At 42.6% G+C, this 116,921-nt stretch overlaps 4 protein-coding genes, 1 long non-coding RNA gene and 1 pseudogene across 13 annotated transcripts; 2 read left to right on the top strand and 4 right to left on the bottom strand.

Moving 5' to 3' along the window:
* Positions 1 to 4,137: 4,137 nt before the first annotated feature.
* Positions 4,138 to 29,042, bottom strand: LOC141512078 (stromal cell-derived factor 2 pseudogene; annotated as a pseudogene).
* A 3,646-nt stretch (positions 29,043 to 32,688) lies between these two features.
* H3-3B (H3.3 histone B) lies at positions 32,689 to 34,409 on the bottom strand. Its single transcript, XM_074224556.1, has 4 exons — positions 34,247 to 34,409; positions 33,765 to 33,902; positions 33,519 to 33,672; positions 32,689 to 33,410 (listed from the first exon to the last, which is right to left on the bottom strand). The coding sequence occupies exons 2-4, from the start codon at positions 33,890 to 33,892 to the stop codon at positions 33,282 to 33,284; spliced, it is 411 nt and encodes a 136-aa protein (XP_074080657.1). The 5' UTR covers positions 33,893 to 33,902; positions 34,247 to 34,409; the 3' UTR covers positions 32,689 to 33,281.
* Positions 34,410 to 43,683: 9,274 nt separating this feature from the next.
* Positions 43,684 to 81,241, top strand: UNK (unk zinc finger). Of its 3 annotated transcripts, none has more exons than XM_074224553.1 (16): positions 43,684 to 44,183; positions 63,571 to 63,780; positions 64,550 to 64,726; positions 64,894 to 65,024; positions 65,678 to 65,813; positions 67,498 to 67,615; positions 69,878 to 69,962; positions 70,744 to 70,886; positions 71,372 to 71,572; positions 73,275 to 73,340; positions 73,608 to 73,782; positions 74,437 to 74,538; positions 75,082 to 75,270; positions 76,716 to 76,900; positions 77,316 to 77,573; positions 79,153 to 81,241. In XM_074224553.1, exons 1-16 carry the CDS (start codon positions 43,867 to 43,869, stop codon positions 79,312 to 79,314), a joined length of 2,655 nt encoding a protein of 884 aa, XP_074080654.1. In that variant the 5' UTR covers positions 43,684 to 43,866; the 3' UTR covers positions 79,315 to 81,241. The 3 variants fall into 3 exon arrangements, with proteins under 3 accessions (XP_074080654.1, XP_074080652.1, XP_074080651.1); XM_074224551.1 differs by having other exon boundaries at positions 43,796 to 44,183; positions 74,437 to 74,523; XM_074224550.1 differs by having other exon boundaries at positions 43,796 to 44,183; positions 76,719 to 76,900.
* LOC141514079 (uncharacterized) lies at positions 44,565 to 50,325 on the top strand. The gene is made up of 2 exons (XR_012475943.1): positions 44,565 to 47,757; positions 48,762 to 50,325. It is a non-coding gene; the product is annotated as an uncharacterized LOC141514079 (long non-coding RNA).
* A 1,228-nt stretch (positions 81,242 to 82,469) lies between the features above and the next one.
* On the bottom strand, positions 82,470 to 104,758 carry UNC13D (unc-13 homolog D). Of its 6 annotated transcripts, none has more exons than XM_074224545.1 (34): positions 104,365 to 104,758; positions 104,084 to 104,152; positions 102,779 to 102,814; positions 102,346 to 102,453; positions 102,024 to 102,083; positions 101,840 to 101,906; positions 101,309 to 101,495; positions 100,482 to 100,526; positions 98,407 to 98,475; positions 98,093 to 98,162; positions 97,365 to 97,469; positions 97,062 to 97,154; positions 96,790 to 96,893; positions 96,481 to 96,598; positions 96,192 to 96,316; positions 95,825 to 95,915; positions 95,509 to 95,565; positions 95,290 to 95,387; positions 94,283 to 94,334; positions 93,779 to 93,909; positions 93,512 to 93,632; positions 92,917 to 93,060; positions 92,490 to 92,588; positions 92,082 to 92,288; positions 91,819 to 91,887; positions 91,129 to 91,208; positions 89,196 to 89,301; positions 89,019 to 89,090; positions 88,550 to 88,633; positions 88,088 to 88,208; positions 85,645 to 85,768; positions 84,912 to 85,108; positions 84,603 to 84,704; positions 82,470 to 84,102 (listed from the first exon to the last, which is right to left on the bottom strand). In XM_074224545.1, exons 1-34 carry the CDS (start codon positions 104,380 to 104,382, stop codon positions 83,813 to 83,815), a joined length of 3,519 nt encoding a protein of 1,172 aa, XP_074080646.1. In that variant the 5' UTR covers positions 104,383 to 104,758; the 3' UTR covers positions 82,470 to 83,812. The 6 variants fall into 6 exon arrangements, with proteins under 6 accessions (XP_074080646.1, XP_074080648.1, XP_074080645.1 ...); XM_074224547.1 differs by having other exon boundaries at positions 104,370 to 104,757; XM_074224544.1 differs by lacking the exon at positions 104,365 to 104,758 and having other exon boundaries at positions 104,084 to 104,301.
* Positions 104,759 to 106,848: 2,090 nt separating this feature from the next.
* Positions 106,849 to 114,883, bottom strand: WBP2 (WW domain binding protein 2). Of its 2 annotated transcripts, none has more exons than XM_074224554.1 (8): positions 114,757 to 114,883; positions 112,617 to 112,725; positions 110,615 to 110,750; positions 109,412 to 109,504; positions 109,008 to 109,142; positions 108,682 to 108,807; positions 108,194 to 108,270; positions 106,849 to 108,063 (listed from the first exon to the last, which is right to left on the bottom strand). In XM_074224554.1, the coding sequence occupies exons 1-8, from the start codon at positions 114,810 to 114,812 to the stop codon at positions 108,010 to 108,012; spliced, it is 786 nt and encodes a 261-aa protein (XP_074080655.1). In that variant the 5' UTR covers positions 114,813 to 114,883; the 3' UTR covers positions 106,849 to 108,009. The 2 variants fall into 2 exon arrangements, with proteins under 2 accessions (XP_074080655.1, XP_074080656.1); XM_074224555.1 differs by having other exon boundaries at positions 108,682 to 108,804; positions 114,757 to 114,881.
* Between the last annotated feature and the right edge of the window lie 2,038 nt (positions 114,884 to 116,921).

Here is a 116,921-nt window from a genome sequence, read left to right as displayed (position 1 = left end):
AGATTATACATATGGGGGTGGCTAAGTGGCGAAGTGGATAGAGCACCAGCCCAGGAGTCAGGAGTACCTGAGTTCAAATCCAGCCTCAGACACTCAATAATTACCTAGCTGTGTGGCCTTGGGCAAGCCACTTAACCCTCACTGCCTAGCAAAACCCCCCCCAAAAAATAGATTATACATATGATTGCACATCTCTGATAGACATTATACTTTTTTTAGACTATATATGTGTTACTTATTGTTTTAATTAAATACAAAATCAAAGAGGGTCCCAGCCCCTAAGAAGCATTCTAATGGGGGCAGCTAGGTGGCACAGTGGATAAAGCACAGGCCCTGGAGTCAGGAGTACCTGGGTTCAGATCTGGTCTCAGACACTTAATAATTACCTAGCCGTATGGCCTTGGGCAAGCCACTTAAAAACCCCATTTGCCTTGCAAAAACCTAAAAAAAAAAAGAAGAAGAAGAAGAAGCATTCTAATGGAAGCGGTGACTAGAGAATGGACCTTAGTCAAAAAGTTAAACTTATACTAAGGGCAAAAAAAGGAACAGATTGAGTCATCCTGGTACAGAAATAATGACCAAGTGTTTTTTTTTATTTACTTTCAGTTCCAAGTTTTCTATCTCCCTTTCCCCTCTCTCCTACTCAATGAGATTTTTTTAAAGGTTTTTTTGGCAAGGCAAATGGGGTTTTTAAGTGGCTTGCCCAAGGCCACATGGCTAGCTAATTATTAAGTGTCTGAGATCTGATTTGAACCCAGGTACTCCTGACTCCAGGGCCAGTGCTTTATCCACTGCACCACCTAGCCACCCCACTCAATAAGATGTTAAAAAAAAGACAATATCCATTGTACATATGAAATCATGCAAAACATTTCCACATTAGGATGGCAGCAGGGACAGCTAAGTGGCAATGGATGGAGAACCAACCCTGCAATCAGAAGGACCTAGGTTCAAACTCAGCTTCAGATCTTGATGCTTATTACCTGTGTGACCCTAGGCAAGTCACCTTCCCCCATTTGTGGAGCAAAAAACCAAAACAGAATGGCAGAGTTGTTTTGAACATAGTTCATGGTTCCAGAACTGAGGTTGGAAGGAAAGAACAAGCATTTTTTTTTAGTTTCATTTTGAATTTTATAGAATTAACATTCATTAAACTCCAATCATGTGCCAGATATAAGCTAAGTACTTTACAAATATCATCTCTATTATCATCCTCATTTTACAGTTGGGAAGACTGAGGCCAGTCTTGACCTTTAGGAAGATCTTCCTGATTCCAGGCCTGGCACTCTATCCATTGTGCCCTCTAGCTGCCCATTTCACATCCTTAGGCATACCCTTCCAATCTTCTGACATCTTGCCTTCCCCTGATTGTCTCCCCTGTGTGGATGGAATGCTCTCCCTCTTCATCCCTGCCACCTGGTTTCCCCGGCTTCCTTCAAGAGGTAGAAAGGAGAAAAAAAGACTCAAATAATCCTCATAAAAGCTGATGCATTAAGAAGGCACTCCAAAAGAATGCCTTATAAAAGGTTAAATTCAACAAGGATAAGACATGGAATGGCCCAAGACTTGCAGACTCCTCTCCTATCAAAAAGCTCTAAAAGGATAAAAAGTCTTATTCTCTTACACAAATTATGACAAAACTAAAATCTTTGCTATTTGAGTTAAGCTGTCATAAATGTACCCCCACACTTCCTATCCCCCCTCTCACTTAGGACAAAATCTAGCTCACCCCAGAGCACTTCTAAGAAGCTCCAAACCAAAGACCAGGTGGTTATCACATGTTTGGGGTGTGGTAGGGTGGGAATGATAAAGAAGGAGGATGCGGACAGTTATCTGCTCTGTATCTTAATATCACCCCAGCACATTGGCACTATATTCAATCATTCCCTTTATGTTTTGTCATTATACAATCATTTCTACTCAGAATTTTTTTTAAACATACCCTTAAGGAGATGGACAGGAGAAAGTGGAAATCCTTATGTTCCACATTGCAGTTGGCAGTCCTGACCAGCTAGCTAAACAGTAGTATCAACATATCTTAACCCTGACCTTGGAATGGAATGTGTGTTAAAAGGACACAAGCAAGCTTGAGTCTTGATATTGACTGCTACACCTATCTGGACAATAGGAATTAAGAGCATAAATTTGGGGAACCTGTACTTGAGATTTCAGTTCCTCCTCCTACTCTTCATCTACTTCCCTTCTTTAGAAAATACCATCTAGGGGCGGCTAGGTGGCACAGTGGATAAAGCACCGGCCTTGGGCAAGCCACTTAACCCCATTTGCCTTGCAAAAACCTTAAAAAAAAAAAACACTATCTATTTATCCAAAGAATCCAAGATTTGTAGTGCCATTTCACTGGAACAGGAATAATTCTCTTCATTTTACTGATGAGACTAGTGAAGACCCCAATAAATACTATGTTTTACTCTAGGTCATAAGGGTTAGAGCTGGTATTAGAAATCAGGATCACTATCCAATCATAATAGCTGACTCTGTAAGTCAGTCCACAGCTTTGACCCACTCAAACCAACATAAACTCCTTGAGGGGAGTTGGCCAGCACAACTTCTTTCTTCCTTCCTTCTTTTCTTCTTTTGTTTCTTTCTTACACTCTTACCTGCCATTGGCATGGAATGTAAATTTTGATCCCTGAAACATCCCAAGATATATTGGATCTTAAGGACCTTAAACCCAAATCACTCCAGGGATCTAGTAGATTGGCCAAAAATAGGTTCCAGGCCAATGGGTTTGGCCCCTGATTCATTTAGAGTGAATGGAAATAGTAATTGTATCTTTTTGTCCAGAAATCCTAAATGTCTTCTGCTCCCACTTTGATTTTTTTTAATAACCTAACCTTAATCATTGGTTGAATCACTGAAACCTGTTAAAGACCTTAGCTTAAGAAAAAACCAGGGTCTTCCACTGCATCCAAGCCCATCTATAATCTTTCTGAAATGGAGAAAAAAAGTGTTCTTTGCACAGCTCTCCCTCAAATAAATCCAATTCACTTGCATATCATGGCATTACCTGGGTATTCTTTGACAAAGGAGCACAAACAACAACACTAATGAGAATAAAAAGAGAATAAATAAGAGATAAAAAGAGAATAAAAAAGAAAGAAAAACAAGATTTTTTTTGGTAGGGCAACAGGGTTAAATGACTTGCTCAAAGTCACATAGCTAGTAAAATTCAAGTGTTCAGGGCAGTATTTGAACATGGAACCTCCTGACTCCAGGACTACTGCTCTAGCTGCTGTACCACCTACCTGCCCTTAATAAAATGCTTTTTAAAAAATGTTATTCTGAGCTAGATTTTTTGTTGTTTTTTTTTATTTATTTAAGGCAGTGAGGTTAAAGTGGCTTGCCCAAGGTCACACAATTAGGCAATTATTAAGTGTCTAAGGCAGGATTTGAACTCAGGTACTCCTGATTCCAGGACCAGTGCTCTATCCACTGTGCCAACTAGCCACCTCAATAAAGTGCTTTTTAACAAATATGCATAATCAAGCAAACAAATAACCACACTGTCTGTGTCTGAAAATGTTATGTCTTATTCTCTATCTTAAATCCATCCCCTCTCTGTAAAGAAGTGGGTGACATGCTTCACCATTATTCCTTTCAAATTAATTGCATCTAATAAGGCTTCAAAGTAAGAGATGAACTCACCTTGGTGAACCTCCTGGGAAGCAAACCCTGATCTAATATCCAGGGAGATGGAGAGATCCCCATTGGCAAGGAAGCAGAAAAATTCTACCTGAAGCCAGCATGTAATAATAATAACAAACATTTTCTATACATAATATAACATTTTTGTATTCAAATATTTTTCTTTTGAGAATCAAATTCTTTTTATTACTCCTGAGTAAAAGCATTATATTGGAAACTGTACTCCACCTATTAATGGATTATTATGCAAAAGCATCCAAATGAGGGGAATTTCTATCTTCAAGAGATAGGATTTCTTCCACCTCCATTTCTTCTAAATGGATGAAAAGATCAGTCCCACAACTGGTAGTAACTCCCACATTTAAAAGGTGAAACCAAATCCAGAATAAGGATAGATACATATTGTCAGGAAGGGAGCTGCTGCTCTTAAAAACTTGAAAATTTCCCACACTGGATCCTCACCCAGGGGATGATAAGGCTGCTGCTGCTGCAGTGTGGAAAGCAGCGGATGCAACTCCAACACTGTGTGGTGGAGAGGAGCTGAAGGGATCTCACAGCTCAACATGATGGGCTTCGGTGTGAAGCAGCTCACTGGGTTTCATAAAGATGCCTTCCATGGCTCTCCGATAGTTGTTTTGGCTCTGCTGGGCCATGCCATGCACCTCTATTTGGCACTGATGGGTCGGCCATACCACTCTCCCGTGACAGAGAGCAGCAGCACATCAGTAGAAGCATGTTTGAACCGAACCTCATCGTCTCTCACCCAGGGTGAGCCTCTGCAGAGAACTGTCCAGACATCCAGATAGTCCCCTTCACCCTCTCCCCCAAATGCACTCACTTCCTGGTTGCCAGAGGGGGTGAAGAGAAGTGATGACTGTGAAGATTGTGCCCAGTATTGACATGCGTCATATGGCCTGGCCACACTTCACAGGGGTTCCTCTTTCACAGACTGCAGAGGTCTTTCCTCAGACCCTCCAGTAACTGTTGCTGTCATCCACATCTAATATCCCTGTAACTGACTGCTGCCTGCTGCCAGACCGTAGTGTCCGTCCTGCAAGTGCAGCTGGATGTTGAGGAGCTTCAAGACAGAGCTGCAGGTGATAAGGGCAGATTGGAGGCCCGACTAGGCCCAGTAGCAGCAGCCGGGCCCCACCCTGTATTCATATATTTTTGACATATGTGTATATACATACACAAATAGAAATGTATAGTCCTATATCTCTCTATACATAGAATTCTTCTATATCCTATACATTACTATTTAAATATAATTCCAATAAGTATTTCAAACCTGTATAACTGTGAAAAATAAATCTAGTTTCTTTCCATTGTAAGAAATGGAACATTATAAAGAACCCTTAAAAATTATCTAAAAAACTACTAGAAACAATTAGTAGCTTTAGCAAAGCCTCAGGATATAAAATAAACCCACATAAATCCTCAGCATTTCTATATATTACTTACTAGCAAGATACAGCAGCAAGAGCTAGAAAGAGAAATCCCATTCAAAGTAACTTCAAACAATATAAAATACTTGGGAGTCTACCTGCCAAGGCAGACTCAGAAACTATGAAAACAACTATAAAACACGTTTCACACAAATAAAATCAGATTTAAATAACTGGACAAATATAAATTGCTCGTGGATAGGCTGAGCTAATATAATAAAAATGAAAATTCTACCTAAATTAAACAGCTTATTTAGTGTCTTACTAATCAAACTTCCAAAAAATTACTTTAATGAGCTAGAAAAAATTGTAAGTAAATTCATAAGGAGAAACAAAAAATCAAGAATATCAAGGGATTTAATGAAAAAAAAAGTACAAAAGAAAGTGGCTTAGCCTTACCAGATCTAAAATTATAAGGCATCAGTCATCAAAACCAGTCTGGTACTGGCTAAGAAGTAGAATGCTGGATCAGTGGAATAGACTAGGTGCAAAAGAGATAGCAGAAATGATTATAGTAATCTGTTGTTTGATAAACTCAGAGTCCAGCGTCTAGGATAAGAACTCTCTCTTCAATGCAAACTGTTGGGAAAATTGGAAGTTAGTATTGGCAGAAACTTGAATTAGGCCAACATCTCACACCCATAACAAGATTAGATCAAAATAGATACAGGATTTAGACATAAAAGACAATATTATAAACAAACTAAGAGAATAAAGAATAGTTACCTGTTGGAGCTATGGAAAGGAAAGCAGTTTATGACCAAGGCAGTGATGGAGGATATCATTAAAAACAAATTGGATAATTTTGATAACATTAAATTAAAAAGCTTTTGCACAAACAAAATCACTGTAATCAAGATCAAAAGGAAATGTAGTAATTGGGAAACAATTTTTACAACTAGTGTTTCCAAAGAATTCATTTCTAATTTATAAAAAAAGTTATGAAAATTTATAAAATTTATAAAAAAAAACCAAGCCATTCTTCAATTAACAAAATATCAAAGGGTATGCAAAGGCAACTTGCAGATGAGGAAATCATAACTATCCATAGTCATATGAAAAATTGCTCTAAATCATTACTGATTATGGGGCAGCTAGGTGGCTTAGTGTATAAAGCACCGGCCCTGGAGTCAGCAGTACCTGGGTTCAAATCCGGTCTCAGACACTTAATAATTACCTAGCTATGTGGCTTTGGGCAAGCCACTTAACCCCTTTTGCCTTGCAAAAAAACTAAAAAAAAATCATTACTGATTAAAAAAATGCAAATTAAAGCATCTCTGAGGTACCACCTCACACCTCTCAGACTGACCAATATGACCAGAAAGGACAGTGATCGATGTTGGAAGGGATGTGGGAAATCTGGGACACTAATACATTGTTGATGGGGCTGTGAACTCATCCAACCTTTCTGGAGAGCAATTTGGAATTATGCACAAAGGGCAACAAAAATGTGCATAACCTTTAATCCAGCAATACCATTATTGGGTCTGTACCCTGAAGAGATGATGAAAAAAGGGTAAAAATATCACTTGTACAAAAAATATTCATAGCAGCTCTGTTTGTGGGCAAAGAATTGGAAATTAAGTCAATGTCCATCAATTGTGAAATGGCTTAACAAACTGTGGTATATGTATGCCATAGAACACTATTGTTCTATTAGAAATCATGAAAGATGGGAATTCAGGAAAGCCAGGAAGGATTTGCATGAACTGATGCTGAGCAAGATGAGCAGAACCAGAACTCTGGACACAGCAACATGGGGGTGATGGTCAACCTTAATGGACTTGCTCATTCCATTAATGCAACAATCAAGCACAATTTTGGGGTATCTGTGATGGAGAATACTATCTGATTCCAGAAAAAGAACTGTGGAATTTGAACAAAGACCAAAGACTATTACCTTTAATTTAAAAAAAAAATGTTATCTTACTATGTAATTTTGCTATCTCTTATACTTTTTTTTTCTTAAGGACATGATTTCTCTGTCATCACAATCAACTAAGATCGATGTATACCATGGAAACAATGTAAAGACTAACAGACTGCTTTCTCTGGGGGTTGGGGAGAGGGAAGCAAGATTGGGGGGGAAATTGTAAAATTTAAAATAAAGTCTTTCTTTTAAAAAATTTAAAGAGAAATCCATTTTCAACTAAGAGTTTTTAATTTTTTAAAAAATGGGCAAAAAGGTTAAAACTTTTATTTATAAATCACTTAATGTAATTAATTATTATATATTAATATAAATCACTTTATTTAAAAATCACTGTCCTAAAATGACTATCAAATATATGCTAAAAACTCAAGTTAATTTGGAAAATTTTTAAGTAGAATCCTTAGTATTATGGAAATTATTTTGTTAGTGGAACAGCATCCTCCAAACAAGGAAAATAAATGAATTATGCCAAGTATAAAATTTTGTGGTTTTTTTTAATTTGTTTGTATAAACTGGTTTGGTTCTCAAATTTTCTTTTTGAACTAAGTTCTCTTTGTAACAATTGGCAAAACAAATTATAATTTCCAAATTTCATCTTTTAATAGTGGAAATATAAATTTGACCTAATAAAATTTATGTTGAGATATTTCTTTTATTAGAAAGGAAAGGGGCGGCTAGGTGGCACAGTGGATAAAGCACCAGTCCTAGAGTCAGCAGTACCTGGGTTCAAATCTGGTCTCAGACACTTAATAATTACCTAGCTATGTGGCCTTGGGCAAGCCACTTAACCCCATTGCCTTGCAAAAACCTAAAAAAAAAAAAAAAAAAAAAAAAGGAAAATACAAGTAACCTAAAAATTAAATGAAACAGCCTGGTCTTTGACAGAACCCAGAGATATATAAGTACATCAAATGTCTCCAGGAAAAAGAAATGGAACAGAATTTTATGTTATTGTTTACTTTCTCCCTCTTGTACTTCTTATTGTATGGGTTGTTTAATCAAAGGGGTCTGCCCCTTTTGATCACTGTAACTTGACCCTTTGACTGTCAGTTCATTGTCCATCCTTATGCCCCCTCAGAGACCATTATGTTGCTTGCCCATTCTACTAGCAACCCTAGGTCTCCAAGAGATGTCATTTCTCTCTCCAATATGCCCCTCATTTTCTTCTACATCTCTTTAGTTGATCTAAAGTTGACATTAGATATTGTCATCTTTGATCAAAATGGGGGTAAAGAATATATTCCTGTATCCTTAGCTGTATAGCCACCCTACATTGCTGGTCAATCATGGGGGAAAGATTTTCTTCAGAGCTTACTGGGAAAATAGCAGAGGACCTGAAGCAAGGTCTATTTCAACCTAAGAGTTTTCTTAAAAAATAATATGATTAAAATAAATAAATAAATAACATGAGAAAGTCATATTGGAATTGGATTATCTTTTACTTCCTGGTCTTATCCTTCCCTGGGACCTGGCTGTCTCCATTAATGATTATCTCTCCCATACTATTATTTCTGAAAATCTCCAGTTATGCCTCACTTCCCTCCTTACTTTCTGATCAAGTCACCTTTCTCCTCCCTACTCCCCCACCCTCAACTGCAACAGCTAAATGGTGCATTTAATAAAGAGTTGAGTCTGGGATCAGGGAGATGTGAGTTCACATCCAACTTCAGATACTTACGGACTGTGTTAACATGGACAAGTCATTTTACTTGTTTGCCTCAATTTCCTCACCTGTAAAATAAATTAGAGAAAGAAATGGCATATCACTCCAGTACCTTTGTTAAGAAAATCCCTAGTGGGCTCCACAAAGAGTCAGACATGACTGAACAGCAATTTTTAGATGCCCTTAGAATGAGGATTTTAGGACATTTTTTTAATTTAAATTTATTTTTATTAAAGATATTATTTGAGTTTTACATTTTTCCCCCAATCTTGCTCCCCCACCCCACAGAATGCACTCTGTCAGTCTTTACTTTGTTTCCATGGTGTACCTTGATCCAAATTGGGTGTGATAAGAGAGCAATCATATCCTTAAAGAGAAGTTTAAGAGGTAACAAGATCAGACAATAAGCTATCTGGTTTTTTTCTAAATTAAAGGGAATAGTCCTTGTACTTTGTTCAAACTCCACAGCTCCTTATCTGGATACAGATGGTACTCTCCTTTGCAGACAGCCCAAAACTGTTCCCAGTTGTTGCACTGATGGAATGAGCAAGTCCTTCAAGCTTGAACATCACTCCCATGTTGCTGTTAGGGTGTACGGTGTTTTTCTGGTTCTGCTCATCTCACTCAGCATCAGTTCATGCAAATCCCTCCAGGTTTCCCTGAAATCCCGTCCCTCCTGGTTTCTAATAGAACAATGGTGTTCCATGACATACATATACCACAGTTTGCTAAGCCATTCCCCAATTGAAGGACATTTACTGGATTTCCAATTCTTTGCCACCACAAACAGGGCTGCTATAAATATTTTTGTACAAGTAATGTTTTTAACCTTTTTTCTCATCTCTTCAGGGTATAGACCCAGTAGTGGTATTGCTGGGTCAAAGGGTATGCACATTTTTGTTGCCCTTTGGGCATAGTTCCAAATAGCTCTCCAGAAGGGTTGGATGAGTTCACAGCTCCACCAACAGTGTAATAGTGTCCCAGATTTCCCACATCCCTTCCAACAATGATCATTATCCTTCCTGGTCATACTGGCCAATCTGAGAGGTGTGAGGTGGTACCTCAACGAAGCTTTAATTTGCATTTCTCTAATAATTAATGATTTAGAGCATTTTTTCATATGGCTATGGATTACTTTGATCTCCTTATCTGTAAATTGCCTTTGCATATCCTTTGACCATTTGTCCATTGGGAAATGGCTTTTTGTTTTAAAAATATGACTCAGTTCTCTGTATATTTTAGAAATGAGTCCTTTGTCAGAATCATTAGTTGTAAAGATCGTTTCCCAATTTACTACAATTCTTTTGATCTTGGTTACATTGGTTTTATCTGTGCAAAAGCTTTTTAATTTAATGTAATCAAAATCATCTAATTGGCTTTTGATGATATTCTCCAACTCTTCCTTAGTCATAAACTGTTCCCCTTTCCACAGATCTGACAGGTAGACTAGTCCTTGATCTTCTAATTTGCTTATAGTATTGTTTTTTATGTCTATGTCCTGTAACCATTTGGATCTTATCTTGGTAAAGGGTGTGAGCTGTTGGTCTAATCTAAGTTTCTTCTATACTAACTTCCAATTTTCCCAGCAATTTTTATCAAAGAGGGAGTTTTTATCCCAATGGCCAGACTCTTTGGCTTTATCAAACAGCAGATTACTATAATCATCTCCTGCTTTTACACCTAGTCTATTCCACTGGTCCACCACTCTATTTCTTAGCCAATACCAAACAGTTTTGAGGACTGATGCTTTATAATATAATTTTAGATCTGGTAGGGCTAAGCCACCTTCTTTTGCACTTTTTTTCATTAAGCTCCTGGAAATTCTTGACTTTTTATTTCTCCATATGAATTTACTTACAATTTTTTCTAACTCATTAAAGTAATTTTTTGGAATTTTGATTGGTAGGGCACTAAACAGATAGTTTAGTTTTGGTAGAATTGTCATTTTTATTATATTAGCTCTACCTATCCATGAGCAGTTGATATTTGCCCAGTTATTTAAATCTAATTTAATTTGTGTGAGAAGTGTTTTATAATTGTTTTCAAAAAGATTCTGAGTCTGTCTTGGCAAATAGACTCCCAAATATTTTATATTGTCTGAGGTTACTCTGAATGGGATTTCTCTTTCTAGCTCTTCCTGCTGTTTCTTGCTAGACATATATAGAAAAGTTGAGGATTTATGAGGGTTTATTTTATAACCTGCAACTTTGCTAAAATTGCTAATTGTTTCCAGTAGTTTTTTAGATGATTTCTTGGGATTCTCTAGGTAGACCATCATGTCATCTGCAAAGAGTGAGAGTTTTGTCTCTTCCTTCCCAATTCTAATTCCTTTAATTTCTTTTTCTTCTCTAATTGATGATGCTAACATTTCTAATACAATATTGAATAGTAGTGGCGATAATGGGCACCCTTGTTTCACCCCTGATCTTATTGGGAATGCCTCTAGCCTCTCCCCATTGAATATAATGCTTGTTGAGGATTTCAAATAGATACTGCTAATTATTTTAAGGAACAGTCCATTCATTCCTACACTCTCTAGTGTTTTTAATAGGAATGGATGCTGTATTTTGTCAAAAGCTTTTTCAGTATCTATTGATATGATCATATCATTTCTGATAGGTTTGTTGTTGATATAATTGAGTATACTAACAGTTTTCCTAATACTGAACCAACCCTGCATTCCTGGAATAAATCCTACTTGATCACAATGTATTATCCTAGTGATGACTTGTAATAATCGTTTTGCTAAGATTTTATTTAGGATTTTTGCATCTATATTCATCAGGGAGATAGGTCTATAATTTTCTTTTTCTGTTTTAACTCTTCCTGGTTTAGGTAACAGTACCATATTGGTTTCATAGAAAGAGTTAGGCAGAGTTCCATCTTTCCCTATTTTTCCAAAGAGTCTATATAGGATTGGAACCAATTGTTCCTTAAATGTTTGGTAGAATTCACTTGTGAATCCATCAGGCCCTGGAGATTTTTTTTTAGGGAATTCAGTAATGGCTTGTTGAATTTCTTTTTCTGAGATAGGGTTGTTTAGGTATTTAATCACTTCTTCATTTAACCTGGGCAACTTATATTTTTGTAAATATTCATCCATTTCACTTAGATTATCAAATTTATTGGCATAGAGTTGGGCAAAATAATTTTGAATTATTACTTTAATTTCCTCCTCATTGGTGGTGAGTTCTGCTTTTTCATTTATGATACTAGCAATTTGGTTTTCTTCTTTCTTTTTTTTAATCAAATTGACCAGAGGTTTATCAATTTTATTGGTTTTTTTCATAATACCAACTTTTGGTTTTATTTATTAATTCAATAGTTTTTTTGCTTTCAATTTTATTAATTTCTCCTTTAATTTTTAGAATTTCTAATTTGGTATTTAATTGGGGAGTTTTCATTTGTTCTTTCTCTAATTTTTTTAGTTGCATGTTTAGTTCATTGATTTTCTCTTTCTCCAATTTATTCATATAAGCATTTAGAGCTATAATATATCCCCTGGTAGTTGCTTTGAATGAATCCCATAGGTTTTGGTATGTTGTTTCATTATTATCATTATCTATGATAAAATGGTTAATTCTTTCTATAATTTGTTTTTTGGTCCACTCATTTTTTAAAATGAGGTTATTCAGTTTCCAATTTGTTCTGGGTCTATATCTCCTTGGCCCAGTTATTGCATATGACTTTATTGCACTGTGATCTGAGAAAGATGTATTCACTATTTCTGCCTTTCTGCAGTTGATCATTAGGTTTTTATGTCCTAGTACATGGTCAATTTTTGTATAAGTTCCATGTACTGCAGAGAAAAAGGTATATTCCTTTGTATCCCCATTCAGTTTCCTCCATAAGTCTACCATATCTAATTTTTCTAACAATCTATTTACCTCCCTAATTTCTTTCTTGTTTGTTTTATGATTCAATTTATCTAGATCTGATAGCAGAAGGTTGAGGTCTCCCACTAGTAGAGTTTTGCTGTCTATGTCTTCCTGTAATTCTTTCGGCTTCTCCTCTAAGAATTTGGGTTCTGTCCCACTGGGTGCATATATATTCAATATTGAAATGACTTTATTGTCTATGGCACCTTTTAGGAGGATAAAGTTTCCTTCCTTAGCTCTTTTAACGCTATCTATTTTTGTTGCTGCTTTGTCTGAGATAAGGATTGCTACCCCTGCTTTTTTTTTACTTCAGCTGAAGCAAAATATATTTTGCTCCAACCTTTTACCTTTACTCTATATGTATCTCTTCTCAAATGAGTTTCTTGTAAGCAGCATATTGTAGGATTCTGGTTTTTAGTCCACTCTGCTATTTGCTTACATTTTAAGGGAGAGTTCATCCCATTCAGATTCAAGGTTATGATTACTAATTCTTTATTGCCCTCCATGCTATCTTCCCTCTGTTTGTATTTTTCCCCCTTTCCCCCCTTTTATCCATATTCCCCAGTCTTTCGTTTCTGAAAACCACCCCCTTCAGTGTGTTTGCCCTCCTATATCACCCCCTCCCCTTTCTTTCCCCTTTCCCTTTTTCCCTTTTCCCTTCCTTTTGTTATTTCCCCTTATTTCTCCCACTCCCCTTCCCTTTCTCTGTCCCCCCTCCCCTTTTCCCCTTTTAATACTTGAAAGGTTAGATGTCTTATAAGCTAACTGAGTATGTGTATGTTAAGCCAAGTCTGATGAGAAGAAGATTCAGGTATTTCTCCTCTGCTCCCTTCTTCCCCACTATTACCATAGGTTTTTTGTACCTCTTAGTGTAATGAGATTTACCCCATTCAATCCCCTCCCTCCTCCCATCTCTTTCCTGTCCCCCTTTTTAGGGCAGTAGTGTTTTTTTTAGATCATTCTATCTAAGTCATAGAAAATTCTAAGTGTCTGTCCCTTTTAGTTCTGTATAGTCTATCAAATAGAGTCAAAATTCCTGAGAGTTATTAGAGTCTTTCTCCCAAGTGGGGTTAAAGCCAGTTACCTCCCATTAGATAGTAGTCTCATGGATAGGTCATGAATGTCCATCATTTCTGGCTAGGTGTATTCTCTCTGTTAGAGTTACATTTCTCAAGGTTTATGAGAATCTTTTTTTTTTTTTTAACCCCCATGCTGGGATATTGCCAGTTTCAACTTACTGGATTGCATTTTTTTTCTTTTACCTCGCCCCCTTTTTTTTTTACCTTTTCATGTGTCTCTTGAACCTCCTGTTTGATGCCCAAATTTTCTGTTTAGCTCTGGTCTTTTCATCAGAAATTTTTGGAATTCTTCCATTTTGTTAAATGTCCATCTTTTTCCCTGGAAGAGAAGGCTCAGCTTCGCAGGAAAGTAGATTCTTGGCTGCATTCCAAGCTCCCATGCTCTTCGAAATATCTCGTTCCAGGCCCTTCGATCCCTTAAAGTTGATGTAGCCAGGTCCTGCAGGATCCTTACTGCGGCTCCTTGATATTTAAATTGTTTCTTTCTGGCTGCTTGCAGGATTTTCTCTTTTATCTGACAGTTCTGCAGTTTGGCCACAACATTCCTTGGTGTTTTCATTTTAGGATCTTTTTCTGGTGGGGATCAATGTACTACTTCAATAACTACTTTGCCCTCCGATTCCATGAGATCAGGGCAGTTTTCCATCACTAGATCCTGTAATATTAAGTCCAGGCTTTTTTTTCTCTTCAATGTTTTCAGGAAGTCCTATAATTTTCAGGTTGCCCCTCCTTGATCTATTCTCGAGGTCAGTGGTTTTGTTGATAAGGTATTTTAAATTTGCTTCTATTTTTTCTATTTTTTGATCTTGTTTAACTGACTCTTGCTGTCTCATGGAGTCATTAGTTTCTGTAGACTCCATTCTTTTTTTAGGGGAGGAGTTTTCTTCATTAACCTTTTGCAACTCCTTTTCTAATTGGTCAATTCTACTTTTGAAAGAGTTTTCCATTTGACCAATTGAGGTTTTGAGAGAATTAATTTCTTTTTGCATTTGACCATTTGAAGATCTGAGAGATTTGTTTTCTTGTTGCAAGGTATTAATTGTCTCCCCCAAATTTTCTAGTTGATTTTTAAACTCCTTCCTTATTTCTTCAAGGAAGTCTTTCTGTGCTGAAGACCAGATTGTATTCTCCTCAGAGGTTCCAGGTCTCTCTGAGTTAGTGTCTTTCCCTTCCAAGAATTTTTCTATGGATCCACCTTTCCGCTGACCCTTCTCCATTTTGCTAAGACCTGAGTTTTGGAGGGGCTGGTTCACAGGGGCTTGGGATCACTAAAGGCTTTACTCACTGAGTGCAGTTTCTCTGGCTGGCCAGTAGGAGGTGCTGGTTGCTTTCTCTGGAGTGTCTGTGACCTTGGTTAAGGCCTTCTCCCTTTCCTTGAAGGGAGGAGTTGGAGATATTGAATTCTTTTGCCTTCAATCAATGGTGGGCTTTATCCTGGACTGAGGTCATTCCTCAGCTGGGCTAGTTCTGCTCACACACTTGGGTCTGAGGCAGAAGTAGTTTGCATTTGTTTGTTAGGGGAGAAGTCTGAGTTGTAATGGGACTCAGAGCAGAGGAGCCCAGGGATGGTGTCTGCTGCTCCTCTGCTCCAGATTCTCCCCCCCCAGCCCTGTCCGGGATCTCCAGGGGGACAGCTCCAGCACCAGCACCTCTGCTCCCCCACAGACTCATGCCCCTGTGGTCCAGCCCCACCTCTGATCCAGCAGGTTTGGCTCTCAGGCCCTCAGACTCCCGGTTCCAATTCAGCTGCTAGTCTGGTTGATAGGGGCTGATCCTCCCTCTGGGCCCAGACTCACCCGCCCGAATTCAGCCACAGCTCCTGCTGGAGGCAAATCCCGAGGTAGATGTTCTTTCTCTTGGCTTTTATTTCTGGGTTTTGTGGGTCAAATTTCTTTTAAGAGGTTTGTTTCATGTGATAGATGGGGAAGAGATCAGGAGACTTTAGAACTGTACCTGTCTTCTCTCCGCCATCTTGGCCGGAAGTCTAGGACATATTTGATTTGTAAGATAATAGAGAACTACTGGAGTTTACTGAATAGGGGTGAGATAAGATTACATCTGAGTTTTAGGTAACCAAGACTAGGATATCAGGAAGGTGATGCCATGATAAGCAAAGGAATTGGATTTGAGTGAGGGGATGCTGTGCTAAGTCACCAGCATCACTTTCTCTTATTAGATATGAATCAGGAAGACTGGAAATGGCCCTGGATTTGACTTGCCCAAGGTCACACAATTAGTAAGCTGCTCCATACACTGCACCACCTAGCTACCCTTAAACTGCACCTACACTAAAGAGGTGTAGAAGTAGGTAAGAAGCACAGTTGAGGGAAAAGATAGCTTCTGTCTGTAGTCCAGAGATTTCTTATATTTAATATTTATTTATTCTCATTTTGTACAAATAATTTTTATACATTAATAAAATATTCTTGTTTAAGAGCAAACAAAATACCCCCTCCCCCAAAAAAATATAGACTCACTTGAGCAATAAAGGGGAGAGAAAAAAATTAAAATTAAAAAAAATAATAGTAATAATTGTAGGTATGGCCAGGTGGCGCAATGGATGGAGCACCAGCCCTGGAGCCAGGAGCATCCTAGCCCACATCCAGCCCCGTACATACAACAATCACTCAGTCGTGTGACATGCAAGCCACCCCAATTCCACTGCCCTGCAAAAACCTAAAAAAGGAAAAAAAGACCCAAAATAAAATAAAATAGCAATAATAGTAGGGGTGGCTGGTTGGCAGACAGAACATTGGCCCTTGAGCCAGGAGCACCCAGATCCAAATCCGGGCTCAGACACCCACCCGCTGCTATGCGTACCCCAAGCAGGCCACCCAGCCCCATTTGCCCTGCACCCCCCCACAACATAATAATAATAAAAAATATGTGCTTCAGTCTTTGTTCCAACACCAACAACTCTGTCATGGGTGGATCACATTCTTTATGATAAGTCCATCACAAAAGTTACTTCCATATTTTTCCACCATTGCCATTGCTGATCCCAACTCCCTCCTTTCATTATTTTCCAGTACCATGTACTATATTTTCTCTCTCCTTTCATTCTGACTCTGCTGTAGCATATCTGAGTGGTGCAGATGACAGATCCCTGGACCTGGGACCAAGAGGTCCCGAGCCCCCATACCACCCCTTAGGCCCAGTATCCACCTGGTCCTATGGTCCTGGACAGGCCATCCAATCCCAGCCCCTTGCAAGAAGTAAAAAAGAAAATGTGTTATATCTGACCACTCTCCCCCAATGATCCATCCTCTCCTCCATCACTCATATACCCCCCTTCCCCCATCCCCCCTTCTTACTCCAGATGTCTATACCCCATTGAGTATATATGCTGTTTCCTGTCCTAGCCACCTCTGATGAGAGTGAAGATTTCCTCATTCCCCCTTGTCTTCCCCCTTCCCCCCTTCCATATCATTGCAATAGCTCATTGGAATAAAGAAAAATCTTATATGAAATATCTTGGCCTATTCCCCCTCTCCTTTTTCTTTCTCCCATTACATTTCCCTTTTTTCTATTGACTCCATTTTTACACCATATTTTATCTTCAAATTCAGCTTTCTCCTGTGTTTCAACTATAAAATCTCCTTCTACCTGCTCTATTAACTGAGAAGGTTCATATGAGGATTATCAATGTCATTTTTCTATACAGGAATACATGCAGTTCATCCTCATTAAATCCCTCATATTTTCCCCTTCTCCTCCAATCTCTATGCTTCACCTGAGTCCTGTATCTGAAGATCAAACCTTCTGTTCTGCTCTGGCAGAACATTCCAACAGGAACATTTGAAATTCCCCTGGTTCATTGAAAGTCCATCTTTTTCCCTGGAAGAGGACATTCAGTTTTGCTGGGTAGTTGATTCTTGGTTGCATTCCAAACTCTTTTGCCTTCCTGTATATTATATTCCAAGCCCTATGAACTTTTAATGTAGTTGCTGTTAAGTCCTGTGTGAACCTGACTGCAGTGCCACGATATTTGAATTGTGTCCTTCTGGCTGCTTGTAATATTTTCTCTTTGACTTGGGAGTTCTGGAACTTGGCTATAATATTCCTGGGGTTGGTTTTTTTGGGCTCTCTTTCTCAGGGGGATCGGTGGATTCTCATTTCTATTTTTGCCCTCTGCTTCTAGGATATCAGGGCAATTTTCCTGTAGTAATTCTTTGAAAATGATGTCAAGGCTCTTTTCCTGATCATGACTTTCAGGTATTCCAATAATTTTTAAATTATCTTTCCTAAATCTGTTTTCCATATCAGTTGTTTTTTCAGTGAGATGTTTCACATTTTCTTCTAATTTTTCATTCTTTTGGTTTTGAAGTATTGAGTCCTGATTTCTCATAAATTCAGCAATCTCCCCGAGTTCTATTCTTTATCTGAAGGATTTGTTTTCCTCAGAGAGTTTTCTTATCTTTTTCCATCTGGCCCAGCCTACTTTTTAAAGCATTCTTGTCCTCAATAACTTTTTGAACTGTTTTATCCATTTGACCTAAGCTGGTTTTTAGCATGCTATTTTCTTCAGCATTTTTCTGAATTTCGTTGACTAAGCTGCTGAGTTCGTTTTCATATTTTTCCTGCATCTCTCTCATTTCTTTTCCCAGTTTTTCTTCTAACTCCCTCATTTGATTTTCAAAGTCTTTTCTGAGCTCTGTCATAGACTGAGCCCAATTTCTGTTTTTCTTGGAGTCTTTAGATGCAGGAGCTTGGACTTCCTCAATTTCAGACTGAGTGTTTTGATCCTTCTTGGGATCACAGGCAAAGTATTTCTCAATGGTGTTCCTCTTTTTTCTCTGCTTGCTCATTTTCCCAGCCTAAGCCTATTTGGGGGGTGCTTCCTGAGCTTTTGAGACACTCCCACAAGGGCCTCAATGTGTGAGGCTCTGTCCTCCCTCCTGGTCTGTGAATGACCATATGCGTCCCCCTCTGCCACAGGGCTGAGGTGAAGGGGGCCCCTGCTGTTTTATGGGGGGGCCTAGACTGCAATCAGGATCTGAATGTGGTCAGAACCCCAGAGTCCTGTTCCAGGGGCAGAGCTCTGCAGACTCTCCTCACTCCCCTCCCTAGGTTCAATGGGCTCATGCCCTGGGGGCTCCTGCTTACTGGCTCTGACTGCTTCTGTTTCCTGGATCTGGATTGCTTTGGCCATGCTGCTCTGTGTTTGCCCTGAGGGCTGGGCTCCATGTGCTTGCTCTGGCAGAGGTCCCCACCCCCACCTTTGCCTAATTCCTCCTCGGGGCATAGGCCAGGAAACTCCCCAGTTGCTGTGAGCCAAGGCTCCCAGTGCCCTGGGGCTGCCTCCAGGAGGCTGAAGTTCCTTTGCTCTAGCGGGCAACCCCTCTGGCAGGCTGCCCCTCCAACCCAGGGGAGCAGAGCCTTTCTGCTCTTTTCCAGGTTACCTTGAGTAAGAGAACTGCCTCACTGGGTCCCTCTGTGGGTTCTGTCTCTCGAAAATTTAGCTAGAGTCCTTAGTTTCAAAGATTTATGAGATAGCGCCTAAGACAGGATCCGTTCTTGTCACCATCTTGGCTCCCTAGAGATTTCTTGAAGAATGTTTTCAGATCTTTTCAACTCTGCCCCTTCCCTGGTCCAATGATCTCCCATAATAAAAAGTTAGTCCCTGGGGTTAATGGAATATGGACAATGATCAATCAACAGAAATTTATTAAGTGCCTTCCAGGTGCTAAGTCATCTACTGGCCATAGCCAGCAGACTTTTGTCTTGACACTGCACTTTGATGACTCTGGAAGAGAGTGAGGCTGACCATTTTGTGCAATTCTGCTTCACTTAAATCCAGTTCATGTGCAAATCAAGACATAACCTAATGATGTCATTAGACTTCTTGGAAATTCTGCCTCAGAGGGAAAATTAATTCAGGTAAGTAGCTTAGCGAGTGTGTAATTATAGCCTTTGGCCCCTAGATGGTGTTCCAACCACCCGGGAGCAACCTACCTGCTGTCTCCCAAGTTAGATGTGACTAATATAGTCAACCCCCAATTCCAATAGAGGTTCTCTAGTTGGTTTAATTCATGGAGCTGCTTCTTGGACCTAAATCATTCAACTTGCAAAAATCACTTCCCCAATCCTGCCTTCAGTTTGCTCATCTGAAAAATGAGTGTGTAAGAACTATTCTCCATTCATGTCCCTCCCTTCTTTGCAAAGGAAGGAAACTGTGAAACTTAATATATTGCAGAGTCTGATTAGTTTTGATAAATTTTTCTTTTTAGTTCTTTATTTAAAAGGATGACCCTGGGGCGGCTAGGTGGTGTGGATTTGAACACTGGCCCTGGAGTCAGGAATACCTGAGTTCAAATCCGGCTTCAGACACTTAATAATTACTTAGGTGTGTGGCCTTGGGCAAGCCACTTAACCCCATTTGCCCTGCAAAATCCTAAAAAAAATAAATAAATAAATTGAAAAAATAAAAGGATGACCCTCTGAGGGAGGAAGGAAAGGGGAGTACATTGGGAAATATGGACAACTCCAATAGTAAAACAGTCACCTTATATATTTTTTTTCAAAAGAATTGAAATTTTTTTTTACAAGGCAAATGGGGTTAAGTGGCTTGCCCAAGGCCACACAGCTAGGTAATTATTAAGTGTCTGAGACCGGATTTGAACACAGGTTCTCCTGACTCCCAGGCCGGTGCTTTATCCACTATGCCACCTAGCCACCCAAGAATTGAAAATTATAAAGAACCACATGAAAACAGATTCCAAACGACTATTAATTAAAATAACTCTGAGATTTCACCTGACTCCTTGCAAACTAGCAAAAATGAAAGATGATGTGGTGGCAAATGGCAGCAGTCATCCATGGTTGGAGTCTGACAAGGTGTGATTGTGCCCTCTAAAACTCATCTCCCAGAAAAGTCACTACCTCCTCTGGCTACCACTGGATGGAGCTCGAGAAACCTATCTCCAACTTTTCTTTTTCTAAACTTCCGAACAGTCTCATCTTAATTGTTGGACTTTTGTCTTTTCCTTCTGATGAAAACATTGTGGTACATATGCAACCCATGTTTTTTTTTTTATCTTTTGCATCCAGTTCCAGTATCCTAGAGATTGACTATGAGGACAGCTTATCTTTCTCTTTCTTGTTTCTGGATGTACATAGATCCTTGTTCTTTGATTTCACTTGGACAGAAGGCTTTAAATATTTTTTAACTATTGACCTCATTGTTAAGTAACTTTGGCAGGGGAAAGAGACTTATTTTAATCTTTGAGCTTCCTCCTAATTTCTTCAACAGTTATATTAAGGATTTTTGTGGAAGTTTCTGTTCTCTCAGGTCCACTGACCCTAGTAGTGTTTGAAAAGGGGTCTTAATTTAAGGGTCTAGACATATGATTTTTTATCTTGACTCTGCTGTGTGACTTTGAGCAAGTGACCTTTCTTCCCCTAGTCCTGATTTCTTCTTCTACAAAATGAGAATGGAATTAGACAAAATGATCACTAAGGATCCTAGTTCTGCCATTCATTGTCTGCTTAGTTCTGAGGATGCCACTTTACCATTCTGAGTCTCAGTTTCCCCATTTGTAAAATAAAAAGATTGGAACTAAAATCTGAGGTTCTTTCTAAGCCTAGAATTATGTTTCTGTGATCCTATAACAACTTTTGTTTTTTAGGTTTTTTATTTGCAAGGCAATGGGGTTAAGTGGCTTGCCCAAGGCCACACAGCTAGGTAATTATTAAGTGTCTGAGACCGGATTTGAACCCAGGTACTCCTGACTCCAAGGCTGGTGCTTTATCCACTACACCACCTAGCTGCCCCAACAACTTTTTTTTTTTGCCTGTAACATTTTGTGATTACTGCTTTCCCTCAAATTCTATGGATTTTTTCTAAGGGGAGGGTGTAGTATCTGATGTCAAAGGTGAAACAGTCATCTTCATTCATGTCCAACTCTTTTTTTTTTAGGTTTTTTTTGCAAGGCAAATGGGGTTAAGTGGCTTGCCCAAGGCCACACATCTAGGTAATTATTAAGTGTCTGAGACCAGATTTGAACCCAGGTACTCCTGACTCCAAGGCCAGTGCTTTATCCACTATACCACTTAGCTGCCCCATGTCCAACTCTTTGTGACGTTTTGGGGGGAGGACTTTCTTGGCAAAGATACTGTGACTGTGGGTTGCAATTTCTTTTTCCAATTCATTTTATAGATAGGGAAACTGAGGCAAACAGGATTAAGTGATTTGCTGAGGGTCACACAGCTAGTGTCTGAAGCTGTATTTGAACCCAGGTCTTCTTGACTCCAGGCCCTACTTTCTATCCACTGTCCCACCTGGCTGTCACACTAAACCTGACCTCTTTTTAGAAACCATAGTTTCTAGAACCTTAGGCCATTAACTTGGCATCATAAGAAATAGACTTTTTAGACAGACCCTTCCCCTCATGAAAATCACTCAGAGTTAGAGAAAAGCAGATTTGAATAACTCTTAGTTTACATTTCACACTGAAAATTGGCATAGATGAAAAGAGGTTTTTTTTTTAATGGGAATAATTTAAATTAAAGAGGTTATTTTGACTGTATTGTGATGACTGGCATACCCCACCCCAAGCTACTAAAGGTGGGTAGGCTTACCACCTAGATTCACACAAGGGTTTTGCAGGTTGTAAGAACTTTAGTAGAAAGAGCTCTTCCTTATTTCCCTCATGCTCTGTTTATAACATAGTATAGGACTCTTCCCTTCTGAAATGCCCTCCCTCTCCCCTCTCCTCCGTGCTGGAGAGTAAGGGGATGAGTACTTAAGCTTCAGGGCAAAACAAGGATGTTGCTAGCTGTCTGAGGGGCTGGGGTCTTTGGATGGGCTGAGAGCCAGATCTTATGTGGGAGCACATTTAAGCTTCTACCATGCAAGGACAAGACCTGTTCCATTCACTTTATTTATTTATATTTATATTTGTTTTATTTTATTTTAGTATATTGTATTTATTTATTGTGTTTTTATTTCTTTTTTTGTTTAGTTTGATTTTTTTGATGAGGCAATCTGGGTTAAGTGACTTGCCCAAGGTCACACAGTTCATAACCATAAAGTGTCTGAGGCTTTTTTTGAACTCAGGTCCTCCTGACTCTAGGATAGGTGTGCCACCAAGAAGTTCCCCACCCTCCCCCATTCACTTTATTTGTTGCCTCCAAGAGAGCAGACAACATATATATGTTTGTGCGTTTGGCATAGGGTAATGAGTGAAAATTGGAGTCAGGAAAATCTGGCTTCCAATACTAGCTTTATGACCTTGGGCAAGTCCCTTAACCTCAGTTTTCTCACCTGTAAAAGGAGGGAGTAGATTCCAAGGATTCTCAACTCCCTTCCAACTCCAGAACACCTAGTTTACTTTGTTGATTGATTAGGGTATGGTCCCAGTATAAACTTTTGAAATTCAAAACATCGTCCTTGGGTGTCTTCCCCATTTCCTAATACAAACAAGCATAACTACTTATTAAGTGGTTCTCCAGATTTGAATTTGTCAAGGTGCAAAAAGAGGATTAATCATCTTTGATAATAATTAGGGCAGTATAGATTCAGAAGCAGCCACAAGTAAATTCTAAAGGGTGCCTGTGAGTCAGAAATCCTTTTGTTACTCTGCAGTGTGTTTGCAGTCCTGAAGCTTTCAGGACAAGAGTTAATTTAGTCAGAATATATCTAAAGCCAGCAAAGTACCTCCTGCCTCTTAACACCTCTCCCCGCTCCCCTGGGCATCATAAGATCTCTATTAAAAAGTGATCCTGGGGCGGCTAGGTGGCGCAGTGGAGTCAGGAGGACCTGAGTTCAAATTCAGTCTCAGACACTGTGTGGCTTTGGGCAAGCCACTTAACCCCATTGCCTTGCCAAAAAAAAAAAAAAAACCTAAACTAAAAAAGGAGGCAGCTAGGTGGCGCAGTGGATAAAGCACCGGCCCTGGAGTCAGGAGTACTTGAGTTCAAATCAGTCTCAGACACTTAATAAATTGATTTAATTAATTAACAAAAGAATTGGAGTGTTTGGCATTAGACTACAAAGGTGGGGAAAGGGATTAGGTTATGAAGGACTTTGGATGCCAAAGAGAGGATTTTGTATTATCCTGAAGGTGATAGGGCATCTCTGGAGTTTACCAAGATGGGGGAGAATAGACCTATGCTTTAAGAAAATCACTTACAGCAGAATGGAGTGGGGAGAGATTTGAGGCAAGCAGATCCACCAGTGGCTATCACAATGCTAAAATGTAAAGTGATAGGGGTTAGTAGTTGCAGAGCAGAAGAACCCATATTTCAAAGAAGTTGAGAAGGTGATTATCAATAAAGCTTAGAAAAAAGATTGTATTTTGGAGGGAGAGGTAGTGAGAATTAAGGATAGCACTGAGGTTTCGAAGCTGGGGCAGTGGAAGGAGAAATTAATTCAGCAATGAAGTCATGGGCCAGTCAGTGAGTGTGCTGAGGTTCAGATGAGAATGTTGTGGATGACTAAAAGCTTGGGAGTCCCTTGAAAAGGTACCAGTACTAGTGGGAAGAAAGGGAAGTTAATCCCAGAGGGAATGTTACACTCCAACCTCCTCCCTCCCCCCCAAAAAATAAACAAACAAATAACTAAATTAAAGCCATCAATAGTATTACTGAAGAAACTGAACCAATCAATAGAAGGCAATCCATTCAAAGGAAAAATCAAGGACAAAAATAAACATCCACAGAGAGGACACAGAAAGATGGTCATCTAGGGGAAGAAGTAGCTTCATTAAATAAAAACTGTTATCATCATCAACATCCTCGTCACCACCACCACTACTACCACCACTACTACCACCACCACTACTACCACTACTGCTAAAGTTTATATAATGCTTTAAAGTTTGCAATGTAAGTACAAAGTACTTTACAAAGAGTATCTGCACAACAACCCTGGGAGATAAGTTCTATTGTCATCCTTAGTTTACAGATGAGGAAACTGAGGCAAACAAATTTAAGTGATTTCCCTAAGGTCACACAGTAAATATCTGAGGATGAATTTGAATCCAAGGTTCAATGCTAGCTAGGAGTATCTCAGCTTCCTCCATGGTGGTACCTTATGAATCTCTCAGATTTGGGAGTAAGGGCAGTAGGTGTACAGAGGGGAAAAGGAAACCTAAATATCCCTTCTTTTTTTTTTCAGGTTTTTTTTTTTTGGTAAGGCAAATGGGGTTAAGTGGCTTGTCCAAGGCCACACAGCTAGGTAATTATAGAGTGTCTGAGGTCAGATTTGAACTCAGCTACTCCTGACTCCAGGGCTGGTGCTCTATCCACTGTGCCACCTAGCTGCCCTAAATGTCCTTTTTCTCCTGGAAGGTCCAAGTTTTGTCCTGGAGCTGCTAGATGCCTCTAGGAAGGCATCAGATCTTTAGAACCTAGCAGAAAGCTATACCTAAAAGAAATTGTATCAGAATTCTACAAAGGCAGAAAAATGTCTCCAGTGAAAGGACTTGCAAAGTATCCCTTTCCACTTTAAGTGGACTTTATATAAAGGGACTTTATATAAAGAAGAGGAAAGTACACTCCTGATAAAGGGTAAATATTTTTGTACCAACTATTATACCATCTTACTAAATATCGATTTTTGGGGGGACAATAATGTTTAAGTATTGCTGTGGTTAGCAAAAGTTATGGGAAAGAATCACTGATCACGAAGTAACCTAAGCCACCAGAAGAGGATGAGCATTAAAGAAAGGTATAAGTTACCTGGGGGGAAAATGGATTAGCTTCACAGAAGATAAGCAACTCAACTGAGTAAAGGGTGAGCTTTTCAGGGATACAGAGGGTAAAAGAAAACCTGAATATCCTTTCTAAAATCTAGATATCTACTGACTGGCTAAAGTTAATGTGAAGCACACTGGTGGGGGCTTGTGGGCAAGCCTTGGAATCAAGAGAATGGTGGCCGACAACTGAGAAACCAGTTTACCAACATGAGTGGGAGTTGGGGAGGTGACTTCAGAAAGGGTATTATATAAGTATAAACAAAATAAAACCTTTCCATAAGGTTTTAGAAAAGCAGTAGCAGTTGAGTCAGGCAGTTTCATGTAGGTGACATCTGAGTTGAGTCTTGAAAAAAAATTAGATATTCTAAGATAAGGAGGTGAGGAAAGGGACAGTTAGTGCAAAGGTATTGTTGTGGGTAAGGAAAAGGAACAATCCCAGTTTAGCCAGACTACAGGGTAAGTAAAGGGGAGTAATGTGGGGCCAGGTTGGCTTTAAAATGCTTTTTTTTAGGTTGGGTTTTTTTTTTTTGCAAGTCATATGGGGTTAAGTGGCTTGCCCAAGGCCACACAGCAAGGTAATTATTAAGTGTCTGAGACCAGATTTGAACCAGGTACTCCTGACTCCAAGGCTGGTGCTTTATCCACTGCACCACCTAGCCACCCCCAGGTTGGCTTTAAATAGCTTTAAATGCCAAACAGATTTGGAAGTACCTTGGGAAGGGTGAGGGGGATGATTGCAGAGGAAATTCTCCATTCTCCACTCCTACTGTCCTCCAAAAATCTTTGTCATGTTTTTGAAGAGACTGGATCAATTGCAAGCAATGTGTCCAATAAACATCAAGCATGTTTGTTTTATGTTAATCATAATGGGGAGCCCCTGGAATTTATTGAGGGAGTGACATGATCTCACCTGTGCTTTAGGTAACTCACTAGGACAGTTGAGTAGGTGAACTGGAGGTGGGGAAGACTTGAGACAAGGAGACCAATTAGAAGGTTACTGCAATATTCCAGACAAACACATGAGTTGGATTTGACTGAGGGGGCTGTGCTAAGTCATCAGCCTCACTTTCTCCTCTAGAGCTATCTGGATCTAGTGGCCGGATGTAGATCAGGACAACTGGAAATGACCCTGGATGCCAGGCAGTCAGGGTTAAGTGACTTGGCCAAGGTCACACAGCTAGTTTAAGTGTTGAGGTCACATTCGAATTCAGGTCCTCCTGACATCAGGGCCTGTACTCTATCCGCTGCGCCATCCACTGTGTCCTAAAATTGGGTGATGGTTATACAAGTAGAGAACAGGGGCTTTGATTACCCTATTTTATAGTTTATGAAACTGAGATTTGCTCACTTGTCCTTGCAGAATCTCCTAACTTCAAGCACAATATTTCTACAGCATCCTGCCACTGACTTTGTCTACCCTCTGGTCCCCACCTATAGGACTATCTCAGCTTCCCCTATGGTGGTGCCTTATGAAGAGTAAAATTCTCAAACTTGGGAGTAAGGGAGTGGGTATACATAGGAAAAGAGGAAATCTAAATATCCTTTCTCTCCAGTCTTCCTGGAAGGTCCAAGGTTTGTCCTGGAGCTACTAGATGGGAGTCAAGCTCAGATAGATAAGGTGGGGCTGGCTGGTGATGTCAGTGATGAAAATAGTATCTCCCTGAGGAAAGCCTTCAGTGGTGATAGTGGGGGCTGGAGGGAAGGACCAGGTCAATGCAGACATTAAGACTAGGAATAAGGAATAAGATTTGATTTGATTTAATTATTGTTCTTTAAATTTAAGTCTGTGCATTATTTTATAATAGTTATGAGGTCCTGGGAGTAGGATTTCTAAGAGTTTAGGAACAATGAGGCACGAATCTAGTCATATAATGAACCCATCAAAACACGTCCAACTGGGCAGTTAGGGGGCAAAGTGAAGAGAGAACTAGCCCTGAAGTCAAGAGGACCCAGGTTCAAATCCAGCCTCAGACACTTAATAATTGTCTAGCTGTGTGACCTTGGGCAAGTCACTTAACCCCATTGCCTTAAATAAAAAGAAATTTTAAAACCCCATGTCCAACCCAAGTGAAAGAACAGCAAAGGAGCAAGGAAGGAGATGGATGGGCCTGGAGTCAGGAAGACCCGAATTCCAATCCTACTTCAGACATTCCTAGCTGTATGATTCTGGGCAAGTCATTTAATCACCTGCTTCAGTTTCCTCATCTATATGATGAGAATAATAATAGTCCCTACCTCAAAGTTATTGTGAGGATAAAATGAGTTAACAGTTACAAAGTGCTTTAGAAAACTAAAGGTAAGGGGCTGCTAGGTGGTGTAGTGGATAGAGCACTGGCCCTGGAGTCAGGAGTACCTGGGTTCAAATCTGGTCTCAGACACTTAATAATTTACCTAGCTGTGTGGCCTTGGGCAAGCCACTTAACCCCGGTTGCCTTACCAAAAAAAAACAAAAAACCCTAAAATAATAAAAATTAAAAAAAACTAAAGGTGCTTTAAGTTGTTCGTTTTCAGTCGTGTCTAGACTCTTCATGATCCTATTTGGGGTTTTCTTGGCAAAGAGAATGGAGCAGTTTGCTCTTTCTTTTTCCAGCTCATTTTACTGAGAAACTGAAGCAAAAACAGGGGTAAATGACTTGCCCACAGTCACATAGCTAGTAAGTATCCGAGATCAAATTTGAACTCTGGAAGATGTCTTCCAAATTCCAAGCCCAATGTTCATACACTGTGCCAGGTTTATGTCTGGGTCCTAAGCCCTTCCAAAAAAAAAAAAAGTACTATATAAGGGCTAACTATTATTAAAGACTGTGGTTTCTCTTCCCTGACAACAGACTAAAAAACTACCACCCACTTTCTGTTGTTAAGCCCTGGATGGGAGGATGTTCTACCGTCTGCTACCCTACTAGACATGCTACAGAAAAAGTGCCCACCTTTGAACCCCATCATGGACACCAAGCCACTGAAGTCAAAGAGCAGTGCTGGCAGAGGAAGGTAGGGGTATCATTGGACTCTTAGTGGAGTGAAACAGAACTGGAGATATTTGAATGCATCATTCAATACACCATGGGTGAGCGAATTACATTTCTGGAGCTGGGGCCTCCCTAGGGCCTTGAATCCAACTGCAGCACAGGTTGAGCAGAAGCAGAACCAGAAGTTTCCTGGTCCTCTAGAGACCCTAGATTCTTGGGTTTCCTTTGTCCCCTCTTCCAGGTTTGTTTCCTGAAGTCCTTAGGCTAAAACAATGTGGTTCAGGTAAAAGTGGTTCCTGACTGCCATTGTCCAAGCATTTTCCAAGTACCGGTCTCTAGTATACAGTGCGGAAGCAAGGAGATTCTGAACCAAGTTATCTCATTTGACTTTCAGAAACATTGCCTACCCCAGGTAAAAGAGAACCCTCTAAATTTTATCTTCTTTATCCCTACTTCTCTTCCCAAACTCCCAATCCACTTCCAGTTTTACCCTTCAGACTTTTTCCATTTGTTCCTCTAGCTTCCTCTCCCCCCTTTCCCATTCTTTTTGCAATTTTCCAACCTTTATTTCATCCTTTTGTGGTTGACCTTAGGATTTGGGATCAGGAAAAACCAGGATGGAGGATTTACCCTAGAAAGTACCACTTTGGGCCATGTTACTGGGAATGGTACCTGATTACAGGTACCTCTTTGAGATAGCCTCGACTCATCATGGAACTTGATATGCCAACTATGGGCTATAATCACCTTCCTAACACAGACTAACTACAATTGTATTCATTGGCTCTGCCACCTGCACCAAAGGACACTGCCAGAAGAGACAATGTAGGCATGAAGCAGACATTTGGAATAAATTTCACCTGCACTGCAAGAGAAAGGTTACTGCTTCCTGAGTTAACTGTCTCATTCTGTTAACACCTTTCAGAAGGAAAGCATTCCACTTCAAGACCTGAGATGGTCCACCCTGGGGCAGTTGTGAATTTTTTTTCCTTCTATTTACCCAGAGGTGCTTATTCTTTATTTTGATGAATTCTTAAGAGATCTTGGCAATTAGCCACTATTGGTCAGCTAGCTGTTCTGCCCAGTTCATCCCCAAACTTCAAGGGGTTTCTGTGAAGGATAGTAGGGGCCAGCAGCTCTGTAGGAACACCAGTTGCTAAAGGCTCAAGTTCTGTGTGGCAGTAGGATCTGGTCATCTTACAGACCACTGGAAGCTCCTGACTCCAATAGTAGCCTAGGATAAAGGCTACTAGCTTGCACTGTAGATATAAGCTTCAGGGGAGCAGATTGGGGAATACTAGAATGCCCTGCAGTACTGACCAAAGGTGAGTGTGGTAGGCTTCATAGAACAGTGGGACCAATGTGTCCTGTTCAATAGCTAATGGAAAATAGTGGAATGGAGGAATTCTTGTTTCAAAATTGGGATTTTAGATAAATCTCAAAAATCCATTTGGTGAGACTATTTGGTTTGGCATTCACCAAACTGTGTTCTGAATGTTTTAACGGGTTCCATGGGAAAAATGTGATATAAATAGCAATTAAAACGCTACAACCTACAAATCTTCTGGCAAGTCCAGCAGCTGGAGCATGTGTATCTGTTTTCCATGGACTTGGCTAAATCTCAGAATTCTATAAGATCCAACTGTTCCATGGATAACATAGATCTAGTGAAATGGCTCGTGCCTGAGTGCCTAGATACTTTAATTCACTTTACTGTTCAGCTCCTCAAGCGTGGGTCTGGGAGCCTTTCCTTCAAGAGATTCTCTTTCTCTGAGCGTGTTGTTTCCTAATTAAAGACTGAGGAGAGGGGTAAATTTGAAAATATGCAATTCTAAAAAAAGCTTATTTTTTTTTAAGGTTTTTGCAAGGCAAATGGGGTTAAGTGGCTTGCCTAAGGCCACACAGCTAGGTAATTATTAAGTGCCTGAAGACTGGATTTGAGCCCAGGTACTCCTAACTCCAGGGCAGGTGCTTTATCCACTATGCCACCTAGCCTCCCCTTTAATGTCTTCTTAATGAAACCTTTATCCTGACATAGCATTAACCGAATCTCACTTCCCCCTTCCACTGGGCTCGCTTTTGTGGTCTTTACTTGATAAAAGTAATTTTCTTCAAAATACTTAAAACGTTTTTGTCTCAACTCAGAATGGCTTCTTAAAATGATTTCGTCCCTACATATCTGATTTTCCAATAGGTTTTTTCATTATCCTTCAGGCAGCTAAACCCGCATAGGAGATAAAATGCTGGGCTTAGCTAATAGGACTTGCATTCAAAACCAGATTTAAGATACTTACAAACTGACATCCTGGGCAAATCACTGAACCCATTTGTCCCAGTTTTCTCAATTATAAAATGAAGATAATAGCACCTACTTTCCAGGATTGTTACAATCAAAATTGTAAAGCAGTATTTTTGCATTCTATTGCTCACCTTACCCAAATTAATGCCAGTCATTCATCAATAAAGCATAGAATCAGATTACATAATTCATAGTTTAAGCTGGGAGTGACTCGGGTATGGGTATGGAAGTTGAACCTAATCCCAATGTCCCCAATGTCCGATAAGAATAGGCTTATGAGTATCTTGGAGAAAGAACTGGGAAAACCAAAGCTCTCTCCAGAATCACACAGCTTCTCTGCACTCTTAGGCATTATTGTTACCAATTACCTTTTATGGTATATTAATTTGTTTATTCAGGGATAGATGAAAAATAATGCATTTAACTCAAACTCATCTTGAGTGTAATTATTGAAAAGCAAAGCTTTTGACTTCACAGCCATAAAAATCTTATGACAATCTGGAGAGGGAAATCTACCCAAAGATTAAATTAGTTAGGGTCTAATTAAGAGTCACAGCCCTAGCCACTATTCCTTCTACTCTTAACTGGCGTCAGGCACCTACTGATCAACTTATTACCAGTCTTTCCACTTCAAAGTCATCCCAATGTCCCTGGACTAAACTTTTGTTAAGAGATTTCAAAATTCTTCGAATTATGATCAAGGGAATAAACTTTGTATGAACCTTATTGCAAATTTTGTCATCTCTCCACCCCCAATATTCTGGAATTTGATGGATTTGCCATAAATAGTCTAAACTGACCAAGAAATCAAGCAGTAATTTAACAGCTACTGTGTTAATTTTGGAATAGGTTCAAAAATATTTAATTCTTCTATGGGTAGCTAGCCTCAAGCATAACACAGGGAAAATATCAAGCACATGCAGAAAATTACCATCCGGCTTTGGCACTTAAAAACAGAAAAGCTCAACTTGGTAAGATATCTCTTCATATATTCCTTACCTGCCAACTTCTGCAACACAAATTACTAAAAAATTTCCAATTTTGTCTACCTACAAAACCAAAATTCAGTTTACCTACATTCCCTAAACCCTTTAAATAAAACCCATTTAACCTGATCTAAATGGTAACTGTAAAAATGAAGATTAAATCAAATGTAGGATTTGGGGAATAAAATTTGATTGCTATAGGAAATTCTGCTAAGGAAAATTTCCTTTACCAATAAAAGGTGGGTAACTACTCTTGAAAACTGACTGGAACACCCAATCAGATGACTTGCCCAAGGTCTCTCCTCCCTGTCAGAGATGTTACTTAACCCAGAAAGGAGACCTTTCCTCCAATAACCCCATTGGGCCAGAATTAAGGTTTATAGAACATCAAATTTAGGTTTTTGACACAAGTTGGGATAAACAAGTTTATTTGTAAATTATTTTAGTCAACATACATAATCGACCTAAAAACTTCAATAGAAGGATAAAGTTTAAAACCACTTTGAAGTTCCTCTAAGTGATTTTTTTTCCTGGATGGTTATACCAGATGGACCCTAACCCCACAACCATCCCAATAGTTCCATGAAAAGTTTGAAAATGTATTGCCCTCCCCATCCCCAGGCAAGTTACTCTAAGGGTTATAATACATACTTCACCTGGCAGATAACGTTTGTCTCCTCTATCCCTTTTGCTTTCTCCTCTGTCCCTTTTGCTTTCAATCTAGTAACTTAACTGATTCAGCTTTCCTTTTGATTAAAAGGAAAAAAACAAATCTATTAAGACCAACCATAAATCACTATTAAGAACTGACCTAGATAATCTGCAAGTATCAGGGAGAGGATGCTGGTGGAAAAGTTTGTAGTTTAAAAAGAGCCCTTATAAATAAAATCCTAGGTTATCGTTTGCACTATCAGCTAGAAGGTTGCTTAACATGTGGTAGAATGAGGACTTATGCAAAGTACAATGCCGAGTAGAACTGAACTACTCTGATGTAGGAGAACAAGTGAAGTTTAGCTAGGAGAAAGCCAACTGGACTTTTAATTACATCTCAATGACAAGACTCCCCACAGGTGAATGTAAAACATTTAATTTAAAAACGTTGACACTACAATATATAAAATAGCTATTATAAATGCACATAGTGTATTCTATAGCTGCCAGGTTTATGGTTTTTTTTTCTTTTTTTTTTTAGGAAACTGTAAGTTACACTGTGGTTAAGACTTGTATATTATCACCCTCTGAAAAGCCCACATTCTATCACAGTGATGTATGGTCAGACTTAACAGCCCCAATTGTTAAACACTTGGATCAAGTCATAACCAGTTTTATTGCAAAAGGACCCTGTACACATTTATATCAATTCTAGTACCTTACGATTTTAGCTACCCAACAAGTCATTAACATACAGAAACATGCATCATGAGAAGCAAGAAATATCACCCATCCCTTCTGCATATTAGCAACTTGTCACTCCAGAGCAACAATGCTCACTCACATCACTGAGGTCTGTGAACAGTCACTTTTCGCATTCATCCTGAGTGAAAGATGGAATGACGTAAGTACAAATGCAACATATTATAAACAATTTCTTACAAAAAAGGTCACAAATTAAAACCAAAGTATTTTACAGAATTTACTACAAAACACCATAAAACTGCCTTCACTTAAGCTCTTTCTCCCCGTATCCTGCGAGCCAATTGGATATCTTTGGGCATGATAGTAACTCTCTTGGCATGGATGGCACACAGGTTAGTATCTTCGAAGAGGCCCACCAAATACGCTTCACTAGCCTCCTGTTGGAAAAAAAAAAAGGCAAACACGCTGTTAGATTCGCTCCAATCGAGCGCCAGGACCCTGCCCACCCACACCCCCTCCGGGCCGAAGCCGGGTCTGCGGTTTACCTGAAGGGCACCAATAGCTGCACTCTGGAACCTCAAGTCTGTTTTGAAGTCCTGGGCAATCTCCCTCACCAACCGCTGGAAGGGAAGCTTCCGGATCAAAAGCTCCGTGGACTTCTGGTAACGGCGGATCTCGCGAAGGGCCACGGTCCCGGGCCTGAAGGGGGAAAAGGCCGACAAGGCCGGGCTCAGCACTGCGCGGGCGAGGCGGCACCCGCCCCGCGGCGCGGACACACAAACAAGGCGTACCGGTAACGGTGCGGCTTCTTGACCCCGCCGGTAGAGGGGGCGCTTTTCCTGGCAGCCTTCGTCGCCAGCTGTTTGCGTGGAGCCTTGCCCCCGGTGGACTTGCGAGCGGTCTGCTTGGTACGCGCCATCTCGTCTTACCTGCGGGAAACCGAGTCTCCGCTTTGGGACCCCCTCCCCGGGAAGGGCCGGGCCGGCGCCTCTGCGGATGGCAGCAGATGGCCGGGCCTCGCCGCCTCCCCCCTCCTCCCATGACTCAGGCTGCCAGCAGAGGCGGCCTCCCCCGGCGGGCGGGCGGGGAGGAGCCACTTCCCCTCCTCGCCGCCCGCGACAGCTCCATCCCGGGGCCTCCGGGACGAGATCCAAGCGTGACGCCGCCGGAAAAAGCTCCGAGGTGGGAGCCGCGGGCCCGATCCGCCCGGGCCGCCGCCAAGCGCGGCAGCCGGAGGGCCAGCAGCCAAACCCGCTAAGCGGCGCTCACCCACCGATCCAACAGTCGACGTCTCCTCCGCTGCGGTGCCCGCCGATGCCGCCGCTTCCGTCCGCCCGGCGATACCGTTGGCTCCGCCTCGCTCCGAGTAACTCAGGCCCGGGAACACTCCCGCTCCGCTCAACGACCAAACCGCTCTGCGCTCGACACCTCCCCTCGGCACCTTGGTTTTTATACGCACGCCTCACGCTGCGTCTCTGCGTCATAGGCATCTTATTTGCATACAGCAACGACTCCCTCCATTGGCCAGCGCGCTCGGCGACGCGCTGACATCCCCCGACACAAAGGCCGTGCTACGGCCCTGCTTCCTGATTGGTGAAAATACAGGCCATTGATTGGCTGTTAAAGTAGCGTGGTGATTGGACGCTTGGAAAGAAGAAAGGACGAATCAGAATTTTCCCTTAGTTAGCCGCTCTGATTGGACGAAATTGAGCTATGTTTGGATCCTTCCCTTTGTTGCAAAGCTCTACAATAGAAAGTCAATGCAAATGAATTGTATTTGTGTCCGGCTCAGGCAGCTTAGAGACTTCTCTATGAGAGCCTGAGCGTATTTACCTTGAGGTAATGTACTGCGGTGTTCGCAGGGCATCTCTAGGAGGGACTTTTTAAACTAGTAAAACCAACTGCTACTTTAAAATATCAGCACACAAATATGGCCCAATGTAAAATTAAATTTGTAAATGTGGTTGTTCACAAAATTTCATACATTTAAAAACTGATTTCATGCTAAAGAATGGTAAATTATGGTTACAGAGTTGGAAAATTCATGTGACTGGATAGTCTATATGCAGCTAGCTATTCATTTATAACAAAATAATGTAAGAGGGGTACACAAAAGAAACAGTAGCAACTGAAAACACTTTTGCAAATGTGTTACTTTGATATTATAGTTTTAGAGTAATGTGTCAAAATACTTAAAGTGATGATTTTAGTAAAAAAAAATAAACAAGAATTTATAAAGCTAACATATCTACTCAATGATGTGATAGTTGGATACAAGGACAGTCAGAGAGGAAGAAATTATAATATAGTACATGAATGTACATGTGAAGTTAATGAGATAGCCAAGCTAAATATGGACCCTAGTGTTTGTTTAATGCTACACCCTGACAATGACTACCTCTGAAGAAACCTGACAACATTCCTCACCCAACTTACTCTGTCTCTCACCTCCAGTAACCTGAGTCTCAGAGATCAGGCCCTCACTTCAAGGATTCACTCCAGGACGGGGAACCTGAGGCCACCAGCCTACTCTTGTCAAGGACTGGTGCATCCAAAACCCAGGTGCTCTTTTCAAACTCCCATGTGTCCGGTCATCATCTTTAGGCAGATGATTTCCAGATCCACATATCCTGTCCTAATCTCACTCTTAAACTCTAGTACTGCCTTATGGACATCTCAAAATTCAACATTCATTATTTTTCGCCCCAGACCTGCCAAACTTTCCAATTACAATCAAAGATATTATAGTTCTCCTTGCAGGGGTATATCCTCACAATCATCTCACAAATCTAATCTGTTGCCAAATGTAGTTATTTCTGCTTCCAGAACATTTCTCATATAAGTTGCCTTTTTTCCACTCACCTATTATCAGAGTACAACCTCTCCCCACCACCTTCCCAATGATCTCTTGCCTAGACCACTGTTGTAGTTGTTCAGTCATGTTCAATACATTTCTTGGCAAAGAACTGGAGTGGTTTGCCATTTCCTTCCCCAGTGTATCTCCATTTTACAGATGAGAAATTGAGGCAAATGAGGGTTAAGCAACTTGCCCAGGATCACATAGCTAGTGTCTGAATCTGGATTTGAACTCAGATCCTCCTGATTCTACCATCTGGCTGCCCTAGACCACTAGAATAATAAAGGCTGCCTTGCCTCAAATTTCTTTCCAATTCAATACATTCCCCTTGTTGTTCTGAACATATCATTACCCTACTCAATAAATTCCAGGGGCTGCCTATTATTTTCAGGATCAAATATAATGTCCTCTGTTTATTATTTAAAGCTATCCACAAAGACTTAGTAATACTTATCAGTACTATGATCAATCATAGCTCCAAAGTTTATTTAATATAAAATGCTATCCTCCAGAGAGAGAACTGATGGACTCAGTGCAGATTGAAGAATATTTTTTCTTTATTTTTCTTGGGGTTTTTTTTCAACCAGAATGCAGAAATGTTTTGCATTTCATATATATATATATATATATATATATATATATATATACATATATATGTATGTATAGGTATATATATATATATATATATATATATACATGTATAGGTATGCTATTTCTTGCTTTCTCAATGGGAAGGACAGGGTGAAGGAGGGAGAAATGTAGAACTGAAAATAAAAATTAAATTTAAATTAAAAAAACACCAAGCTATTAACCACTAAGTTTGGTTTCTTTTTTTTAATTTTTTTTAAGGCAATGGAGTCAAGTGACTTGTCCAAGGTCACACAGCTATACCTTTCTGTATCTTAAAATTTATACCCCCACCTCCCACAATGGCACATTCCTCTAACCAAACACTCCATCTCTGTTTCCATGTCTTTGAACTGGTCACCCTGTGCCTTGATGGTAGGGACTGTTTTTGTTTTCATTGCTTAGTACTATACTTAGCTTAGAGTAAATTCTTAGTACTTGTTCAAAGTACTTAATACTTGTTAAATGATTACTGGATTTACACCCAGCCATGATAAGATTCAGTCATTCAGGACCTCATCCACTGGGAATAATCATGATAGTCTCAATCATTCTTCTTCTTTCATATTGTCTGGAACATTCTTGAGTCCCAGTCAAATGATATTTTATCCTTAACCTATGGCTAATAATTCTTCACCTAATCCTAAATGATGCTAAATCTATTTTGTTCCTGTTGAGACAATGCAATTTAATGACCCCATATGGGCATTTCTTGGCAGAGATATAGAAATGGCTTGGCATTTCCTTCTCTAGCTCATTTTACAGATGAGGAAACTGAGGCAAACAGAGAAGTGATTTGTCCATGATCACCCAGATAGTAAAAGTCTGAGACCAGATTTGAATACAAGAGGAGGAGTCTGACTTTTGGGCCCAATTCTCTATTCATTGTTCCACCTAGCTGCTAAATCTCTAGGTAATGTCCAAGTTGAAAACTATTCTTCCCTGTCACCACTTCCCATTTTCTCATTCCCAATTCTCCTCAGACCTACTGCTTTTATGTTTTAGTTCAACACATCCTGTTCCTTTCTTATACCCCATGGAACCTCCATTCTATTAACAAGCTTCCTTTCAACTCCTTTTCTTTTGACATGAACTGAAACTTGGCTCCTCCCTTTCCTCTTTAAAAAAAACAAAACAAAACACTGGCCTTCCTTTTCTGTACCAGAGATAGACTCTTTGTGACCTTAGAATATTAGTCCAGGAAGAAAACAAAGAATCAGAGTTACAAGGAATCTCAGAGGTCATCAAATCCAAATCCCTCATTTTAAAGACCAGGAAATGGAAGTTTAAAGAAGTTAAATGATTTGTCCATTAGAAAGTATATAGAAATGGGGTTTTTCCAACTCCTGACTCCAGCATTTTTTCCTCTATCCCACACCGTTTCTTATATCCTATTCTGTAGCACCTCTCTGGGTTACCAACTTGCACCTCCAATTTGGGGGTCTCAACAGAATGATTATTTCTACCCTAGATGGAAGAAAATTCCTAAAACTAGTTCAGAACCTCCTCTTACTCCTCTTGACTTAGTTCATTTCTGAAGTTCAACTGGCTTCCTTTTTTTCTCCCCTCCCCCAAGTAAAACAAAGCTGGGTATTGGCCATATTTGAAAAAGTGTATCTCATTCTATCTATATAGTTGGTCCATCACTTCTCTGTCATGGGGATGGTGGTATTCTTCATCATTGGCACCAAAGAATTATATTTGATTTTTAAAATTGTTTCTGTTCTGCTCACTTCAGTCAGCATGAGTTCATATCTAGTTTTCCCTAAACACATTCTCTTCATTGCTTCTTAAAGCGTAATAATATTCCCATTACATACCATAATTTGTTTAGCTCTCCAATTGATGTGTATTCCATTAGTTTCCAGTTATTTCTGCCCCTATAAAAAGTGCTACTACTTTTGGTTGGTAAATCTAAGACCATTTCCCTCTCTTTGATCTCTTTGTAGCAGCTTGCTTTATAATATAGTCCCAAGCATCAGTGGCTGATGCTTTTAGCTAATCACTAGAAGTTCTTTGGTAACCACATTCGTGATCATGCCCATCAAGTTGAAGAATTTATATACACCCTTGTAATCAGATTGTAGGAAAACTCCTTAAACCTTCTTTACCCTCCCCAATAACACTTCACATTCTCCCTTTGCTGCAGTCTCTTAGCAACCACTCCTCTTTTGATGAGGGAGCTCTATAAACGTCACCCTAGCCAGATCCCTGAGAACAGGTTATTGTTTTTCCTTTCTCAAGGAGTTCAGTACCTAGTTCAGCCTTACTCTTCAAGCCAATCTTGGCAGCAGTATTAGAGAGTATTAAGCAGACCTCTATTCTCATATTCTCAAACATCCATTTCATTTTATTTCTTTTAACAATCTAATCTATTCACCTTTATCATTTCACTTGAGTCAGACACAGGAATGGCGACATCTTTGATCTCATCATCACCCCACAAGTGTTCTTTTAAGAATTCTGAAATGTCTGTGCATTTATCTCTTCCTTTTGCATCATCTCTCCCTAGGTCTCACTCCTCCTGAATCTCTTCATCTTCCATATCTCAAGGTTCTCCCTAGCCATTAACCCTGGCTCTGGTTCCACTTTTCTCCTTTCCCAATCTTACCTTGTAGTTAAGCCATTAAACTTTATGCTACCCTCTCAACACTCATGCCTTGTCACATCCCAACCCTGTTTCAACTCTTCTCCAGTACAGACACACTTCCAGGAACATGTTTTCTGGCTGGGGCACTTCCCATGTGCCTGCCTCCCGCCACTTTTGTCTGTGGGAGGGGGAGAGGGGGAAGACATGCTTTAGCCTCCAAATAGAGGGAATGTTTCTAGTTGGTCTCCACAGGCAGCTGCAAGGGCCACCCACTCAGTAGACTTCAAAAGGATACAACTTCTGCTCTCATTCTTTTCTGAATGGGTGGTTTGAAACTCCAACAGCTTTCCTTTGGACTTTTTTTGATGGGGGTGGAGAAGATTTCTTCACTTCCTCCCCTTGGCAGCTATGGCACCAAAGCATGTGTTTTCAGCAAGTTGAAGACCAGCTTTCAAGGTCACAATAGTGTCTTCTTTGTATCTTTCCCTGAGCAAGGTGACTGAACTTGAAAGATGGAATTTTCTAAACTGATGGTTACTTTAGAAGTCTGGGAGGGGATAACATGGGAGAAATACTCAATGTAGTTACAACTCTTCCCATCGGGATGACTGTTAGCAGGATAAGCCAAATTATGCCCTAGTCAGGCCAAAACAAATGAGAAAAAGCTCACTTCTTTCCAGAGTTCTTCAAGCTCCCCCCTTAGAATTGAATCTGGTCAGATCATATCCTTTAATACACTCCAGTCCCCTGGATCAGTAGATCCATTACACTTACATGTTTACCCCAGCAGAGTGTAAAATATTTTATGAAAGTATTTTCTTTTTAATCTTTGTATCTCCAATGACTACCATAATTCTTAACACATTATATAGTATGTCCTTAAATGCTCAGTGACTGACAAAGGAAGTAAAAGTTCATTATTGATCCTTCCCTTTGCCTAAGTAAGTATCTTGGATGAATCGTCATATTCAATCCTCCTTAAGAGTAAGGTTTATAGTACAAAATGCCAAAATATGATTAATAATTATTCCCCTAAATCAGCCAGCCAGCCAGGAAAGGAAACAAACACAGAACCACCAAATGTTTTAATCTATAATGTTCCTGTTTGGACCTTCCCATTGCAGCTAAATAAAAATATTAAAATAGAATAGGGACAGTTAGATGGTGCAGTGGATAGAGAGGTGGTCCTGAAGTCAAATTCAGCCTTAGGCATTTACTGTGTAAAGTCACCCAGTTGCCTCAAAATATAATAAAAAAAATGGGATAATGAGTAAAGTCAAATTTGAACTTATATCAAAGGAGAATGATAGGGCATTCACAAAACTATTTCAGCCTTTGGCACATAAAAGGTCCTTTAACTATTTGGTGTGATGGAAACAATCTCCCCAAGCTCTAGTCTCCTTTTTAAAAGTCCATTCTTCTCTGTATACCTACACACATCCCACAATAAATGTTTAATTACCAAAGACCCTCAAACAGTATACTTGGAATTCTCAAATAGGGATAAGGTCTGAACCTGGGATTTCATTAGCGAGGAAAACTATAATTAGAGTTACCTTCCTCAACCAACTCTGATCAAAAACTTTTCTGCAATTTATATAATCTTAAAAGTTTTTCTAGAGCACAGAGAGATGTTAGTGGTTTGTCAAGGTCGAAATGTCCTAAGTGCCAAACTCAGGACTTGTATTCCAAAACCAGTTCTCTAACACCTACTGCCTCCCACAATGCAATAAAAATGTTGCCATTAAAAAAGCCTCATTTTTAAAACAAGTGATACATTGGCATTTCTCCTTCATTCCTAGTCAGGCTAATGTAGGAGGAAAAGCTTATTTGCTAGTCTCACTGTCCATATAAGACAAAATAAATCTGGGGGGGTTATTTGTGATTCCTTAGTCTCAATAGTTAGAACACTTTGGGATGTAATTGGAAAAATAACTTGGCAATCCCTTTTAATGTGGATAAAGAACTGAAGTTGAACTGGGTCTCTTGAGTTAAAGGTCTCTTTTGTGTTCAAGGCTTTTTCTAGATAATTTAGGTTTTTTGTTTTTTGTAAGGCAAATGGGGTTAAGTGGCTTGTCCAAGGCCACGCAGCTAGGTAATTATTAAGTGTCTGAGACTGGATTGGAACTCAGGTACTCCTGACTCCAGGCCGGTGCTTTATCCACTGCGCCACCTAGCCACCCCTGGATAATTTAAACATGCTATTATTCCCATGCCTTTAATGGTAGGAATGCTCTGGTCATTTATTTTCTTCCAGTTCTGCTAGTCATTAGAAAGGAATTAACAAATTATGAGACCAATTTAAAAATAATTTATCACAAGATATTGTTTATGAAAGCAACCATTTGAGGTATCTTATCACTCTTAACCATTCATTGTTTTTAAAAAAAAATAAGTCTTGAGAAAAATAAAAATGACATAGGAAATGGAGAAAATTAATAAGTATGCTTCCTACCTCTGGGCCCAAAGGTGATAAAAGGTTCAGAATGAGACACATTTTCAGACATGGTGGATGTGTGGATTTGACCACACTATTTTGTTATGAAAGCTTCTATTTGAAAGAGATGATAGGAGACTGATGGAGAATTGGTTGATAGTAAGAAAGATGCAAAAAAGGAAAGGAGGGTTAATAAAATTAACAAAATATATAGAAATTAGCATAAGAAAATTCAGAATGGAACACAGGTTGGACAGTTTTATTACTATAGTGTTTAATATGCATTTAAAATATATTTAACCAAATGTTTTTAATTTACATTTCAAGAAAAACAAACTATACAACTAAAATTCACAATTTCATGCATAAATGTTTGCTAAGTTCATAAAAAAAAAAAAGAAATTTTCTTTTTCAAATGGGAGAGTCTGGAAAATAACAGCACCTAAAGTCTATTTAAATAGCTTTGGATCACTGCTTTGAAGTTTATGATACTCAAATAACAAATTTCAAATTGAATGGAGTGATCTCATACTATTTCTTCTGCCAACAAAATTACCAGATTAGGGACTTTGGGTCACTAAATAGTCAAATCAATTTAGATCAGGAAGGGCTCTTTAATGTAATGTCTCATTTTTATAGGTAAGGTAACTAACAAATACTGTGAATTTAAAAATAAAGCATGTTCCATCTTTCAATGCTCTAGTTTGTAAATAAAATTAACTATAGATGGCACAAGATGCAGAAGTTTTTCAACTTAACTGTGGTTTGATTTCTGATCTGTTCCCTCAGTAGGAAGACTCTCCTGTAGGCTAATTTTGGGTTTTGTTGAAAATACATACACCACATAAGGCACCAATTTTTGTTTCTTTAAAGTTAAGGATGTTTGTTCCCTTAATGGCAATCAAATAATAACCATAACCTAACCATTATTCAACATAAAAAAGACAAATGTAAATCACATCTAATAAAAAAGGGCAAAACACCAGTTCTCTAACACCTACTGCCTCCCACAATGCAATAAAAAATAATGTTGCCATTAGCAAAGCTACATTTTTAAAACAAGTGATACATTGACATTTCTCCTTCATTACTAGTCAGGCTTATGTAGGAGGAAAAGTTTATTTGCTAGTCTCACTGTCCATATAAAACAAAGTAAATGTTGGGGGTTACTTGTGATTCCTTGGACTCAATAGTTAAAATATTTTGAGATATAATTGGAAAAATAACTTGGCAATCCCTTTTTATGTGGATAAAGAACCAAAGTTAAAAAAATTGGCAAAACCTTCAAGATGGACTTAAATGTAAATTATTAAAAACTATCTGTAATACTTTAAGATAATAAATAAGTTTAATCTGGGCATAAAATGTAACGAAATTAAGAATGTCAAACATTCTCTAAATTAAAGATATTTTAATAATCAGCAAGGAGGTATTCTTCTAATCTTTCACACATAGACTCTGGACCCTGGTTTAGCACAGTATCTAGGACATAGCAGGCTAGCTAACTGGACACTTGAACGCCTGCTTCTTGCCACTATAACTTGGTATTCGCTATTGCACTTCACTCAGAAAGACTAGTCTAAAGGACGAATACATTTCTCCTGGCTCCTGCTGTACTAAAGCCACCTGAAAGGAGGATGACTTCAGCAGACTGACAGTGAAACACGTCTCTAAGGCTTGTCAGCAGAGGTGATTGATAAGTGAGGCACTGACATTTTCAGATATCATCACTTATTTGTCAGCACGGAGAAGGTCCGTGAGAGAATCAGTGGAAATCAACAAGATTGGTTTATGGATCATTAGGAAAAAAATAAGTTGGAATGAAGCAGCTATTCAGAGGAGACAAATCGACCACCTCTTAAGAAGAGAGCTCTCGGAGTGGCTAGGTGGCGCAGTGGGTAAAGCACCGGCCCTGGAGTCAGGAGTACCTGGGTTCAAATCCGGGCTCAGACACTTAGTAATTACCTAGCCCTGTGACCTTGGGCAAACCACTTAACCCCATTTTCCTTGCAAAAAAGAAGAGAGCTCTTCATAGTTCTCTTTGTGGTTGAGGTGACCAAGATGGTACTTTCCAGATGACTCAAAGTTTCTGGCCAATTACTTCATAATGTACAATATTAAATACCCCAATGATTCATTCTTGCGCCTATCTACTCTTTTATCACAAGGACAGCGCTCAGCGATATAGGAGCCTCTTTCACAGGCATTCTCAGGCATGTCCCCCGCTCCTGGCTTCTCCTCCTACTTCTGGAGGATCTGGTTCCGAGGGAAAGGTTCCCTCCTCAGCTTCAAGTGCACAGACAAGAAATCGACCCGGATCAGGACTACAATCCCCAGAAGCCACCCTGGGCACCTCAGCATCCGGGGCAGGCGCCGCACGGGATGCCTGGGAGTTGTGGTCCTTTCCTTCATTGGCAGTCCCCATCCACGCTAGGATTAGGCAGGCGTAACCGACCACAACTCCCAGCAGTCCGTCCAGCTTCACGGGGGTGCTTCACGTTCTCATGGCGCGACGCAGGCGCACTCGGTCCTCGGCGCGGACCGCGCAGACTGAATAATAAAAGGGGAGCGGCGAAGAGGGAGGAAGACAGGACCATGTCGAAGGGCCCCGGGCCTGGCGGCTCCGCGGCTTCCTCGGCGCCCCCGGCCGCCACCGCCCAGGTGCTGCAGGCGCAGCCCGAGAAACCGCAGCACTACACGTACGTAGAGCCCCCCCGCCGCGCGCGCACGCTTGACGTCAGCGGCTAGCGTGAGTCACGCGCGCAGGGAGAGCGCGAGGCGGCCTCTACCCAACCCTCCTCTTCGCCTTCTCCCCCTCCCCCTCTTCTTCTGGCCGGGCCTAGACCGGTTCCAACCTGATGGGGCCGGCCCCAACCGCCCGCAACTGCCGCCAACCGCCAGCCGGGCCAGAGGGCGGGAAAGTTGGGCGCAGCCCCCGCGGGGGTGGCCGCGGCGCGCGAGGCGCCGAGCCGCGCAGGGGGAGCCGGGGCGCCCCGGGGCCGGCTGCACGCGGGCGGGCCCTAAGCAAACGAGCCCTCGTGCAGCGTCCGGCCCGGCCGCAGCGACACGAGGTGGGCCCTCGGTGCCACCCACACCCACGTGAAGCACACGCACAGCCCGGGCACAGCCTTCCTCGGGCAGCGCTGGGCAGTGGGGAGCCCGCGGGGCCGGGCTGCAGAAGCCCCCGGGCCCTAAGCTTGTGGTGGCGGTCCAGTGCCCACCCGTGCCCAGGAGCAGCGGGGGCACGCTGCAGGGCCAGGGCAGGACGCACAAGTGTAGGCAGGACAGACCCTTGGCTCCAGGGGCCCAGGGAAGCGAAGCTGTCCGTCGAGCTGTGGGCATTTCTTTGTGGGGAGGTGTGTGCTTTGGTCCGATGCCGCCTCGACCCCGGGGCCAGACTTGGGTTCAGTTGGAGCCCTGGTGAAGGTGAACCCTGCCACCTTTGTTTATCCGCTCCAGCTGGAGGCCCGCTTTTTCTAATCTTGGATTCTCTCCAGTAGTAGCGGTAGTGGCTTTACCTTTGATGAATTCCAGGCATTAGTTCTCGTTTCAGTGATAACCAGCAATCTTAATAGACTCCTTTGCTTTGGAAACATGCAAAATCCCTACGATCAGAACTTTTGAAAAAGAACTTTGGTTGCTTGGATTTAGTTTTGCAATGGAATCCATAGAACCTCAGAAGGTATTCTGAGGGATCACAGCCTGTTTCTGTTATATTATTAGCAAGACTTCTAAAATCTTAGGGCAGAGAGTTGTTGTTGGCATTATCAACTGACACAGAAGTCATGAATTATTATAAATCACTGTAAATGTAAATATGTAAATGTACTGAATCGCTGCTGATGACTGATTGGATCAGTTTGTCTTTTTGCTGCTTATTTTAAAACTCTGTGTGTCTCAATCAGTATAATTGAAAGCAGATGATCAATTGTCTTTAAAAACAGAGCATCCTGTACTTTGGTTGTATGTCCTTAAATCAACCAGAGCAGATAGAACAGATCGTCCTTGGTTACTATTTGGAATTTTATGGATGCATATGTCCCAATAGCTCCTTTCAAAAGTCTACCCTCAGAAATCAGAGGTGTGAGCTCAGAAGGTGTGATCATTTTTAAGACCAGATTTAGTCTTCCAACCCTTACCTTTTCCTGTCCTGTAAAACTGAGCATGAGAGAACATCATCTGTGGGTGTCTGTGTAATTTGAGGGGGAAGAGAAAACTAAGAATGTCATAGTTTTGATCTACATACAGCATTTACATTTCAAGCTGTAGACTGCTTTTACTTTATTCCTTACATCACGGATTTGTTTCCAATATGAAAAAAATCCTTGTCAGTTTCAGCTAATTGTTTGGATTTTCTTTGAGAATTTGGAAGAGGCCTGCTCCTAAGGCTTGGCCATTTCCATTTTGGTTGTGGATCAAACTTTTAATTTTCTAGTTCATATTTTAAAAAATTATGCTTGCTGTGATGTGATCTTGTCTCTCCATCTAGGGAAGGAAGAGTTTGCTATTAAAATTAGCTCTTATTCTTCCTAAGTGTAGGCTACCTTAGGGAACACCAGTGACATGCCCCCTTTGTATCTACAGAATCTTTGAGTTGTCTGATTTTTTTTTTTTTATTTTTTGTGCTTCCTGCTCAGGTTTGTCCATTCTTGTGCTAAGGTATAAGCTTTCTTCATCAACCTAGCTAGAGGTTCAATTACAACAAAATGATTGGAGGATATTGGTTTTCTCAGTTTTTAAGGATTCATTCCTATTTTAGAGAAAGTTTTTAATATAGCATCGAAATGCATCCCATTAAAGTTTGAGTACATAGCTTATGAGAGAGTAAGCTTTTAGAGCTGTCTTTGAATTTTTTCAATGTACAGCTTTAAGTACTTTCCTCAGTGCTTTACAAATTATCAAGAACATCAATAATGATAATGCTCTTTCACAATCAGGAATTCTTCCCCCCCCCATCACCTAATTTGCTGCTAGATTGACTATAAAGTTGGTCCTTTATTGGACAAGTACAGACAGGTCTGTAAAAGAATTTCAGTTCATTCAAAACAAATCCATCTTGTAGTGGCACAATATATTAGAGGATTGGAGTAAGAGTAAGATAAAAATGTGAATAATTGAAATGTTTTTGGAATTGTAGCTTTCACTGTAAGTTTATTTTTATCTCCATCACGGAAGGATTTTGCTATTTTAATCGTATGATTAAAAGTTTGTTGTTTTAATTTGGAAGGTCAAAACTATTTAAGTTTCTGGCTTTCTTATATATCATCTTGGCATTCAAAAGTGATGAAAACTATACTTCATGATGGGTTCATTCATGTATTTCTAACGAAGAGAGCATTTCATTTTAAGTTAGACTGATTGTCCTCTTGATGGAAAATGAAATCTAGTTCAATGTGAATTTTGGCCATTGGATGTATTTTCATATTGTACAGAGAAAGTCAACAGTCTTTTCTATTCAGACTCCATTTTCATTTAAGAATGTCACCCAGGCATTTTTTTACCCAGGCACACTTTTTAATGAGAGTAGCGTAGCTGTAATTCTGAAGATGGATGCTTTGCATCGGATTTGCTAGCATGTGCAAATTATAGTGATGTCATGAACTTTAATTAAATCTGATCATGTTTCAGAAAATCCTGTTTTCTTGGGAAATATCTTTTAAAATGTTATTTCAAACTACAGCAGTAATCTAACTTTGTCTTCTGGTGAACAACTTGTTGCATACTGATTAACTTGTCATCTTTGAACCATCTTAACTACCTTAGCGAAGATGAGTCAAGTTGTTAATAAAGAATTATGGCTATCAGTCACTGGTTTGAAGGCAACTCCTTTACATGATATAAATTAAGAATTCAGTATGATCTTTAGTCAGGTACCTATAGTGCCTATTAATAGGAGTTAAATGCCCATATTAAGGAAAAATAGGTTCTTAAGAATAGTACTTATCTGCTATAATCTAAATTAATGATTAAAGTCAAGATTTGCTTAATGGTTAAGTTTTTTTGTTTTAATCCAGCTATGTTAGATACTAAAGAAGGCTTCCCCACAATCCATATGCATCTGCTTTGACTGATGGTTTCTATCAACCTTCAAAAGACTGTGACTTATTGGTGAGGGCAGCTGGACAACTCTCAGAACAACTTAGAGAAATCCACCATGGGCACACTCTATAAAGGAGCTCCTTCTCTGGAAAGTAGCGCCCCAGATAAGTGCACAAAAGCAAGACACCCTCGTGGACCTACTTCCTCCCGCTTTCAACACCCTGATGCCTGAAGGTGAGGTCTCCTTCCTGTGTGTCTTAGAAGCCATGAGCACACTTTGAGAATTAAAGCCTTAGGGAGAGCCTGGGTGAACCACAGTTGCAGTTTTTCTACCTACAGTCCTAGGGTAAAGGTTTTTTCCTTGTCAGGAAAGAATCCAGATCTGAAGATAGTTTATTTGAGGATGTATTTGAGCTATGAATGGTCCAAAGAGAAGTCATTTTCCCAAACAGGAGGCCATTTATATTTTGAAATCATAACCTTAGCTTAGAGCTAATCCTTTCAAAAATTTTCCTTTTCTTTTTAAGATACTGGGTTAATGTTTGTGCATGTAGTAATCATCAGGTAAAGCCTGATCTCTGCCCATGTCATGGGTTCAGTCCTCATGAAGTCCTTAGCTCTGTCAGTACTACAGAAGATATCCCCAACCTCTGCCAGTTATCTTAAAAGTATCTGCCTGTGACCTTAGGAAAGACCAGGGAAAGTTTGACTTTTCTGCTGGTGGGTCAGTTGCATCGACTTTATATTAGGAGGACAACAAATAGGAGTTCATGTGTGCCCTTTCTCCTTCTTTACCCCTTTTACCAACAGTATCCCCTAGTTTTCTAGAAAAATGCCTCCCTTATGCTAAATTTGTATGATTTCCTTTGGCTATGAAATGTCATTTCACAACAAGACTGAGAGCAGACAGATATTTGAAATCTAAATTGTCTCTGGTCCTTTCTCTTAAGAGAAAGAAATCTAGTCTTTTCTCTACATTTTTCTGAAAATGAATTGTGCTTACTTCTTGGGGTTGGAGGGAAGAGTTTGCATTTATACTGAATCCTCATTGGTCTTCATTTTCCAGTTTCTTTAAAAGGCACATTTGGGCACTTCATTAAAGACAGTCCATATGTATTATTTGTTTAAGATGAAGTCAGTGACTATAGTGTTTTAAGTTTTATAAAAAAAAACTAATCAGAACCATTGAATAACTGTCTCTAAAAACCCTCAATTTTCACCCCTTTTTTCTTTGCCAGTTTATAGAGTTTGACAGCAGTGTCAAGAGCTGAGGAGGAGGAGAAGATGGAAAGGAGTCTAGCATCTTAAAAAAATCTCATAGCATTCTCTGTAATGTGACCCTTTTCCAGTTGGTGTCTCCATTTATTTAAGACATGAAGATACTGAGAGGCCTGGGAGACCTGTCATCAAGTCAGATTTGAGCTTATTGAAATGTTCTTCTTCCCCCTATTCTTCATCTTACTTTGGATCACTTTATGGAAATGAAAACCAGTTACTTTCTATTAGTAGTTTAAATAACATATGATCAGCATAAATTGTTTAAAAAATGACTTCTAAATAGAATGGGAGCCAGAAGAAAAAAGAATCATGTTTATATCTTGCTATTGGCTTTCCATCAGCAAGTTCAAGGAGCTGACTAGGGAGGATGAGCTTGAGAGTCTCTCCTTTGGTATGATTTTATTGATTTGAGGAGTTTTTAAAACTTTTTCTAAATCTAGCTTAAAAACACATTTGCTTTCCTTGCTGCCAGGTGCTAACAGTGCCAGGGTATGGGGTAGCTGTGACTTAACAACTTTCAATATTTCATGATTGCTGTGAACCAGGTGCACAGATACTATAAACAAGACTAAATATTTATACTTTGTAAACAAAAGTAAATTATTTGTAAGCCAATAATGCTTAGTAATTAGTGTGTGAAATGAATATTAAATACTCAATCAAGCATGTTATGCAAAATAATACTTAAAATGCTTCTCACATCAGTAAGAGATACTTTAAAGATGTCTTTCAGTGTACAGGTGTATATATATATATATATATATATATATATATATATAAAATTTTGTCCTGTCCTAACCTGAATTCCAGAGAACTTCCCAAATGCCACTCTGCCTTTCAACATTGTATTGTAGCCAAGAATTTGCTAACTTAACTGGGATAATTTTATCTTTTTCATCTAGAATCAGTCTCTAGCCCAAAACTGTCTATTCTCTAATTTTACTGGGGTGGGGGGGGTTGCTGTATAATATCTTTATACCTCACCCCCCCTTGAAACTTCTGCCTTTCAAGCTGCTTCCTTCAGAATGTTATGCTCATTGGAACTCAATGCAATTTCCTAGGCTAATGTTGCCATTAAGTGTCCAGTCTTTTAGCTGTTCCAGGCATCAGCTCCCAACAAAAAGTCCTCAAGGGTCACATACAGAGTCCAGTGCATATTCATGAACACAGTGAGTGCAACCTACACTACTGACAGAGCACAGCAGCAAATGGACATGCCTGCTTTAGAAGTATAGTCCCTCAAAAATGGGCATATTTTCAAGTCAGAGTTGCATTCCCTTGGCTTATATAGACACTTCTCTTACAGGTCTTGTCCAAACTGTTCCTACTCTGCAGCTTCCCTCATAATTCCCTTTCTCCTCAGTGTCTATCAGATTTGCTAGCTAAACTTGAGAATCAGGAAGTGTATTTTAAATTGATGTATACCTTACTGGGCCAAACACATCTTTTCCTTCAACAGTGTGTGAAATATATGTAACAATGTATCTATTTAACCAAATATAATAAAATGGCACAAAGTTGGAATTTTGTCACACCTTTGCATGGGCTGAAATAATGCTGGCAGGCCAGCTGGTTCCTTAGTTCTTTCAGGAGAAAACCCAACTCAACAGTTTGAATCAAGATGCTAATGATGTGTAAGTTTGAGGACAAATAGATCATTGATTTTTACACTATATGTTTGTTCTCCACTGTCATGAATTTGGAGACATCTTATTGGAAATGAGGAACTAATAAAAGTGGACTTAAAGGGCAGCTAGGTGGCTCAGTGGATAGAGCACTGGCCCTGGAGTCAGGAGGTCCTTAGTTTACATCCTGCCTCAAACACTTAATAATTACCTAGCTGTGTGATCTTGTGCAAGTCACTTAGCCCCACTGCCTTGCAAAACAAAACAAAACAAAAATGAACTTAAAGCTTTAGAAACTGCCAGGACATGAACTCTTCACTACTTCTTGTGGTTAGAGCTGTCCTTGGGGGTCATTTGCTAATTAATATCAGGTTTATGAATCTAAGAAAGGAGACACCAATCATGGGCATGTATCTCCTGACCTGGGGCAGTTTGCTTGTTTAGTGTGATAGGAAAGCTACTCTGTTAAGTTACCAGGAAAGTTTTGTGCTTCTAAAAAACTCTCTAATCCTAAACCCTTATTATATTCCTTCTTCAACTCTCATGCTCAAAGGATGCCAAGATTATCTGCACTGATAAGTTGATTAGATACTCATTGGACAGAGTAACCTTGAGTCCATCCTAGCTTCCTGATCAGTCAGTAGACCTCGGGGCACTACACTAATTAGCTGTGGGACTTGAGACTGGTCCTTTCATCTGTTGGGGTTTAAGAGTTGGACTAAGGGGCAGCTAGGTGGCGCAGTGGATAAAGCACCAGCCCTGGAGTCAGGAGTACCTGGGTTCAAATCTGGTCTCAGACACTTAATAATTACCTAGCTGTGTGGCCTTGGGCAAGGCACTTAACCCCATTTGCCTTGCAAGAACCTTAAAAAAAAAAAAAGAGTTGGACTAGAAGATTCCTAAGGTCCCCTTTCAAGTTCTAATGTTAGTTATATTTATTTATTGTTCCAAATCTCTGCAACCAATCATTAGGCATCAAATTGGAATAGTTTACCTAAATAATGTATCTTTTACTCTTACCTCAGAAATGCTTTCATTGGAATGCTAAACAATCGCCACCGTTTAGCACTGGTGAGTTAAGAATTGATTCTTGACTCATTTTTAGTGGATAATAAGTTATTTCTATTTTATATTTATATATGTGTACTTGTAAATATGTAAACATGTATATGGACTTTTAAATTTTATATATATGAGAGAGAGAGATTTGGTTGTTAATATAGTACTGGAAGCTCAGGAAAATTGGAAAAGATCTTTCTCAAATAAACTCAAAAGTGAGGAATGATTTTCAGCAATGTTTTGAAACAAAAGTCTATTTAGACATAATTGAAGCAAACACATATAGTAAGAAACAGCAAATTATTCTGATTTTGGGGTCACTTTTGTATTCAAAAGTAAGTATTTCATGATTCTTGGACATTGAGGGGTTTATGAGAATATTCTCTATAATTACCCCCCCCCAATAAATATGCAATAAGCTTTTGTCCTAAATTTCTTTTCAGGTGGGACTTTTGATGTAGAAAGAAGGCTCATTGAATAAAATGAATATTCAATAATAAACATTCAGGGCTATAAACAATGCCAACACACTCTCTTTTAATTAATCATAGTTCTCTACTTGTAATCCCTTCCTTTGATGCTAATTATAGGATCATGTCTTCACAAATTTAACAAGAAATTTTTGAGAATAGGACCATCTCTTTTAAGATTTCATTTTCATCATGAAGTGTAGACCTTAATAAAAAAATTCAGCTTTTTCAAGAATAGTAGTAATAAAGCTAAGTAACAGTTGTTTAATAGGGACAAGTGGATTGCAAATTATTTTATCTCATACCATATGCTTGTACTTTCCAGGGAGTCTTGCTTTTTTCAAAACACATGAGACTATGAATAGTAACCTCTGGCCATCAGTGACTAAAGGACTCTTGTCCATCTTCAGCTACTCTGGAAAATAAGAGAGTTATTTCTCAATTTTAATTGGTTGCTCGAGTAGAAGTTATCATTCTTTGTCTATGTTCCTAGTTATGAATTCTCTAGTTATTGGTGGGTTCCAGAAAATATTAGTTTTAAATGTATATTCCTCCCTTTTTGTTTGTACTTCACATTTTACTTTTTTCTTCAGCAGACAGAGCCAAACTAACTTCCCAGTAGTCCTTCCTGTGTTATACCAACTCTCCAAAGACCAAATACTTCTCTCTGGTATTCTTAAAGAATTGCTTCAAATTTCACCAGCATTCTAATAATATAACTTTAAAACCATTTCAGTAAAAGTGTGCTGACTTTAGACATGATCAATAACAATTTTATGGTTGTTTCAAACTACTGCAAAAGGATTATCCAGTATATTTAATAATATAATTTTTCATATGTGAAAGAAGAGAGAATCTAAAGGAACAATTCATTAGCAACACATCTGGGGTTTTTTAAACTTTTTTTTTTAAGTTTTAAGTAATATGTCTAGGTTATTTTTGAAATGAGCCCATGCAGAGGAAAAAATGTAATGTACCTAATGGCCTTCCATATAGCTCCAGGAGTAATTACTTGGAGAAGCAGAACCAGAGAAAAATGGTACTTTTGTTGACTTCCCATTGTGTGTACCAAGCCTGAAGCAGTAGGACCCAGTCTTAGAGCATATAAAGGTTGAGAATAGATAATGACATATAGCTAGAGTTACTTTAATCACTGTGTAAGAAGCACTTTAAAAGAAAAATTTCAGTTAAAAAATAATGCTAATGGAGAACATGTGTATTATTTCTTACCCCAGCTATACAGGCTGGCAGTCTTTATTCACCCACCTGGTCCCCTTTTTTGCTTGCTGGATAGTTCAAACCAGAAAGATGTTTCTATCAGTATCACTGCTTAGGGCAGTTGACTTATAAGTTGTACAATTTTAAGAATATTTGTATTGCATTTACTGAAATATAATTGCATTTAATCAAGTTTTTTTTATTTCCAAGAGAACTCCAGATAATCATTTCTTAGTTTCCACTATACCTTGTTCAAGGCTCTTCTCTGAACTCTTCCTTCCCAACTCTCACCCCCCCCCCCAACCCAAGAGAACAAGGGAAGTTTGAGCGATCTGGGGAGAAGCTGCAGCAAGGAGAGCCCAGAGGAGTAGGCTCAATGGCTTTTTAGAGGCAGCAACTATTGCTTAGTTGGGACTAATAGAATTCTCTCAAGTCTGGAGCCCAACTAACCCTCTGTCTTCCACACTCCACCCTTCCCACCTGGAAACAAAAGAGAGCCATCCACCACCATGAAGAGAGAACCTACTTAGGAATCTTGGCATCTGTCTTGCCACTGCTCCTTTCTCCCCCTGTAGAGCTACATTCTGGTCCCAGGATCTGACCTCCAGAGATCATCCCCTCCATTATAATATGTGGATGATGGAGATTTATTAGCCAAATTTCAACCAAAAATTTTTTTTTTTATAATTGGTGGATGGAACTGAAAAATGAGTACCATGATTTAGTAATTGTAGGCAATGATGTCCTTTTGGATCTCCATATCTCTATGAGGCAGTTTTTTTTCAGCTGACAAGAATTTTTAAAAAATTGAACTTAGAACCAGTCTGATAGTACTGTATCACAAAAGCTTAAAGCAAGAATTTCCAAAAATAATGAAGTGTATTTAATAACATTGCTATCACTAAATTATATTTTTAGTGAGAGCAAAAAGTTTTTTTTTAAGATTTTATTTTGTTTTACAATTTTCCCCCTATTCTTGCTTCCCTCCCCGTACCCCCCACAGAAGGCAATCTGTTAATCTTTACATTGTTTCCATAGTGTACATTGATCTAATTTGAATGTGATGAGAAAGAAATAATATCCTTAAGATAGAAAAATAAAGTATAAGAGATAGCAAAATTACATAATAAGCTAACGATTTTTTTCTAAATTGAAGGTAATAGTCTTTGGTCTTTGTTCAAACTTCACAATTCTTTCTCTGGATACAGGTGGTATTCTCCATCACAAGTAGCCCAAAATTGTCCCTGATTGTTGCACTGATGGAATGAGCGAGATGTTGCTGTTAGGGTGTACAATGTTTTTCTGGTTCTGCCAATCTCACTCAGCATCAGTTCATGCAAATCCTTCCAGGCTTCCCTGAATTCCCATCCCTCCTGGTTTCTAATAGAACAATAGTGTTCCATCACATACATATGCCACAGTTTGTTAAGCCATTCCCCAATTGAAGGACATTCATTTAATTTCCAATTCTTTGCCACCAAAAACAGGGCTGCTATATATATTTTTGTACAAGTGATGTTCTTATCCTTTTTCATAATCCCTTCAGGGTATAGACCCAGGAGTGGTATTGCTGGATCAAAGAGTATGCACATTTTTGTTGCCCTTTGGGCGTAATTCCAAAGAGAGCAAAAAGGTTTTGTGCCGTTAATAAAATGGAATTTTTTTTTAAAGATTTTATTTATTTTGAGCTTTACAATTTTTCTCCCATTCTTCCTTCCCTCCCCCACCCCCAAAATGGAATTTTAAAAAAATGCTAATTTCATCTTTATCTCATCTCTTAAAATTTGTAATTTTCTGTGTTTCATAATGTACACAATAGTAAGACAGTACATATAAAATTTATAAATATATATTGATGATTTATGCCCAAAGAAAGTTTGGAGACTAGTACTCTAGAGCATATATATGGGGAAAAAGATGAGAGAAGCCTAGAAAAGTAGAAGTGCCAAATTGACCAGGAATTAGAATATCAGAAATCAGACTTTACTCAGAAGCAATAGGGAGCCATTGAGGATTTTTCAGAATTGTATGACCAGATCTGTGCACAAAGAACATCTAGTACTGAAGGATGGGTGGGAAGCAGGAGAATGGGTGAGAGTACACAAACATCTACCCTACAACTTTCAACCACATCTGAAACCCTTTCTAAGTAATTATCATTGTTCAAACTTTTCTGTTTCTCTGCTTTCATCAAATATCTTCTTCCCTTCCCCCATTCCTCAATCCAATCACATAGGATTCTGGAAAACCCAGTAAGTTAGAAATTTGAGTAACCCTTTAATCTCCAAAATTGATTTTGCAATTTAGGTTAATTGACACTATAAGTCTAACCCAATCAGCATAGTTAATTAACACTGTATATTAATGAACTAGGAAATTCCCTTGATTTAACTTGCACTTGAGGATAGTTCAAGTCACTTCACTGATGATATTAGAAAGAAAAAGCCCTAACACTTCATAGGTAATTGAGACCTATTTAGGATGATTGCTATTTCCTTGGAAACAAATCTGACTTTCAAGTTGAAGCTATATTAAGGGGAGACCAAAATGGAGATTACTGTAGCCTGCTAAAATAAAGTTTACTAATGTGGAAAAAAATGGAAAAACAAGTGAATAATTTTGTGCTTTAAAAAGTATGGAAAATAATGTTTTGGCTTGAAAATTAGCTGCCCAAGAAAAGCACCATTCCTCTTCCCTTTGTAACTTTCTCATTAGCTATAATTAGGTTCTAGAGTAGACCTTGCTCCCTCTACCTTGTGTTCTTTTCCCACCTCTTGGATGGAAGTCATTTCCACATTGACCATCAGCCATATCTTACTCTAACCTAAATCTGTGAGGGCTTGTCAGCATAGCACTATTAAAACCCTTCTGGGTCTAACTGGCCTTTAGTATGGAGCATTGATATTTCCAAGAAATAATATGGGGAGAGGGGGAAGAAAGACTTCCTTCAAGAGATGGTTTCTATGTCTTTTTTGGGCCTATAGGATTTTTTGGAGCAATTGTGTGAAATGGTAAATGGATATCATCTGTGACTTCTCAGGGGGGGTGGGGGAGGGAGGGGGCAAGTTAGGGGATAAAGTTTGTTTAATAGGAAAAATTATTGAATGATTAATGTCTCTTGTTGAAACCCAGCCTGGGATTTTGCTGCAGTTCTAGAAAAGCTTTGGTTTCTAAAGTGGATTTCAGCATTTCCCAATAGAGAATATTCTGTTGACATCTTAAACAGCCAACTCTGGTCTATAGAGGAATTGATTTTCCAATTTATCATGGTCCTTTGCTTCTCCCCAGCCTTATTTTTTGGGGGGGGTGGGGCTTAGGGGGATGGGAAGGAGACTGTTCCTTTTATGTTCCCTGCCCCCATATCTATACCCAAAATCATTAGGGAGAGGAGAAAAAGAAGCTCAGCCAAATTCGTTTAAAGTTATAGTCTTTAGTGAAAGGTTTAGTTGTAGTTTTAAGTGAAAGCTTAGATTTTTCTCTCCTCTGACAAGCAATACAAAAGACTGGGCAATCTTTTATTTCTTGGTCTGGGAGAGACATCTGGAGCTTCTCCAAGTATCTCAGCTCAATTCAACAAACTTTCACTTAACCTAGACTCTAGGGATACAAAGATAAAGCAGTTCCTGCCCTTGGGGTTATGGGAGGTTTATGTAAATAACAATAATACCAAGGAGGAAAACACTGAATAAATTAGGAGGGGATCATGGAAGGATTCACGGCGGAGTTAGTAACTGAGTTGAACCTGGAAGACAAAGATTCTGAGACATAGAGGTGAAGAGGAAATATATTGTCCTGGAAGTTGTCCTAGCCTAATATCTGGAGAGAGAACAAGTGTTGAATTCAGGGATCATTAGTTCAGTTTGGTTGGAATTCTTGAAGGGTAGTATTATGAAGTGAGATTAGAAAGGTATGTGAGAGCCTAAAATACAACTGAGTTGTATTTTATCTTAGAGGCAATAGAAAACCAAAGGTCTTTGACCAAGGGAGCAACATGGTTAGACCTCTGCCCTTTAGGCAGCTTATGGAAGACGGATTAGAAAGAAAAGTGCCTGAAAGCAAGTAGTCTAATTTGAAGGTTGTTGCAATAGTTTAGCAAATAAATGATGGAGGTCTGGCAAAGAAAGGGACAGATGCAAGAGATGTCATGCAAAAAGATTAGAAAAGATTGGGTAACAAGCTTGATAAAATGAAAGAGAAGGGAGGTTGTGAACTGAGTGACCAGAAAAGCAGTATTATCAAGAGAAATAGAGAAGTTTGGTGGACAGAAGACAGAAAATAGATCAATTCAGATTTAGAATTTTTAATATAAGATGTCCACTATGGGAAGATGTCCAAACAAACAAACAACTAATTGATAATGTAGAATTAGAGTTCAGGAGAAAGATTAAGGTTGGGGACTGAGAAGGAGTGGTCAAACAGATAGGAGAAGAACCTGAAAAGATTATTTTTTAAAAAGTAGATTATTAAGAAGTGGAGGCAATCAACAGACCAATGTTCTAGGATATGGCGGTAAAAGGGAAGACAGAGATTTAGGATAATATTCAATTAAGTTGAACAGCATTTATTGAATGCCTATGTATGCCAAACACTAGGACAAAAATAGAATATTCCCTGCCCTCAAGAAGTTTAATTTTGTGAAAAAAGCATCATATACAAGATAGATGCAGAGTAAATTCAAATTAAATATTGAATAAATAAAAAGTAATTTCAGAAGTAGGGTTAGGTAGAATACGTGGGAAGATTAGGAAAGGTACTGTCACCTAACCTGTGTTTTGAAAAGAGAAAAGCAGAGATAAGGAAGTAGTGCATTGCAGGCACTATCCCTGTGTGAAGACACAGAAATGGAATGTTGTATAAGGAGAATGGCAAGTAGATTCATTTGTCTGGAACATAGAGTTTATAAAGATTAGTCACATAAGATCAGTCTGGAAAGATATGTTAGACTCAGGTTGTGAAGAGCTTTTAAAGCCAAAAAAGGGGAGTTCTGAATTTTCTCTTTTAGGTAAGAAGGACCATTGAAGCTTCTTGAATAGGGGAATGACATGGTCACAACTGCACTGAATTTGGAGAGATCAATTTGGAGACTATACAGTAGACCTAGAAGACCTGAATTAAGATGGTGGTTATTTGAGTGGAGAAGAAGGGATGGATACATCAGCTGGGTGGAACTAGAATAGGTAGAATTTGGTAACCGATTATATGGGGGATAAGGGGGAAAAATAACAGTGGGTCAAGAAATACTCTTAGAGCCTGTAAAGATGGTGTTGTCCTTATCACAGAGAGGTTAGGAAAAGGAAGGAAACATAATTAGTACTGTTTTGATCAAACTGACCTTGAGATAACTACAGAACATCCAGGTGGAGATATCTAGGTGTTGGTGAAATGGAATTATAGCTTAGAAGAGAGCTTGGTGTCATCTTGCCTAAAGTTGGTAACTGAATCCATGGGAACTGATGTGAGAAAGAGAGATACAGGGGAAGAGAGAGAGAGAAGAAGAAGACAGACTCTAAAACAGGCAAAGCAATGCTACTTGGACTGTGATCTAATTTAGGATACTAAGGAACAATGGCCAGATAAATAGTAAGAAGAATTGTGTTTAGGAGTGGAGACTGGTCCACCTTATCCAACCCCTGTATAATGTCCAGAAGCAGGAGGTCTGAGAAAAGACCTCATTTTCTACATAAGGAAACTGGCCTACATAAGTTAATATAAATTGTCTTAGCACACAGATATTCAGTAATCATTATCCTTGAAAGAAATGAGTTTTTGTTGAATAATGAGGTTGTAAATCAAATTGTTTGGGATCAAGAAAAGAGCTATGGTAATGGGAGGCTGCATGAAAGGAGAGGAAGGGATGAATGCAAGCAATGTTGCCCAGGTAGCATCAGCAATACTTGGCAGCTGATTGGATGGGTGGGGTGAGGAAGAGAGAAGAATTAAAGAGGCCTTGAGCTTTTGAGGCTGGCTGACTGAGATGAGACGAAGAGGATGCTATTAGCAACAGTAAGGAAGTTGGGACACAACAGGTTTTAGAAGGAAGATTTAATTGAGTTTTAAACATATTAAATTTGAGATTCAAGTGACACCTCCAATTTGGTGAGTGAGGATGGGTTGAGGTTTGTATAGCAAAAAGAAAAGAATTCCAGACTGGAGTATAGTCAGAATAGATACATTTGGGAATCATCTACATGTAGATGAGAGTTGAAGCCTTGGAAGAAGGTGAGATTTTCAAGGGAGGAGAGAAGAGAGAGAAAGAAGAACCTTGGGAGACATACAGATTTTGTACCTGAAGATGAACCAAGAAAGGATGAGAAGTCAACCAGATAGGAGGAGAAAAAGCAGATTAGTAGTCCCCTAAAAAGAAGGAAAAAGAGAGTAAAAAGGAGTGTGTAGGTAGTGATGTCAAGTGCTACAGAAAGAGGAAAGGACTGAGAAAAGACCTTACAGTTTATTGATGAAGATTTTTAGGAAGACTAGTCCAGGAGGTTATTAAAGAAACCACATTGTAAAGAAGAAATGGAGCCATTGAGGACTATGGAAATTCATTGATATCAAGAAATTTAGAATAGAGTAACAGGATCAAGAAGAGAGATTTTTTTTTTTGTTTTTGCAAGGCAATGGGGTTAAATGATTTGCCCAAGACCACACAGCTAGGTAATTATTAAGTGTCTGAGGCTGGATTTGAACCTGGGTACTCCTGACTCCAGGGCCTGTGCTCTATCCAAGGAAGAGCATTTTTTAAGGATAGGGTAGACCAGGGTATGTTTGTAAGTATAGGAAAAGGAGTCAGAGAAGGAGAGACTGAAGATGAGGAGATAGGGCAGGGAATTGTTGATGGAATAACACCCCAAAGGATGAGAGAGAGGATGGGATCCTAGACAGAAATGGGAGCAGTTAGTTTCAATAAGAAGATAGGCCATCTCATGTTTAAGATTCAAGGAAAGTTTAAAATCTAGGACAGAAGTTTTGAGGTGTGGATGAGGGGAGATGACAGGAGTTTAGGATGGATGGCCTAAGGCCAAATTAGAATAACAGGTTATCTACTAGGTGGAGGTAAGAGTTTGGGAGTAGCTTCTGTGATCAAGGAGTTGCAACCAAAAATCAATATACTAATTGTATAAAGACTAGGAACCAGATGAGGATCAATAGCATGAATGTTTAGTGGCCTCAGCATGATGTCATTACTCCCTCCAGGATAGCTTGGCAGCCTCTGGAGAAAGATCTGAGGAGGCAGAGTGAATTGGTAACCCAGGACTGGGGGGACAGAGGGAGGTGGATAAGCAGGCAAGTGATATAAAGTGGGAGTCAAGGGCCTTCTTGTAAAGGGGTCAAGGATATTGGAGGAGGGAAGTAAAACCAGTATAGGGCTGCTGGAATGAGAAAAGAGAGCAAAGTGAAGGGCAGAGAAAGAGATTCAGGTAGACTAAAGTGATGAGAGAGATAGAAGGACTAGGGCTTAGGGTCCAAGGGAATAACTTCAGAGTTTAGGAATAGTTTTGCAAGCAGTTTCACTGCTTTACCAGTAAAAGGACTGGTACAGGAGCATATCCAACTCAGAACCTAGGATGTGCCTAGGTGGAGAACTCTCCAGGTAGAAACATTCTCTACTGATGCAGATTGGCAAATGGTCTTCTAGAGTTACAAGTCTTCTGGATCAGTGGCCTGTCCTCTGTCAACTGCATTGAGCTGCTTCCCATCTTATGCCTAGGAGGCCCTTAGTAAATGTGTCTTAAATTTAATTTTTCCTACTTTTAGGTACATGTGTCCAACATATTTTCCATTGTATCTGGCCTGATCTTTGTACCTGGCCCTAAGGAAGTATAATTTAATGGAGCATACAGCAGAGGAACAAAACATGGCTTGACACGTCATCTCTCTACCTCAGTTTCCTCAACTGTAAAATGAGGAAATTGAACTCAATGGATTTTAATATTCCTTACAGGAATAACAAATGCAAGAATATGTAGGGAAAATGTTTGATTCTAAGGAGCGGCTAAGGTGGCTCAGTGGATAGAGCACTGGGCTGGGAGTCAGGAGTACCTGAGTTCAAATCCGGCCTCAGACACTTAATAATTACCTAGCTGTGTGGCCCCGGGCAAGTCACTTAACCCTATTTGCTTTGCAAAAAAAAAAACCCTAAAAAAATAGTAAAAAATAAAAGTTTGATTCTAGAGAATATTTAAGACTCACATGTAGTATCTTTTAAAAAAAAAAAAATCAGGTCATTTAAAGCCAGGAATAGATATTCCTGATCTTAATATTCATAGTCTCTAATCTTGGCATTTAATTTCTCATTCACAAAATTTGGCCCATTCCTTAAATGTTTTCCAGTAAATAATCATGAAACACATTTTTAGAAGGATATTAATGAGCTAAAGATGATCCAGAGGAAATTAAGTGGAATGATCAGGTTCTTTGAAGGTATACTGAATGAGCATTAGGTGGATAAATAGAGGGTTTTTGGCCCTCATTTACTTTGGGTGCAAGAAATTTGAATATTTGAAAGTTGGCACTTAGAAGATGGATTAGACTTGCTCATTTGACCCCAGAGAACAGAACTAAGGGAAGCGTATTGAAGCTGAATAGAAAGAATTTCCTAATAATTGGGCCAAAGGTGTAATGAGTTTTTCCAGGAGATGAGTTCCATGTCTGACCTTTTTCCCCCTGAGCTTTCAGGAGAGTCTAGAGCTTTAGAATGCCTGGCCAGGAGAAGGGAAACAGAGTTTGAAGTAGAAGTCATTGCCATTCAAAGCCTTGAACCATCCTCTAGCTATTATACTGCAAATATCACTGTACTAAATTCCAAAACCCTCTAGGAGCTTATGATCTAAGAGAGGACTTCATGTGGACATATAATTACTGGATATACAGATAAAAACACTAAAACATAAACAGACCAGGAGATGTTCACCTTCTCCAAGGGGTAAGTGTGTTTGAGGGAGACTGGGAGGGGATGACATCAAAGAGTGAGTGCGTTACAAGAGTGAGGGGTTTAGGCAGGAGCCAGTCACAATCCTTCCTTATTTAGCTGGGACAAGTGTCTAAATGAAATGTAGTAGGAGGACAAAAAAAAAAAAGGCTGGAGAGTGTTGGCAGTGTCCAAGAACCTCTAAAGATGTGCATGAGATGATGCCCCCAAGGAGAGCACCCTCCCTGTCTGAGAGCAAAGTTAAGCAAGGCAATCAGATGTGAAACTTCTACGGGCCACTTACCTGGATAAATACCTGTCTTTTATATGCTTCAGGAAGTCCTTCCAGGCAAGCCTGTAATGAGCAGCAGTTAGCAGTCCAAAGGAAGAACACCTACTCTGGTCACAGCTCCTCATAGTTTTTCTGGAGACCAGGAAACAATTTCCCTTTCAGAAGACCTTCACTGTGTTTTCCTTTATCTGGAAAAGTCGAGAGCAAATCTAAGCATCCTTTCTCCCAGTCATGGGATCCTTCGGTCTGATGCCAGACCTGGAAAGTAGGGCAGGGATTGGGAGAAGCCTTTGGAACAAGCAGAGTTTGGGAGTGGTTAAGCATCCCAAGGAGACTGGGAAAGGACCATATTCAGGCATTGCCAGAGCATGTTCATAAATTATATTTTGAAATACTAATGAGGCCAAGCAGCTCTCCCTGATCCTTCATTCATGTACAGGGAAATCAGGTAAGAGGCTACCTCCCTCACTCCATGGAATTACCTGGACACCAGGCTTAGATCTGAGGTGCCTGGGCTCTTTTGTGATCTGGACCCTAGAGTTAATTTCTTTGGTGGGACATTAGTAGTTTAAATCATCCCTTCTCAATTGCAAGGTGGGATGATTGATAGTATTATGGGCCTGGGCCAAGTCTATTTGGCAGGCCGGCAGATGTTGCTGGGGCTGTTGGCCCTTTACTGCTGAGTCAGTAAGTGAAGAAAGTCCGGCAGGAAGGCCTGAGTTCCAATCTTCCCTCAGAGTCTTGCTAGTTGTGTGACCCCGGGCAAGTCATTTAACTTCTCTCTTAGCATATTTCATCATGTGTAAAATGGGGAGAATGCACCTACCTCAAAGGGTTGTTTTATCAAATGAGATATTATTTGTAAAGCTCTTTGTAAAATCTTTAATTGCTATATTATTATTATAATCATTATTGCCCTTTGAGAGGATATCTTCTGTGTCCCTCCAGTCTCAAAACCTTGGAAGTCTGACAAGAAGTTGGGGAAAAAGATCTGGACAATGATCTCTGACCCTTTATTGTGTCCCAGCAGGACTGAAGCCAGAGATCGAAACCTTCTGGGAGTTTGATGTTTGACTCCTCAACATAAAGTGGAGCTTACTGTGGGGACAAAGAGAGAGAGAGTATGAGTCTAAAGCCTGTGGGCCCCTGCCCCAAACCCTCTCTCTTTCCCCCACCTCCTCTGTGCCCTCTCTCCAGGTACCTAAAGGAGTTTCGTACAGAACAGTGCCCACTCTTTGTACAGCACAAATGTACCCAGCATCGACCCTACACCTGCTTCCACTGGCACTTTGTTAACCAGCGTCGCCGCAGGTCCATCCGCCGCCGAGATGGCACCTTCAACTACAGCCCTGACATCTACTGCACCAAGTACGACGAGACCACAGGCCTCTGCCCAGAGGGAGATGAGTAAGTGTCCTGCCGATCTGGGGAGGGCTCACAGAGGAGCTGGACTCAAACTGTGTCCCCAAAGCCACACAGCCCAAGGATTGGTGCTCCCAAGGTCATGGGGCTGCTGCTGCTCCTGATGACAGTACATATACCTCATGGGGTCCTCTTGCTTTGCCTTCACCACCACCCCCCAAACCTCCCTAGAGCTAGAATTCCTCCCCCACCCCTAAGCTAAGGTAGCCAGCTTGCTGAGGGCCAAGTGAACCCAGAGAACCTTGCTGAGAAGGCTAAAAGGCACCAAGGCCAGGCTAGTTTTCATTAATGTCATTATCCCAAAGCGTTTAATGCCCTTTTGATGGTTCATGGAAAGAGGGTAGGGGCCAAAGAAGAGTCATATTGCCCTGCCCTCAGGAAACTTTCATTTTGAGACTGACACTAATTCAGACAGTCATGAAAAGAAGAGATAGCCACGGGAAACCATGAGCCCATGAAGCCAGGCAGGAGCTTTATTGTGCTCCCTTTCTGTCTTTTAATTTCCAATTTTTTGGCAAAACAGCATTACTACCAAGCCAGGGGGTGCAAAAGTAACAGGGTGATTTGTAAGAAAAAGCCCCAGACTGAGGAAGTAGTAAGTATTAGTCTAATTTCTGCCACATTCTATTATGGTCATAGGAAATAAAGACTTAATCTCTCTGGGTTACTGGGTCACCTTGACAGTTTAATAAAAGGGGTCCAGTAGAATATCAGAGTCTGGTCGAAGCAGGGACATAATCTCCTTGGTTTTCAGGTGCCCGTTCCTACATAGGACCACAGGGGACACTGAGCGACGGTACCACCTGCGCTACTACAAAACTGGGATCTGCATCCACGAGACTGATTCTAAAGGGAATTGCACCAAAAACGGCCTGCATTGCGCCTTTGCTCACGGGCCCCACGACCTCCGCTCTCCGGTCTACGACATCAGGTGGGCCAGGCACAAGACAGAGCTCAATGGGGTGGGGGGGAGGCTCTGCCACAGGAGTTGGCGGCCTTCCTGCAGAGGGGCTCAAGTGAAGGGAGACCCAGAAGAGGAACTTCTCATCTCATGCTCAACACACCTCCCATTCTGTCTCCTCTGTGTTCTCTTCCAAGGGAGCTCCAGGCCATGGAGGCTTTACAGAACGGTCAGACTACATCTGAAGGGAGTATCGAGGGTCAGTCGGCTGTGGCCGCAAGCCACGCTATGATAGAGAAAATCCTCAGTGAGGAGCCACGGTGGCAAGGTAAGAGCCAGAGGACCCACGGCATGGCACTCTTCTCTCTTGGGCCTCCCTCCTGGTTGTGACCTTCTCCAGGTACATGATCTGTCCAGAGGCTGTTTTCTCCAGGCCAGAATGTTTCCCAACTCCTCCCTCTCTCTACCAGAGCATACCCCTTCCTATTGTTAAAAATACTTGGAACACCCCTCCAGGGACCATGGCTGGTCTCATTCATTCTATTGACTTCCTCTATTTCCCATTGTGTGTATAGGCATTCAGATATGGGCACACACACGCACACATGCACATACAGACCTACATACATACCCACACACACATCTGGCCCTGTCCAGCTTCATAAGTTACAGTCTTCACCATGGTTCTCTTATTTGTTTCCTTGTGTCTTGTCTCCTTCTATAAACTCTCAGCTCCTCAAAGGCAGGTGGCATGACTTCAGGGCACAGGGAGACATGGTCCGGTGGCCTGCCCTCCTCACATTAATCCCAGGCAGTAGTACCTCAATACCTGAGCCCTTGAGTCCCACTTAGTAGGCCAGTCTCCCAGGATCTGCCAGGCCACCCCTGGGGTGGCTGGGCCACCCTTGTCCCTGCAGCTACTGTGTGAGACTCAGCTGGGCCCCCTTGGGTGACTGAGCCCCGCCCTCTGTTCCTTTGCAGACACAACCTATGTCTTAGGGAATTACAAGACTGAGCAGTGCAAGAAGCCTCCTCGGCTCTGTCGCCAGGGATACGCCTGCCCGTACTACCATAACAGCAAAGACAGACGGCGGAGCCCCAGGAAACATAAATACAGGTCTCACCATCTAGGGAGTAACCTAGCAGGGGTTGGCTAAGCCAAACTGCCAAGACTGCCACCGTCTCCTCTGCGGGAGGGAGGGGACCTTGGGGAGCACCACGCCAGGGACAGATCATCAGGGACCTGGTGCAGGAGGAATGAGGATTGGGAAAGGCTACGAAGGACAGGGAAGCCTCCCGGGGAGGAGCCAGTGGCCAGAGCCAGGCGGATCACATGCCTGCTCTTCCCATGGAGTCAAGGATGGGGCTGGATGCAGAAGTCAGGATGTTACAGGATAAGAGGTGGTAGGGCAAGGGGCCTTGACTATAGAATATAGACTGCCCTGAGGGATATGACCCAACTATAGGAGGAAAAAGTAGAAAGACCATCCCTATCTATATGGTGTGGGAACTGCTGAGCCCCCGGACCCACATTGTCTTCCTTTTACTTTCTCTTCTAAATTGCTCTGCTTTCCTAGGCCCAGGGTGCAGTCAGTCTAGAAAGCGTTTCCTATTTCTTTGCATTTAACACTGACTTTCTTAGTGATATTGTTGCTATGTTACCAAAATGAGGGATTCTGTTTTTAATCCAAAAGTATATTTTCTTATTGTCTGATTTTTAAGCCCACTCTTAGGAAAAACCCCAGATGGGAATCAGTAGTAGCAACTTTTTCTAGTCTCCCAATCTGGAATTATCACTTTTCTGTCAATTCTAGCCTCCCTTCTTTCTGATCTCCCCATAGTTATCCTGACCCAAGTGTGGACGAACCCTCTTTTCCCTTTAATTAAACCAAGTCATGATTGGGATTTTTGAAAAGAATTGGGTAACACAGCAAATGTGATTGGGTAACACAGTAAATATGGTGTGCTCCCAGATTGTCTCAGCTGGCACAGTTCTAGTACCTAGGTCCTGTTCCTCTTCCTCTCATCCTCCTGAACTGAGGAACCCTGATTGAGGAAGATAATTTCTATTTGGTCCCAGAGAATCCATCTCTGAAATTCAGGCCATCTTGCACTGGACATAAAGTCACTGTCTATCCTGGAAGTCATATCTCCATCCAGCCTGTTTCCCTTTATCTGAACCAGTTCATCCCAAAGGGATTTATTCACTAGCCAGCCATCATAATCTGGGCTGAAGGTCAGCATCTTGCCCTAGTCCCCCTCCTTGGGGGGGCCCCGACATTCATACAACTCATTTCAATGCTTTAGCCCTCAAGTGGGTCACCCCAACTCCAGGTCCTCTAATTCCTGGATGCTTTGTAGAGTTGAGGACATTACCACTTCCTGAGCCCCATTGTTGGACCCATCTTTTCCCCACTTGGGTGACTAATTGCTTCTTTCCTTAGCATTTCTCTGCTAATCTGCTCACTGGCTCTTCAGGGGAGTGCTTTCCAAATAGTCTTTTCTAAATTTTCAATATCTGAAATTTCTTGAGCATATGATAAGAATAAGACATTTTCCACCAACAATAAGAGCAAAAAGGTAGTTCTCACAGTCACACATAGTTATTTTCTGTGGGCCTGTGGGCCACTAATCCTTTGCATGACTCCTTTCAAAGGTGGGGCAAAGGGGGCCAAATTGTGAATGAGTTTCCCAGGCATCCCACCCTTTCCTCTGCTTCCATGAGCACTGTGCACACACACATCCACTCCCACTCCAAAGAGAGGCTCATTGTCCCCTCTGTCTCCTTCTCGTTGGCCCAGGTCCTCCCCTTGCCCAAGTGTGAAACACGGGGATGAGTGGGGCGACCCTGGCAAATGTGAAAATGGAGATGCCTGCCAGTACTGTCATACTCGAACGGAGCAACAGTTCCATCCGGAGGTACGAGGGCAGCACATCTCCCTCCCTTTCTCCCTCCTAGGACCTTCCTCGCTGGTTGTAGGGAGGGTTCTGTGGGTTCTCAAAGCCAGGATACTTTGGCCGGGAAGAATATGCTGGTTTTGGATACTATAAAATATCCCTCTTGGGCTATATAGTTTTGTCCCAAAGTTAAAGGCACAAAACTCCTCTTGGTTTTCTTGATGATTAGTATCCCAAAATCTTTACTGAGCTTTTAATGGTGCACAGAATGGAACTGAGTCCCATACAAAGAGACAAATACCACTCCTGCCCTCCAGGAACTTACACATTCTAAGGCTGTCACACTTATTCAGGTAGGCAGTTAACTAAAGGACCTTTAGCTAGGGAAATGTAAATGTAAACCATCATTCTTTAGGCAATGAAAGATCACACATCTCAAAGAGAGGGGTATTTTAACTTGGAAGGAAATACATTATTACAATTAAAGAGTGGATAGAGTTTTCATGATTACATAAATTAATTCCAACCATTCACCTGATGTATGTGGACAAAGTAGTTCTCCTCTTGGACAAAATGGATGAAAGTGGTTGGATGGTCTCCATTCAGGTGGATACAGAATTCACCGAACCTCAGGCCCCAACAAGCTTTGTTGAATGGATGGGGTGGGGAGCTTCCTAGAAAGAGCTAGGGAAGGCCATAGTGCTTCTTCCTGGGCTCCATTCTGTTCAATATTCTTATAGGGGTCTCGCCAAAACCTAGCTATGTAGTTTGCCTTTCAAAAAATCTGAGGATAGTAATTAATAATGCTTTGAGTGACAGAATTAGGATTTTTAAGAAGACTATAACTTGCTGAAATCATGATCTGAATTTGATTAGATGCAGCATAATAGAGATAAATGTAAAACCCTAATTGGAGCTCAAATATGGAGATGGCCTAGCCAGACAAAAGTTAACATTAAAAAAGACTTTCAAGATTCACCGTCTTACAAACTTGATATGAATATCAACATGGTAGCCAGAAAAGTGACTGAAAAGGTTGTGTCCAGCTCAGGTCCCTGTAGTCTGACACATTTGGAATGCTGTTTTCACTCTGAGGTACCACCTCACACCTATCAGTGACTAATTTGACAGAAAAGGAAAATGAGAAATGTTGGAGGAAAGACGGGGATACTAATGCACTTGTTGGTGGAGTTGTGACTGATCCAACCATTCTGGAAAACAAATTGAAACTATATCCAAAGGACTAGAGAACTCTGCATACCCTTTGATCCAGAGATACCACTGCTAGGTCAAAGTGATTTTTGTCAGAGGGAAAATGGAATGTTTTCAGTCTGGGGTGCCATGTTTTAGAATGGACATTAACAGGAGAAATAATTGGACATTGTCCAGAGAAAGAATTAGGTTGATGTGGAGATTTAGAAATCACCATTTTGGGATCTGGGGTCCATATAATGTGATTAAAGGATTGGGACAGGTATTGAAGGAGGGGAGCGCAGAAATGATCTTCAGATATTTAGAGGAATAGAGAAGAGATTTATTTTGCTTAGGGCCAGAGGGCGAAACTAATAACAATAGATGGAAGTTTCAGTGGGACAGAGCTTTCTAAACGTGGGGGTGCCTGCTCTGTGGCCTGGAGAGTTCCCTGTGAACTCTCACCATGGGTGCTCCAGGTTCTAGCTGAACCCCAATACCTCCGAAGTCCTTTCTAACTAGGAAATTTGATGATTTTGCCTCCCACCTTTCTTTTCGAGGGGTTATGCCACCAGAATGACAGCGCTAGATCAACCTTGGTCAAGTTAGCAACCACTCTGACACCAAATCCAGAAGAGGAGGCAAGGAGTCAATCTTTTGGAACAGCCCTCCAGAGGGGTCCCCACCTCAGCCCCCAGGGATGCTGCCCTGAGTAGGGCACTTCAGAAAGTGGGGATAACATGTGGGCTGCTCCATAGTTCCTAAGCTGTGGTTGTAGGAAGTGATGTGGGCATGGTAGAAGAGATGGAAGGAATAAGGATGGACAGAGAAAGTGATGCCCAAGCCTAGTGAGGCATGGGCAGAAGGATGACCCCTGGCCTGATCTCTTTCCCTGGGAGACCCATCTCCTCCCTCCCCCCACCCAGCCTCCTCTCTCCCTCTCCCCTCCCTTCCCCTCTCTTTTTCTTCCCTCTTCTCCCTCTCCTTTCCTGTCCCCTTCTCCCCTCTCTCTTCCTCTCTCCCCCCTTCCTCTTCTCCCTCCCCCTCCCTGGCCCAAAGCCCTAACCCTGCTTCCCTTTTGCCTTTCTCTAGATCTACAAGTCCACCAAGTGTAACGACATGCAGCAGTCGGGCAGCTGTCCCCGAGGCCCTTTCTGCGCATTTGCCCATGTTGAACGTATGCTATGCCAGCTGTTTGTTGAGACTTGCCCATCCCTCCCCATTCCCACCCCCTTTAACTTCAAACACTGCAGCCAAGGAGGGTGGTCCCAGCTGCCCCTTGTGCCTACGCCCTGCTTTGCTTGGGCCTGGGCCATGGGGCACTCAGGGCTCCTCTAGGCTCAGCCTTAGCTAACTCGGGCAGGTGACCCAGCAGGATAAAGAATCAGAGTCAGTCTTCTCTGACCTCCTAGCTGGTGGTGGTTAGGCCGTCATCTTCTCCCCAAGGAAGGTTTGTCAGGGCAAAGCCCTGGGCAGTGTGTCCTGGGTGGGCTGCTGCTTCCACTGTCACTGAGGAAGCAGTTGGAGGCTTCTCCCTGGATCCAGACCCCCTTCCCTGTTGGAGCCAAGAGCGTGGCCCAGGGTGCCTCTAGAAGAGGAAGGGGAAATGTCATGACAGGGAGACTTGTCCCCCCAACCCTCCAGATGTAAGTGTTAGGAGTGGGTATTCAGTAGCCTCCCAGTCACAGATTGAGACATGTGTCACCGTGGACAGAGCACTGGCCCTGGAGTCAGGAGGACCTGAGTTCAAATCCAGCCTCAGACATTTACTAGCTGTGTGATCCTGGGCAAGTCACTTAACCCTGACTGCCTCATAAAAATGAAATAAAATGAGATGAATGAACCGAGGACTGGAATGGAGATGATGTCATATTTGGGGAGGTCCTGGTCCACTGTGGAGAGCCTCTAGGTGGGTATGGAGGTCTGGGTAATGCTTATGACCCTCACATCTCTTACAGAGCCCCCCCTTGGTGATGACTTCCAGTCTTCTTCAGCTGTGCCGAGTCCCACCCAGACTGGCACCGTGATGTACATGCCATCAGCAGCAGGGGACTCTGTGCCCGTGAGCCCCTCCAGCCCTCATGCCCCAGACCTTAGTAATGTATGTTCCATGGCCTTGAGCCAGTGGAAGAGTGGGGGGTCAGGGTTGGGGAGAGTGGAGGGGACACTAATGCCCAATAGCAATGGAAAATGGAAGGAGACTTTAGTATGGACTTAAACAGTAATTGACAGTTCCCCTAACTCCAACCCAGGGGATTTTTGGATCATTCCAGTGAACCTGAGTCTTGATCCAAAGACCTTCTGGTAAAATCAACCAGTCCTTATCAGAACCTCCCCTCCCACTCACCCCTTGGTAAACAGAGCCAAAGCCTTCAAGATTGGGGCTGGAAGAGGAAAAGGTCATCCTAGATAGATATAAGGTCTGTGATGTGTAAACCTGGAGAGGAGCAGGCTGTGCCTCCCCGGTGGGCAAGAAAGGAATAAGACCCTTATGGCCTCTTTCACCTAAGCAGGGACCCCTCCCTCTAGAGTTATGTTCATGTCCATATGACTTGTTCCCTTAACCTTCTCATTTTTTCCCTATAGATACTTTGTAGGACCAGCAGTCTGGGTAGCCCATCTAATCTCTGTGGCTCTCCCCCGGGCACTGTCCGAAAGCCACAGAGCCTAGAAGGTATCAGCTTCCCTGGGGAGGCCAACCCGGCTCCTGGAACCTACAAGAAGGCACCTGGCTTTGAGAGGGAGGACCAAGTTGGAGCTGAATATCTTAAAAGCTTCAAATGCCAGGTAAGGAGTGGTGCAACAGGACGACATCGCTGACCATGACTGAGAGCATCGATTTCTTTTGGGTGGAGGAAGGTGACTGGGCACCTGAGCCAGAACATGTTCTCCAGCATCTCTTCTGTAACCTCTGAAGCACCTGCCTGGGCTCTGCCCTCTGGTGGATGCAAGGACAAATATATAAATCAGATAGGATCCCTTCTCTCAAGGACTTCAGGGATTAGTAGGAGAAGATAAGAGGCACAATGATAAATTCAGAAATAAAATCAGACCTCTGTGAGATCAAATGAGGGAGAATCCAATCCTGGCTGGAAGAAGTGGGGAAAGTTGCAAGGAGCGGTTGGCACTACAGGTAGGATGTCAGTGGGTACATTTTTTTGAGAGGAATGATAGGGGGTTGTCCAAAATAGGAAACCCTAATAAGCAAAACAGCAAAGTGTAGAGACTGAAAGTTTGGGAGGAGATTGGGGGATCTAGAGATAATCTAGGCAGCAAGAGTCTAGATTCCTTGGAAGGCAGTGGTAAGGCTGGTAAGACAGATTGGAGTCAGGTTATGAAGGGTCTTCAATGTTAGGAAATGGTATTTGGTGTTTTATTTGATGGGCAATGAGGAACAATTGAGGGTTTTTGAGAAGTGACATGACAAAACCTATGAGCCAGGAATATGAATCTGGCATTGTTAGGTCATGGTAGAGACTGAAAGCAAGAAGACTTTCCAGGAAGCTACTAGAACTGGTGGAACCAAGCTAACATGGCTGGAGCTTCAGAGCTGGAGCAAAGAACCTGCCCTTTACCTTAATAGCAGGTCAGCCATGATCAGATACTTTCTGCATATACCCTCAATGTAATAGTATTTATAATAAGGGCACACCCTTATTAAATGACATATGTGTTCATCAGGGGAAGATGAGTTTGGGTAATACAAAGTCCTTACCCTCATGGAGCTCCCATTTTATTAATCTATGATAATGCTAATATAAAGACATTAGACTTGAATAATAGCTAAATTGAATAGCTATCTGGACTTAGGGAGAATCCTATCCTTCTCTAATAGATGACTAAAGCCTGAGGGATGTGCTAGTGATGCAGTCCCTCACTTTTGGTCATTTGGTACATTTATTGTGTTCACAAAGATAATTTCATAGTTATGATTTTATTTGATTCTCAAAATCTGTAATTTTTTTAAAAATAAGCAGTTTAGGGGTGGCTAGGTGGTGTAGTGGATAAAGCACTGGCCTTGGAGTCAGGAGTACCTGGGTTCAAATCCGGTCTCAGACACTTAATAATTACCTAGCTGTGTGGCCTTGGGCGAGCCACTTAACCCCATTTGCCTTGTAAAAAGCTTAAAAAATAAAATAACAATAAACTGCTTATTTTATTTTATTTTAACTTTGAGCAACAAAAAAACTCATCAAATTTACATTTAATGAATAGAACAAACAAAAAAGACTTTCCATATATTGATAACATAATATTAGTTCCTCCCTTCTGTGTTCCCTTTCATTGTGTTATCCTCATTTTAGACTTAGGGGACCTGAGACCTGGCCCTTATCTATTAGAGATAAGTGGGTTCCCCAAGGTCACTGGCTTAATAAATGATAGGCCCATAGAGAGTAGAATGGGTTCTGTGGGTGTCAGGGTTCAGGGACAAACATTTATGTATTGACTTGGCTCATGGTCTTCACCATTGCTTTTCTCCTCCCAATAGGCCAAAATAAAGCCCCACTCTCTGGAACATAGGAGCCAGGAGCAGCCTCTGATGCAGCCCAAACAGGTAACTCCCATCTTCCAGCCAGGTCTGCTTTCCAACAGGTGGACAGTGGAGAGTAAAACATGAAGCAGGGTCAAGGACAGATGTAAGCTTCTGTTGTGTGACCTTCAGACCCTCTTTGTTCTTGCCCCATTGGTAACTGATGCCCAATAAATCTTGAGGAGGCTAGCTCTCCAGCCCCTGGAAGGTGGTTGGAGGACAATGGAATTCCCTGGCTCCTGATTGTCGTCCTTTCAAACTTCTCCTCAACCCTTCCCTCTTTCCTTGCAGGACATACTGGGCATCCTCCCCGTGGGCAGCCCCCTGACCTCCAGCATCTCTTCCAGCATCACTTCCAGCTTGGCAGCCACTCCCCCCAGCCCCGCAGGCCCCAGCAGCGTCCCAGGCATGAATGCAAATGCCCTGCCCTTCTATCCTACAAGTGACACGGTGGAATCAGTCATAGGTAATGCCTTCTTTTGTAGTGTTGCTGGAAGGGGAACGTGGGCCAGATTAGATGTCGCCTAGGCTTCTGGGGACAGATGCATGCACAGCTTAGTTCTAAAGTCCTTCCTGGACCAGGACCTCGGCACAGGTGTGCCCTCTGCCCGTCCAGTGTATTCTTAGTTCAGATCTGGGATTTCATCACCTTGGGAACCTCCCAGCATGGAATTCTTGCCACTGTTAGAGATCAACGGCTCATCTGTAATCGATGGTCTTGGAGAGATTAAGTGGCTGCCCATTGTCAGCAGCAGACAGGGACCTGCACCTTCCTGACCTCAAGGCTGGTCTCCCTCCCTCTGCCACACACTGCCTCCAAAACATTATGATGGAAATAGTGATATTGATATTTCACCTGGCCTTTCCTCAGTGACCTGATGCAGCAGGCACCCTCAATTTGGAGGCAGCTTCTCCTAGGAGACTCCCAAAGCTGAAAAATTGTTTCCTGGCTCAGTACTGCTGAGCTAAAAGGGAAATGTGATTAGAGGGACAGAGCAGCAGCAAGGTGCCCCCAGTAGCCTAGCTCAGAGGTTGGCACCAGAGTGGCAGGGCCAAGGATGGCTGACCCCAAAAGATGGCAGGGGGGACAACATGCGATCTGAGTCACTCTGTCCAACAGAGTCTGCCCTTGATGACTTGGACCTGAATGAGTTTGGAGTAGCTGCCCTGGAAAAATCATTCGACAGCAGCACAGTGCCTCACCCAGGTGGCATCATGATTGGTACTTGGGGAATAAATATCTCTACAAGGGGCAAGGGGAGTGCTGGCACTAGGCCACTAAGCATGTGCTGCCCACCAAAAAGCAGGGATGTGCTGTGGGGCAGGTGCCCATGAGCCTGGGAGGACACGCATAGTGTCATGTGCCCTTCCCAGTCAGGTGCAGGGTAGCGGCGACCCAAGCCTGGCATTCTTCCTGAACGTCCCACCTCTAGGCATGTGTCCAGGCCTGCTCTAGTGACGTTTGTCTCATCTCACCTTCAGCTGCCTTTCGGCTCTTCAGTTCCCCATATTGTGGGGAGTTCTACCGGACCCTGGCCCTTCTTTCACACCTGGGGAGGGAGAACAGTGTCCCTCTGCAGACCCTCCTTCCTCAGGCTCTCCTTGCCTGGCCTTGGAGAGCCTTAGCACATGGAAACCCTCCCCGAGGGTGGGCTTGCTTTGCCTCTGCTCCTGGAAGCTCCACCAGCAGCCCCAGGATGGGAGGAGGCCCATCCTGGCCTATGCTCAATGTCCCTCCCTCCCCTTTCCTTGGCCTCTCTTGCAGGTGGCAGTTTGTTACAGAGCTCTGCCCCTGTGAACATCCCTGGCTCCCTAGGCAGCTCGGCTTCCTTTCATTCTGCCTCCCCCTCTCCTCCTGTCAGCCTCTCCTCACACTTCCTCCAGCAGCCACAGGCCCACCTGAGCCAGTCAGAAAATACCTTCCTGGGGACGTCGGCATCACATGGCTCCTTAGGTAAGAGGAGATAAGGCCAGCTCAGAGATGCAGCCTCTAATAAACATTAGAGTTCTCTGCTTATACTGTACTGAGCAAGTGCTAACTAGCAGAGGCCCTGTCCTCTGCAGGTTTTAGTTTAAGTTTATGATAAATAATCAACATTGCAAGAGGACAGAATGAGAAGACAGGTTATTTGCATTGTGTTTTCTGACCTGCTCAAAGACTGACTTTTTTTGTCTTTTTTTTTAATTGAAATTTTATTTTATTTTTCCAATTACATGAAAAGGTAGTTTTCAACATTCATCCATTTGCAAGTTTATGAGTTCCATATTTTTCTACCATCCCCCCTCCCCACGGTGGTGAACAAGCTGGTGAAAAGTGTATGAGCATACTTGTGTTTTACATATTTGCATATTAGTCATATAGTGAAAGAAAAAATATAAACATTTTTAAAAAGCAAATAGAATATGCTTTGCTCTGCATTCAGACTCCATAGTTTTTTCCTCTGGATGCAGATGGCATTCTGTGTATGGGGGTCTCTCAGAATTATCCTTGTTCTCTCACTGCTGAGCAAAGCTGTATCCATCATAGTTGATCATCTTACAGTATTGTTAATGTATATGATATTCTCTTGATATTCTTACTTCATGCCCATGCAAGTTTCTCCAGGCTTTTCTGCAGTTCAGTCATTCATTATTTCTTAAGGAACAATAGCAGCATTCATATATCATAACTTGTTCAACCATTCCCCAACTGACGGACATCCCTTCAATTTCCAATTATTTGTCACCTCAAAAAGAACAGCTATAAATATATTTGAACATGTGGGACTTTTTCTGTTTTTATGATCTCTTTGGGATATACAGATCTAATAGTGGTATTGCTGGATCAAAGGGTATGTATGCATAGCTCTCCAGAATGGTTGGATCAGTTCACAGCTCTACCAACAACACATTAATGTCCCAGTTTTCACATATCCTATGCTGATCATTTTCCTTTTTTTAATCCTCTTAGTCATTTTGATAGCTATGAGGTAGTACCTCATAGTTGTTTTAATTTGCATTTCTCTAATCAATGATTTGAGCATATTTTTCATATGTCTATAGATAATTTTTTATTTCTTCATCTGAAAACTGTCTGTTCATGTCCTTTGACCATTTATCAAATGGGGAATGACTTGTAATCTTATAAATTTGATTCCCCCACCCAAGGGTGGTTTTTGTCTTCCCTAACAGTTCTAGATCTTCCCCAGAGTAGGAACTCCTGTTTGAATGGAGTGGGCACCACCTATCACCACCCTTGGAGGACAGGGCCCACATGTCTCTCCCTTCTGAATCCCAGCAAGGTTGTTCAGTCAGTCTCTTGCCTGATGGGTTGACCTGTAGTAGCTCAGTAGGGCCCCCGGAGCCCCTCCCTGTTAGGTTGGTGGGAGAACTGCCTTGAGACACCCTCTCCCCCTAAAGCAGGTTTAAATGGAATGAACAGCAGTATCTGGGAGCACTTTGCCTCTGGGAACTTCTCCCCAGGCACCTCGCCAGCATTTCTGTCCGGCCCAGGGGCTGCTGAGCTGGCCCGGCTTCGCCAAGAGCTGGAAGAGGCCAACGGAACCATCAAGCAATGGGAGGAGTCCTGGAAGCAGGCCAAGCAGGTATGGGTTCACAGCAGAGGCCAGGGAGATCTACCCTCCACCCCTTCTGTCCCAGGGGTCTCCCAGTCACACACATTGGAACCTCTCTCCTGTTCTCATGCTGTTAAAGCCCCTTCTGGTCTGATGACAGCTCTCAGCCCTCTGTATATAATCTTGTGGATACCCTCTGGGCTAGGGCTCTGTCACATGTCACTCAGAGGTGGATAGTTGTTTCTGCTGGCCTAGCCTGAAACTTCATTCTTCCCCAGGTTACATCAGTAGCTTCCTCCTCTTAATCAGATAAAGTGGGAGTGGGAAGTGGGACCCCCTAGCCAAGTGATTTACCACCCAAGTGTTCATTGAGGAGAGGCAAGGGGGAGGACTGTCCATCTTGTGGTGGGGCCCAATGGGATGGGCTTTGTGCTGAACCCCACAGGCCTGTGACGCCTGGAAGAAGGAGGCCGAGGAGGCCAGTGAGCGGGCTAGTGCTGCCGGCCTGGAGTGTGAGCTGGCCCGTGAGCAGCGGGATGCCCTGGAGGTGCAGGTGAAGAAACTTCAGGAGGAGCTGGAGCGGCTGCACTCGGGCCAGGACCCCCAGGCTATTTGCGCCTTCTCCGACCTAGAGGCCCTCTCACTCTCCACCTTGTACTCCCTCCAGAAACAGCTCAGGGCCAACCTGGAGAGAGTGGAAAAGGTAGGGGAGCCCCCTGGCGCAAGAGCAACTGGGGGATGGGGGATGGGGGTGGGAGACTGCTGGCAAGGTTTCCTTGGCACCTCAGAGGAACTTTCATGGCTGAAACCTCCTTGGGCTGAAGCCACAGGCCTTGGAACCCCAGCCTGGCAGTCTGGCAGTGATGCACCTGTCTGGCCTGGGCAAGGTGCCTCTTGCTTCGTCGGATGGCCTGTGCCTCTCCAGCTGGCTGCTCAGAGCTTACAATACTACCCCTCTGGACAGAGCATCAAGTCCAGTGGAGTTTTGGTCAGGGAAGGTCAGACGGGGACAGAATAAGAAATAACTCACATTTACAAAGGGCTTTCAGGGTTACAAAGTGCTCTTCTCACAACAACCTTCATAAGCATTATTATCCTCATTTCACAGATTGGGAAACTGAGGTAGAGGTTATCCCTTCCCTGAGGTCACACAGCTCATAAATATAGCCTGGATTTTAACCTGTGTCTCCTGACCAGGTCTAGTGCTTGTTCACACTGCCTTTTTAATAACTGGCATTTAGATAGCCCTTTGAGCAGTGTCACAGCCAGTAGACACTGATTCATAGTATCTGGTTGCCTCTGAACCCTCAGAAAAGTACATGTTTCTTCTCTGGCCTTAGAATGAAGTGCCCTGGAGTTCCATCCCCAGAAAACAGAACAGATCCTTCAGTCTTGAGAGTTTTTGGACCCCCTGACTTAACCTCTGCCCAGGGTCTTCCTTGGGCCTCAAGCTTGCTCTCCACCAGTCCCATTCTAGGTCCTCCCAGGAAGGTCTGGGTCAGGCCACCGACCTCCTCAGATCATCCTTCCCACAAGGGAGTAACAAGGCTGCATCTTTCACCATAGAGAAACTCAGCATTCTTGGGGTATCCTGGTAAAAAGAAAACTGAGGAGGGGCAAGGGCAAGTCATCTAAAGCCAAGACCAAAGGGTTGGAAGATCCATCTTACCTGTTCCTCTGAAAATTGCCTAGAAAGTCAGAGTAGTGGCAGAATGCATGGGGAATCAGGTCATTCCCTCCTGCCATGTTGGGGGTGGTCAGTGGGGCTGGGCCCCTCTTCTTTCCTCATTCATTCATTCACATTGCATGAAATAATTGCTGCACATTCTACACTGTTGCTGGGCCTGGGCTTGCCTTCTATTAGAGGAAAGGAAGCATAAATGCTTTTGCCCCCATCTGGAACAACCTGTTTTCTGGGAAAAACCATCTAATCTAAACTATGGCTCTTAAACCTCATTTTTTTTTTCCCCGTGGAGTTGGGCTAGTGTCTCCTTGGTTTAGTGGATAGAGGTCTAGACCTCTAGTTGACAGAGTGCTGTGATCGAATCTTCCCTCTAATACTAGCCATGTAACCAGGGGGCTCCTGTGGAACCCATCTCACAGGATCGTCTTGAGACTAAAATGAAACAGCGTTAATAAAACACTTTGTAAATCCTAAAGTGGTCTATAATCAAAGCCCATTATTAACCCTGGAGCAGAGCAAGGTACTTACTGGGGAATGACGGGGTACAAGCCACCTTTCCCTTGGTCCTCTGTGAACACAGACTCTTCTTCGTCCTCAGGTGGTATTCCAGATGCAGTCACCTGCAAAGTGTCTCAAGTGTCAAGAGCAGCATCGGGTGGTGCTTCAGTGCCAACACACTGTGCTGTGTGAGCTGTGTGCAGAGGACAGCGAGTGCCCTGTCTGCCACCCGAGCTGTACCCGCCCTCCCCTGCAGTCATGACCCACCGGGCTGGACTACAGCACATAGGACTTTTTAAAGTACATATGTATGTCTGTATGTCTGTGTGTCTGTGTGTCTGTGTGTGTGTAGACACACACAGGCACACAGGCAGACACACACACATATATATGTGTCTGTGTGTGTGTGCGAGGACAGATTGATAAGGGTGTCTGTGTGTATGTCTGTATAGAGATATAGACACACACTTAAAACAAGAGCTGAGTTACCAAGCACTTTTAAAAAAAACTTTTGCAGCCCTATCCTTGCCCACTCCCCTCCCTTCTCTGCTTCAGAAACAGATTTGTCCCTCTCACCCCATCTGCAAGCCCTTGTGGCAGAGTCTCTTTTTTTAAATTTAGGAAATAACTTTTTAAAAACCTTTATTGGGACAAAAAAAACTTATGGGGAAAATTGGGGGGGGGGCTCTCATATAAAGGAATGAAGTGTAGAGATCCAGAAGAAGTGGGTCTCTGTCCCAAGGCCTCCCTGCCCCTAACCTGAGAGTCCAGAGATGCCAGTCCTAGTACCATCATCTTTTTAAGTTAGGAAACCCTTGTAATCATGAGGTGATTCTGAGTTGTTGTGGGGATGATGTGATGGTGGCTGAGAAACCTCCACTAAAGTGTATTATATTTTTTAAAATCAGATTTGCAGGATAATTAACTGGAGAGCTGGCTGGTCCTGGGGCAGTGGAGAATGCACCCCTGCCTTCCAGAACGTAGATATGTCTCAGTATTCCCTTGTGGTGGCAGAAGATTAAGAAACTTTTTCCCTTTTTCTAAATGTTAGAAATGAAGAGGGTGTTAGGGGAGAGAAAGCCTGCTTCCCTGTTAATGGTTCCTTCCCTAGTCATTGTGGAAGGTTTAGGGGTAGAGAAGGGAGCAATTAGGGTCTGTGGTGCTGTCTTTTGTATGCACCCCTTCTCACTAGCACCTTTCTTGGGGCCCCTCTCTGCCTAGGGCCCCCCATTCTTACAAGTTGTTCTAATCTATGTACAGTGGAAGAACCCCAAGCCAGCAGGTATACTGTCACCAGGACTTGGGGACCCCTATTCCAACACAGCATCCCAGAAATCAGGGCCACCTTTCAAAGCCCACATCAAGTGTCCAGTGGATACATGTGTAGGATTGTGTGGATGAGCACTTACACTCCCACTGGTGTGTAAATTTGTGGATCTGTGAGTATGGGATGGGCAGGGTGTTAACACCCTTTGGCTTGGCCTTTGTCCAGGCTCCAGCTCTATATTTTTTGCATTCTGGTAGCATGGGGTGGATTGGGGACTGGCCCAGGAAACCTCCCTGATTGCTACCCAGGCTGGTACTAATTTTTCTGTGCCCCCTGGCTTTGCCCTCTATTGCCCTTTCCTATGCTCCACCTTCCTCCCAGGCCTCAGGCAGCTACTTGGGGAAAACCCCGAACTAGAGGATGGTGGACTACCCTTCTGTGGCATGAGCTGAGGACCAAGGGCTGGCAGAGCCCCCAGCCGCAGTGCCCGGCTCTCCCAGCCAGGAAGGGGGTGACAATGCATTCCCAGGTGCTTTCCAAGGGCAGCTGTTTTCAGTGAGGATGTGTGTGTATGTGTGTGCATGGGTGTGCGCGTGCGTGTATGTGTCTAATGTATATTATTGTCTTAGCTTCCATTTTAAAAATTCTTTTGTACAGAGAGATACTGGGGCTTGGGAGGGATGGGCATGGTTGAAGATGGTGGTGACACCCTGGCAGAGTAGCTAGGTGTCTGTACCATGTGTTGGGGGTGGAGGAAGAGGGCTGGGCCAAAGGCTCCACTCTTCCTCTTCAAGCTCCTTATGGGCTCAACAAGAAAAGGGCTTTTGATGAAATAGGTAAAATTTTTCTCTTTTTTAAAAAGATACTGAAACAAACAAAAAAAAAATCCTCCCAGCCATTGGAAATAAAGTATGAAAATGAAGTTATGGTGAATTCAGACATTGGGAATGGGGTCTTCCATGGAGCTTCAGATCGTGCTGGAGTGGTGGTGGGTGGGAGGGACAGTATTGAAGGATAAGTACTATCTCCATAAGCTGAGGCCTCCTGAGCAGGGGCCAACCAGGACCTCCCTTCCTCAGATCTGCCAGGCTCTCGGTAGGCTTTATTTCTAGCAGGTACTTAACCCAAACTTCCTAGGTCCATGCCTCAGGACCAACCCTGGGTCCATCAGGATTCTGAGTGCAGCCTCCAGCTCTGTAAACCAGCCTAGAAGCCCCCAAAGAACCTCCTTGGTCTTCCTCCCTGGTGCCAAAGGAGGCAGGTCATTATTTAACACTGGGCACAATGACCTTCACACTTCACTGGTACCTCCAAGACAGCCCTTTTTAGGGTTCTGTATCTAAGAGCTGCTGTTTTAGACTGTTGACTTTGTAGAAAAGGATAATGCTGAATAATTTTTCCCTGGAGGACAGAGTATGGGAGAAATCTAAAAAAGGGATGGGGAGGATGAAGACCATGAAGGTATTGTTCCCTTAAGACATGAAGTCCAAGAGGAAAACTACTTCTTGAAGGTCATCAGATGCAGATGGTACAAGGAGATTGACCTCAAGGAGCACCTAGGTGGCATAGTGGATAGAGCACCAGCCCTGGAGTCAGGAGGACCTGAGTTCAAATCCAGCTCAGATACTTAATTACCTAGTTGTGACCTTGGGAAAGTCACTTAACCCCATTGCCTTACAACCCCCCCCCAAAAAAAAATTGACCTCAGCCTAGTGTTGTCTACAGGCTGACTGTGGGAATAGCACAACCTAAACCCGGAAGACCCAGTAGTCTCAATCTGCATAAGTCTCAATCAGAGAGTGAGAAGGGTTAGCCAAGCTGGGAAATAATGTGGGCATTGTGACCCTAAAGATAGGCTAAATTAAGGCCCTCTATGCCAATCCTCGAATATCCCTGATAGTTTCCCAAATTCCCAGATCCTCCCCACCACCACCACATTATGTCAGCAACAACCACAAATAACAACTACTGGGCCTCAACTCTGGACCCATGCATTAATCCTGAGGGAGCCTGGCCTCAAGAAAAGACTCGGGCTTTTTTTTTTTTATACTCTGGTCTCTTATTCTCTCAACCCAGAAAATTACTTAAAAGTTTAGGTTTGTATCTTCCCAAAAAGGGAGAGTAGGAAAGAACTCAGAATAGAGAGTAAGCAGGGATGGGATAACCATTTATTTCTCCACACAAAAGACAGACTTAACACAAGCGCCCGCCCCTTCAAGATTTAAATAAGCAGCATTAATAACTTATATCTCCTGCTATAAACTCTTCAGAAGTTGATACTTCGAACACCACAAGCTGAGGCATTCCTGGTCCTGCAGGCTCTGCCTCTGCACAACTCTGCTTGGCCCTTTGAATCCCTCTAGGTGTTCTGGCCAGCCAGACTCTGGGCTCAGCTACTGAAGCCAGGGACTTCAACCTGGAACTCCAAAATTCCCAAAACTCACACTTGCAAAGGATGGAAAGTTCAAGCATCTACTCAGGAAAGAAATGGCACAGAGGAGGCAGCACAAGGCCAAGGTTCAGACGACTCTGCAATCTGTTCTCAGTTGCCATGTTGCTGGGATAAAGGAAAGTGGACACATTCCTCCACCCCAAGAGGCTTCGAGTTCTGACCCAGCTGGCAAATAGGAAGAGCGTTCAGAAAGTTAAGTCAGCCCCTTTAAGGTCTGCTGAGTGAGTTCCTTCTGGCTGCAAGGTCCAGTCTCTGACCTGTTAGCCAACAATTGCTTCAGCTCTGAGCCATGTCTGTTCAAGTGTCCGGGACCCAGGGTCAGCCCTCCTTGGGGTGTGTTTCAGCTAGAGCAGAACAGGGGACACGTTTTCCCCTTCTCCCAATTAGACATAGAGACAGACCTAATAACCCAACCTAGAGCAGGACAACTCCCCCTGTGCTGAGAGGACTTAGAACCCTTGGGTAGCCTGAGGTGCAACTCTGCCAAGACACCCAGCTGGGCAGGGGGGCAGGCTCTGTTTATCTTGAATACACTCACCAATGCCTACAAACTCAGGCATCCCTAAGGAGCACATCATTTCCATTTAGAAATCCCAGAGCAGAAGAGGCAGAATTTGATGTTTCTGTTAAACGACCTGGTAAAGAATTTAGTTTTCTCTCAAAGTAAATGATCACAGTTCTGGAAACAATGCCTTACTCTGATAAGTCCAATAAGACTGCAGAACTATGCTCTCCTGCACCCCCGTCTCCTCCACCCCTCTCCTTCAAAGCCCCCCCCCCAATAGCAATGAGGAGGGAAGAAGAGCTTGGCAGTAGTCCTGGAGGAGGGTAAGAGGGTGGCCTGCCTCTACCAGGTGGCCTGAGCCCAACTCCATGGGTCCCCACAGAGACCACAGTGGCTTTTCTAGAACAATAGTGTTGTTAAGAAAGAAAAATTAAACTGGGTGGAAAGGAGTATATTCCTAAAAGCAGGACTTTGACTCGCATTGATGATCTGTGATAGGCTCCTGTCTTCCTCTCTGGCTCTGGGGTCTAGAAATCTCAGTCCTGTCTCCTCACTGAGCCCAGAGACAAGGCTTGGGTCCCAGCCATCTCGTTCCTGTTCTGTTGCCCAACTTTAGTCCCAATTGTGTCACCAGAGTAGCACCCTACCCCGACCCAACTGTTAATCCCTCTTCCATATCCACGGGCACAAGAGAGCAAAGGTTGGGGGAATCTAAGACTGCTGAGGGGGCTCTGACCCTGTACTTGAGGCTGAGTGGGTAGAAGGAGGGTCCTCCACTGGGCTCCATGAACTATGGATGAATCACTCCTTTTCTGGGCCTCAGTTTCTTTATAAAATGAAAGGGTTGGATTAGATGTCTCTGAGATTCCTTCTAGCTCTGATGTTTCATGATTCAGCAGAACAATTTTTTCCATTAAAAGGGGTAAGAATCTCATACCAACTTGTCTTTCCCTCCCCCTACCCCATTTCTACCTCAGTGTTTCTCTGATTTTGAAGAATGTCTCTAAAGCTAAAGAGCAGAAGACAATTTGTTACCCATTCCTCTTAGGGATCTTAGAGGAAAAAAAAACAGGCTAAAGTTGGGCATAATGGTCAGACTGAGGATCCGGGGAGAGAGGGGGTCTGTTTTACACATACATACCCCGTCTAGTCTAGTGCCATTCTGAACCCTTCAAGGGTCAGTATTATCCCCTAATCATTCAGGAGCTATTGGGGGGGGGGGCTGGGCTGAGCAGGTTAGGAGTAGCTGTCTGGTAGGAGAGGAAGGGAGGATCCCAGAGTTAACTGGGCCCCTGGGCCCATGTGCATCCCCACAGCTTTACCGACCCAAACGCTCAGCCTGTTTGGCACGCTGCCTTCGGAGTTTAACAAAAGCCTGAGCTTCCCGGTCACCCTTCCTGATGTCCAGCAACTGCAGGACGGGGTCCCCTGAGAAAGAAGATAGAAAAACGGAAGGATCTAAGCTTCCTGTCCTTGATTCCTGTGAGGCCCTCACTGCCCGATGCTGGGATATTGGCCATCCTGCAGCACATAGGCCCTTCCACCTCCTCATGGCCTTCCTCTAGTCCCTCTTCCCCAGACTTCCCCAGACTTCCCCAGCCCTCCACACCCCCCCCCCCCAAGCAGATAGCATACCATTCGAGGCCGGGTAGGTGAGAGGCAAACGTGTCTGCGGCACCTGGCCAGGGTTATTGTCCCCAGAGAGCCTCAGGACAGCATTGAGAGGGAGGAAGGCCTCTCCCTCCAGGTCATCAGTCCCCAGCCTGTCATGGTCCAGCACAGTGAGCAAGAGGCAATTCCCTTCCTTCTGGCATGACTCCGGAGACACCAAGCTGAGGACCGACCAACCATACATGAGTGCACCCTTAAACTCTCCCTCCCCTCCTATGGACCAGAGGAATGGGGGCTCAGTCCTTCCAAACAAATGAAACCCATAAGAGGGTGATGGGGGTGTGCACCTGGGATGCTTGTCAAGGTGTCCATAGGACATTTGGGGGCCTCACATCAGTTTGGACCCTTTATCTCAAAGCTCTTAAGCCAGAAATTCCTGTTCTTTTCACTCAGTAGACTGCCAAGGTGTGAATTTTTTCCCCCTCTTTCAGTACTGGGATTCCTAAGACTACAGACCTCACTCCTGCACTCTGTCCTAAGCTCTCTCCCCTTTCAACTCACCTCCCAAGTCCTTGCCAAACCATCTGAAAGAGCGAAAGTGCTTGTTTCCCTGGGGAGGGGCCAAAGCAGTTCAGGCTCTGGAGAGTGATTAGGCTCAGAGATGGAGAGGAAGACTAGAGAGCTGATTTAGATCTGGGGAGGGAGATTCCACCCAAGCAGATGGGATGCAAAGTGCTAGGGAAGGGTCATGACTCACAACTCAAAGGCTTCATCAAACAGGGGGTGCAGCTCCTTTTTGAACTTCTGTGTCTCCCGAGGGGCCACCTCTGCAAACTCATGTCGGGGCTCCAGGGTCAGCTGGACAAAGGGATCACTGGTGCCTGGGGGAGGTGGAGGAAGCAGGGGGTGGGGAAAGGATCACCTCTGCCCCTATCACCACCCTAGCACACTCTTACCCCAACTTCTCCTTGGCAGTCCTGACTTCCCCGGGGACCATGAAGAATTATGTCCCAAACTGTCCACCCTAAATTTATTGTGTTCCCCTAGTTTCCACAGATAGAAGGAATCCCCTGGGCCCTCCAGAGAGGAAAAAAAAAACTCCTTCCCAACTAAAAATAAAACAAAACCCACTTCTATGCTTCTGGGTCCTATTTCCCCATGCCTGGATTGTCTGTTCTCCCTCCCCGCTTCACCTATCTTTTAAAGCTCAGTTCAAATACCCCCCCTCCCCCCCACCGAAGAAGCCTTCCCTGGTTTTCATTCCTTCTCCTTTCCTCCCTGAGCCTCTTCAGGCTCTAAATAGCACTTTGTTTTGTAGTTCCCTGATATAATTACAGAAGATTTTGTATTGGGGTTAACTGTGCTTGTTTCTCCTCCAAGTCCTATTTCTGTACTAAAGATGATCCCGGGGTTCTAGAAAGTTCTGCCAATGAAGAGAAGTCAACCTCTGAGAAGTTCTACACAAAGCCAGAAAGGCATCAAGGCAAGGCCTAGCAATGCTCTGTATTCTTGCCATCCAAGGACTATCTTAACTAAATCCAGAAAGATTAATCACCAGATTGGCTGCTGGAGAATGATTTGGTTTTTGTTTGTTGATGGATTTATAGAAAAGTGTAGAAAGTAAGAATTCACCTTAGAGGAAAGGGCCATAGAATCACAGAATTTTGTAATTGGAAGGGACTTTAAGAGCATCTGCCTGAAGACCTCCAGTGAAGGTGTACCCACTATCTTCTGTGGTAATCTGTTCCCCTTCCAAACAGCTCCAAATGTTATGGGGGGGTTTTCCCCGACATCAAACCTGAATTCTCTTTGCATTGCTTCTGGTCCTGCCCTCAAATGGAATAACTCTGCCACATGACCAATCTTCAAATACTTGAAACAAGATTATCATATCCTTCCGTCCTTCCCCTTCTTTCTCCACCCCCTCCATTATTCATCCCCCACCCTGGGTCTTCTTATCAAAATGGTCCTTATAAGACATAGCCTCAAGGGCCTTCATAAGCCTGGGTATCATCCTCTGGATACCTTCCAGCTTATTAATATGCTTCTTAAACTATGGCATCCAGAACCCAATATAGAACAGCAGCCATGGGCTGACCAGGACAGAGTACAAAAGGATGTTGTTTATTTGTCTGACTCTCTTGTGATCCCATCTGGGATTATTTTGGCAATAATCCTGTAGTGGTTTTCCATTTTCTTCTCTAGTTCATTTTACAGATGAGGAAACTGAGGCAAAATAGGGTAAAATGACTTGCCCAGGGTCACACAGCTAGTAAGTCTCTGAGGCTGGATTTGCACTTGAATCCTTGTGACTACAGGGCTGGTGCTTTATCCACTCCATCACTTAGCAGCCCAGAAGGATTTTACCTTTTTATTTCTAGAAGCTATTCCTCTTTCTTGGGCAGTTGCTGAATACAGTGGATAGAGGACCATACCTGGAGGCAGGAGAATGCCTAGGCAGGACATTTAAGCCTGATGGCCTCAGCTTCTTCATCTGTAAGATGTGTTGGAGGAAGATATGACAAACCACTCCATTATCTTTGCCAAAAAATAAAAAATAAAAACAAAACCTATAGGGGATCACAAAGAATCAGACACAACTGAAATAACACAACAAAATGCTTCTGTTCATCCAACCCAAGTTTTTTGGAGGCTGACACATCAAACTACTGAGTCTGAGCTAAAATTCTCATATCTTTTTTTGGACAATAGGACCTGAGTTCAAATCTTGATTTGACTATGAAACAAACTTTGTGCGTCTTATATTTCCTTTTATGAAAAATGAAAAAATTGGACTTTAGGCAGAGAAGCCCTTCCCAATGTCCTCTCTACCCCACCCAGGGTCCTTTCTAGCTCTGAATCCATAGATTCTGGTATCTAGACTGTCCTTATAAAGTTGATTTTTTTTAACATGAAGTGTAAGACTTTGCATTTACTCTTAACATATTTTTTTTGAAGAAATCTCCATACTGATAAAACTATGGGCCCTTGACATCATGAAGTATATTTTTATCTTATCTTATCCTAGGCTGAAGATTCCATAAGGTGAGGGTTCTGTCTTATCTCAATTTTGTATCTTCTTCAGGCACTAACACAGATGTCTGAATACAGCAAGTACTTAATAAATCTTTGTCACTTTTTTTTTGGAGGCCAAGAGAACACGTTGCCTTCCCTATGGCTGACTTTGCCTCCCTGCTCACCATTGGAGTCCAAGGGAAGCAGGTTGGAAGCACTCAGCACCTCAATCCGGAGCTTCTGTTCCAAGAGTCGATAAGAGGCTTTGATGGTGATGGCTCCAAAATCCTCTGATGTGGTGTCCACCTTTGGGAGGGAAAGCATATAAGCAATAGCTGCAGGTGAGAGAACAGGTGGGAGAGAAGAAGGACCACTCCAGAAGCTCAGTCCTGAGTTATGTGGGTACATGTACAAGTCAATGGGGGTGTCTAAGGGGATACTCTAGGATATCTAGAGATAAAGGAGGTTCCAGGAGCTTGGAAGAAGGGGATATTTCAGGCTAACTCAAACTCATATACTCCCTAAGACCGTGCATTCAACACAGGTGAGACCGTCTTTTATCCTGACCAGCCATTACTGCTCCCAATAGGCCCCTCCTCCTAGGTAGAGGGTGCAAGATTGAAGCAAGCAAAAAGAATTAACTTCACCTGTTGCTGGATACGGTTGCTGAAATATCTTTGAATGAGTTCCTGACTGGAGGATGCCTGCAGTTCCAGCTTCCTCTGAAGATCCTGAAGGTCATAATAGACCATGTAATATGAGTTAAAAGATCGTCTAATGCCTCATCTTACAGGCAAGAAAACAAATGGAGGCAAAAAGACAGGAGAAGAGAGAAATAATGATGGTCAGAGTGCCAAAAGTGGAATGGATAATAACAGCAGAGCAGAATCAGAAGGCAGAGATAGAAGGATGGTAAATAGAGGGAATACAGTCAGGTGGCACAATCAGACAAGAGGCTGAGACATGCAGATGAGCCAGGGTCAGATCTAGGCTATAGTTAGAAATGGGACATAAATAGGGGCAAAATCAGATGTGGGTACAGTCAAAGACAGTCAAAGGCATAGATACCTGCCCCGCCCCCCAACAAATCTCTCTACCACTCCATGGAGCCCTTACCTGCAATGAAGGTGTGTGAAGGGCTTCAGGGGACAGGCCACAGCCCTCAGCATAAAAGCAAAGCTCTAGGTTCTAGATATTGAGACAATCATGATTATTCCCGGGGAAATCTTCCTTCCTACCTCCCCTCCAATCCCCTTCCCGCTGTTAACATTATTCAACCCTCACCCGTCATACCTGTAGTGCAGTGTTCAGCTTTCGGGAAGTAAGGACTGAGCTCCGATGGGCCGAAGTTGTTTGAGTGAGCACACTGAGGGTGTGAGTCCAGAGTAACGATAGGAGACTGGACACCCAGAGGAGAGCAAAAGACAGCGACAGAGATGTCCAAAACAGAACTTATTTTTTCTCCAAAACCAAATTCGCTTCCAAATTTCCCTATTTCTGTTGAGGGTATCACCATCTTTCCAGTCATCCAGGTTCTTAACCTCAGAGTAATTTTCAACTCTATTTTCTTCATCCCGCACAGCCAGTCAGTCTCTAAGGACCACAATCTCATATCTCTCAGATTTGAACTGACTCCAGGGTCAGTGCTCTATCTACTGAGCCGTCTAGTTGCCGCACAATTGTATCACAATCCTCTCCAGTCATTCTGCTACAACCTCATTCAGGTTGCCTCATTCACATTGCATCTTGCCTAGACTATTGCAATAGTCTCCTAACTGGTCTCCCTGCCTCCACCTCCTCTCCAATCCATCTACTACAGAGAGGTACATAATTGATATTCCTAAAGCACAGGTCTTGGTATGTCACTCAGTAAACCCCAATGGCTCCCTCTTGCCCAGGAGATAAAATACAGACTCAACCTCCATAGTTTGGTTCTTTTAATTCTCTTTCCAGGCTTACTGAACATTACTCTCCTTCACAGATTCCTCCTAATTTCAGCCAAATTAGCCCATTTGTTGCTCCCTGGATAACTGTTCATTTCCTCCAGTGCGTTGCCTGAAATACTCAACCTCCTCCTCTTGAAAGTCCTAACTTCCCTCAAAATTCAAGAACTACTCCCTATAGGAAGCCTGTTCTGATCCCCTCCCTCATTGAAGTATTTTGAATCAGTTTTGTCTTTTGTACATCTAATGTTTTACTCAACAGAACATAAGTTCCTTAAGGGCAGGGATGTTAAATTTTTGACATTGAAGCCCCAGCACTCTTGAGTGTCTTTTCAGAGAATGAATCCCAACCCAATTCCTTATTTCTAACTCTCTATTCCCTTAACTTTCATCTACTTTAAATGTGAGGCTGAGAATGGGATGTCTCTTAAACAATAGTTTAGGGGGCAGCTAGGTGGCACAGCAGATAGAGCACTGGCCTTGGGGTCAGGAGGACCTGAGTTCAAATCCGACCTGAGACACTGAACAATTGCCTAGCTGTGTGACCTTGGGCAAGTCACTTAACCCCATTGCTTTGCAAAAATAAAAAAATTAAAATTAAATTAAAAAAATAAAATGTTAAAAAACCCAATACTTTAATACTAGGGATGGGTAGGAAGGCCTATATAGTCAGGGGACAAGGCAGAAGGGAACCAGGGGATGTGGCTTCATTCAATATTTTTATAAGTGCCTTAGATGAAGACATAGAAGACAAGTTAATCAAGTTGCAGATGACAGAGTTGGGAGGAAGAGTTGATAACAATGAATCAAACTAAAAAGGGAAAATTGTTGGGAGTGAATGGAAAGTTCCAAAATGCAATTGAATTTCTGGGCAGAAATACACATAAAAATATACACACTGACCAAAAGCTTGATAGAAACTCACAAAGTAAGCTAGAAATTAAAAAAAACAAAAAAAACCTAACGCCATCTTTAAGCTACATTAAGAGAGACAGCATCCAGACTCAGGGATGATATTTCTCATGGTTCTGTCTGGGTCAGCTGGAGTGGGGGAGGACATATCAGGAAGACTATTAACAAATTGGTGCCCATGGAGAGCAGCCAGGGCAGAGAAGGCTCCGAAGACCCCAACATGGGAGGATTAGTTGAGGGGACCGGCAAAGCTTAAACTGGATAGGGTAAAATTTAGGAGAAGACACATCTTTAGGTATGAAGAACTGTCATGTCAGAGAGGAATGAGGACCATTCTGGGCTGCTATGGGAAATGAGGAACATATCCAAACCTGTTAAAGTTTTCATACACCAAGTTCCTGTTCATGTAATGAAGCTCTGACTCTAAAAACTTCATCAGAGGTAGGATGGCCTAGGAAAAACAAAGAAAAGAGTTGTTTCCCTATTGAAATCTACCCCATGACCTGACCCACCAGCCCAACCTGGCCCTTTCTCCCAGAACTAAAGAATATCACTTAAACAGGATTTTAGAAGTCATCAAGGCCAACTCTCTCATTTGACAAAAGGGAAGACTGAGATCCAGGGAAGGAAAGTGATTTATCCACAGGTGAATGGTTAGAGACATCCCAGCCCCTAACAACCTGGGCAAGATTATTGAGCATCCTAGAATAAAAAAACCAACTGAGTTTTATTCTGATCTCTGCTTCTAGGGGAACTTGGGCAAGTTTGGTTGGGGGTTTTTGAGGCAATCAGGCAGTCTGTTTTTTTCAGGCAGTTTGTAGATGGATATGAACTCAGGTTCTCTTGACTCCAAGGTCAGTACTCTATCCATGGAGTGACTAGCTGCCCTGAGACCTCTGAATCTCAGTTGCTTTACTTGAACAATGAAGAGGAGATAGACTAGATCTCCAAGGTCAGTAGTTTTCAATCCTATAATTCTTTGAAACTCTCATAACTATAAAGATTTTAGTCAATGCCCCCATGCTCTCCTTAAAAACCCCTAATCCAAAGGACTCACTTACATCTTCAGGCACAGTGGTTTCACTGGTGCTCACAATTTTCTGGATGTGTCTAGAAATGCCAGCCTCCAACTGCCAAACACAAAGAGATCAGGAAGTTTGCGAGGGGAACAGCGCATGGGAAGGACAGAATTGTTGGCTGAGATCCAGAACAGGTCAGGGACATGTTAGGAATCATCAAAGATGAGGTCACCAAGTCAGGTTGAGGATCATAGTCAAAATGAGGTCACAATCAAGGGACTGCATTGGATGGATATGATCAGTACCTGCTCAGCCAGGGTCCGTACCCCACTTCGGATCTCATGGTCCAGACCAGCCAGAGCCCCCTGTAGCTGGGCATGAAGAGTATGCTGCAGTTGTTCTGGTTCTAAGATGGCTCCTGCCCACTGTTCAAGGTCCTTCCATGCCAGTTGGGTCGGGAGTTTCAGTACTACCAGCCGTAGTTGCTCCATGTTATTCACCACCACACATAGCTAGAGCAAGACGTTGACTTAGTTTGTTCCAAGACACTGATCCCCCCCATCCCCCCCCGGCCTTGTCCCTGCTCCTCATGACATTTCCTAGGAATAAACTGATTATGCAAGTCTGATATTCCTCCTGTAGACACCCTCTGCCATTCTTCCCCAACTCCCTTGTATTTCCCCAACACCATCCCATCAAAACCAGTTTCTCACCATATTGGCTGCCTCTCCCTGGTCTTTCTGGTTGACAGAGAGTTCCTTGGCTCGAGCTTTGATTAGGCTACAGTACACCAGAGCCAGCTTACAGGTATCCTGGGGATGGATCATGGTCATTAGGGAAGGGAAAAATAATAAACACAGCACTCCCATGGGGGGAGCAGATGGAGGAGGGATTACAGGAGGCACAAGAAACCATTGGAGACAATGGACTTTGGAGTAGAATCAGGATGCTTGAAACAAAGAGCAGAGATGAAATGTTATGAGCAGAAGAATCCCTGAAGATTTGCTCAGGGAGTGAAGATATTGAAATGAATACATAAAGAGGGAAATATAGTAAAGATGGGAAGATCAGGAACATTGAGGGAATATTTGGGTATCAGAGTAGTGGGAAAATAGCATAATGCCCTCTCCCACTACATACCTCAACAAACTTGACTGTGATCATGAAGGCAACCTCGGGGTCAGGCCATTCTAACTGTCGGGCAGTATGGCTAATCTGTGCAAAACATGTGGACAGATCCACAGCAGATGTACTGTGTTTGATCAGCTCACCTAGAGGGACCAGCTTGGGGAGAAGGAAGGGGAAGAAAGGAGATGGCATGAAATAATGACTGTAGCATTGAACCTTGAGCTGAGGAGGTGGGGTTCAAATTCCTCTCTGGTTAACTAGATGTGAGTTCCTCAGTAAGACCTCTAGAAATCTCAGTTTCTCTATTAAATGGTAGCACCTGCCTCAAAGGATTGTTGTAAAGATCAAAATAAATAATACATTTAAAGCACCTTGTAAATTTTAAAGAACAGTATAAATATGAGTTAGTATTAATAAATTATTAGTACAGTCTAAGGAGAAATGCCTCCAATTTACCATGGGTGTGACCTCTACCAGAGAAATGGAAATGATGTCTGTAAGTTCTTCTCTACTGACACCAGGTGACAAACATTTAAGCTACTCCCACTGGAGGAAAGTCAATGTCAGAGGAGTCTCTTGATGACCTGTCCCCACTCTCAGACCCTACCTGGTCCATCTGTACCGCCCGCTGTAGCCGAGCCAAGGCCACACTATAAGTCTTCAGCAGCCAGGCAGGGATGGCTGGGAGGAACCATTTGTGAAAGCCATCAAGATCCAGGGTCCCATCCCTGGGAAAAGTGATGGGTGGGCACAGGTTCAGGGGAGCAGCTTAGCAGCCCTGGTGCCTGCCTGCCCCCCTTAACTTTCCCCAGGAAGTTGTTCTCCTCTTCTGAGAACATTCCTCCCTCTTTGTTCCCTCTTTTGGTACAGTTACCTCTCAGAAGGAGGGGGGACCAGCTGGTAGAGCTCCTTGAGGCTGAGGTAGAGCTGGAATAAGCTCTCCCCTATCTCTGGGGACACGATGCTCCCCACCATGGCCATGTGCTCCTTTACCTTCTGGGCCACCTGCAAAGAGAAAGAGCACTGGATCAGGAGTGCCAGGGGCAGTGCCCTAGTGCAGAGTTAGGCCAGGCAGCAATCGCATCCTGGGGTGGTAGCATCTCTCTAACCCCAGAAAGGTAATTAGTGCAGTGGACAGCACTGGGTCAAGAATCAGGAAGACCTGAATTCAAATATGACCGCAGCCACCCTCTGTGATCACAGGTAAGTCACTTAACCCATAGCATACCTCACTTTCCTTGGTTGTAAAATGGGATCAATAGTAACTATCTCCCTGGGTTGATATTTGTAAAATGCTTAGCATAGTGTCTGGCATATACTAAGAGCCAGAGTCTTTTTTGGCACCAGAAAGGGAAAAGGGGGAACAGAAGGGTCTCACAAGCTTCTGCAGCTCCAAGAAAGCCATGGAGAAAAGATCAATCTTCAGGGTGCTAGAGAGAAGGAATTAGAGGAGGAGAAGGTTAGGATGGGTACACTTACCTAATGTTCTCTCTCCTGCCCAAGCCTGGGTTCTAAGATCAGTTCTTCCTACTTCCCCCAAACTTGGACTCCCCACAAAGCCATAACTAGTGATTTAGGTACACAGGTAAGCTTTGCAAAATATGTGAGAGACAGCAAGGGGAAGGAGAGAGAGCAACAAGGGGTAGCTGGGTGGTACAGTGGATAGAGCACCGACCCTAGAGTCAGAAAGACCTGAATTCAAATGTGACCTCAGACACTTTATAATTAACTGTGTGACCTTGGGCCAAGTCACTTAACCCCACTGCCTTGCAAAAAACAAAAAAAAACAAAAACAAAAAGAAAAGAAAAGAAATTCATACTTAAATCAATTTTTAAAGACAACTTTATGGTGGGTGGAGGGAAGACAGAGTTGGATTCTAGGACATGGCCCTAGTTGGGGTTTAGGGAAGAAATCTAGGTCCTCATGAGAAGACTGGGTTGTGCCAGGCAGGAAGTTTCTGGGAAACAGTTGCTATCAGGTTTATAGGGTTGAGGTGGGATGTGAAAGGAAACAGAGTTAGGACAACATGATTCCAACTCACTTAGACTGGAGCTACTGGAGAAGCACTATAGACTCTCTAAGTTCTGGGGCCCGGGGTCAAATCCCTTTCAGCCTTAGTGATGGCCCTGGCTCCCAGATCTTTATCCTTGGACCCACCCTGGACCTTCAGATTGCTAGCTTCTACTTTTCAGCTCATAGTCCAGAACCTCATCTTCTAGCTCCAGATTATTACAGCCCCGGTCCCCACCTCCCAATCTCTTCAATTCAGGTGCCCCTTCCCTCCATCCTTCTCCCTCTCTCAGCTCAGATCCCTTGAAGCTAGACCCCCCCAACCCTGCTCTCTCAGACACAATCCCCTGGGTCCCTTCCTGGTCATATCTTACTTGGTGAAAATTTTGTTCCATATTCTCTGACATTGATGCAAATCCCCACTGACATCTAGAACCAGACTCAAAATGGCCTTAGACATTTCCTGCATGTCCTAGAAGGAAGAATAGGTTGAGAGAAGAAAAATGAACAAATCAATAATGGGGGAAAGACCTGAAATCTCTTTATTACAAATTATCCCTCCCAAGCTTCTGACCCTATGCCCCATCTTTCACCTGGACCATGGGCTGATGGTGCTGCTGCTTCAGATGGAACCACTCAAGAGTGCCTGTCTGTGGGGAGGGTGAATCCATCAGTATCTGTCTCAGAGGCCTGGGAAACCAACCCATGGAGACCACCAGAGAAAGAAGTCAAAGTGCCAAGGGTAGGCTGAGAAGGTTGGAAAGTTAGAAGGAGGGCCCTAATACACCCTGGGTCACAGGGGTCAGTCCACCCCAGCAAGAGCAAGGCTGGTGGCCAATGACTGGATAGCCATGGGCATCCCATCAGCACCATAAGATCAGGAGATAGGGGACAGGGTAAAAGACATACCTGCAGGACCTCAGTCACCAGAGAAGCCAAAGGTGCCCCATTAGGGCACAATTCCCCAAATGCCTTCATCTTACACATTTGTATCAGGACCCTGGGGGTGGAAAGGACAAAGACCATTCACCCCACATCCAAATGACTCATCCTCCTATCTACCCTTAACCCAGAACTTTATGCAAATACTTGTGTTTTAAGTCCTTACATTTCTCCCCAACTTAGAGCAATCCCAATCTACCTACTTCTCCATTCACTGCCTCTCTTCTCAACCCAAGAAAAAGATCTCCTTGCCCACCACATAGCTAGAGAAACAGATAGGGTTTTAGGTCCTAGAGATGAGGACAGAAATAAGAAAGATGGGGAGGCATCTTACCTGAGGAGAGACTGCAGACGAGTTGGGGAGCCAGAGGCTGAGAGGGGAAATATAGATCGGAACCTCCGGATCAAGGAGAGTCCATAGGTCAATAAGGAGTTGAAAGAGGCAGCCAGTTCTTCCCGCTAAGTAGGGGAGAGGGGTAAAAGAGATAATTCAATGCAGTGAAGGAGACTATAGTATATGACATCACAATATTAGAGGCCAAGTATCTCTTCTTCCATGTGACTATAAAGAGATCCTTACCTTCTCAGTATTCCTCCCCCCTCCCCCACCTCATGAGTCCTACCTGCTCTGGTTTCAGCCTCCCTTGTATCCACTGATACTCGATGGCAGTGATGGGATGCAGCAGGCAGCTTCCTGGGAACTCAAGGCTCTGGTAGAGTCGGCTATAAGCCAACCATTGCCTACATCGAATATGCATCAGCTTTGCATAAAGCTGGGTGCTGGTCTACACTGATGTCCCCTGCCCTCTTCCTCAAATCCCTACCCCAGTCCAAAAAGCCAAAGTCACACAACAGGTACAAGGAGATGAGTTCAGTACCAGGGATGCCTGGACTTCTATGACTTTGGGGAACAGTAGTTCTAGTATACTCACGCCATAGACTGGTGGAATTCAGACAGATCTTTCTGTGTGGCATGAAGAAAGAGAATGGTGGAGGCCTGGGGGCTCAACTCTCCATCCCAAGAAGTGCTCCCAGCCTAACATGAGAGGGGAGGAGGGTGGGGTATCCTGTCTTGAGGCTGCTCAGGGAATGTTTGATAGTAGAAAAAGATATTCTGGGATGCCTCAAACCCATTCCTCTTTGCTCTGGCTTCCTGGGTCCCTCCCTTCTCCCTTTGCATCTCCTTCACCCCTGACATGAGTACCTGGTGCTGAGTGACTTCATGAGAAACCAACTGCTGAAGGAGATGGCGATGCACAGTATAGCTGGGATGGGTGCGACTGGCAGTGGTGGCTCTCTATAATAGAGAGTAGGCCATGGAAATGTGAGGGGAGGATTGGCCCATGGCCTGGGTACTTCCTCCCCTCCAAGCTCATATCCCTCTTGGATCATTGTAGATGAGTTGAGAGAGAGAGAGAGAGAGAGAGAGAGAATGAGAAAGACAGGTATTGGGTCCTTCTCCAACAACCTCTGATCTCTGATACCTATACCTTTCTGTCTCACTTACCCGCTTATGAATAAGCAGAAATTGCAGGTGACACTGCCCTCGATCTGGGTAGGTCTCTGTTCTTGGTTCCAGTGGGTACCACTGATCCTCCCGGCAGCGTAGGTCCTGTTCAAGGGCACATAGATGGATATGAGGAAACTAAAATGAATAAATGCCTAACTAGGATTTCTGGTATCAGAGGTAAATTCAGTTGGGGGGTGGGGGGGAGTGAGAGAAAGTAATAGGCAGAGAATATGGCAATGGGGATAGATGGACCCCAGAGAAGGAGTGGCTCTGTAATAACTGATTTGAATTAGGGCAGAGGATTTCACCTATGTATATTATCAGTGCCCCAGGGAAAAACTCTAGTTGTCCCACCCTAGTTGTGACTCACAGATGGACATGGGAATATATGGGCAGGTGTAAAAATATTGATACTAACATAGTATAGGATACTGAGAACATGAAGCACATGACAAAAACCTTTAGAACATAAGGTTAGATACCTGGTGCCAGATGACCCAAAGATATACATATGGAAAAGGGGACATGGATATGAGTACAGAGGATACATCTGTGACTCTCCAAACCTCTTGAGAAAGCTGAGTCACTGAGGGAATTTCTCCTGGTGCCCACTAGCTACCCACACCCATCCTCATGTATCAACATCTTAACTACCCTGGACCACTCTGCTCTTTAAGCCACCTTCTTCCCCACCTCCCTTTCCCTCTCCCCCTTTTCTACCTCACCTGCAGTCTCAGGACCACATTGCCCAAGAAGTCATCCTGTCCCTTGTCCTTTCGTGCTTCCTTGAAGATCCTGAGTTAGAGGGGGGGGCGCCAATGAGGATGAAGGTAGGTAGGCTGGGTCAGGAAGCCTCAGATGAGAGTTAGGTGGCATTCAGGGTGGGTTTTGATGCCCCAGGTATGGCCATTTTAAGGGACCTTAGCTAAACCTGGTGCCAGGATAGGAGCAGGTAGTGCCCCCAGAGAGGCTTCTGCCTATTCCCCCATGTCTATGCATAATGATTGTGTTCCCTTCTCACTTATCATGGGGTCCCTACCTCCGTAGGCCATGCAAATCCGTCAGCTCCCCCAGTTTCTGCCTCACAGACTCCACCTGGTCTGCATCCCTTATGGGGAGAGGAAGATCATAATATCAATGAGTTAGACTTGGAAACTTAGCTATATTGGGGTAAGGGGTGTGGGACAAAAAGAGGCCTCTCTTGTAAAAGTATCATATCTTTATTTGAAGATACCATCAAGCCATGAGGGACAGGCACAACACTGAATGACAGGGTCAGAATTAATAAAGATCCTAGTGGATAAGAATAGCAGTCTACATCTATGAAGATTAAGCTTTAAAGGTAGAATTGAAGTCCTATATTGGAATTAAAAACAACCTCACAAACACAAGATGTGGAAGGTACGATTCAATGCTAATCATTGTGAAAAAAAAAAACCTGGAAAGTGTAGTAGTTTACAAGCTCAATAGGAATTAACATATGGCAGCACCCAAAGCCCAGGTGATCTTGGGCTGTACAGAGAGAGGTAGTGTCCATGACTAGAAATATAACAATTACTCTGCCCTAATCCAACCATATCTCTAGTACTGCATTCAAATCTGTGCATTGCATCTTTTAAAAATTTTATTTATTTAAGGCAATGGGGTTAAATGACTTGCCCAAAGTCACACAGCTAGGCAATTACTAAGTGTCTGAGGCCGGATTTGAACTCAGGTTCTCTTGACTCCACAGCTGGTATGCTATGCACTGTGCCACCTAGCTGCCCTATGCATTTCATTTTAAGCACAAATTGGAGACCACTCAGAAAAGAGAAACCAGGGGGAATGTAGGATCATTATCTAGACCTAAAAAGAAACCCAGGTCTTTGAGCCAACCCCCTTCTTTTACAAATGAAGAAATTGAGACCCAGAGGAGATAGGTGATTCAGCTGAGGTCACATAGCTAATAAATGTTTGAGGAAGGATTTGAACCTGGATCTTCCTAGAATCTAAATCAAGATCAGTATTCCCAAAGCCAGGGCACCTCTCCCATGATGGCTACTTTCAATTAGTCATTCCTAGACAAGAACTGATCTTGTCCTATAGTGCCCAAAGCAGAATTAGGAAGAAAACTGCAGAGGAAGATGTTGTTTTGATTTGAGAAAAGTCTTCCTGACAATTAGTAGTGGGATGGGCTAGCTTCTGTGGGAGTAGAATTCCCTTTCACAGAACCTTCAATTGTTCCATAAGCATTTATTAAGTGCTTTGTATAGACCAGATATCTTTCAGGTACTAGGTTACAAAGAGAGGGAAAAGACAGCTTTGTTCTTAGGGTACTGATAGTCTAATGGAAGAAACATGCAAAAAGCTATGTGCAAAGAAGATATATAAGGATAAATTGGAAAATTTCAACAGAGAGAAGGCCCTAGAATTAAGGGGGAATCAGGAGAGGTTTCTTGTCGAGGGCTGGAAGGAAACCAGGAAAGCCAGGAAGCAAAGGTGAAGAGGGAGAATTTTTCCAGCATGGGGGACAGTCAGGGAAAAGACCCAGAGGAGGGAAATGGATTGTCTTATGTGAGAAACAAGTTGACCAGTGTCCCTGGGTGGAAGAGTATGTGGGAAGGTGTAAGGCATAACAATCCTGGAAGGTGTGAGGGGGAGTTTAAGAAGGGCCTTGAACACCAAAAAGGTTAGATGCCAATTTGGGGCAACAAGGTAGCATAGTGGATAGAGCAATAGGCCTGAATTCAAGAAGATGTCTCTTTCTGAGTTCAAATTTGGTCTCAGATACTTACTAGGCATGTGACCCTGGGAAAGTCACTTTACCCTGTTTGCCTCATTTCCTCAACTGTAAAATGGGTAGGAAAAGGAAATGGCAAACCACTCCAGACCTTTGCCAAGAAAACACCAAATAAGGTGACAAAGGGTCAGATACCCTGAAAATGACTGAACAACAGCAAGGATGCCAATTTGTCAGTCATGTTTTAGAAGGAATTTTTGGCCAGATATGAATTAGATTAGATGGCTTCTTATTTCCCTCCCAAATCTGAGATACTGTCCACAGTATTTGGTAGTAAATTGACTCTCCCTTTGCAAGTGTGAGAACATGGTGGTTTTCAGCCCCCACATACATACCACATATCCAAATGGAAACTGGCAGTGGTTATATCCTCAAATTCCCTGTGAGACAGAGAGTAGTTTTGTGATTGAAGGGGAGGTGAGGTGATACATCCCATTCTACCTATCTGCTCCAATCTCTATCTCTCCTCTCTAGTTCATACCTTTTTTCTCTAGTATATGCCCATTCCCTAAAACCCATTTCTCTTTCCCCTTTCTCTGAGTTTTGGCTGAAGCTCAAACCTACCTCTCTCTTGGGAAGTCCTCCTGAATTCACTCAACCTAATCTCCAACTCGCTGACCCAGAATCATGAGCTTTCAGCTGAAAGGGATCTCAGAGACCATCTAGTCCAGTGGGTAGTGTATAAGACTCTTTCCATCCCCCCCCAAGAATGCAGACTTTGCTTGAAGAACTCCAATAAGGGCTGACTCACTACCTCCTGAAATCTCTTACTCCACATTAGGAAGTTTTTCCTTATATAGAACCTAAATCTACTTCCACAATTTTCACTCATGGCAGCTACTCCCCACCTACACCCACTTTCATTAAGACACTTGGTATCTGAATCATTATTGTCCATGTGTAAGACTGTCATCTTCTTGAGGACAGGGATTAGGTTTTTTCCTTTACCCTGTACTCTGAACTTTCCCTATACTAGTCCCCTCAGAGACTGTGCAAACTTGTCTGAATAGTTTGGTAGATGATATACAGCTACCTCTCAAGTATAGCCCCAGGCTACTTTCATCCCACCCATTAAGAAATAAGGTGAAGGGAAAGAGATAGCTAAGGTTATGGCAGGATAGAGCAAACATAGGAATTTGGGAAGGAGAGGACAGGTACTTACAGAAAAAAAGTCTCATCCCATTCAGGGCTGAGAGTCTGGCTGATGACCTGAGTCCGGTGGGTCTGATCTTCAGGGATTGTGTTCTTCACTACAGCCTTCTGCCGTCGCCGATGTGGTCCTGGGCCATCCTCTGGCACACTAACCCTCTGTTCAATTATTCCCAGCAGGCAGTAAGGATCACTGTATCCTGATACAAGGTAAGGAGAGGTGAGGAGAAGAAAGGAAATAAGAAAGAGAAAGTCAACCTTTAAACTAGGCCCTTCCTCACTCCTAATTTAAAGTCACAGGGATCTGGTCTCTCTGCCCCTTTCTAGGGGCAGGGATGGGGGGAAGGGGGTTGAAGGAAACCTAATAAGCCAAAAACAAGTGAGGGATGGAAACCAGGAGTATAGGGCCTGGCAACTGGTACAGAGAGGCAGAGATAACTTTCTTGATTGCAGACTGTTTTGGAAGAAAGGCTTGGATAGAATTCCCTCCCATCCCATATGAAAAGGAACCTAAATCCCATAGAAGGGAATAGGAAGGACTCACCACTGACATCCTTTCCAAGAATGCCTTTGGCTTGTTTTACTGTCACCTTCAGGCAAAACAAAGGCTTCTGAAAAGAGGAGATGTGACAGGCAGGCACTGAGACCAGGAAATGGCTAGAGCTACCCAATCCCACTCCCCCAGGTCCCCAGATGCTTCACCTCTCCTACCCCCTAGCCTCTCTTACCTCAAGATCTTGAACTTTCTTAAGTAGCTGTTGATGTACCTCAGGTTTCATATGAAAGGCCTAGGGAGTCAGAAAAAGGTGACTAAGGGAGATAAGAATGTGAAAGGGAGAGGAAGAGGAGGAGGATGGTGGGTGCAGGGGCTTAGCCACAATCGAATTAGGATGCTGGGAGTAAGAAGGGCCTTGAATCTGTATCATTTTGGTGACATGATGTACAAGTTCTAAAGGGGGGGGAGGGGGGGGAGAACAAGTTGGGAGTGGGGGGGCAGTGTTGGAGGGAGAAGCTGGGAAAGAAAGAATGCCAATGGCTCTTATGACTTACCTCTTGTAGATAGCTCAGTAGCTCAGTGGCTTCTGTTACATGTTTAGGCTCAGGTTGACCTAGCCGGTGCAGGACTGTATACAGTGCTTCTTCATAGAGCAGAGCCTTCTATAAATACCGAGTAACTCTAGTTCAGATATCCCCAGGTGGCTGAGGTCCCTGATTTCCCCCTATACAATTCCTGAAGACGCCAATCCAACTAAACCAGAACATTCCTTCCAACTTAATCCCTCCAACCCATTTCGAGTTTGGATTCCCTGATACCATTGCCTAGAGAAGGGATAGGGCACCCCTAGGCAAAGTGAAGGGGTTCAGAGACCAAGGGCTAAATGAACTTTCCCCGGATTCCACTTGTAGGGTCCACCTCTCCCCCTAGTTTAAAAAAGGGCTTTCCAGAGGACCTGGGGCTCCCCTCCAGGCCTCCTCTTCTTACCTCCTCTGGAGTGAAGTGATGAGACGGGGTCTCCATCTAGGGGAAAAAGGACAAAAAAATCCACCACGTGAGCTCTGTGCTAGAGCAAGAGCTAGATAACAAGGATTAGCCAGGGTCCACCCAAGACTATCATCCAAAGGATGTCAGCACCTTCCATATACCCTGAGAAAAGGGTGGCCCAGGATACAGCCTTCCAAGCAGCTGCTGTGAGAATCATTCAAAGAAGGGAGTGTGAGGTCCTAGTGCTACTCATCTGCTAACACAGCTGTAGGCTTTTCTTCCTCCCCCCCTCCCTGAATGGCACCACCTCCTCCCCTCCCAGGATGAGGTCAAGGCCTTAGGTCAGGGTCTTAGAGCCCAGCTACCTCTTCGTTGTCCTGGCCATGGCCAAGGCCTTCAAGAGGCTCACTGGGAGAATCCATTGGGCTCCAGGGGTGCCTGCCCTCAGCTCCACTCCATAGAAGCTTGAGATATGTGCCTGCTTTGTTCTGCCTGGTTCCCCTTTCTCCACCCCCGGCCCCAGCCTACCCCTAGAGGAAACCACATAACTTATCTAACCTCAAATACTCCCCTACTAACACATCAGCTACGGAAGTGTGAGGCCTCCTTCTGAGGACAATGTGAGCCATGGGAGTAGTCAGGAGCTTGGGTGGGAGGAGGTTGAAGAAATACATATCCTGAGGGAGGGAAAGAACCAGTTCAAGCCCCTGGGTGTCTTCTCTTAAGTCTCCCCACTCTTAAGAGCTAAGGCAGTGGGAGGAGCTGGGAAAGGATAGCATTCTGGCATGGTTCAGGAATGGAGTTATAGTCTCTGGCTATTTACTCAGGTTTTGCTTGGTCCAGCTATAAAAACATAAGGTCCCCTTGCAGCTACAAGTTAGGAGAATTAGGGTCCTAGGTTTTAGTAAACACCAATAGGCACTAGAGAACCTGTGAGCAGAGCTCAACTCCAATACTGCCTTCTCTTCCAACTTTACTCCCTAAGGAGTTCCAGAGAAAACTCCCATACTACTAAAGGACCATCACCTTGGAAGAGAACTCAACAGTTACTGGTACTATTTCCTGAAACCTGAGGCAGGGGCAAGCAGGGATGGGGCCTAAGACCACAGATCAACCTTCTCTTTCTCAGGCTCCCCTCTGATCCCCTGACCTGGGCTCCCCTACTGGAGCCCAAGGGGGTGGAGCCAGCTAATAGAGATTTACTATCAGGGCATCAACCACAACTGAACACAGCATCCTAGTCGACTCACAAAACCCGACTTCCCTCCACCCTGCCTAGCTTCTTCCCCCAATAGTTTTTCATACCTCTTGGCTAGTTTGAGGGAGGGTTTCCAGCAAAAGACCTTTGGCTTTCTGGCGCCTTATCTTGATGGCCTGGCGCAAGAGAGGAAGACGCCGTAAGGGTTGAGAGATGGGTGTCGCCATGGTGGCGAGCTCTTCTCTTCCCCTCTAAAAGGAGACCAGCTAGTAACACAGGGTTGTGCAAAACTGCTCAGGGTCCCGCCACCCACAGAGGGGTAAGACTGGATGTATTTGGTGAGAGGGAGGCGGGGAGAGGAGGAAGAGAAGAAAGGAAGTCAAAGAACCTTACTGGGTTTCACCATGCAGGGGTCTAGAGGCCCTCAGGTCCCTTTCTTCTTCCTCCTGTGCAGATCCCTTCCTCTGGACTGTTCCTCCCCCTTCTAAGAGTTGGAAGCTGGGCCGGCTGCAAGGCACAGTGGGAAGGTCTAGCCCTCAAGTGTGGGTGTCTGGGTGTGTTTGGCCAGCCTGCCTTCTTTTCCTAGAAATCAATCACAGATCCAGGGAGGATGGTCTAGAGATGAGCAGTACGGATCATCAGCTATCCTCTGGAGATGGTATCTCATGGCTCCAGGCCTCAGGACTGCAGGAGAGAGGAGGAAGCCTCTGCACCCTACCAGAATAGGTAAGTCTCCCCACACTAACAACCATATGCACAGCATAGAGTACCTGAGAGGTGTACACCCAGCCCAGCCCGAAGGTTGACATTCCACTGGAGTGATACACTTGGCTCCACCCTGAAAAGCTAAAGAGAATCTTCCATGTTCTTAAGCCCAGCCCCACCCAAAGCCAACTTTCTCCTTCCAAATTCACCAGTGGGTGCCTCCCAGTCTACCTCTTCCCTACTTTCCAGCTTCAATGGGAACCAAGTACAGCTCCACCTAATACCTGGGGATAAATTTATTGGAGCCAAGGGTTAATGTGACCATGTGTTTGTGAAGGTAGGGTAAACTGATGACTGAGATCATGAAAGTTGCAGGGGTAGAGGAAATAGGGAGCCTGAATATTTGAAAGGGATAGCAATTGTGAGCTGGCCATTGATCTTGAGAGTGATGAAAGGTTCTGGACACCATGGAGGGTTTTTGGCTTTTTTTTTAAATGTGAAGTTATGCAAAATGTATTTCCATATTAGAATATTACCAGAAAAAAGACATCAAAAAAACAAGAAAAATAAAGTTTAAAAAAAAGGACACAGAGTTCATCAGATCTTTGGAATTGTCTTGGATCACTGCTTTGATTAGTCTTTTATAGTTGATCAGTGCTACAATATTGCCATTATTGTGTACAATGTTTTCCTGGATCTGCCTGCTCACTTCACTTTCAATCTGTTTTAGTCTTTCCAGGCTTTTCTGTCATTTCTTATGGCATGATAGTATTCCATCACAATCATATATGACAATTTGTTTAGCCATTCCACATCTGATGTGCATTCCTTCAGTTCTGATTTTATGGCAGAACCAAAAATATATTTTGAACCTACAGGTCATTTTCCTTTTCCTTTAATCTCTTTTGTGATATAGATCTAATAATGGAATTGCTGGGTCAAAAGAAATGCTGTTTTGTAGCTCTTTGAATAGTTTCAAAGTCTTATCCAGAATGACTGAATTAGTTCACAGATTCAAATGAGTCCCTCTTTTTCCATACCCCCTCTAGGATGTCATTTTCCTTCTGTCACATTAGCTAGTCAATTTGTTAGGTGTGAAGTACTACCCCTGTTGTCTTAACTTGCATTTTAAGCAATACTATTTTTTCATGACTATTGATAGCTTTGATTTCTTCTGCTGCCTGCTCATACAAATTGGAGGAATTTTTAATGATGATGACAAAGAGGTCTGAAAGCAGTAATGGGGAACTAGGTGTACAAGATCCTATTTCTGGCCCTGGGTATCAGGGATTGTTAGAAAGGCAACAGGTAACCTTTAAAAACGCTGATGAGGTATGGTGTATTCAGGAGAATCACAGGTTTATTCACCATAGGGGAAGATGGCTCTTGCCTCAATCCTAATCTTGACCATCTTCCAGGACAAATTCCCAGGCTGAGTTTCTAGTACAAGCTAGTGAGGGAATGCAGCCTTCCAGATAACCACCCACAAGGTAATGAAAGCACTACTGAGCTCAGGAGAAGGGGGGCAGTACAAGTCTATGTAGTTCTCCCCATTCCCCATTTCCCTAGCCCTGGCAGTTAGGTCCCAACTCTGAAGTCCAGGATCTTTGGAATGGTTTATGCAGAAAGAATTAAGTGATGAGAATAGGGAAGTTACACTCCACAGGGTCAAGCAGTTTTCAGAGAGTTGAATGTTAAAATGGGTCTACAGATTCCAGAACTCCATGATCCTGTTATACTGTGGTATACTTTGGTAACTGCCCCAAGAATGGGCAAAAAAAAAATTATGCTTGAGAATAATTCCATTTAGGAGTCCGGGGTACCTAAAATGAGGTACAGATTGGCTTTTTTAGTCCACACCACAGCTGCAACTAAATTCAATGATAGTTCTCAGCCTGGGATTGGATTGCAAAAGAAAGGCTTCTCTAGAGGGCAGTGCAGTGCTGCCCCAATTCCTCACCCCTTGGCTTTGGTCGACACCCTTTCTGTCCTGGAGCATACTGTGATATCAACTATGAGTAAGGGAGAGCAAAAAGTGCATGAAGTCATGTGAGAACTGGCACTTCCCATAGAGGACAATTCACCTATACTCAATCCAAGCTATTTGGAGGCCCCAGGCAGGTGGGGCAGCTTTCTCAGGTATCACACACACAGGTAGACAGGAAGGTCAAGCTACTTCATCTTTACTATATCATAGTTTTGGCAAACAAATCAAGGTGCAACAGGTTTTATTTCACATTAATATATTAACTGGATTTTTGTTCAAATAAATAGGGAGTTCTCTTTTAAATAATGATCTTCTCATACTCTGGCCAGTCCAAGAGGAAACCAAAGGAAATTAGTGTATCCAGGGGAGTATCACCAATCAGGCACGAAGCTCAAAGGGAAGAGATGAGGACTGAATTGGGACTGACAATGGACACCTTTTTTACTCAGGACTATAGCAGGTCCTAAAATACAGGAATCACTTGGCCCCAGGTACACCTGATTTCTGTCTGGTGGGGAGCCCTAAGGTGGGCAAGATGAGATGTGCAATCTTCAGTTCCAGGCCTAGGTAGCCTTCTGGGCACAAGAGGAAACCTGAAGACTCTCTAGAAGCATTAGTCAGGAATACAAGGGAGCAAAGGCAAGCAGTCATTTGTAAGTTTTCTCCCCAGCTGAACATTCTTCCCTTTATTCTCTCTCCACCAGTTCTAGGCATTGCAGGCTCACGATCAAAAACCACAACAAAGTGGTGGGAATATGAAAGAAAAGATAGGAGTATGAATAGGTGAGACACCCTAAAAGGGGTGGGAATGGAAAAGATGGGACTCCTGAGGGCATGCCACCACCCAATCTCATGATCACTCTGGAAACCAAACTAGACTTCACAGCTAAAGAAATTAAGAGTGGTGAAAGACAATAGATAAGGGCTGGAAGGAGACCCTTGAGGGGGATGGGCTCAAGCCACTTTCCCAGGTCTGAGAGATAAAGATACCTCTGCTGATTTGAGCTGGGAAAAGCCACAAATACAGTCCAAAATGAATAAGAGTGCTGGGCAGGAGCTGAGGAGCTGGTCTTCTTTATGAGAAGCTGTGTTAATGCAATAGGAGTAAAATGGAAATGGCAAGTCGAGTGGAAAGTTCCACTGAAGGTGGTGAAGGAGATGTCAATGTCTCTAGGCAAACTGGAACTCTCCCAGGCTACCCCCTTCTGTTTGTGCCTGTTACTGCTAACTATACACAGGCCTAGAGGAAAGGCCAGGTCTGAAAAAGCCTCCCCACCAACTCCAAACTCAGCTCTGGGGGGATAAAGGAACAGGTGAGTGATGAAGAGACTGCAGGTGCATCTACTGGGTCTTCTTGTCTTCTGGAGGGTAGTATGGAGGTGGTGGGGGCTGGTCCTAAAGAGAAAAGAAAAAAAAATAGAACTCCAAAAGAATAGAAGAAACTTCCAAAGGATTTCCTTCCCCTAAACCTCCCACAGTGACTCAGCTAGGATGTCACCCTCTAACCCACCCTTGGCACACTCACCCTGGGCATGTAGACATTATGGGGATTGACAGGATTGTAGTAGGCGCTGGCAGCAGCTTCAGCAGCTTTTGCTTCAGCTAAAAGGAAATACACACACACATTCCAAACATGACTGGGTTATCTTCCTCTCCCTTCTCTGAGGGAAGGAGCTCTTCAGAGTAGGATTAATACTTCCTTTAGCTTCACTAATCTTAACCTGGAAGCAACTGCTGGTATCCCTCCCACTCAACCCATTCCAATTGACTCAGGGAAGATGAAGCTGAAAACACTGAGAATTATTGAAGGGTCCAGGTGTTCATTGGTTCTTTAGAGATTGTACTAAATCACAGAGGGAGAATAAGGAATGTCTACTTTTACTTTGTCAGGTTCCTTTCCACTTTCTAGGGTTCTCTAGAAATACCTAGAAGGTTAAACCATCCTACCACAGGACAATACCCCAGCACTGCTAATATGTCTGAACTGCTTCCGGATCATGACAGTTCCCTCACCTGCAGGAGTAGATGGTACTTCAGGGCCACCAACGGGTGGCTCCATGGGTCCAGGATATGGAGGTGGTGGGGGCTGCATGTACCCTATGGCCCCATCCATCATGGGAGGTCCTGGATAAAACTCTGCTTGGCAAAACAACACCCAAGAGCCAAATAAACACCCTGGACAGATGGCTCTCTATAGTAAACATGAGACCACTGAGTCACAGATACAGTTTAACTACCATATCAGCACACCCAATATACTTGAAGTTCCTCTGTTAAACAAAAATCAAATTCCTCCCCTCCCTTTAACCCAGGGACCAGTAGAAGCAAAACAAACTCACCAGGTGGAGGTGGTGCATAGGGATAGCTTGGAGGGTTTGGATACATTCCATTAGCAGCTGGCATAGGAAAAGCATAGGCTCCATTGGGCATGTAAGAGTACCCATAAGCTCCATTGGGGACTTCACCTCTGGAGGCTGCAATCCCCGAATAAAAGGACAGAAGCCTTACTCAATCAGAGAACAATGAAGAGTAGCAGCTAACTTGGGGCTCAGATGAAGGGAGTAAATGTCAGCCTAAGAATTTACAATTCTCCATCAATTCCTTTCTTTCTTTTGCCTCTCTTAGAATGTGATTCTGTTTCCCTTGTTTGAGATTCCAAGACCCTACCCAGGACACTCAGGCACAAATCCACACAGTCCTAAAAAACAATCTACCTTTGCTACACAGCATTTAGTCATTATACCTTGGGCAGCCACCTGTAGCATTCGCTGTCCAAACTCAATGGCGCCCCCTGCTGCAAAAGCCAATTTGTAGACAGCTGATCCTTCCCAGCCTCCTGGGAAAAAGAAGAGGGAAAAACAATGAACAAATAACTGTGTGGAAAGAAAGTTAGGCTTCATCTGAAAAGATGGTTATTTGTCCTCTCTGGGACCCTATCCAACTGTCCTGGAAGCCTGCAGGGAAAGGTTTGGCTCAGTGGTGCAATCTGATGATCAGCACTTGTCTTTCTCTTACTGCCAAGACTGCGCCTAGACTTTGGTTTACACTGGGTCCTGGCTTAGCTGCATGTTTGCCTGCTTCCCACAGGCATCTGTCATCAGAACCGAGAGCTTTTCCTGAACTAACAGAACCCCTTGTGCTAAATCCTTACTGGAGAACTCCACTGCAAAGGGGGAATGCATTGTCAGAGGAATGGGGCAACAACAAAGGTCACAGTTATTTTGGTCTCAAAGCCAAGGGAAAGGGTTTCTCACCTTAGGTCTAAGCTACACAAAGCCAACCAAAATAGTTACTCCATGAAGCCAAGAATTTTCAGGTGCAGGGAAAGCTGTCAATTAGTAATATTTTTCTACAGGCCAAAGAGACCTAAGTTGTGCAGAAGGCCCTCCCCCAGCCCAGCTGGCCAAAAGAGAACCTGAGTGAAGGCCACAGTGCTGAGGACTTACCACAGACTCATGAATGGTAAGAGCTGCTCAGCTAAGGAAGAGTCAATGAAAGCAGTTACTTAGAGCCAGCAGAGGGACACCCTTAAAGCTCTTTCCTCCAGAAGACTTCTCTGTACCTAAAAAGGGATTCTCTTCTACACCCAGGTTAGAACCCCTTCTTCCAAATATATATATAAGTATAAGATACTCTCCCAGGACAGATGAAGAAATGTTTTCATTTACATGAAAAGACCCAAGCTGTCACTTAAAATACTAACATTTAACAACTCCTAGAAAACAAACATCCTTTTCTAACCTAAAGACCTCTAACTGATCAGCTAACTTCTCATGTTTTGATTTGGGAATTAAGTATAGAACTAGGAAAAAAAAAAACTAGGGTAAGGAGGATAGGAAGGTAGAAGGAAGGACTTGTCAGGCAAGACAAATGTCTCCAAGGCAACAGACAATTGCACCTTACAGTTCTTTTCTGACAGCCTCGTTCAAGCTGCTGTCTCACATACCTCCTGCTTCAGCCTTTACTGTTCCCCTGATGTAATTTGCACCAAACACAGGCTGCTTGATCTCATAGTCCTTCATTAGGTAAAATGGCATCATGAATGACTGCATGGCGTCCTTTCCCTTGGACAGGAAAATAACCTATAGGAATAAACAATGAATGGCTTAAGTAGAGAAAACCTAGAAAAATAGAATTTCCTAATTTTTCCAAATATATTTTTCTGTCGTTCAATAAATGTACTCCACAATTTCAAAGGGGTCGCCATTAAAACAAACACTCTGGGAGAGAGAAGGGGTGTGTATGTGTAAATTCTTATCTGAAGAGACTATATTCACAAGAATTTCTTTAATACCTACTATGAGGAAGACACTATACTAAGCAACAAGGACCCAAAACTAGAAATACAACTGGTCCTGTTTTCAAGGACCTTATATTCTGTGGAAGAATACCCAGGTATACATAAAACGATATAAACAACATATATACAAAAAAGAAATTATGTGAATATGTGCAAGGCAATGTTCTTCATGTAGGATTGGGCACTTAAGTTGAACTTTGAAGAAATTGAGTGAGTCTAGCAGTGGGACTGAGAAAAGCGGGCATGCCAAGTCTGGTGGACAGCCTCTGAAAAGGCCTAGAGACAGAAGACAGAAGCTCATGAGATGAGAGACAAAGTGTAATATGTGAAAAAGCGAAGACAGACAATTCAGCCCAAACCAAGTATGTAAAGGAAAATAACATGTAACTGTGACAAAGAGGGAAGTTTGTATTAGATTTTAAAAGCAATAGAGCTATTCCTGTACAGGAGAGTGACATGGTCATACCTGTGCTTTAGGAATATCACTTTGGTAGCGCTTTTGGACAATGAATTAAAGTGAGAAATTTTAGGCAAGAAGGTCAATTATATATGAAACAAAACAACATATGCTAAGAAGAGGTCCATGGAAAACATCCTTACTAGACTAGATACAAGCAACGTGAATCAGATACCTTTGAAAAGAATAAACTAATATACATTTCTAGGTTATGATGATGTCATGGCACCTAAGTGTGTGGGGAATGGCATAGAGTGAGTATGGAGAAAGGTTTCTTGGAAAGATTGAATTTACCTTGTATATTATAGATTAATGGAAAGGAGAACATGGGCTGCTTAGGGATCAAGGTGACTTACTAACCTGAAAGTGAGACAAATCACCCCAATTTCTCAATTTGCTGCCATACTATTCTAGGGCAACCAAGCAAATCATCTCTACTCATTTTGTTTGTTTGTCCCGAGTTTTAGAAATATTTCTAAAATCCCTGTCTTGATTTGGCTATCTGTATGGATGAAATTCAAGACTGACTTTGACCTACATAGCTATAGAACCAGTTTATATGAAATCTTTTTCTTTTACTCTGCTAAGTCATGACAATTAAGAACACGATATCCCTTACAAGAGACAATAAAAATATACCTGTTAAGCAACTATAAAGGGAAATTTTTTCCAGGGAAAACCTTTTCTCTAGAGTTAAAAAAGTCCCAGTGTAATATTCTGAGAAGTAAGCAAGCCCATTTTTGCTAGCTGGTATTTTTCACTCTACAAGGTACTGTCAGCCTATTTTCCTGGCTGAGACATTTGTTGCTGTGTTGCCATATTCATCATTTTGTACAGTTTGCAGAGAAGCTTCTGGCTAGCAGTTGCTTCTGTTGAAATTAAAATGAAAAATAGTCAAGTCTAAGGTCTATGTCAATTCAGCAGCTCACCACCTGTATACAAATGGAAGGTAGCAGTATTGGAGTTTGTTATTCAGCAGCTGTCAGGTCAGCTATCTAATGAGATACTGTAGACTCCCAGAGTCCTAGGAGGAGCTTATGACAAAGAAACACCATAGGAGATGGGAAAATAAGTCATTAATGTTTCAGGGGCCATCCAACTCACTGGCCTGTGTCAGTGTTGCTAGAAACCTGAGTCACTCCCCTAAAATGTCAGTCCTCAAAATAATAGATAAGGACTCCCAAGACTTACTCTGTACGGAGTCAAATAGAGGCTGCCTTTCTTGGTTCCTTTGAAAGCATCTGTCATGTGATCCATGTCACTGAAGGAGAGCTCCACATGATCATAGGTCATCAGAATGCTACAATGGGAAGGGAGAAAAAAAATAATGATAAGGGAGACTGAAGATGTGGCTTGAAGTCTGGATTAAAAAATTGTATAATTCCCACAGTCCCATCTCCTCCCTTTGCAACCACTCCACTCCACCCCCAACCCTCAACAAGCAGTGGCCTGCAGAATCCCAAACACACTGCAACCAGCTTCATCTGGAGTTAAGTGCCCATTGAGAAAGGGAAATTCTATTTTGCAAAGTTAAACCTGATTATCACCAGACAATTCTTTCCCCCTCATCTTCAAAGACAGTTGGATAGCAATTTATTGTGTTTAACATTCATATTAAAAAATAAGGATTGGACTAGACAATTCATGAAGTCCTTTCCAACTATGTAATTCCATGGTGTACCTAGCTGCAGGTATGACCACTTATAGAAAATATAAAACAGATTAAATTATGAAATGATGATTAAGAGATTCACTATAGTGTTCGTTTCAATAATTAAGAACAAAGGAGGTCCAAATTTTAATTTAAATTTCTACACCAATTTCCTGGAATGAAGCTAAGGAATTCATGTAAAGCAAGACACATCCTTAGAATTGTGGGAGGAAACCCAAAGATAGTCCATGTCCCTGAAACTCCCACTCAAAAAGAATGAAAAATAGTCACAAGAGATGATACTGAATAACAGCAACAGCGTTTCCTTACCAAAAGCCTGTTTGAGCACGAAAAGATCACAAACGAATGAATATCATAGGATTTCTCTAAAGATAAATAACATTTGCAGTGGCTGAGTCTATCTTCTTCCTACTCCAATTAATCACTGAATATGCATTTATTAAGCATTCTGTCCCAGCATTGTGCTAGATGATGGATATATAGAGGCAAAAATGGAAAAAAAAAGTCCCTGCAAGGTCTGCATATATACACGTCCATTTACAAAGTCATTATAAGAATTTGAACACTAAGAAATGGGGGAAGGACAATCAAGAAAGGCTTCTTGCAGAAGATTGGAATTTCTGCTGAATTTTGAGGGTAACGAGGGATTCTAAAAGAAATTCCAGTCCAGACATAGGGGACAGACTGTGCAAGAGTAGGCAGACAGATGGGAATATCTCATCTTTGATGAGAAACATCAAGACGACCCATGCCAAAACTTTTCCGCTTAAAAGAGGATGGGAGGACCAGGATATGAAACAAATACAGGTGAAGAAAATAGGTTAATTACTAGCAACAGGAGAACCTGTTAGGTGCTGTGTAGGGAAGAAGGTAAAGAGCTCATACTTTTGATTTGTTTCCTAAGTAACTCTTTCCACTTAACTTTTGAATTTGGGAGGACCCAGAGGCTAGTAAAAGGCAGACAGACAGCGTGTTATACTTTAGGGGGACATCCTTTCCTGTGTTCACAGCAGGCAAAAGGGAGAAGGAAAAACACACACGGAACCTTAAGTTGTCTTTTTTTGGGGGGGGGCCACCGCAATATCGTTTATTGCATGGCCACCCCAACTTCCTCAAAACAGGAGGGAATACTCTATGAGTTTAATGAGTATCCATCCATACAGAAAATGCTGTGAGGAAAATCTTGACTACCTCTCCCAGCCTAAAAAGTTGTGGGTCTTCAGAGCAGAAAAGGTTTGGGGTATTTATGATTACTTTAACTAATTAAATTCCCTTTTCTTCATAATCTGCACCAAACGACCCCCAAGATCGCTCTCGCTCACACGTCATTCTCCCTTGGGTTTGGGAAGCTGTGCCGGCGAGGCCTGCAGGTGGGGCACGAAAGGGTGGCACCAGCCCGGCGGGGCAGCTGCCAGCATCCTCTCGGCCCCCCCAGCCTGAGGCTGCCCTTGGGCGCGGGGCCGGTGCTGGGGGGCGGCGGGGGGATTCCCTGCCTCCCCCTCCCCTGGCCGTTGCTCTCCGCGCCCCTCCCCGGCGTTCGCCCCCCTCCTCCTCCTCCGCCGACTTGTCCCCCCCGCCCCCCACCTACAATCTCCCTCCCCTCCCCCTCCCCGGTCTCGGCGAATCCCGCACAAATCCCTCCGCGGCACCACCGCTCACTTCTCCGTGTTGTTGACAATCACTCCGCTCTCGGAGTGGTTCCTGTTGAGCGCCATGGCCGGGTCGCGAAGACGCCCCGCTGCCCAGCCTCTGAGGATAGTGCGCCTGCGCCTCGTGCCCAGCCCTGCGTGTCGTCGTTCGGAATAATGTCCAGCCAATCACAGAGTGTGTGCGACAGGGGCGTGGGGGGAGCTACCACCTGACCCACGAATCATGTGAGTCCGATCGCCTCTCGTCTCTCTTCCCCTCCCCCCCTCTTCCGCCTTCTGTCGCTTTCCTCCACCCACAGACTGGCTCCGCTCGCGGAGTGTTCATCACAACAAGTTCCAAGACTACAATTCCCGGCATACAATGCTCTGACCTCGCTCTTCCTTTAATGAGGAGATGAACTTCCGGAGCAACAGAATGTTCAAGGGTCTTCGGATCTTGAGAAACTTGGAATGTTGAGTTCCAGCTCTGAGAAGAAAAGAGGGGAAGGAGAAAAGTGTGGTGGTTCCTTGTTTCTTTTAAGGGCGGGAGTTCTTTTTTTAAATAATTACCTCTTTTTTTAAAGAAAAAAGGAAACCTCCCTCTCCAAAAAATAAAAATAAAACATGTAAAATCAATAATTCGGAAAGGTCAGAAAGTAAGCAAAATACACTACACTCAGGGACTTTGCATCACTGTCAAGGAATAGGATGTGGGGATGTGGGATGAGTTCTCGACTTTTTTGGCACCGATAAAGCCCATGGACTCCTCAGGAGAATGATTTCAAATGCACAAAATAAAATACATAGAATTGCAAAGGAAATCAATTAGGTTGAAATGAAGTTATCAAAATATTTTTTAAAATAAAGTTTGCTGACCCCCAAGAATCTTTGCACTAGCATAAAATACTAACTCATCAAGCTTTGTGGTTAAAGCATATGAGAATCATCCAGTGATTTTATCGCTTCAAGCAGATTAAAATTCTCTTCTGGGCCTAACAGTGTAATAAATAGACTGGGGGTACTGGAATATGAAGGATCTGGGTTCATATCCTGCCTCTCTGGTCCTCAGTTTCCTCATCTGCAAAATGAGGGGAATGAACTCAATGACCTCTAAGATAGCTTTCTAGCTTTTGGATCTATGATCCTTTATTCTGGTACACTCCCTCCTTACCTGTCTCTCTAGATCCCTTCAAAGTTAACTTTATATCACTTTCTATTAAGGGACCTTTCCTGAATATGTGGAGGTGCTAGGACCCTGCCCCAAATTACTTTAAATATTAACTTTATTTGATAGTATTTCCTATGCCAGGAAGTAAGCTTCTAGAGTGCAAAGAATATTGTCTTCCTCTATTAGAACATCAGCTTTCTCAAAAGTGGATTTTTTTGAGAATATGAGTGACATCATTTTGTTATATTTACTATTTTTTTCCCTGTGTGATGTTAAAGGCACTTTTAAATACCTCCTTCAGTAACCTCCCTTCTTCCAATTACTTTACATTTATTTACAAGAGAAAACTCATAGAACTTTGAATAGTTCAGGAACTCAGCTGCTTCTCTTTATTCTGACTAATGAAACCTACAGTAGGAACTTAACAAATGTTAATTAGCTGTCTGAAGATGCTATTTTCTTCCTACTGGTGTAAATGGTTATTCTAAAAAGGCCTTTGAAAAAATTCAAGCATCCTTTTCTTTTGCTAAAAAAGTATACCATTTCCCGTCTATGGGACCTACCAGATCTTATCCAGAACTTTCCATAGCTCTGGCAGATGGATGTATGCATATATATATATATATATATATATGTATATATGGTGTTCATATATAATGTGCATAAATGTGATGTGTGTGTATAATGTAAATATACATGCATATGAATTTATGTATGTCTGTATATATACCACCTATGAAATTGTGATAGGCAGAAGAACTGTGTTACACTGTTGCATGGATAAATAAACCAGTGTAATAAACCAGTCCTGGCTTGTTCCTGAATTGGCTAGGAAAGAAGCTGAAAATTCTTATACCAGGTCCTTGAAAGCAGGAAGTCTTGTTTAGTTGAAATTGTGTCTTCAGCACTTGGCACAGGGCCTAACCCAGAGAAAATGCTTAAGAAATGCTTTTTCATTCAATCTCTGGATAGCAGAAAGACAGAATCAGGTGGCTAGAATTACAATCAGAAGAAACTTGTTAACCTTT

The sequence above is a fragment of the Macrotis lagotis genome, chromosome 2, assembly GCF_037893015.1.
Source record: "Macrotis lagotis isolate mMagLag1 chromosome 2, bilby.v1.9.chrom.fasta, whole genome shotgun sequence".
In the NCBI taxonomy this organism is placed as follows: domain Eukaryota; kingdom Metazoa; phylum Chordata; class Mammalia; order Peramelemorphia; family Peramelidae; genus Macrotis; species Macrotis lagotis.
This window is presented reverse-complemented; position numbering and strand designations above follow the sequence as displayed.

Bases quoted from the DNA above. Each gene is read 5' to 3' on its own strand.
- H3-3B (XM_074224556.1), bottom strand. From the start codon at position 33,892: ATGGCGCGTACCAAGCAGACCGCTCGCAAGTCCACCGGGGGCAAGGCT. The intron at 33,673-33,764 runs GTACGCCTTGTT...TTCCCCCTTCAG, and splicing joins AAGAAGCCGCACCGTTACCG to GCCCGGGACCGTGGCCCTTC. The intron at 33,411-33,518 runs GTAAACCGCAGA...TTTTTCCAACAG, and splicing joins CAGCTATTGGTGCCCTTCAG to GAGGCTAGTGAAGCGTATTT.
- UNC13D (XM_074224544.1), bottom strand. From the start codon at position 104,203: ATGGCGACACCCATCTCTCAACCCTTACGGCGTCTTCCTCTCTTGCGC. The intron at 95,916-96,191 runs GTAAGATGCCTC...TTCCACCCCCAG, and splicing joins CGTCTGCAGTCTCTCCTCAG to GGTCCTGATACAAATGTGTA. The intron at 91,888-92,081 runs GTACTGATCATA...TGTGTTTGGCAG, and splicing joins TACGGACCCTGGCTGAGCAG to TTGGAGGCTGGCATTTCTAG.
- WBP2 (XM_074224554.1), bottom strand. From the start codon at position 114,812: ATGGCGCTCAACAGGAACCACTCCGAGAGCGGAGTGATTGTCAACAAC. The intron at 112,726-114,756 runs GTGAGCGGTGGT...TTCCCATTGTAG, and splicing joins ATTGTCAACAACACGGAGAA to CATTCTGATGACCTATGATC. The intron at 108,808-109,007 runs GTGAGTTTGTTT...TGTTTTGCCAAG, and splicing joins CTATGCACCACCTCCACCTG to CAGAGTTTTATCCAGGACCT.
- UNK (XM_074224553.1), top strand. From the start codon at position 43,867: ATGCCTGGGAGTTGTGGTCCTTTCCTTCATTGGCAGTCCCCATCCACG. The intron at 63,781-64,549 runs GTAAGTGTCCTG...CTTGGTTTTCAG, and splicing joins CTCTGCCCAGAGGGAGATGA to GTGCCCGTTCCTACATAGGA. The intron at 69,963-70,743 runs GTATGCTATGCC...CATCTCTTACAG, and splicing joins CGCATTTGCCCATGTTGAAC to AGCCCCCCCTTGGTGATGAC.